The sequence below is a fragment of the Coregonus lavaretus genome (assembly GCF_964263955.1).
Source record: "Coregonus lavaretus genome assembly, chromosome: 30".
Taxonomy (NCBI): Eukaryota; Metazoa; Chordata; class Actinopteri; order Salmoniformes; family Salmonidae; genus Coregonus; species Coregonus lavaretus.
Window position 1 is genome coordinate 15,439,220 of NC_140017.1, and position 128,956 is coordinate 15,568,175.

General features: G+C 43.3%; 4 protein-coding genes and 1 pseudogene across 5 annotated transcripts; 3 read left to right on the forward strand and 2 right to left on the reverse strand.

Annotated features, from left to right (window-relative positions):
- Positions 1-18,940: 18,940 nt before the first annotated feature.
- Positions 18,941-34,527, reverse strand: LOC311106077 (SUMO-activating enzyme subunit 1-like; annotated as a pseudogene). The gene is made up of 9 exons (XR_014615844.1): positions 34,369-34,527; positions 34,040-34,135; positions 32,219-32,392; positions 26,489-26,634; positions 26,292-26,383; positions 26,064-26,169; positions 24,226-24,370; positions 20,736-20,805; positions 18,941-19,988 (listed from the first exon to the last, which is right to left on the reverse strand). The product of XR_014615844.1 is annotated as an SUMO-activating enzyme subunit 1-like (transcript).
- A 6,081-nt stretch (positions 34,528-40,608) lies between these two features.
- On the forward strand, positions 40,609-56,336 carry LOC311106075 (zinc finger CCCH domain-containing protein 4-like). Its single transcript, XM_084148371.1, has 14 exons — positions 40,609-40,717; positions 44,590-44,884; positions 45,036-45,143; positions 45,266-45,545; positions 45,642-45,847; positions 46,015-46,099; positions 46,303-46,448; positions 46,612-46,713; positions 46,880-46,991; positions 47,218-47,327; positions 47,451-47,881; positions 47,980-48,269; positions 48,442-48,690; positions 53,343-56,336. The coding sequence occupies exons 1-14, from the start codon at positions 40,677-40,679 to the stop codon at positions 55,007-55,009; spliced, it is 4,122 nt and encodes a 1,373-aa protein (XP_084004497.1). The 5' UTR covers positions 40,609-40,676; the 3' UTR covers positions 55,010-56,336.
- A 16,721-nt stretch (positions 56,337-73,057) lies between these two features.
- Positions 73,058-80,680, forward strand: LOC311105550 (cdc42 effector protein 2-like). Its single transcript, XM_084147726.1, has 2 exons — positions 73,058-73,161; positions 78,640-80,680. The coding sequence occupies exon 2, from the start codon at positions 79,000-79,002 to the stop codon at positions 79,870-79,872; it is 873 nt and encodes a 290-aa protein (XP_084003852.1). The 5' UTR covers positions 73,058-73,161; positions 78,640-78,999; the 3' UTR covers positions 79,873-80,680.
- Positions 80,681-84,595: 3,915 nt separating this feature from the next.
- On the forward strand, positions 84,596-98,602 carry LOC311105533 (general transcription and DNA repair factor IIH helicase subunit XPD). The gene is made up of 23 exons (XM_084147710.1): positions 84,596-84,797; positions 85,144-85,243; positions 85,336-85,413; positions 85,526-85,588; positions 85,695-85,808; positions 89,137-89,253; positions 89,353-89,469; positions 89,933-90,056; positions 90,146-90,242; positions 90,436-90,569; positions 90,736-90,904; positions 91,161-91,279; positions 91,379-91,448; positions 91,840-91,909; positions 92,421-92,522; positions 92,633-92,696; positions 92,826-92,947; positions 94,243-94,335; positions 94,421-94,493; positions 97,151-97,221; positions 97,390-97,533; positions 97,973-98,116; positions 98,338-98,602. Exons 1-23 carry the CDS (start codon positions 84,793-84,795, stop codon positions 98,428-98,430), a joined length of 2,283 nt encoding a protein of 760 aa, XP_084003836.1. The 5' UTR covers positions 84,596-84,792; the 3' UTR covers positions 98,431-98,602.
- Positions 98,603-103,652: 5,050 nt separating this feature from the next.
- Positions 103,653-109,665, reverse strand: LOC311105757 (kinesin light chain 3-like; the record flags this gene model as incomplete). The annotated part of the gene is made up of 11 exons (XM_084147965.1): positions 103,653-103,769; positions 103,968-104,031; positions 104,122-104,278; positions 104,689-104,788; positions 105,009-105,182; positions 106,001-106,102; positions 106,356-106,443; positions 106,569-106,797; positions 108,676-108,751; positions 109,078-109,308; positions 109,456-109,665. 11 exons carry the CDS (start codon positions 109,663-109,665, stop codon positions 103,653-103,655), a joined length of 1,548 nt encoding a protein of 515 aa, XP_084004091.1.
- Between the last annotated feature and the right edge of the window lie 19,291 nt (positions 109,666-128,956).

A 128,956-nucleotide genomic window follows, 5' to 3' on the forward strand; every position in this document is an offset into this window, starting at 1 on the left:
ACGCGTGATGCAGCCTGGAATAGAACACCAATCACATGACCAAGGGCGTGACTTCGTCATCCACCAGTACCGGCGTCGTCAGTGTGGCACAGCACATCATACAGCAGCAGCATTATATAGGCCTACAATTACATTGTTGACAGCTTGTTGTCACATTTGATTATGAGGTCTCAGTTCCCGAAAAGCATTCCCTGTGCATCACAGTGAAAATTTTCACATTGTGTTCTGTATCAGAGCAATAGAGCCCTAGAGCAGGATTCACTCATGTGTGAATACATTAATGATTATGACTGACCAAGTGAGTGGCAAAATTAATAAATAATTCAGCATGAAATTAAAATGCGAGGCCATTTGGCTGTTTCTTATCTAAATAGCACACCAAAGACGTTTAATTACTAGAGATGACCTAAGATATGTCTGTATTTAATTCCTAGATATGCATACAGATACTGTCTCAATTAATTTAACGAGCTGTATGGCAAGGTGGGGAGAGTTGGTCGAGAATAACATCTATTGTCTTCTGTTCTGGTCGTATCTCTCGTGAGTCGTGCAAACTGCCAAGAAAATTTGGGATGTTCGCCCGGACATGTACCTGTGAGGGGATTCCCCTTTTTGTGCGAGGGGCATTTCCAATCTGCTATGGGGGTCTTAAAACAATCTGTCATTTCCAGCCGATTAGGCACCGCAACAAAATCCGCAAAGTGACCACCCCGCAGCTGAGTGTTGGGGACAATGGTCGCACAGTCACATGTTTCACATCTGAGGTTAAAGGACAAGACAAGGGGATTTCCAATGCTCAGCTTGTGGTTCTTTTGACTGCGTGTATAGGCTACAATGGCTGGCCAATTATCATAATTAAACGCGTTACATGAATGCATATATAGGCTATAGAGACATAGGCTATGATATTGATCCTGCAATGTAGCCTAGGCTACAAACCCCTAGATCCTAAATCCGCAAAATGTTTGCAAACAACCCAAAACAACCACGCAAAAATGCATAGACCTTGGGGGTGTCATTTGAAAATTACAGAAAGATTACAATTTCATATCGCTACCCCAGTATCAACAAGCAGGTTGAATATACCCGGATTAGGCGATTTGTCATAACTGGATTTCAGTGTTTGACAAAACATATCCTAATCCCATATTATAATTTGGGCATGTTTTCGTTTACGTGGGAGGTCATTTAAGGATTTGATTTAAAACATCAAAGCATTAGCTGTATAGGCCTAGTCATAATTTTGCATTTGGTGTCTTTAATGTAAGGGGTTACAAAAACCATTTTCAATTGCATCATTGCAATTATCCAAATGAGAAATGGAAAAGTATACATTTTTGGGGTAAAAGGTTGTTTTTTTCCCACACAAAAAGGCAACAGATTTTTTGCAAGTATATTTTCCCCCTATGTGTGATCATAAAAAGATCTGATCTCGAATAACTAGCATGCAATTGATAAAGAAAAGGGGTGCAATGAGCCAATGGGTGACCACCCCTAACAATGTGACAGGTTATGAGTGTCATTCAACCAATGTGCAATAGGCCTACTCCACAATTGTTCAAGTACAGTACCAGTCAAAAGTTTGGACACACCTACTCATTCAATGGTTTTTCCTTATTTTTTTACTATTTTCTACATTGTAGAATAATAGTGAAGACATCAAAACTATGAAATAACATATATGGAATCACGTAGTAACCATGAAAGTGTTAAACAAATGAAAATATATTTTATAGTTGAGATTTTTCAAAGTAGCCACCCTTTGCCTTGATGACAGCTTTGCACACCCTTGGCATTCTCTCAACCAGCTTCATGAGGAATGCTTTTCCAACATATGCTGAGGAGTTCCCACATATGCTGAGCACTTGTTGGCTGCTTTTCCTTCACTCTGTGGTCCAACTTATCCCAAACCATCTCAATTGGGTGATTGTGGAGGCCAGGTCATCTGATGCAGCACTCCATCACTCTCCTTGGTCAAATAGCCCTTACGCAGCCTGGAGGTGTGTTTTGGGTCATTGTCCTGTTGAAAAACAAATGATAGTCCCACTAAGCACAAACCAGATGGGATGGCATATCGCTGCAGAATGCTGTGGTAGCCATGCTGGTTAAGTGTGACTTGAATTCTAAATAAATCACTGACAGTGTCACCAGCAAAGCACCCCCACACCATCACACCTCCTCCTCCATGCTTCACGGTGGGAACCACACATGCAGAGATCATCCGTTCACCTACTCTGTGTCTCACAAAGACACGGCGGTTGGAACCAAAAATCTCACATTTGGACTCAGACCAAAGGACAGATTTCCACCGGTCTAATGTCCATTGCTCGTGTTTCTTGGCCCAAGCAAGTCTCTTCTTATTATTGGTGTCCTTTAGTAGTGGTTTCTTTGCAGCAATTCGACCATGAAGACCTGATTCACACAGTCTCCTCTGAAAAGTTGATGTTAAGATGTGTCTGTTACTTGAACTCTGTGAAGCATTTATTTGGGCTGCAATCTGAGGTGCAGTTAACTCTAATTAATTTATCCTCTGCAGCAGAGGTAACTCTGGGTCTTCCTTTCCTGTGTCGGTCCTCATGAGAGCCAGTTTCATCATAGCGCTTGATGGTTTTTGCGACTGCACTTGAAGAAACTTTCAAAGTTCTTGAAATGTTCTGGATTGACTGACCTTCATGTCTTAAAGTAATGATGGACTGTCGTTTCTCTTTGCTTATTTGAGCTGTTCTTGCCATAATATGAACTTGGTATTTTACCAAATAGGGCTATCTTCTGTATACCCCCCTACCTTGTCACAACACAACTGATTGGCTCAAACGCATTAAGAAGGAAATACATTGTCACGTTCGTCGGGAAGAGAGGAGGACCAAGGCGCAGCGTTGAAAGCAAACATACTCTTTATTTGTGATTACCCGAACAAAAGAACAAACGATACATGCAGTCCTACGGTACAACCCAAAAGGCACAAGATCCCACTACCACTGTGGGAAAACAGCCTGTCTAAATATGGTTCCCAATCAGAGACAACCAGCAACAGCTGACACTCGTTGCCTCTGATTGGGAACCACTCTAGCCAACCTAGAAATACAACTACTAGAAACAAATGAAACTCACACCCTGGCTCAACATACAAGTGTCCCCAGAGCCAGGGCGTGACATACATTTCACAAATTAACTTTTATCAAGGCACACCTGTTAATTGAAATGCATTCCAGGTGACTACCTCATGAAGCTGGTTGAGAGAATGCCAAGAGTGTGCAAAGCTGTCATCAAGGCAAATATATTTGATTTGTTTAACACTTTTTTGGTTACTACATGATTCTATATGTGTTATTTAATAGTTTTGATGTCTTCATTATTATTCTACAATGTAGAAAATAGTAAAAATAAAGAAAAACCCTTGAATGAGTAGGTGTGTCCAAACTTTGGACTGGTAGTGTATATGTCTGTGTTACTGTAACCTACAGCCCATGGTTATAATGAGGTTATAACCAATGATGTCATATATGACGGGTTTTAACATGCAATGCAGAGGCACTTTGAACCCTTGTCATATGCAGTCAATTGTCCTCATACCCCATGTCAACTTCACAACACACCAAAGAGACAAACGTGATTTTTATGGTCTGACAAATGCATGCATTGATAATGATGCTGCTGCTGCTGATTTACTCATATGCTGTTGACCATCCAATGTATGCATAGGACAGGCTAAAATATATTACAGATTTTTGCACCCTTAGGCTCGAGGCACCAGCTACTATCCAACCAGGCTTTGTTTACCGTTAACATAACAGCTGCAACAGATGTGGTGAACTCAAAGGAAAGCAAAAGGGGCGGGAAGGGGGCAGGGTTAGGCAAAAATGTGTTTTGTTTCTACCTTTAAGGGCTTGTCCGCCGTATTGAAACAGAGTAGCAGCATTTCTCTTGTCGAGGTGCATGTCAGGACTTGTTGTAATGCATGGAGGAGAGGGCGTGGCGAAACAGGCAACCGCGGGAGTGAAAGCAAAGTAATACCACTATGAAACAATCTCCCCTGTAATCAACATTTGGACCATAGCTCCGTGATAACGTGTTGGATAAGCATCGGTTTCCATTGAATAAAATACGACTTTACGGTTTGAATGGACTGACTGTTTTGAGAATCGTAGCGGGAAACGTGTCACAAACTGCAAGTGGACTTTCTTCAACATCCAACGCAAGGACAAGCCGCGAGTCAAATAGCTTGTTGGACACATATTCTGATGTCAACAAGCCATCGACAGTGCCTCAACTACAGACAGATTTATAGTCATCACGAATCATCAGATAAATCAAGTAAGTCTTAAAAGTTAGCAAATGTTTTGGTGATGTTGCTGGACTTGGCTACAGCTGTACTGTACAGCTGAATTTTTAACGTTAGCTATCAAGGTAGAGTTGTTAGATATAGCTAGCTACACTAAAAAAAGGTGCTATCTATAACCTAAAAGGGTTATTCGGCTGTGGACTTAGCTAGCTGTCAAAATAACTTGATACGTCAAATTAGGCTATTATAGCTAGCATGCTACATTGTAATCGTACTCTAGTCGTTTCAGAAGATAGTTTTCGAGGCAATCAATGTAAGTTAGCTATTTCATAATATTTTGAAAATAAATTATTCACGTGGTAGGAGTCAGCGGCACGGATGGGTTTTCCTGTAATGTAGAAAGTGTGTTGGTGTCATATTCAAGTGGCATCTAATTGTTGGTTGCTGCTTTCGCGAAATCGGTTGTGGTGTCTTGTTTTACACACTTGGCTGTCATGAGTTTGATGTGGGAACTTTAGTGGTTGTGTGGGAGGAACAGATAAGATAACACATGACAGCAGCCCAGTGATGCATTTCCACGTTCAACTTCGAGATATGGAATTCACATATTTTTTATTCCATGTTGAGCGTTATTTTAATCTTCAATTACATGACAGTCACAGGCAGTATTTCAACAAGTTGGGACCGAGACACAGACCCATATCGCGTGGAACGGTTTCTCCTGCGCAATCACAATCCACCTTCAATGTTTATTTTCCATACTTCATAATTTCCGTGTGAAACGTTTTATGTATAGGAATGATACGATCTGTGTGTTACAACGTAAATACATGTTTTGCTTGAGCAAAAAATAATATCAAGCGTTGCAATAGTTTATGGGGATGACAAGCGTTTGACAAAACATTTATTGTGTTACTACTGACAGAGTTTGGCGCGTGTGTCAATCGGCTGCTACCTTGGCTGTGGATTTGTTTATAAACAGCGATCGCACACACGAGGGCGTAGTGGCTGCCATCTAGCGGCCACATAACATATGGGTTGGTAGGTCAAACTGTCTGTCGAGGAGGGAGGGAAAAAAACAATGTTTTGAAAGATAGCCCACCATTGAGTCACTGTTTGAAAACATACATACATATGCTAAGCCAACCTGGATTTCCCGTGGAACAAGGTATTTTAAGCTCTGATGCTATGTTATGGCAATTGAGAGGCTTTGAAACCACCGGTCGGCCATATTGGCACTCCCCAGTAGGAGCAGTCCTCCATCAGTAGCGGTGCATGGTTAAAATCACTGGGGAAGCCAAGCCAGAAAAAAAGTATTATTATTTATTACAACCTATGTGTTGTGATAATTGCGTTGTTTGCTCTATACCTTGTTAGTTCATATGGGTCTAAGGTCGAGACAATAAGAAGACACAGGAGCAGAATAAATTCAACTACACCTTTGTTTAATCATAAAACCGGAGAGCAACCTCTGTCCGGTGAAGTCCACAAAGCATATAGCATGTAACAGACAGTTACATGACCTACAGCATGGTCAAGCAAGTTAATGTTGCCGACATTTTCGGAGTACTAAACAACCATTGATTTAGAACCACGGAGAGTTACCGCAAGTCGCAAAGAAAAAGGAGCTGCCTCCACTATTCCAGCACCATTTCTACTTCAACATTTCGACATCATCAAATCACCTATGCTTAGTCTAATACACTGACAACTAAAAGATACCAAAAACAATTTAGTCCAATCAACATAAGCTAAATATGGCTGTCCATGGTTCTGATTTATGTGTGTGTGTGTGTGTGTGCGCGTGTGTTCGTGCAAGTAGAAAAAACATGTTGACTCATGCCAATGCCATCCTCTTCTCTTTCATGTTGATGAAACGGTCTGTTAATCAGTACACACTTTTATTTTTTGTTGTCCTTGGCTACCTGGCAAAATGCTTTCTCGCTAGCCTAACTTCCTTTCATGGGCATCGTTAGCTAGTTAACATTAGCTAGCCTTCTACATATAGCTACATATTGAACTTCCATTCTCACAGTCCAGGGGCACAATGTATGAATTTATGGTAGGATCAGAATTGCCGTTATAATCATTGGAAAGTACGGAGAATTAAGTAAAATCACAAGTCCAAATCCCTATCTCCATCCATGGTTAATTCAGGAAAGGGACAACTTCAGCTGGCTAGCTAGCCACCGGAGGACAACAACACAACGATATGCTACAATTCAAGTTGTTTCTGTCAACTACATATTTATTTTTGATGTGATGTGATAGGACAGAAGCCAAATACAAACTGGCTCCCATTACATTTATTTTTTGGTGTGCCAGGACCATTCACAGTTGAACTCAGTTTAGCGCAACACTGATTATTTTATAATGTTTTTTATCAAGGGAGGCCAAATGCTCGCTGGCTTCCCTTGCATTCAATGCTACGGGCAGCAACAATGGTCTTTATGACCAGACAGAATCAGATAGATGGCCTACACATACAGAGACAGAGGGGCGCTGTTTCACTCACTCGGATGCTTTCTCCGGTGAGAAACAATCATGAAAACAGAGACTAACAATTTTTATTTTATTTTTATTGGGACATTTTTTTGGGGAAGCCTGGCTTCCCTTGGCACCCACGAATACACACCACAGTCCTCCATAGGAATGAATGGAATTCTACAGTATTTCAATGAAATGCTTCAAGAACATTTAAGTATTTTTGTTGTAGTGGGGCCAGTAACATTAGTAATCAATTTATATATTCTTTTCATTTTTATGTTTAGCTCACATAATATAATTGAAAAGTATGCTTTAAGGTGTCTGTAATATAATACATGTGGCAAAAACGAATGTAGACATTAATAAATGCATTTCTATAGCTTCCAAAATATTTTTTACAAATGGTGGGGGAGTGCCAAGATGGAGGCACGGTGGCTTCAACACAGCGCCCCCTATCAGTTATCTAGTGTATATATAAATCATTGGTATTACCTCTAGTCAACGCAATCAGCTTAGCTGGTAATACAATCGTGCCACCCCCCCAAAAAAATAAAAAGATGTATACTGTCTTAATAAAACACAATTTTCCACCACCATGCTAGGGTGGCTAGCTACTTCTGGACGTTGTGTACAGCAGGGGTAAAAAAACAAAAACAGACTGGTGCAACCTGATTGGACGATGTACACAACACATTTGCCATAGCAGTGAATTGCCGGCTATGCTATTTACGTTGGGACGCGAAATACCTGTAGACGTATACTTTAGCGAACCTTGGGGCTAGAATGAACATTTAGAATGTTGATGGCTTATCTCATGGCTTAATTGTTTGCATGCCTTTACACACAAACACACACCGCTCATAGTAAAAAGTTCCCCAATATCCACCAGGTGACAACCGTTTGTAAAAGAGGCAATCAGTCATCATCTATTACAATTTTGTTATACATTTGTAAACATCAACAGACTGCACCTGGTATGGCCCGCCCCCAGACAGAGAGTGGAGTGGACCGCCATGGCCGGGGCAGACTAAACAGATGCAGCATGGAGGTCCAGCGGCCAGACACCTGGCCTGGTGGCAGCAACCACCCTCTCCAGGCTGCATACCACAAGTCCTACCAACTGCTCCCCAACATGGACACCCAGCCCAGGCAGGGCTCTCCTCCCCCCCAGCCCCAGAGAGAAGCCTCCCCACCCCCCAGTGCCCATCCACTGGACACCCCCAGAAGAGCAAGCACAGGTAGGTTATTACTACTAGTTGCTGGATACTGTGATGTTTCATGTAGTCTGTGTTGCTGTTCTTAGGTATAGGCCTAAATGGTAAGCCACTGAGGCAGAAACCATGGTCATGTTAGAATAGGATTATAAGTGGTAGCTATGAATAGCTTACTGCTATGAGGAAATTCTAGCATCAAAGGACATCATGCTCACATGCCAGTGCAGTGGCATTGGATGGGAAAGTTCCCCACTTAACTGTGTGATGGAATGTGTGAGTCGATCGAAAAGGAAAGTTGATGAAATAGAAATGCATTGAATATGAAGCAAAAGACTTCAATGTGATTGTTATTATACTTGTAAGACTCGTTGATGCTTGTACGTCTAAGTGAAGTTCCTCATCTGTTAATTTTCCACCAAGTAGAAATGGGTAGGCTAGTAGTCATAAAACTGTTGTCATCACCGTAGGATGTAAATATCAAGCAGTGCAGAAAATGTGCCCTTTAAACAGCCTCCCTTATATAGCCTAAACCTATTGATGCTTTACCTAGATTGCCTTAAGTATGAACTTGCTAACTAAGAAGGTTGCCCCTGGCAATGGCATGGACCCCAGATAGAAAGCTCTCAACCGAATGTTACACATTTGCTACTGTTTTATGCACTCAGTTTGATCTGGTGTGTTCATGCTTGTGGAAAGAGTAAACAAACCGCTAAACAATTGAGATGGGAACCAATGAGGAGAGAGGCCTGAAAGAAGGCAGTCAGAGTATTGCATCTCAAATAGGAGCATCACGGTCATTGACAGCAGTGAAAAGTTTAGCCTATGTACACAATCTACAGTATGTGGGGTATTGTCACTGTCATTTATTGCAATGGTAAGTGTGGATTAGGCTATTTCTCTGAATCTTGTCAGAGAAGAGTTCAGGGTTGTACTGATGTGGTGTGGTGTTGCTGTGCATGTGAGGTCTTTAGGGCTGCAGGCTTTGGTCTTGGGGCTATGTAGTTACTTAGGAGGCGAGGGAAGCATTTTGAGCACGTGGCTATGCAACTGAAATAAATAGTTTGGAATAGTATCTCTCTCTGGCGCTCGCTCCCTCTCTTTCTGGCTGTAAGTCAAACGCTGTGGCTGGGGCATGTTGAGACTTGTCCCCTGCTCATGACTTCCCATAGAGAGAAGTCTGCTCCACTTCCTTCAGTGGGAGTTCAGCTCAACAAGCCAGTCGACCATCCATCCTGTCAATATATAATGCCCTCCATGGTTAGAGGCATAGCCTACCCTCTCTCTCCCCGTTTCCTTCCGTAGGGACCGCCGCTGGTCCTACTTGACCATTTCTGTTTCTTCTGTAATCCCTCTTTTAACCCCTCCCCTCCCTTGTGTTTTCTACCTTTGCGCTCTCTGGCTCTCACTGCCTCTTCCCCAGTCCCCGGGCAGACTGGTCCCTCCCCGCCCCTCAGCCTGTCCACCCTATCCCAGCCTCTGAATCTGTCCGCCAATGGCTTGATTCTGTCTCTGGGAGCACCAGTTTATAGTTACCCTGGCAACAAGCCAGAGTTCCTCTCCGTTCTCTCGCTCTCCGTTCTCTCTCTCTCTCTCTCTCTCTCTCTCTCTCTCCCTCCCTCGCTCTCTCTCCCTCTCTGTCTAGTCACCTGCATCTTAAGGATCAGAAAATACTCAGGACAGCGACAAAATCCTGTGGTTGCCAGGAGCCTTGCTTCCTGTGGAGCACGCTGTCAGGGTTGTGCACAAACACAGTGGGGTTTGGGAGGAAATTGGACGGAAACCATCCATTGGATGCACAGAGCTTTTTTCTTCCACTTAATTTGAAGTGTCTTTGGATCTTGACACAGAGCAACAGTTTGTAAACGGTCACTAAAGCATTTAATTGTACTGTGTACACCCCATGTAGCCTGTGCATATGACAAATAAAGTTGACTTGATTTGATTGAAATGTATTTTCTCAACCACAGTCGGCAGTGGTAGTGATGCGCACAGTACTTTCAGTGTCAACAGTTTGCGTTGCAGTATCAGAAGGGAATAAGTTGCATTTTTATCACCTCCATGCAAATAGGCTTTCTTATCCTCTTCTGAATCTGAACAGAGTAGACAGGAGTTCCTCCTTCTAACAAACACTGTAATACACAAACACAAGTATTCTAGACTTATTAAACAGATTTTGAGATTACATTTTAACTTTGAAGGGGAAAATATGGGGTTGACGGCGGCAACCCCCAAGATTTAAAAAAGTATTCAAGATTAGCCTGAACAGTCTGACAGGGGTGGTGGAGGGAGGTGGGGGGGTATGCATTGTGAGGGTTGACTTTCAAAAGAGGGTTGCTTTGGGGGGCAGAGGGAGGGGGATGGGGGGGCACATGTTACCCAGTAAACAATGGGTCTGTGTTGCTAAGCAGCCTAGCCACCATTAAGCATGTAGCCTATATGGTTTACGTGGTCTATAGCAGACCAGACAACCATGCTTGTTTCTAGACACCTAAAACTATTTTGAAGCCAGAGAAGTGTTGTCTAGACAGACAACAATATACAGGAGACATGTTTTATGTGCCGGCAGGCTATCAACAATCTGCCTCCTACCAAAACATGACCTGATTCAGCCTGGTCTGTGCTGCCTTTGATATGGGCTAGTTGATGTTGTGTTTCAGAGATGGTCGTGGTGGGCTATGGAGGTCCAGCTGTCTGCCAGAGGCAGTAATGGCATGTGTTGTTTTTTTCTCCCCAGACCCAGACAGAGAGCACCAGGACACCACAGCCAGGGATCCCCTGCCTGACCTGCTGCCCCAGAGAGAGCGCTCTCACCAGGCTTCCCCCCAGCACAGAGCCCTTGGAGTAGCGGACCCGCAATTGGAAGACGAGGTGGTGGAATTAGTGGCCAACCAGCTTAAGAGAATCGGCGATGACTTGAACACTACGATCCTCCAGAGAATGGTAAGGACGAATGATCTATTTGTGAGATGGTGTATTGTTTGGTGTGTTCTGATAAATGTGTAGAGGTGTTTTCAATTTAAATGTAAGTCAGTGTGTGTGTATATGTGAGTGGATGAGTGTGTGTGTGTGCATGATTGAGCATGTGTGCATGTGCCAGTGGTGTAAATGGATCAATATGATATCCATGAGCTGGGAGTGTTGTGACTGAAGTTGAGTTTCTAGTTGTGTGAACTTGATGCCCTTCCCCCTCCCTCTGTCGTCTCCTTACCCCTCCCTTCCTCCCTCCCTCCCTCCCTCCCTCCCTCCGTGTGCTCTGCTGGGCTGTATCGCGTGAGGAGCCAGTCAGTGAGGCAGCCGCAGGAGTAAACACAGCCTAATCTCCCCCTCCCCCCGGCACCCGGCAACCTGCCTCCCCCCTCTGCAGACAAACACAGCTGACGTCACCCTACTCCAGCGTTCACTCACTCACACGGATGCCACTGCCGAGTTGATATTCACTACGTGCGCACAGACATAGACACAAATGCTCGCACACGCACACACACATAATAAACAGTGAAGTTTATTACAGTATAATAAAGCCCTTGGTCTGTGGAGCAGGTTGGCGATGTATTATGTGCCCTCGTTAAACTGGCTCTTGCCCTACTGTCTGGTATCAGTGGAAGGACAGGGGATTTTGGGAAACGTTGTTTACAGTGAGGATAGCTAAAAGAACAGGGACTTCCTTAGCACAAGTAACAACAAATGGGCTGCTACAAACACACACACACACTCACCACCACCACACACTCACTCACTCACCACCACTCTACACTCACTCACTCACCACCACTCTACACTTACTCACCACCACACACTCACTCACTCACCACCACTCTACACTCACTCACCACCACATACTCACTCACTCACCACCACTCTACACTCACTCACCACCACTCAACATTCACTCACCACCACCACTCTACACTCACTCACTCACCACCACCACCACCACTCTACTCTCACTCACCACCACCACACACTCACTCACCACCACCTCTACACACTCACTCACTCACTCACCACCACTATACACTCACCACCACCACCACACACTCACTCACTCACCACCACTATACACTCACTCACCACTACAACCACTCAACAATCTACACTCACTCACCACCACTCAACACTCACTCACCACCACTCTACACTCACTCACTCACCACCACCACTCTACACTCACTCACCACCACTCTACACTCACTCACTCACCTCCACCACCACCACTCTACTCTCACTCACCACCACCACACACTCACTCACCACCACCTCTACACACTCACTCACTCACCACCACTATACACTCACCACCACCACCACACACTCACTCACTCACCACCACTATACACTCACTCACCACTACAACCACTCAACAATCTACACTCACTCACCACCACTCAACACTCACTCACCACCACTCTACACTCACTCACTCACCACCACTCTACACTCACTCACCACCACCACCACTCTACACTCACTCACCACCACCACTCTACACTCACTCATTCACTCACCACCACTCTACACTCACCACCACCACCCTACACTCACTCACCACCACCACCACCACTCTACACTCACTCACCACCACCACTCTACACTCACTCACCACCACCACTCTACACTCACTCACCACCACCACCACCACCACCACTCTACACTCACTCACTCACTCACTCACTCACTCACTCACTCACTCACCACCACCACCCTACACTCACTCACCACCACCAACACTCTACACTCACTCACCACCACCACCACTCTACACTCACTCACCACCACTCTACACTCACTCACCACCACCACCACTCTACACTCACTCACCACCACTCTACACTCACTCAACACCACCACTCTACACTCACTCACCACCACCACTCCACACTCACTCACCACCACTCTACACTCACTCACCACCACCACTCTACACTCACTCACCACCACCACTCTACACTCACTCACCACCACCACCACCACCACTCTACACTCACTCACTCACTCACCACCACTCTACACTCACCACCACCACCCTACACTCACTCACCACCACCACCACCACTCTACACTCACTCACCACCACTCTACACTCACTCACCACCACCACTCTACACTCACGACCACCACCCTACACTCACTCACCACCACCACCACCACTCTACACTCACTCACCACCACTCTACACTCACTCACCACCACCACTCTACACTCACTCACCACCACCACTCTACACTCACTCACCACCACCACTCTACACTCACTCACCACCACCACCACCACCACCACTCTACACTCACTCACTCACTCACCACCACTCTACACCACCACCCTACACTCACTCACCACCACCACCACCACTCTACACTCACTCACCACCACTCTACACTCACTCACCACCACCACTCTACACTCACGACCACCACCCTACACTCACTCACCACCACCACTCTACACTCACTCACCACCACTCTACACTCACTCAACACCACCACTCTACACTCACTCACCACCACCACTCTCTAATGTTTCTCTTGTTCAGTTGTTTTTTCTGCATCTTGTCTTGTGACCTCCCGTACTGTGCCCCTCTTTCTCTGCGTGGTCAGTGGTTTTCTATCTTCCCTTACCCTGTATCCTCCCCTACTCTATTTCTCTCTCTCCCCACCTCTCAATCTCTCCTCTCTTTCTCCCTCCCTCCCTGAGCTATAACTCGCACTCTCTTTCTTTGTGTATTTTAAGCTTTCTGCTAGCATCCCTCTGTCTGTCAGTGTCTGGTTTTTACTACTTCTCTCTGTCTCGTTCCCATATTCACACACACTCTCTTTCACACTCTCGTTCTCTCTTTTTCACCTCTCTCTCTCTTACTAAGGAGCAGGTTATTTTTAGTGAGTGACTCAAAGCAGCTGTTGACGGGCGATGTGCTGCCTCTACTGACTCTGTTTTGCAGACAGTGTCTGTCTGGGACTTCCTAACTCCACCCAGTTGCACCGCATACACACATACACACAAACACACACACAGACTCACACGCGATAAAAGCTCACATGTTCCAGTAAGGGGCTATTAAAGGCCATTAAAAAGTATAGAATCTAGAAAGTATAAAACTGTGTAGTAGTGGTTGCACATAGCCTATATCATAGTGATATGATGTTGTGACTTTCTCTTAAAGCATGGAACAGGGAATGCTATCCTATGGCATTTCTAAATGAATCTCTTGGTGAAATTGCGGATGTTTGTAAAGACCCAAGCTATTCTAAATAGATCTTGATAGTTAAGTCAATTCAGTGTTGTCCAGAATTAGGTCACTTACGGCCATGTAGTGTTACACTGCAATCATCAACAATGTAACCTCTATCCCTTATTTACTGTTGCAGACTGTTCATTATATCCATGGCTTGCCAAGGTCACTTTGTCAACAAATGTTCATTTGAAGAAGCATCAAGGCTGAAAGGCCAACAGTAAAAGACACAATTGTTTTGGGGTTGAGGACAAATTCTTCCTATTTCTCTCGCTCTCTCTCTCAGGGTGGTATCCCCCAACGGCAGGGCTGGAGAGGCCTGTGTCTAGGAGTCCTCAATTTCCTCTCGGATACCCTCAGCACTCTGCACCGACTGAGATAAACTGACTCTGGATCGGGATTGGATGCGCCAGAGCTCCCTACTGGACTAATCACAGACTGCTTCAGAATGGACTCAGTCCGCTGGAACGGATGGACCCCTTTTGTTTTGTCTCTTTTGTACATCTTATGTATATATATATATTTTTTCAATCTCTCTTTGGGACTGCTCTTGATGTAGCATTCTGACCCAGGTGGGTCTCCCAGACTGTGTGGGCTTGTGTGTGTTCTTACCCTTCCTTGTAAACTGTGAAGCACAGTGATGCCGTGCTGGTTGTGGTGGCGACGCGAGGGCTTTACTTGGTGAAGAGACTATGGCTCATGTATGTGTGTACAACTTCTTCCAATTGAGGCTACGGTAGAATGAGTAACTCAACTGCCCTTGACAGTGTGGCTTGATGCGGGTACTGAGGGGCCCGTGTAGAATCCCCTGTAAGTCACACTATGGCCTGAATAATAATCAGTTTATATCACTGGATGAGCTAAGCTTACTTCTGTGATAAGTTATAGCGATATAGTATATGGGATCTGCTGTATAGACACACTTGCCTCATACAATCATTACTGTCTAGCACTAGGATGTTTCCTCACTCCAAGAGGTCGGCCTATAGTTTCAGACAGGACCAACTAGACTTGGTAAAAAATGCAAGTACACTCTTAGAAAAAAGGGTTCCAAAAGGGTTCTTCGGCTGTCCCCATAGGAGAACCCTTTTTGGTTCAAGGTAGAACCCTTTTGCGTTCCATGTATAACCCTCTGTGGAAAGGGTTCTACATAGAACCCAAAAGGGTTCTACCTGGAACCAAGAAGGGTTCTACCTGGAACCAAGAAGGGTTCTACCTGGAACCAAGAAGGGTTCTTCAAAGGGTTCTCCTATGGGGACAGCCGAAGAACCCTTTTAGGTTCTAGATAGCACCTTTTTTTCTAAGTGTAGTGGAGTATATCAATTCATATGTATGCTACTCTTCCCTTCAAATCTGAATACATTTCATTGTAATTTATGTGCTTTCTATCGCTCCCTCCAGAATGGCCTACTCTTATCACCAGGACAATCAGTGGTTGGTGTGTGGGACCTTGGATGGAGCAGTGGTTGACACCCTCACACACACATTCCTTACGCACACACACACACACACACACACACACACACAGGGACTGAACACTATGCGCCAGTTACCAGACCATCACCTCTGTTAGAGGCTCTGAGTTGAGATGTAGCACTGTCGTACAATCCCACTATTATTAACAGTGTTAAATTGTTTGTATATATTTGTTTTGGGAGATGATGGCATGGTTTGGAGGTGGAGACAGTAATAAGCCATCATGGCTATTTCTCTGTCTGAAGACCTGTTGTCATTGGATGAGATTCAATGAGCTTTAAAGGTACTTAAATCGTAAGTTCTCTGTTTGTGTTTGAAATCTGCCATGTGTGCAGTTTTTTTTGTCTTTGGACCAACAGTTGGAAGCAGTTAGTGTATTTAAATCCAGTGGATTTGAGATGGTATTTCTGGTTAAAACATTATTTGGATTTTAATCTTTTCATGATTAATAAAGATGATCAAATGATGATCAAATTGCCCCTCAATTGTACGATACATGTATTGTAGTTTGGGAGAAGAAACTGAAGACCTTCATTTAGCTTGACGGTAGCCACGTTTTGTAGCATTTTGTTTTCAAAAAATTTGTGATATAATTAAGTTATTTTTTACTTTTCATTCCTAATAAAAGATGATTACAAAATGTATTAGAAAGCCAATAACCCATAAAATGAGGATTGAAAAAGCTTAGAGATAAATATGACAATAGACTGGACTAACTGGACCAAAGTCAGTTCATCCCCAGTTACACGAAGGGTGAACCGTCAACTGTGTTAGAGTTATCGGTCTTTGCAAAGGCATTCCATTTAAAAGTGGCGCCGTATGACTGTTTCCATAGCCAGTTTATACACAAAGTTTGATTTCAATGCGTCCAGGAAAGCAGGCCTTTTAAGAAAGACATACCATTTATGTAAACCAACTTACTCCCTATCATTCCAAAGCATTACAATGAGGAACAAAGTTTGTCTAAATGTCTAGAAAGAGGTCGCAACAACAAGCAATGTAGTGATGGAAATCGGTTGAGAACGTTTGCATGTCAAGTGGGAGAAACTGAGACTTCACTGTAGCCAACAGTTTAACCTTGAACCCAAGAGGTTAATACAGTCCCAACTTGCCATGTAAACCTTAAATAGAAGTTCTGATGGATACAACTGTGATCATACTATTTTCTGTGTGTTGCCATACTGTATCACTTACATGGCCTTAACATTACTGCAGTCTCTGCTTTGTTTTCAGTTCAGGGCTTTTTTTTTTTTTTAAGCCCCTTTCTGCAATGTCATTACACTTGTTAGCAAAGAACCTGTGAGAATACCCAACCACTTTTTTTCTGTGTACGACTGGGCGTCCCCATAGCGTTCTGAGCATGTGTAGTTCATTTCCTGTGACTGGCTCATGACATCCTGTGGTGTGGTCCACTTCCTGTGGCGACTGTGTGACTTCTTGTGGTTCCATTCCCCAATGCAGTCCCTCACAGAGGGACGGCGCTACTGAAGGTACTGTAAAGTAGCGCCACATTTTTTTGTAATCTCAATCTCAGTTTCATGCAGTGTAAATTTGCTGTTTTTGACTTTTCTTTAATGAACTTTCTACATGAATTTTTTGTACAGATTTTTTCCTTTTTTTACAATAAAGATATGAAATCTATTCACTTGTTCTGGCATGTATTTTTGAGTAAGATTATCAGATTATGATTTTTATTAAAAGGCCCTGCGCAGTCAAAAATGTGATTTCCCTGTGTTTTATGTATATTTCCACACTATGAGGTTGGAATAATACTCTGAAATTGTGAAAATTATGATAATGCCCTTTTAGTTTAAGAGCTGTTTGAAAAGACGGCTGAAATTTCTGCCTGTTTTGGTGTGACAGATATTTTGCCTGCCAGGTGACATCACCAGGCGGTAAATTAGTTAATAGACCAATAAGAAAAATAGTTCCAAACCTACTTGCCAATAACAACTAGTTTTCACCTCCCGACTCAGACCACTCCCAGACAGTCCTAGCAAAACCTTTGCTTGAGAAATTGCTCTTTGCTAAGATGCTATTTCTGTTTCTTTTTGAAAAGAATCACAGTAAGGTACTTAATTGTTACCCAGAAGTGATTTGATAGATAAAAATGGCTGCGTTGGACCTTTAAAATAAAGACTATAATAGAATGATATGATTGTCTGTGATAAAATTGAGTGACCCTTTGCAGCGTAATGTTAATACAATTACTTTTGTTGGTTCACAAGTACTTTATTCTCATGGCCCTGGATTAAAGAACAATCTCAGGTTACATTATTTTACTAGTCTCCTGTTTCTGGTACCGTATTATACTGGTAAGATCTTATCACACCAATGACTCTTTGTAGTCAGTCACCTGATTCCTGGTGGTGGATGAATGGGGGACTGTGACGCAACTCTGGCTAGCGTGTGATGGTCAGTGTGGTGGTCTGGACTGGAGGTGCTTGACAAACAGACACGCTACATACAGTAAATGGAGAACATGTAGGGGATTACCAGATAACATGAACACATCTTCAGTAACTACACAGCTCTGATGTTTGCTGCTAATGACATTATGTGGGAATGTTTTGAGATTGTTGTACTGTAGGCTGTCCTCTATTCAGGAAGGCTTTGTTGTTCTCGTAATTCTAAACATGGCCTAGATTGCACATTGTCTCCAAAACAAGAAGAATGACACCTACTTATAATCAATAAGACCCCCCCTGTTGAACACGCCGTCAAGACGCTTTGGAATGAGTCAACATCTGGACCAGAGGTCCTCACCTGCACTTTGTGCCACATATGAACCAATGGAAAGCCTCCATGTCAGCGGCGGAATGAGTTCCCCATTGTGATTGGTGTCTGGAATGACCGCTTGGATCTTTGCTGCTCAGTCTGGGGTCTTTACAAAATGAATGACCACACCACAGTGCTGGAGGGGGTAGCTTTTTTTTTTTTTTTAAGAGTGGGAGATGGGGGATGGGTGGGGTGGTCAGGGAGAGGAGATAAGATATGTGCTTTAATTAAAAGGATGGGCTTAAAGCGATGTCCGTAATTAATCCTGCATTTTCCTAATCCCTGGAAAAGAGCAGTGACTCCTTATGGGGCTTAATCAGTCATGGTTTCATTTCAAGGCTCTGGCTGTTTTCCTTTTCACGAATCCCCGCTGCAGGCGAAAAACAAGGTGCTTTCCCCCTCCCCGTTCTTTCTTCAATACATCACAAACAGACACACAAACAAACATGATAAACTATGTGGAATTTCATGCTGCTTTGTGCCTGGCTTGAGAAGACACATCTCTGCATGTACAGTTTTATTGTCAAGGACAAAAACACTTTTTGGGGAAGAACCATCCTTTACATTGACAGTTTCACAATGCACGTTGTCATTTCTCACAGTATGAAAATGTATCCACTCACTACTGTACGTCGCTTTGGATAAGAGTGTCTGCTAAACTACCAATGTAAATCAGAAGTCAGTCAAGTGTCAATGTCAAAAGCTCACCACTAATTTATCTGATGTACACGGGGCACTCTGTCTAGGGGGTTGCCACTCCCTCCATGTACAGACCAGTTCTACAGGTCCATCCACCTGCCGCTGATGGAGGGAGAGATCCCGTTTGGGTGACTGAAGAGGAAACTATCATGCTCATGATAGGCCTGTTTGGCATGTCTTGGAAGCATCTGGAACAATCCCTTTGTTTTGTGCTGCAGGGCACTGATACCTGCTCTTTCATCCACATACGGCATGACATCATGCACTGAATTAACAGCAGGTCGCTGGCCGTATATCCACTAATTTGAACCTATATGATCCACCGCTACACAACCATTGAGTCACTACTTTGAATTTCCAGATAACCCCTCAAAGGCTAATCATTTTGTTCACAATATTTTTTATTACAAAATGTAAAAATCCCTCTGTGTGCTAGAAACATAAATGGACAGTCTAACAATAGCAAACAAAAAAAATCAAAATTCAAAAAAGGTATGCTGCAAAAACCGTCTAGTAGGTGTGTTGTGTGCGCAGGTATAAAAAAAATTGATGTATAATGACAAATGCTTTTCGCCTGTTGAAACACTTGTTGAACTTTCAGCTGAGGTGAATGGTTACACATTGATAAATAGTCTGACTTGAAAAAAGAATGACAGAACTCAAAACTGTTACTGAGTATGTGAGTGTAGTCCTTAATGTCCCATGCACACACCTCTATTGGTGGGAATATGGTCGATCACCTTGGGCCAAAGTAGTCCACCACCCCGCTGCCCTTCATACCGTCAAAGAAGAAGTTCTTGTGCGGTGCGTCTCTCTGGGAAATAGCCTGTAGAAACAAACAAACATACCAGCCAACAACACACACACACACACACACACACACTACCTGACCATCTCTCAAACTAAGCCCACAATAGCTAAGGACAGCTTTGCTGTGGGAGCTTCACCAGCTTTCCCTGCATTGCATGCATGGGGTGTACTCTAGTGTCCGCTCCACTGCGTGAGCATGGGGTGCACTGTCCGCTGCGTGATCGCTTGACTTCACCCAGTGAGATGTCTGCCGGTTGCAGGCCGTTTCATCCGGTTTCATCATTACATCATATCGTGGAGACAGACAGCCTGGCGCAGTACCATCATCCCGCTGAGAGGTTTGTCTGTACTGACTGACGTTACCTCTTCTTACCTGGCTCCATCAACTCTCAAACACAGGTAGGACTGTGACACTTCCCTTATTCTCCAATACCCAGGTCATACCCAAAACAGCCACACTGTCCACCTAAATCTTCCCAAAAGCCCCACAGTACTGAAACATATCAGTGGGTATTTCTGGATTGGACCCAGAATCAAGTGGAGTGGCCTGCTGTCAAGTGTTTAGCTTTCTGCCTCCCCAAAATATAACATGGTTTCTTTCTCCCCAGTGAAAGCTGCACAACAGTAAATGTGGTACAGACAGTCTAATGTGTGGTGGTTCACACTAGTTTAGAGCCAGGATGGACAGTAGAGTATGAATGATGTAAAGTCAAAGAAACTAATGAAAAGTCAATAATAACATTTAAAAAACTTGACAACCAACCTTGACAACCTCCTGTCCCAGCACGCCACCCACCACAGCACACACAGGGGCCATCTCAGAGAAGCAGTATCTGATGACACAACACCACAACATGAGTGTCACCAACAGAAATACACAAACTCTTTCGTGTTCATAAGGATGAATTAACAATTGTCTTAACTCTGAAAAACTGAAATAGCTCAGAATGGAGCAGCCAGTTACAGATGATCTTTGATATATCTAATAACTACCATCACTGGCAGATGCAACACCCCTAAAAACAGAGTGCATTCGGAAAGTTTTCAGACCCCTTGCCTTTTTCCAAATTTTGTTACATTACAGCCTTATTCTAACATGCAATCAATTGTTTTTTTTCCCCCTCAAACTACACACAATACCCCATAATGAAAAATCAAAAACTCTATTTAAAAAAACACACAAAAAAAACCTTATTTACATAAGTATTCAGACCCTTTGCTATGAGACTCGAAATTGAGCTCAGGTGCATCCTGTTTCCATTGATCATCCTTGAGATGTTTCTACAACTTGATTGAAGTCCACCTGTGGTAAATTGAATTGGACATGAATTAGAAAAGGCACACACCTGTCTATATAAGGTCCCACAGTTGACAGTGCATGTCAGAGCAAAACCAAGCCAGGAGGTCGAAGGAATTGTCCGCAGAGCTCCGAGAGAGGATTGTGCCGAGGCACAGATCTGGGGAAGGGTACCAAAACATTTCTGTGGCATTGAAGGTCCCCAAGAACAAAATGGCCTCCATCATTCTTAAATGGAAACAATTTGGAACCACCTAAACTCTTCCTAGAGCTGGCAGCCCGGCCAAACTGAGCAATTGAGGAAGAAGGGCCTTGGTCAGGGATGTGACCAAGAACCTGATGGTCACTCTGACAGAGCTCCAGAGTTCCTCTGTGGAGATGGGAGAACCTTCCAGAAGGACAACCATCTCTGCAGCACTCCACCAATCAGGCCTTTATGGTAGAGTGGCCAGACAGAAGCCACTCCTCAGTAAAAGGCACATGACAGCCCGCTTGGAGTTTGCCAAAAGGCACCTAAAGGACTCAGAACATGAGAAACAAGATTCTCTAGTCTGATGAAACCAAGATTGAACACTTTGGCCTGAATGCCAAGCGTCACGTCTGGAGGAAACCTGGAACCATCCCTACGGTGAAGCATGGTGGTGGCAGCATCATGCTATGGGGATGTTTTTCAGCGGCAGGGACTGGGAGACTAGTCAGGATCAAGGGAAAGATTAATGGAGCAAAGTACAGAGAGATCTTTGATGAAATCCTGTTCCATAGCGCTCAGGACCTCGGACTGGGGTGAAGGTTCACCTTCCAACAGGACAACGACCCTAAGCACACAGCAAAGACAACGCACAAGTGTCCTTGAGTAGCCCAGCCAGAGCCTGGACTTGAACCTGATCGAACATCTCTGGAAAGACCTAAAAATAACTGTGGAGCAACGCTCCCCATCCAACCTGACAGAGCTTGAGAGGACCTGCAGAGAAGAATGGGAGAAAGTCCCCAAATACAGGTGTGCCAAGCTTGTAGCATCATACGTAGTGTCATAACCAAGAAGACTCGATGCTGTAATCGCTGCCAAAGGTACCTCAACAAAGTACTGAGTAAAGGGTCTGAATACTTACAGTGAGGGAAAAAAGTATTTGATCCCCTGCTGATTTTGTACGTTTGCCCACTGACAAAGACATGATCAGTCCATAATTTTAATGGTAGGTTTATTTGAACAGTGAGAGACAGAATAACAACAACAAAATCCAGAAAAACGCATGTCAAACATTTTATAAATTGATTTGTATTTTAATGAGGGAAATAAGTATTTGACCCCCTCTCAATCAGAAAGATTTCTGGCTCCCAGGTGTCTTTTATACAGGTAACGAGCTGAGATTAGGAGCACACTCTTAAAGGGAGTGCTCCTAATCTCAGTTTGTTACCTGTATAAAAGACACCTGTCCACAGAAGCAATCAATCAGATTCCAAACTCTCCACCATGGCCAAGACCAAAGAGCTCTCCAAGGATGTCAAGGACAAGATTGTAGACCTACACAAGGCTGGAATGGGCTACAAGACCATCGCCAAGCAGCTTGGTGAGAAGGTGACAACAGTTGGTGCGATTATTCGCAAATGGAAGAAACACAAAATAACTGTCAATCTCCCTCGGCCTGGGGCTCCATGCAAGATCTCACCTCGTGGAGTTGCAATGATCATGAGAACAGTGAGGAATCAGCCCAGAACTACACGGGAGGATCTTGTCAATGATCTCAAGGCAGCTGGGACCAGTCACCAAGAAAACAATTGGTAACACACTACGCTGTGAAGGACTGAAATCCTGCAGCGCCCGCAAGGTCCCCCTGCTCAAGAAAGCACATATACAGGCCCGTCTGAAGTTTGCCAATGAACATCTGAATGATTCAGAGGAGAACTGGGTGAAAGTGTTGTGGTCAGATGAGACCAAAATGGAGCTCTTCGGCATCAACTCAACTCGCCGTGTTTGGAGGAGGAGGAATGCTGCCTATGACCCAAAGAACACCATCCCCACCGTCAAACATGGAGGTGGAAACATTATGCTTTGGGGGTGTTTTTCTGCTAAGGGGACAGGACAACTTAACCGCATCAAAGGGACGATGGACGGGGCCATGTACTGTCAAATCTTGGGTGAGAACCTCCTTCCCTCAGCCAGGGCATTGAAAATGGGTCGTGGATGGGTATTCCAGCATGACAATGACCCAAAACACACGGCCAAGGCAACAAAGGAGTGGCTCAAGAAGAAGCACATTAAGATCCTGGAGTGGCCTAGCCAGTGTCCAGACCTTAATCCCATAGAAAATCTGTGGAGGGAGCTGAAGGTTTGAGTTGCCAAACGTCAGGCTCGAAACCTTAATGACTTGGAGAAGATCTGCAAAGAGGAGTGGAACAAAATCCCTCCTGAGATGTGTGCAAACCTGGTGGCCAACTACAAGAAACATCTGACCTCTGTGATTGCCAACGAGAGTTTTGCCATCAAGTACTAAGTCATGTTTTGCAGAGGGGTCAAATACTTATTTTCCTCATTAAAATGCAAATCAATTCATAACATTTTTGACATGCGTTTTTCTGGATTTTTTGTTGTTATTCTGTCTCTCACTGTTCAAATAAACCTACCATTCAAATTATATAGACTGATCATGTCTTTGTCAGAGGGCAAACGTACAAAATCAGCAGGGGATCAAATACTTTTTTCCCTCACTGTATGTAAATGTGATATTTAAGTTATTTATTTTTAATAAAAACCTGTTTTTTCTTTGTCATTATGGGGTATTGTGTGTAGATTGATGAAGAAAAAAACAATTTATTCAATTTTAGAATAAGGCTGTAACATAACAAAATGTGGAATACTTTCCAAATGCACTGTATTACTAACAGTCCAACTTAACATGTGAAAGGCTGTCAAGTGATGCACCATGTGGTGGAATCTGGGTTGAATTGAGCCAGTCACCTGACAAAGTCGTGAGGCAGCAGCTCGCTACTCAGCCCCATGGCCTCCAGGGCGTCATCACGGATCTGTCTCAGGAGCGTGGCATCTGCCTTAAAGCTTTGTGGGTGGGGGTCACGACCTTTGTCAGTACGGAACTTCAGCAGTACTGTGGGAAAGAAGAGAGGAACACATGAAGAGAGAGTGAACAATAGAACGTGGTGGAGAAGTGCTGGAAACCAGAGAAGACACACAGAAGAAGCTCTGATTTGATGTGTTACGTTGCTACATATACTGAGATGCATTTCCATACAACACAGAATATGTTACTGTGGAAATGTTGGTGGGGTTGTGATTCTATCACTTGCTGGAATGACACTGGCTGGCAAAAACAAAACAAAAGTCAAACAAATTGAAACACACACTTCCAATTACATACTGATCATCTTGTGGAAACGGTGTGCAATCAGATCTTTATCTGTGTTGTACCACAGACGATTGACAGTGGCAATCAACGTACCACAAGTGTTGCGCCAACGAACCTCTTCATTTGAATGAAGAGCAGTTTTTGATCAGTTTGACAGGGCCGTGATCAGACATCTATGACTCATGTCCTTGTCCTGTCAGCACGCACCACCAGTACTACACCCATCCTGTGTGAGACTGTGGGAAGATGTGTCAATATGAGGAGGATGTGGTTTGGAGTCTGAATATTACTAAAAGGGATATAATAAAAGGAGCGAGATGGACGTACGTTGCAACTGAGACGTTTTAAGTTCTAAACCCCCCTTTAAGCCCGGCAGCTCTCCTCACCCCCTCAGTGTTAAAACAGGTGTCATCACTTCCTCTCTTTAGCTGTCCATCAAACACATCATGGAGCCCAGTCCGCCCACGGCTATTTCCACTACACTGACACCTCGCACGCATACACACATAAAAAACCCAACATCAATCACCATCATCACATGAATCATCACCCTCAACTAAATATTCTCTCACCCACTGAATATCATAGAATTATCTCAAAATCTGCCACAGACTGGCACAATATGTAAGTGTACAAAGACATCTGTGCACAAGTAAACATTGTCTTAAAAGAGTAGTCTGGAACATCCTTGATCAGATTCAAACAGGGATGAACCAAAAACAACACATTCAAATTATATTAACTAAATCAAAGTTGAGGGAAAACAGTAATGTGCCCCCACGCCTGTGCTGCCTTCCATTCCTCTGGAGGGGTTACGGTTGGATACAGTAGGCTAACCCCCGACCCCTGGGACACAGAGGAGCTGTAACACAGCCTGTAACAGAGGAAGCACCACTTCCTCAAGAGCAGCTCAGTCGAGAGATACCACTATGTCTAGACCTAATTATAGAAACCCAAATACTGTAAGACACCTCTGAAAACGACAAAAACAAACAAATTCTTTCCTTTCCGGCTGTTATATTAATATTAGCCAACAACAGGGGCTAGAGTAGGCAGCCTTGCGGATTAATGTCGTGGGTGGTGGCTAGCTGTTTGTTTCTCTGTTCTAAAGTCACACACGACTGGCCAAGGAGAGCCTGTGATGGAAACAGAGCCATGTTAAGAGGGTCTATGAAACCAGGTGAAGGCTATTAAAGGGACCAAATCAGACTAGAAGGAACAGGGTGCAATGCTACAACAACCAAAACAGGAAGGGAGGAATGGTGGTGGGCGATATCAATGGAGCTGCAGACGCTCACGTATAGAGGGCATCAATCTATAGCGCCACTGCTTCGTATGGCAAAAGAAAAAGACGTGATGGCAGCCAGCTACTGCTCTAACTCTCTTTTATCAAATAGGTATTTATATCCAATGGCTTTGTGAAAGGTGCAGGTACCATGTAGCAGGAAGTAGTCCACGGGGGTGCGCGTCAGGCTGCTCTTGGCCTTCTCATTTGTCCAATCCACTTCCAGAGCCACTTTCAAGGAGCAGAAGCTGGCCGTCTGTTCAGTAGGGATAGAGAGAGCGCCAAAGGGCAAGGAACATGACATCATTAGATGTGGAGGAGGATAACATTCAATACATTGATAAAACTCTAATTGAGCTATTTTTATACAGCGCTCACCTTTTTGATCATGGTGGTCAACCTTTGGATTCTTGGCCTCAGGTCCATCATTGGACTCCTCTGTTTTGGGCTTGACTACTTTGGGCTTCTCCCTGGATGGGGCATCAAAACAAGGGACAGATGAGCATAAGTATAACTGATGATTAATCAAGACAAGTAAATTAAACAGACACAAGACAATCACACACAACACTTACTCAACATAGTTGTGCTCCTGGCCAAGGTCGGAGAACATGTATCCATGGTAACCAAAGACGTCGCCACAGAAGACCTTGATGTTGTGCTGGGCACAGAGTTGGTCCACGCGCACCATCAGATCTCTGGAGCAGCCGGTCAGACACACCTGAGAGCAATAAGGGAGGGCAGGACAAAGTCAGAGAGAGCAGCTAAAACTACAACTCCCATGGTGCTAACTACACTACATGACCCAGAGTATGTGGACATTTGCTCATTGAACATCTCATTCCAAAATCATGGGCATTAATATGGAGTTGGTCCCCCATTTGCTTCTAGAACAGCCTCCAATCTTCTGGGAAGGCTTTCCACTAGATGTTGGAACATTGCTGCGGGCACTGATGTTTTGCGATTAGGCCTGGCTTGCAGTCAGAGTTCCAATTCATCCCAAAGGTGTTCGATGGGGTTGAGGTCAGGGCTCTGTGCAGGCCAGTCAAGTTCTTCCACACCGATCTCGAAAAACAATTTCTGTATGGACCTCGCTTTGTGCACGGGGGCATTGTCATACTGAAACAGGAAAGGGCCTTCCCCAAACTGTTGCCAAAACGTTGGAAGCACGGAATCGTCTAGAATGTCATTGTATGCTGTAATGTTAAGATTTCCATTCACTGGAACAAAGGGGCCTAGCCCGAACCATGAAAAACAGCCCCAGACCATTATTCCTCCTCCACCAAACTTTACAGTTGGCACTACGCATTGGGGCAGGTAGCATTTTCCTGGCATCCGCCAAACCCAGATTTGTCTGTCGGACTGCCAGATGGTGAAGCGTGATTAATCACTCCAGAGAACGCGTTTCCACTGCTCCAGAGTCCAATGGCAGCGAGCTTTACACCACTCCAGCCGACGCTTGGCATTGCGCATGGTGATCTTAGGCTTGTGTGCAGCTGCTCGGCCATGGAAACCCATTTCATGAAGCTCCCGACAAACAGTTATTGTGCTGACGTTACTTTCAGAAGCAGTTTGGAACTCGGTAGTGAGTTGCAACCGAGGACAGATGATTTTTACGCGCTTCAGCACTCAGCAGTCTCGTTCTGTGAGCTTGTGTGGCTTATCACTTCGCAGCTGAGCCGTTGTTGCTCCTAGACCTTTCCACTTCACAATAACAGCACTTACAGTTGACTGGGGCAGCTCTATCTGGGCAGAAATTTGACTAACTGACTTGTTGGAAAGGTGGCATCCTATGACGGAGCCACATTGAAAGTGGCTCCGTCACCAATGCTTATCTATGGAAATTGCATGGCTGTGTGCTCGATTTTATACACCTGTCAGCAACGGGTGTGGCTGAAGTAGCCGAATCCACTAATTTGAAGGGGTGTCCACATACTTTTGCATTACAGTGTACATGTTCATTGAGAGACTTTGCAGGGAATGTGATTACAAAGTACTTGATGATGAACAAGTAGGCCTAACTCTACATTTACGTGCACACACACACACACACACACACACCTCCACCATAGCCATCCTTAAACAACAACCTACTCCTTCAGTTACCCCCCTTGAACATCACACCCACCAGCTTCTACAACAGACGCCCTGTCCTTCTGACACAAAACATGTTCAAGTAAACAAAATCGAAGAATCGACTAGTTTGTTCTATCTGAACAGGGTGGGAAAAGAGAATTGGCCTTAATAAACAACTGACACTTGGGCTGGGTCCATCCTATCCTCCAGACCAAACTCAGCACACCACACTTGGCTAGAGATAAGGGGCTGTCTGGCAGCTGACGGGCATCTGTCTGTGGCATCCCTGACATGGGTGAGTGGTACACGCTGGTCCCTCCCGGAACACAAAGTACCACAATGTTGGGAGGTGCCAGCATCGAATTCACTACACGCGCCAGTGTTTTTCCAAGGGCAGCTTATTGACGTGTTACTGCATGGTTGAAGTTGTTTTTAATTGCTGTGCCCTTAGCTAATGAAGATGGATAGACTAATCATCAAAGCTGGGTGCATGCTTGATGATTGAAAAATGGACTGGAGATCTTCCTTAAACCACACACCTCAACAGGAAGAAGGTATTATGGGGGAAGGGGGACCCTTACAGACTACTATGGAAGTCCTATTGGCTTTAGTTATCAGCTACAAAAAGGCAAGCCCTCTGTGTTGTGGCACTGGCGATAGACACTGAGGGAGACCCTGGCTGGACATGTTGAGTTACTGCTGCTGGTGTAGTTCATTAGAGGGGATTGGCAGTGGGAACTGGGAGTGCTGGCACTGGCAGGCCAGAGGGGACAGGGCTTTTTAGCAGTCTGGCCAGCCGTACTATCTGTCGGTCTGTCTCTCCACAGATCCTCCCTCCCTTTGAAGGAGGCGTGCAGCTCGGGCGCCTCCTCCCGATGGCCTCCGGCAAGGACTTTGTGAAGAGGGACACTGAGCTGGATTGTTTGAGAGGCGAAGGAGAGAGGGAGTGAAAAGAAGGAAGCAAGGAAAGGGGGTGGGGGTTATATAGCTTATCTGTACAATGGAACCTAACAACGGAGAATGGGTCTGGTAGGAGGTGAAGGGAGAAGTAAAGTGATAGACATGCAGAGAATGAGTGGTTATGATAGACTCAATGAGAGTACATGAGTGAGAATAGGGAGAGTATACCAGTATGCTGAGTGAAGTAAATGAGAGAGTTTGTTTGTTTGTTGTGGGTGTGAATTGTTGCCTCAAATTATCTCTAAAAGACAAAAACACCTGCAAACTCTCTCGGGATCAAAACTATAATCCAGACATATCAATCCCTCAGTCCAAAACACGGTGACTAAAAAGAGCAGCCCCTTGTCATGTATTGCAGCAAATTTCAACAAGTTCCAGTTTCCCAGTGCTGCACCACACAGACAAGACATATCCGTAGCTAGCAGATAAAAGAGGCTACCAGTCTACAGCAAAGCCCACTCCGCCTCCCCCTCCTCCTGAACTTCCATTAGCACTCCCCCCGGGACGCTTCCGCCGTTTCTCCGCCACAGACAGACTGGGGAAGCAGATCGTTTGTGCTTTGAAAATCCCTGAGCATCTGATGAAGAGTCTCTTCAAAACCCCACCACTACACGATTCAGAGCAGAGCACTTTAGACAGCTTGCTTTGCAGTGTGTCTGGAACCAAACGCCACAGGAAAGCTATGTTTCTACTTGTTAGCTGTTCAGACAAAAGTTAGATAAATATATTTATCTCCAAACTCGAGGGTCTTTATTTTTTGTAATTTTTTCTCCCTACTGGCACCTGTCAATTCCCTCACTCCGTCAATGTATAAATAATATTTATATGCATCATATTATGAATCCCTTTACCTACTTCCCCAGTCAGATGAACTTGTGGATACAATTTGTATGTCTCTGTGTGCAGTTTGAAGGAAGTTGCTAAATAGCGTTAGCGCAATTACTGGAAGTCTATTGTAACTGCTAGCATGCTAGTAGATACCATAGACATCCAGTCATTGCGCTAACGCTAGTTAGCATTGGCTCATGAAACTACCTCTAACTTCCTTCATATTGAATGCAGAGACATACAAATGTTATCCATGAGTTCATCTGACTCTGGGGAAGTAGATAAAGGGCTTCATTGCCAAAATCCTGAAGTATCCCTTTTAACAGGGATATCCAATGAAAAACACTTGTTATCACTAAGTTTCGTGAACAAAGTGCAACTACATGCAATGGAACTCATCATCAGTCAAAAACGGCTTAAATCTGCAGAAAAAATACATAAAGATCTGTGCAAAACAGGTGCTATACTGGCATTGGTCTGCTGCAGAGGGTGGTACAGTCTTCCCAACGTATCACTGGGGGTACACTGCCTGCCCTCCAGGACACCTACAGCACCCGATGTCACAGGAAGGCCAAAATGATCAACCACCCGAGTCAAGGCCTGTTCACCCCGCTATTACATTTACATTTTAGTAATTTAGCAGACGCTCTTATCCAGAGCGCCTTACAGTTAGTGAGTGCATACATTTTTCATACTGGCCCCCCGTGGGAATCGAACCCACAACCCTGGCATTGCAAGCACTACCAACTGAGCTACACAGGACCGCTATCATCCAGAAGGCGAGGTCAGTACAGGTGCATCAAAGCTGAGACCCGAGAGACTGAAAAACAGCTTCTATCTCAAGGCCATCAGACTGTTAAATAGCCTTCACTAGCCGGCTACCACCCGGCTACTCAACCCTGCACCTTAGAAACTCAGCAAAAAAAGAAACGTCCCCTTTTCAGGACCCTGTCTTTCAAAGATAATTCGCAAAAACCCAAATAACTTCACAGATCTTCATTGTAAAGGGTTTAAACACTGCGGGACATCACACCTGCGGGACAGGTACAGGATGGCAACAACAACTGCCCGAGTTACACCAGGAACGCACAATCCCTCCATCAGTGCTCAGACTGTCCACAATAGGCTGAGAGAGGCTGGACTGAGGGCTTGTAGGCCTGTTGTAAGGCAGGTCCTCACCAGACATCACCGGCAACAACATCGCCTATGGGTACAAACCCACCGTCGCTGGACCAGACAGGACTGGCAAAAAGTGCTCTTCACTGACGAGTCACAGTTTTGTCTCACCAGGGGTGATGGTCGGATTTGCGTTTATCGTCGAAGGAATGAGCGTTACACCGAGGCCTGTACTCTGGAGCGGGATTGATTTGGAGGTGGAGGGTCCGTCATGGTCTGGGGCGGTGTGTCACAGCATCATAGGACTGAGCTTGTTGTCATTGCAGGCAATCTCAACGCTGTGCATTACAGGGAAGACATCCTCCTCCCTCATGTGGTACCCTTCCTGCAGGCTCATCCTGACATGACCCTCCAGCATGACAATGCCACCAGCCATACTGCTCGTTCTGTGCGTGATTTCCTGCAAGACAGGAATGTCAGTGTTCTGCCATGGCCAGCGAAGAGCCCGGATCTCAATCACATTGAGCAAGTCTGGGACCTGTTGGATCGGAGGATGAGGGCTAGGGCCATTCCCCCCCAGAAATGTTCGGGAACTTGCAGGTGCCTTGGTGGAAGAGTGGGGTAACATCTCACAGCAAGAACTGGCAAATCTGGTGCAGTCCATGAGGAGGAGATGCACTGCAGTACTTAATGCAGCTGGTGGCCACACCAGATACTGACTGTTACTTTTGATTTTGACCCCTCCTTTGTTCAGGGACACATTATTCCATTTATGTTAGTCACATGTCTGTGGAACTTGTTCAGTTTGTCTCAGTTGTTGAATCTTGTTATGTTCATACAAATATTTACACATGTTAAGTTTGCTGAAAATAAACGCAGTTGACAGTGAGAGAACGTTTCTTTTTTTGCTGAGTTTACATAGACATGGAATCACTGGCCACTTTAATAATGTTCACATACTGCTTTACTTATCTCATATGTATATACTGTATTCTATTCTACTGTATTTTGTCAATGCCACTCCGACATTGCTCGTCCTAATATTGATATATTTCTTCATTCCATTCTTTTACTTTTAGATGTGTGTATTGTTGTGAATTGTTATATACTACTGCACTGTTGGAGCTAGGAACACAAGCATTTCCCTACGCTCGTAATAACATCTGCTAAATATATGTATGTGACCAATAAAATTTGATTTGATTTGCCCAGAGCAACATGTAGTAAGAATGGTGTAAACGCACCACCTAGTGGCCATTTAGGGTAACAAAATAATGAACAAAAGTAATCTTGACACTAGGCCGATCCTGCACTACTGTACTCACTGCCTCAAATTGAAGGAAGAATTCATCTGGTTTGGTCTCCAACCTGTCTGTGTCTGCCTTCACCTCCACCATGGGGTTGAGGTACTGGGCCCGCTCCAGGGAGGCCTGTGCTCGGTTCTGGCCTTGAGTGCTCACTGGAATCAGGAACTGGGCTCGGCATAACTCCTCCGTCACCTGAGAAGCAAGGGAGCAGAAATAGTTAGTGGTTTGTAGAATTAATGTATATTGTCCTGCAATTTTCTCAGCGTTTCACTCCACCATTAGCCTACTTGGGAAGGTTCCCTCTCACCATGCCTCTGCCGAGTCCCCAACAACCGGATGTTCCGGTTTTCAGGGTGAAAAAGAAAAGGAAAGCCGCACACTCTAGGAGCTCAGATGCAATAATTTAATATCCTAATAACCAACGTTTCGACAGACAAGCTGTCTTCATCAGGGTATAATGACAAACACTGCGGGTCACTAGTTTATATAGTGTCAAAGGACACACGCAGGTGTCTGTAATCATGGCCGGGTGTGGCCTAATAGCATTGGCCAATTCACAGATAAAAACAACATACAAAAAACATGGATAGCATATGATCATAGATACTTGGCTACATAGGCCCACAACATTTACAATGAATAGCAAAATCACAAGAATGGCTCCAAATCAAAGTCTACGTTGAGACCGAAGGGAGCAAGGGTCTTTAAATTAAAGATCCAGGCAGCCTCTCGTTTTAACAATAAGTTGTCGAGGTCACCCCCTCTCCTAGGGAGGGTGACCTGTTCGATGCCGATATAACGTAGGGAAGAAATCGAGTGGTTCGCTTCCAAAAAGTGGGCAGCGACTGGGTATGTCGAGTTTTTGCACCTAATGGTTTTTTAATTCGCGCTTTGTTTTACCCACATAATTTTTACCACAAGGACAAGTTATAAGATAAATAACTGCCTTAGTGGAGCACGTAATAACACCTTTGATTGGGATCTGTTTCCCTGTTTGGGGGTTTGAAGGATCTACATTTGTAAGTGCCATTGCATTGAGCGCAGCCGTTACACTTGTAGTTTCCATCCGGTAGAGGTGCAAATAGATGTTGTGCAGGGATATTTAGGGGTGGTAAATCAGAGTTTACCAATTGATCTCTGAGATTTCTGCCCCGCGAGAATACAACCAAGGGAGGGTCTGAAAACACATTACCAATACTGTCATCGGATCTTAGAATGTGCCAATGTTTGTGAACGATTCCCTTAATTTGTTCAGAGCACTTTGAATAGCGTGTAGTTAGAACGCAAGAATGCTTCTTTTTGCGAGACTGTCCTTGAAAGAGATCAGGTCTCGATTTGTTTTGAATTTTCTCAATGGCAGTATTAATCTCACCATTTTTGTACCCCCTCTCCTTGAATTTTCTTTGCGTCTCAGCCATATTACGGTCGAAGTCTGATTGTTTTTTTACAAATTATTTTGATTCGACAGAATTGGCTGTAGGGCAAACTGTTTTTCAAGGGAAGCGGATGACAACTATCAGCCCTCAACAAACTGTTACGATCAGTAGGTTTCCTGTAAAGATCAGTGTATAGAACGGTTTTCAGGGTGAACAGAAAGAGCCTGTGACGCTACTTCCGCTATTGGACGTTAAAGTCCAAGCTCCATCTTAACTCCTCCTCCACATTTACTGGATTGGTTGGACAGTGCAAAAGAGAACCTCCCCCAACAGTTTTTCCCCCTTCTCCTCAAGACCAGTATGTAGTTTCAGGTGTTTATTTTACGCCTGCTACTTTAGGTTACCTCTGACCTAACTCTGTTACACCCCCCCCCTCTTTGTGTTTGTGTATTGTGGTCTATACCAGTTCGTGGTCCAGCAGGGTCAGCCCCTTCACTCCAGCCAGGATGAGATATTTGGCCACCTCAGCCCCACCAGGAGCACACGAGACCCCCGCAGCCTAGAACAGATGCAGATGGCGCACACCTTTATTAGCTATGTGGCGCCATCATACAATAAGGGGTAGAAAGCCTTCAAGACAAAATATGCATGCTTTGTGCAGATTGATAAATGATGTAAACATCAACATTTGCAGTGTTTTCCAATCCATTCTTGCTGTGGGACCCCAGCGGGTGCACATTTGTTTTAGCCGAGAACGAACATATCTGATTCAGCTGGTTAGCTAATAGCTACCTCTTTTGTGCATCCAGACCCCATAGTCGGATCTGCCGGTCATACTGAGCAGCTTCTTCCTCGCTAATGATCGATTCCTCCTTCTCAATCATGTCTATCATCTAAACTGGTTTATTTGTCTAGTTTAACAGTAATGGGATTAATATTTCCCTTTTTAAATTCGGGGAGAGTATCGCTTCTTCTTTGGTATTATGGCGGTCCGCAAACAAATGTTATAGGTGCATGCCGCCATCTACTGTATTGGCTGTGTATCAGCCTACTATTCTGTAGTAACAATTCATTACATTTTGTGAAAAAATTCCCCTACCAACTAACCCTACACCCATTAAAACCTCATCACTATTCCACTACTTTGGTCCTATCTGATCCTGCACCAGGCCAGCAGCCTGGGAGTACGGGACACTATCGTTCAAAACACCTTGTAACTCTTCTGCAGTAAAATCTCGTACGCTCAAGTACTTATTTGCAGCTGCCACCACAACATCTATCCTCTGTGATTTACATTCCATTCCTGCGGTTCAGTTGACAACCATGGCCATGAATGCCAAAAAAACAATCTTACCAAAGCACGTTATTCCTATCACTCTCTATTGACCTCGACCTACTCACAGGGATCCTCTTAGGATCCCTCACCCTGCCCTTACAAAAAAAGATTGCAGTTTTGAAACTGCAGTAAAAGTGCAGTCGACTGTGGTATTTTGGAAGCAGTAATTTCAGAATAACTGCAGTTATACTGCAGTGTACTGCCGTTATACTGCACTTTGACTGCAATCATTTTCCGTAAGGGTGGACCCATCTTCCTCTACATTTACATCATTTAGCAGACGCTCTTATCCAGAGCGACTTACAGTTAGTGCATACATTATTCTTTTTATTTATTTTCATACTGGCCCCCCGTGGAAATCAAACCCACAACCCTGGCGTTGCAAACACCATGCTCTACCAACTGAGCTACCTCCCTGCCGGCCATTCCCTCCCCTACCCTGGACGACGCTGGGCCAATTGTGCGCCGCCCCATTGGTCTCCCGGTTGCGGCCGGCTACAGCAGAGCCTGGATTCGAACCAGGATCTCTAGTGGCACAGCTAGCACTGCGATGCAGTGCCTTAGACCACTGCGCCACTCGGGAGGTTACTACTCCCTTCAATGCCTCAGCATATGACACCTTCTGCATTACTCTGATCCTGGCAACCTCAACCTGCTTTTCTGGTAAAAACTTTGCATCAAAACTCAGAAGTACAAACAGTGTCTTCTCTGTTCCACCACCCTCTCCACCGGGTCTGTGTTGCACCAAATGGTGGGCGTCACAGACACCAGGAATCTTCAACTTCAGTTGAACCTCCTCAATACTTAACGCCACTCCAGTTATCACTCCTTTCAACGGCACCCTGCTCTGGAGAGGTAAGCAAGTCACAGTTCTTCTCCCCAGTCGCGTGGTGCGGAGCGCGATTCAAATTTGAGTCACTTTCACCGACCCAACATTCCCCAAACTCTTCTCCACCTAACCTGACACCACATATGGATCAGCCAGAAGGCAAGGATCCATTCTCTCCAAAAATCTCACTCCCACTGGGCAAAAACAAATATACCCTGTATCAGTTATTAGGGGCCTTATCAGACCAGAGCTTTCTAGACATCTGTTGAGAAGTAGAGTTGAAGTCGGAAGTTTACATACACTTAGGTTGGAGTCATTAAAACTCATTTTTCAACCAAGTAATTTTTCCAACAATTGTTTACAGACAGATTATTTCACTTATAATTAACTATATCACAATTCCAGTGGGTCAGAAGTTTACATACACTAAGTTGACTGTGCCTTTAAACAGCTTGGAAAATTCCAGAAAATGATGTAATGGCTTTAGAAGCTTCTGATAGGCTAATTGACATAATTTGAGTCAATTGGAGGTGTACCTGTGGATGTATTTCAAGGCCTACCTTCAAACTCAGTGCCTCTTTGCTTGAAATCATGGGAAAATCAAAAGAAATCAGCCAAGACCTCAGAAAATATATTGTAGACCTCTACAAGTCTGGTTCATCCTTGGGAGCAATTTCCAAATGCCTGAAGGTACCACGTTAATCTGTACAAACAATAGTATGCAAGTATAAACACCATGGGACCACGCAGCCGTCATACTGCTCAGGAAGGAGACGCGTTCTGTCTCCTAGAGATGAACGTACTTTGGTGCGAAAAGTGCAAATCAATCCTAGAACAACAGCAAAGGACCTTGTGAAGATGCTGGAGGAAACGGGTACAAAAGTATCTACATCCACAGTAAAACGAGTCCTATATCGACATAACCTGAAAGGCCGCTCAGCAAGGAAGAAGCCACTGCTCCAAAACCGCCATAAAAAAGCCAGACTACGGTTTGCAACTGCACATGGCATGCAAGCCGAAGAACACCATCCCAAACGTGAAGCACAGGGGTGGCAAAATCATGCTGTGGGGGTGCTTTGCTTCAGGAATGACTGGTGTACTTCACAAAATAGATGGCATCATGAGGAAGGAAAATTATGTGGATATATTGAAGCAACATCAGTCAGGAAGTTAAAACTTAGTCACAAATGGGTCTTCCAAATGGACAATGACCCCAAGCATACTTCCAAAGTTGTGGCAAAATGGCTTAAGGACAACAAAGTCAAGGTATTGGAGTGGCCATCACAAAGCCCTGACCTCAATTCTATAGAAAATGTGTGGGCAGAACTGAAAAAGCATGTGCGAGCAAGGAGGCCTACAAACCTGACTCAGTTACACCAGCTCTGTCAGGAGGAATGGGCCAAAATTCACTCAACTTATTGTGGGAAGCTTGTGGAAGGCTACCCCAAACGTTTGACCCAAGTTAAACAATTTAAAGGCAATGCTACCAAATACTAATTGAGTGTATGTAAACTTCTGACCCACTGGGAATGTGATGAAAGAAATAAAAGCTGAAATAATTCATTCTCTACTATTATTCTGACATTTCACATTCTTAAAATAAAGTGGTGATCCTAACTAACCTAAGACAGGGAATTTTTACTAGGATTAAATGTCAGGAATTGTGAAACTGAGTTTAAATGTATTTGGCTAAGGTGTATGTAAACTTCCAACTTCAACTGTGTATACTTTAGTTGCCTAATACATCAGACTGTGATACCAGCTTTCTGCTTGCCTGGCTACCCAAACTCCTTGCTCCGGCCAAACGCTACGCCACACCACGCCCAAGGACGTTACTTTCTTCTGTAGCGAACATGGAGTAGTGTAAGAATTCAGTTTGAGGAGTCAGGCAAGCTTTCTGCATACACAGTCTGAATTAAAGCGCTGCAAAAACTTGGGACGTTTCCTTACAAGCCAGAATGTTGAATACAATTGTATTTGAACTTACTCTACCGGTTGTCTGTGCGGTTGGTCCTTATTCGGGTCAAAATTTGAGAAAAAATATCCGCAGGACAGTATTATTCACCCGACCTTTTAGAGTGACTATATTGCAGTTGAGATTTCTATCACCTGCCACATGCACAAAACCATGTAAACACCTGCAAGACTTCGGTTAGTATGCATGCATCGCGTGGATGTACTTACGTCTTGTGCACATTCCTTAGGTGATAAGCAAACAAATCGTGATAGCCATACACAGAGACCCGCGTTTTGAAGTCTGTTTAATAATACTTTCCTGTGGATATTTTGTCTCAAATTCCACCAGCAGAAGACCGAAATCAGCGGACAACAGGTAAAATTCAAATTAAGATTATTCAACATTCTGACATGTAAAGGGACTGTTTGGAATTGTTTTATCTAAATGTGAGGACAGTGGACCCGTAGAGGTTTATACTTTAGTGACTTCATCAAAAGAATAGGCCATCTCCTGATGATTTTTTTCATCTCACTGTAAGACATACGCATACCATCATAGCATGGGCCTACCAACAAAAATGTAACAGTGGAAGAAATGAATTTATGACATTTTCACATGCAGTACTCAGACATTCTGTGAGAGGAAATTACTTTTAAAACGTGATATAAAGCTATACATTTGTTAAGTTTCCTATGGCAACAAAAAACATGAACAATGGAGCCTATACCTGATCCTTGGTTTTATTTTATTGTGATATGGCAAAACAGTTGAACCAACCAATCAATCTAATTAATGAAATATAATTGGTTAGTTGTAATTTGACTGTGGCATTAATAGTGAATTATAATTGGTACAGGATATGCACTACATACACAGGCTCGGAGACACTTCACCATCCACAGCTACCACCAATATAGTCATGCCATGGAGAGGGAACTGAGGGCCAACTAACTAAGAGAAAAGTAAAGTGAACTTGTTGAAATTACTGGACAAGCAGCAGAATACCTCAATGTGCCCTAAAATCCAGTCTCCTTGCCTGCAGATATGCATATACATATGCCAAAGAGTGCTCTTTCACAACTGCTGAACGAAGAACGTTCGGTTATTTCCGTGACAAACGTATGAGAACGTAATGTTTATGTCGTCACGTTCGGAATATCCCGCCCCCTTCTCTTTGGAGGAGACAGTCAGCCATTTTAAGTGGATGAGTTTCATTTTACAGCGCAACTGTAGGACGGAGAACCTCAGGACACAATTTCAACCTATTTCTCTAACAACTGTTAGTGGGGAATTGACTACTATGAACTGAAACTCTTCCTAAAACCATTAACAAGTACTGTAGATCCAAGTTAAGTGACGCATAAGCCAGTAGAGCTGTAATTTTTTTTGCACCTAAATGTAGCTAGAGGAAATGGCTGTGGAAAGCATGACTGTCCATCCAAACTCCCCAACAACAACCAACCACGAACACAGTCTTCTCACTGACGAAAGGTCGAGTAATTCTACAATCATATTTCTATCAAACTATTTATTTGTCCTGTGCTTTTTAGGCATAAAAAGCCCGGGTTTCTTTTTCCTTTTTCTTTCAAAGGGATTAAAGTCGCCTTTTTCTGGGGAACAAGTACAGAGGTAACGAACGCCATCTTGAAACGTTGCTCAGCGCAAACTGGAAGGTCAAATATGAACCTGGGATCTGTTCACTTTGAATAAGTATTTCAAGAAGTTATTTTAAGAAAAAATACCATCAGTTCAAATAACTGATCCAGCAAAGTTGCATCCCCATCAAAGTAGAGACCGAATGAAGAAAAATATGATTTTATTGCTTGCTAATTGTCCACCATTAACTTAACTAGCAAAAATTCATTTCTGAATAGATGTCCAATTAGTTAATGTCCAAAACGTTTTTGAACACAAAAGCTTTGCAAAATTGAATTGCAAAGAGAGGGCTAGCTAACGTTCCAACTCGCTAGCTAGTTGGCTAGCTGGCTGCCATCCGTGAAAAAAAGCCCGTTTGCAAACTATCCGCCAAGCCAATAGGGCGAATTTAAACAGTTTCCTAATTAATCATTACATTCTAGGTTTTTCAGGTCAGATAAACGATTTGATTAATAGCCAGTTGTTGGACATCGTATGTATTTCCTTTATTAGTACTCCAGCTATGTAACGAGGTGGCTAACTAGTTACGCTAGCTAACTACGCAGTTTATTTCTTTGCTAGTTAGCTTGCCAGCCAATCTAGCTAGTAAGCCAAGGCCGCCATTGTGCCTGCCTTTTTAGCAACTAACTAGTTATGTTGAAAAAAAATTGTCATTGGAATTGATGCAGATTGTCAATTGTCACCCTATATATATGCGAATAAAATTAATTGGTTCGATTAGTTAACGTTAGCTAGCTATGAAGTTCACTATTGGTCCAAAGTCTAACGTTAACTAAGCAAACTAGCTAGGGATTGATAGAACATTTAATCACTAACAAATTGCTACAATTCCAAGGCGTGAAATTGATCATACTAACTAGTCAGCAACAATGTAACAAAAGTGATTGTACAATTATTTTAGTGTTCTCATCTCCACTTGAAATATGTTTGTGCCACCCATTATTTTTTGTTGTTGTAATTACTAGATTTGTACATGAATGGATTTTCAAAAATTCACTTCCATGCACGTTCAGGAAAATTGCCGAATTTCGTGCCCCTATAAAGTTTTCCCATTCTCTCTTCTCAGGACAGACTGCTATTTTACTTTAGATTGTTATCCCAAACACCCACCAAATCCCAGAACTGAGTTGAACGTTTGCAAAGCATTTCAGATGTCTAAAAAGTCAAGTAAAACACAAACGTTACCTGATTGCCCTGTCTGTCTTCAGCATCCCCCCAACCCAACCCAACCCAACCCCCAACCCCCCAAGTTATGCCATTCCACAAACCCTAATAATAAAGTGGGGAGACCACTATTATCTTCCAAAAACTTTTTTGGGGAAATGGTCATACCAGTGCTTTTGAGTGAAGAAAACCTCTCACAGTAAGTACTTCCCATCATTTTGATAAAGGCCCATTGTTTGTAGTTTAATTCATTATTAGGGAACTTTTTCACCCTTTTCATTAAGCAGTAATCCTGTTGTGATGATGCATGAATAGTATTGTAAAATGTATTTGTAAGCGAAAACGTCAGTTTACATTAGTGATTGGTATTTTCAGTATTAACTCAGTTTATGCTCTTGGAACCACATAGTGTGTGTCCAGTGCGCACACACAACTTTATAGCAACTGTAAAGGTTGTCTTGTTTGAAGTGTGATTATCCAAGCCTATCCTTAGATTGCGGATGATTTATTTTTATTAGGCTATATATTTGGATCCAACTGTAACTTTTTTCTGTTCATAGTTCCTTGGCATTGTTCCTTGGCGTAGAGTAGACTAGAGCATTATCAAATTGGCAGTAGTGAGTGCTGTCATATCCTGACCCTTCTGTTGTTATTAGAGTGATTCATAATTTTTTTGGGAAAATCGTGATGTAGGCTATAAAACCCAGAGGAGGCTGTTGACAGGTGCTTTGCATTTGCCATTTAACACATTTGTCAGGAAATCTGACCTGCCTGACAATATCATTTTCATATACAACTCTTTATTACAGTAATGTTAGAAACCAAAACCCCTGTAACCTCCGTTTGAAATAGGCTACTACATAAAGAATGTTGTAAGAGTAAGTTTTCATTCAGTACAAGACAAGATGGATTTGGCCAGACCCTAACATATCTTTGCACAGCTAAATGGTTAGGCATACATACTCTCAGCCAATGGGAGTGCAGTGGTGGAAAAATCATCCAATTGACATAAAAGTAAATATACCTTAATAGAAAATGACTCAAGTAAAAGTGAAATTCACTCAGTAAAATACTACTTTAAATATACTTAAGTATAAAATGTAATTGCTAAAATATACTTTATAAGTATCAAAAGTAAAAGTATAAATCATTTAAAATTCCTTAAATTAATCAAACCAGACGGCACCATTTTCTTGTTTTTATTTATTTACGGATAGCCAGGGGCACGCTCCAACCCTCAGACATAATTTGCTGTACAAACGAAGCATGTGTTTAGTGAGTCCGCCAGATCAGAGGCAGTAGGGATAACCAGGGATGTTATCTTGATAAGTGTGTGAATTAGACCATTTTCCTGTCCTGCTAAGCATTCAAAATATAACCAGTACTTTTGGGTGTCAGGGAACATGTATGGAGTAAAAAGTACATCATTTTCTTTAGGAATGTAGTGAAGTAAACGTATAAAGTTGTAAAAAATATAAATAGTAAAGTACAGATACCCAGAAAAACTACTTAAGTAGTACTTTCAAGTATTTTTACTTAAGTACTTTACATCACTGTGGGAGTGGCACACCTCTGTAGAAGTATAGGTTGGCTTGGCTGGCATCTGAACTGAGCAAAATCATGATAAAGCATTTTGCTTGTCCGCAGAATACTCAATATTTGTACCTGGCACCCCACTAGGGAAAGGGGCCAGGAGTCGGAGCTGTGTCAGTAGAGCCTTTGTTCTGTGTATGTGTCCATGTCAGTCCATAGAACCTCCAGCAATGCAAAGCTCTGCGCTCATCAAGAATGGCCTCCTTGTGCCTCTTGAAGGACGTGAGTGTTTGCGTGACTGCCATGACAGATATTGATTTAAGGGTTGGTTGTGCTGAGTTAAATTATGTTGACTCTATTGTTTTATGCCAGGTTGTAAAACCATGCCATTGAGAATGAAGGAAAAAAGGGTTTTTATCAACTTGCAGTTTTAGATTAATTTGGTTTATTTAAGAGTGACTAGATCTAGGGTGGCAGGTAAGGTAGAGAGATCTATATCTGGTCCCGCTCTGGCTGAGAGTAAACTTAGGATAACTAAACATAATGAGGAGCAGGAGACTTTAGTAAGACCCAGAAACCCCCGGGCCCAGTAGGATGTCATGTCCTACATAGGAAGTTAGTATGTTGAGGATGTGGTGTGAGTATAAAGAGAGATCAGTCAACATTTATTTGTGTCAATTGGCCTATAGGCTTATGTCCACAGATTGGGTCTGTATGCTCAGAGTATAGTCTATTCTATAGCCTACATCTTACTCCTTTTACTACCCAAACCATTTCTGTGTACTTTGGCCAAAAGTCATAATTCGAATCCAGTCTGTATTTGAATAATCAAATAAAGGCCTAACTTGTACCATTTTGAAGTTAGGCTATACCAGACACTGAAAGCGAGACTGTTACTCAAGCCTGCTCTGATCAGTGTCAGCAAATATCCGTTCACTCTGTAGGCAGGACTCGATGGCTAAAGTGACACTTCAAATGGACATGGTGGTCATATCCTACTTCTCACCACCACCACACATGCCTTATTGTCACGCCAATGTATTTCAGTAAATCATGTAATGGCGTCTCTGTGTGAAACTACACCTTGAAATCTGGCAGGGGAAAAAGTGACTGTTTCTGATTTCTTGTTGTCTGTGTTCTCTAGCTACATTTAGGCCTAGCTATTCCAGTTGTAATACAGTTTTGACCGTTGCAGTTTCCTGTGTAACGTTTGAGATCTGAATTGGTTGTTGGTGAAATATTTTTCATCTTCTTCTTACTGGTCTTCACTGATAAATAGCAGACTGTTTAAGATTATTTTTGTTATGTAAACACTTCTGTCTCCCTGCACAGGAATGACTAACTCGATTTAGTGATGGGCCTATTGCTTTCAAAATGTCCTTGAAATAGTGTTGAATGTTGATGTTGAATCCACCCTGTTAAATGAAGGCCAACGGATTGCCAATGTCCAGTCCAGCAGTTGGGACCTACTGAATCCCCCTCCCCCACCAGTTGCATCATCATAGTTGCATCACTCAACTTTTCCCAGTCCATAGAGACAAAACAGTGAAGCTCAAAGTGGACACATTACACACACATGGAAATGTCATACCTATATTGAAATGCTGTTCACAGAGAAACTTGCTGTTACTGATTGCTGTCCCATCTATTAACTGCCATATAATTTGTTTACCACAGACCACACCCACCTTATCCCTGACCCCCCCCCCCCCCCCACACACTATAACCCAGCTTGTTTTGACACAGAAATAACACACAGCCCTTACACCCTAGCAGTCCTATCTCCAGCATACAGTCAGTAGGCCTATGCCTATGTGATTAATCTAAGAAAAACATGATCTTGCCCTCTGACTTCAGCAGACACTAGGTCCTTCATGTCACCCACAATAACAGCCAACCGTCAACCCAGTCACCCAAACACAACACTCATAACTCATCAGAATGTTACAGCAGAGCAGCCTACATTGTGTCTTGTTTTTTTGTGTGAACGGTGGTGTGATTTAATGTTTGATGAGTTCAGAGAAACGCAACTCTCAGACATTGTGACAGGATAGGATAACAACAGCTGATTGGTCCTGAGGATAACCACGTTATCTCCACTGTTCATACAAACGTACAGAAACGCACAAGGAAACGCCATAATTAGCGACTGAAACCCACAAATTGAATTACTGAAGTTAGAACATGAGGGAAATGACTCCCTCGGCCTATACAAGTTATCAGTATAAAATGTGTAGAACAGGTACACCTGAAGCTCGCCATGTTACCTCTACCATGAAAAAGGAATTATCCAAATTCCCAACCTAGCAGTCGCGGTTGTTAATGCCATTTTATTCCACTTTACTTTTCCCCAGACAAAAAGCTTTGATCCCGTATTATTATTGGCGGGTGGTGGCATCTATGAACGTAATGTTCACCACCCAGGAACCCTCCATCTGTCCCATACTGGGAGTCCAAACATGAACTATGCAGATTAGATCAGAGTGTGGTTTGAACAGCATTTTGATGTCCTCTCTATCTGTTCTCTGTTTGTCACAGGCGTGAGGATGGTGAGCTGGAAGAGGGGGAGCTGGAGGATGATGGTGGAGAGGTGGAGGTGGCAGAGGAGCCCAGCGCCGGGGGAGGAGGAGAAGATGGAGGTGATGATGAAGGAGCAGCAGCAGTAGCAGAGGCGGCCCCCCCAGAGAAAACTCACCGCAGCAAAGAGCGCCACGCCAGCGGCGACGAGAAGGACGAAGAGAAGGCCCGCCGCCACAAGAGGAAGAGGAGAAAAGAGAGGGAGCGGGAGAAGGAGAAGAGGAGAGCCAAGAAAAGACGCAAATCCAAGCACAAAGTAAGAGTGTGTGTTCCACATTCAGCTCGGGCTTTACAGACCCTTCAGATCAGGGATGTTATTGCTTTCTTACTGTTTAGTCTAAAGATGTTTCTTAGTACATTGTCACTCAGCCTATCGCTCTTTCTGTGTTGTGTGTGTGGTGTTACAGCGTCATGCCTCCTCCAGTGATGACCACTCAGACTTTAGCGATGACTCTGACTACAGCCCCAGTGAGAAGAGGAAGTATCGGGACTACAGTCCTACGTACCCCCCTTCTGTAAGTTACCCCATTGCAGTACTCTAAATCACATGATTGAAGATACTTGCTGTGGAGTTGCTAGTCTGTTTGTTACCATGTAGTTACAGTGGTCTAACAATGATTGTTTGTTTCCTACCCAGTCCCTTGGAAGTTACCCACCAGCCCCGTCCTCCGGCCACGGTGGCCTCATGCCTAAGAAGGGCAGCTACGTAAAGATGGACAAGCAAGGCTACGGGGGCTACGGTGATTACGAAGAGGAGAACTACGAGGGAGAGGAGGATGAGGAGATGGGGGATGAAGACTACGATGACTTCACCAAGGAGCTCAACCAGTACCGCAAGGCCAAAGAGGGAGGCAGCGGCGATGGAGGTGGAAGGGGCAACAGTCGTGGGGGCAGAGGTAGCAAAAATGGGGTCAGAGGTGAATTGAACGACCCTTACTAGTTTGCTTGCAGGTTCCCGCGTGCCGTGGAGATGCTGACAGGTATTGACAGTGTTTCATTTTCTTTCTCCACAGGAGGTAAAGGTCGTATGAAGAACCAGCGAGGTCGAGGAGGCATGAGAGGAGGAGGGCGTGGCGGTAGAGGAAGAGGAGGGAGCAGGGGTCGGGGACGAGGGAGCAAGATGGGTGGAGACAACGAGGACGGAGACGGGATGATGTACGGAGGGGGAGGAGGAGGAGGAGGAGGAGGAGGGGGGGGAGGAGGAGGAGACGAGATGGAGGTGAGTCAAAGACGGTCATCCTCTGGCCCCAGATGCACAAACCATGTGAAATGATCTATCAATGATACTGGTGTGTTTGCTAAAGCAGGAAAGTGTTGAAAATCTCAGGAAAGTATATTGTGTTTTGTTTCTGAATTGTTCCTCATCAAGTTGATGTTGTGTTCTAGTATGGAGATGATGACTATGACCACATGGGTGAAGATGACTATGATGAATACTCTCAGTACAGGAAGTCCAAAGACCGTGGAAGGGGTGAGTTGGCTGTCAGAATGTGAAGGATTACCACTATTATTCATACTACACAATACTTAGTAATGCTACTGTAATACAGACATGCTAGGTTAGCTGTTCTGATGTCCTTCCTAAGTAAACATGCTTTGCACCCGATCCAAAACGGTTGCCTGTCTTGTTCCATTGTAGCCCACTGATGAAATGTCTCTCCCTGCTCCAACCAGGTGGTAAAGGTGGGCGGGGGCGGGGCCGGGGGAAACAGGGACGTGGTATGAACCGGGGAGGCCGAGGGAGGAACCGAGGGAGAGGCCGAGGAGGTGGAGACCAGGGTCACGATGAGGACAACAATGGAGACGTGGGGGACATGGGGGTGAGAATAAAACCAACTACAACACCTTACAGACCTGCTCGCTGCTCTGAATGAATACTCAACCTGTACAAGTTGGATTTCTGATAAGGCTTTAAATCTAATAATGCTTGGAAGACCTCACCGCAACGCAAAATAGAACCTGTTTGTTTGTGTTGTGGTGCAGGATGGCGGAGGAGGCCAGCACAACAAGCACCAGGGGGACAAGCACCAAGAAAAGAAAGGGAAAGCCATCTGCAAGTACTACATCGAGGGCCGCTGTACTTGGGTAAGGAAGAAAATCATGGAATTTGAGCGGAGATAATGTTCTTGCCAGGCATTCTCAATAGAATGTCAAATCATTCTTCTAACATATGTTACCGTCAACTGCTTTTTAAAATCTTGTACTAACATGTTGTGATTTTGATAGTTTTATCTCTTTGCCAACTTTCCAGGGGGAACACTGCAACTTCAGCCACGACATTGAGCTGCCCAAGAAGAAAGAACTCTGCAAGTTCTACATCACCGGCTTCTGCGCGCGGGCTGAAAACTGCCCCTACATGCATGATATCCTTTACCTGCAGTCCACTTTGTATCAGATAGGACATTTCATACATTCCCTTCAGTGTGTGTTTACAGCTAGCATAACTAGAACTGCCATACTAGGTGTCAAGTTTAGTATAGCCTAAATCAGTGCTACCCCTGGGCCGCTTTTTGAATATCGGGCCTAAATGGCCAAGAGACAGTCTTTGAGTGAGTTCAGGCCATCCATAGTTCCTTAACTCCCCAGCACGTGATTTCCCCTGCAAGCTGTTCCATACCACCGGGAGCTGTGTGAATGGAGACGAATGCATGTTCTCCCATGAGCCTCTCACCGACGACACCCAAGACCTGTTAAATAAGGTGAGCCGTCCTCAAGTGGATTTATACACCACTTTTCTCTGTTTCTTTAACCCTGTCACACTTTCACTCACTCTCCTCTGCGTTAACCCCTTTTGACCACCTTTTCATCTCATGTGTTCGTAGATGCTGGCGGAGGATGCCGAGGCTGGAGCTGAGGATGAGAAGGAGGTGGAGGAGCTAAAGAAGCAGGGGATCAACCCCCTTCCCAAGCCTCCTCCTGGGGTGGGCCTGCTCCCGACACCGCCCAGACCAGGGCCGCCCGACAACTCTGGCCCTGGGGACTTTGGACCTCCTGGACCACCACAGGGCCCCATGTCCCCCAACGGCCTCCCCAGTCCAGGGCCTACCCAAGGGTCCGGTCCCTGTCCTGGTCCCCCTACCCCCTACCCAGACAGTGGCCCCTACCAGGGCACTCCCAACCCCAATGGTCCCCCACCCCCATCCATGGGCCCCCCACCCCCCTGTCCCGGCAATGGAGGGAAGAAGATCCCCTCGCTGTTTGAGATCAAGGTGCAGCCCACGGGACAGCTAGCTCAGAAACTAGCTAATCACAGGTGAGCTTTTCACATCCATCCAAACCTATTTATGTGGCTTTTATAGTTTGAGTATGTACAAGGAACATGGTATAACTCAACAATCCTTCTCGCTACAGAGGTCAGAACCCGGGAACTGCCACAGGCCAAGCTGGCGCCACTGGCCCCCAAGGGCTCCCCGGTGGGCCTGGTGGGCCTCCGCCTCGGTTCCCTCCACCTGGCATGATGCCCCCAGACATGTCCATGGGTCCTCCCCCACCCATGGGCCCTGGAGGACCCCCCATGATGCCAGGCTTTGGCCCAGAAGGGGGGCCTATGATGCCCCCCGGACCTCCTCCAGGGGGTAACTTCTTTGATAACTTCTTCAACCAGCAGCAAGACATGAATATGGACGGGGTGGTGGAGGAAGGTGAGCTGAGCTGATATCGTATCACATCATGAACGAAGCATACAATCACTGTTCGCATCAGAGACTGTTGGCCCTTCCAATATAATTTCAGATTGAATCTAAACCTGTGCTGTAATGTGTCTCTGAGAGTGTTCTGTATTGTAGTTGTCAACCCTCCTCCTGTACCTTCCAGGTGATGACTTCCAGGGCTTTGGAGGGATGGACGAGAAAGAAGGAAGAGGATCGGGAGGAAACCAGAGCTCCATGGGAGGCCCGGACGTCCCCGCAAACGGCGGCTTGGCCAATCAGCAGGCGGGGATGGGCGTGCCTGACTTCCTGCCGCCGGCCCAGCGCATGCTGTTCATGAGAATCCAGCAGAAACAGCAGGAGGATGAGGAGAGGGCCAGGCTGGCCAAGGGGGGAGGAGAGAGGGACACGGAAGGTACGCTCTACACACACACAGACTGTAGACCAGGGGTGGGCAACATGCGTTCAATCATTTTTTGTATATTTTTTTATACCTAAAGGGGTCCTAAAATTCGAAATCAAATATCTAAATGATCCTTGGTCTGACCATTTTAAAACAATTCCATATGTTAGCTTTGTAGACACAACCTCCAGGCTTAGACTCTAGGGGGTTAAAATACACTCCAGGCCACTCTTAAAAAATATATTTTAAAAATGTTATTGGATAGGATAGAGAGAGGAAAGATGGAGAGAGTTGCTGAAATAGCAATGGGCTGGATCGACACCATGCTGCAGCAGTACACTGGAGGCAGTGGCCTAGACCGGCCACCCAGGCCACTCTTGAATGTCTAAAACTAGATAGAAAGTACACTACATGACCAAGTATGTGGACACCTGCTCGTCCAACATCTCATTTCAAAATCATGGGCATTAATATGGAGTTGGTCCCCTCTTTGCTGCTATAACAGCCTCCACTCTTCTGGGAAGGCTTTCCACTGGATGTTGGAACATTGCTGCGGGGACAAGAGCATTAATGAGGTTGGGCACTGCTGTTGGGTGATTTAGGCCTGGCTCGCAGTCTGTGTTCCAATTTATCCCAAAGGTGTTCGATGGGGTTGAGGTCAGGGCTTTGTGTAGGCCAGTCAAGTTCTTCCACACCGATCTCAACAAACCATTTCTGTATGGACCTCGCTTTGTGCACGGGGACATTGTCATGCTGAAACAGGAAAGGGCCTTCCCCAAACTGTTGCCAAAAAGTTGGAAGCACAGAATCATCTAGAATGTCATTGTATGCTGTAGCGTTAAGATTTCCATTCACTGGAACTAAGGGGCCTAGCCCGAACCATGAAAAACAGCCCCAGACCATTATTTATCCTCCACCAAACTTTACAGTTGGCACTATGCATTGGAGCAGGTAGCCTTCTCCTGGCATCCGCCAAACCCAGATTCATCCGTCGGACTGAAGTGTGATTCATCACACCAGAGAACGTGTTTGCACTGCTCCAGAGTCCAATGGCGGCGAGGTGATTTTAGGCTTGTGTTCGGCTGCTCGGCCATGGAAACCCATTTCATGAAGCTCCCGACAAACAGTTATTGTGCTGACGTTGCTTCCAGAGGCAGTTTGGAACTCGGTAGTGAATGTTGCAACTGAGGACAGACTATTTTTACGCGCTACGTTCTTCAGCACTCGGCGGTCCCGTTCTGTGAGCTTGTGTGGCCTACCACTTCACGGCTGAGCCGTTGTTGCTCCTAGACTTTTCCACTTTACAATAACAGCACTTACAGTTGGTCGGGGCAGCTCTAGCAGGGCAGAAATTTGACAAACTGACTTTTTGGAAAGGTGGCATCCTATGACGGTGCCATGTTGAAAGTCACTGAGCTCTTCAGTAAGGCCATGCTACTGCCAATGTTTGTCTATGGAGATTGCATGGCTGTGTGCTCGGGAGTGGCTGAAATAGCCGAATCCACTAACTGGAATGGGTGTCCAAATACGTTTGTATATATAGTGTATGTCGAAATTATAATAGACCTATACGTTTTCAAATAATTGCCCTTTTTCTGGGCCGCAAATTGCTTTTGACAAACAAATCGGTCCGAAAACAAATCTGTGCGGTCCTCCGATGAATTTTGAAATCCTGATGTGGCCCTCGAGCTGCAACTATTACCCACCCCTGCTGTAGACACTGTATTGATGTCTATCATGCTTAGACACTAATATAATGACAAGCACATACAATAACATAAACACTTCTGCTGGGCCTGGTAAACCTGGCACCAGTGGCGGTTCTAGACACATTTTACTAGGGGGGCCAAGGAGGGGCCAGTGTTTAATCAGGGGGGCACACATAAAAAAACTGGCAACACATGATATTCAAAGATTATAAACTTTATTTTACTTTAAAATCATATGACATTTATTATAACACGTATTTTGTACAAGAGTGCAGATGCAAGAGAGATAGTGCCATAAAAATAAAAAAATAAAAAAATAAAAATAAAATAAAAAGTACAGGGTACAAATACAGGGTTCATATTCAATGTGAACAAAACTCCAGGATACAACAAAGGGTACAACAATGTGCCATTTCCTATTTATGGAAGCCCCACTACTGTGGACAGTTGATTCCACATTTTGTTTTAAGAAAGAAAACTTTCTGAGTGATTTATAAACAAAACACACTACCCTGTATCCATTTAGGTAAAATAAACCAAATCAGAAAAGAAATTCAATTCAAAGAGGCTTTACTAGCATGACCATATTGACATACAGTATTGCTAAAGCACATAAACAGGGAAACGTGTTACACATTAACATCCAGTAGTCCAATAGGATGCAGACAATAAACATTAAGTTAACATTCGTTTAAAAGCAACAATCATGTCAACACAATGTAGCAATATGAACAACACTGATGGATATCAGCAACAACATGAAAACAAGAATATTACAGGTGTCTGTGTGTGTGTGTGTGTGTGTCTGTGTCTTTGTGTACTTCACTGTCAGTTGATGAGCAGGTGTACAAAAAAAGGCTTTACAACATATATGGGCAAGTCCATTTAGGACAGCACATTTCCACCATAGTTCACATTAGGAAAAAATGACAGCATGAATGCTCACTAAACAAACATATACTACATATACCTTTTTATACACATTTTTTTTCAGTAATTTTTTAAGAGTGAAAGGGAAGTAAGCAATCGCTCATCATAGGATCATACATATTTCAGTTACAATATTAGTTACAATATTAGTGTTAGTTAGATCATCATGTCAAAGCTGGACCTGCAAAGTCTGAACGACACAAGTGTGCAATGATTGGAGTGATTTTGTTTCTTTTTTTTCTTGCTTTGCTTGTTTTCAAAAGGAAAAATCATAGTTGGTAAAAAATAAAATGAACTTTCGTTGAAAGGTATCACACTGTATAATTTACAAATATCTAAAGAGGTTTAGTGGATGCCATAAAACATCTGTGGAGCTTGAAGATTTGTAGTACATAGATGTTTGGCAGAGATAATTCAAAAGAATAAAATCATAAACTCTATCTAACTTTTTTGTTTGCTGGGGCAAAAAATGACTTTATGTCCCTTCCTCGTTTCATGATAACTATTAGAAGAAGAAAAAACGTAGGGGCATGCATTACATTTTGTTACCTAACCATCCCTCCCTACTTAACACTGGCAGATAACCTGTTGATTACTTTACTAAAAATGTATTTGTTATCGCGATGCAACAGCCAAGACGGATGAAGTTACGTGGTTAACATCACAACATTGTGTAGACCTAGCAAGGATAGCCTACTAACATTTGGATATTTGCTTCTGCTTCGATGAGTTTGCTTAGATATGATTACATTTCTAAACAAATCGAGACCAGACATTTAAAAACTTGATTTGATTTATGTGTGAGGAACAAAAGGAACATGTAGGCTATGTGCAAGAACAACAAGTCACTTATGATATTAAATCGTTTTGCTTACCTTCGGGTGCGCCACTCTAATTTACCCGTGTAGAACGTTGCCGTGTAGAGCGTTGCATTAGTTCCGCTTTTGGCGCTCGCGTGTAAAATAGTTATAAATTCATAATTTTTTATTTGGTCAGCACGGGGGGGCCACAGGGGTGGCCAGGGACATTTCCAGGGAGGCACGGGCCTCCCCCGGCCTCCGTGTAAAACCGCCACTGCCTGGCACGCACCACTATGGGAAATTACTGCAGGCACCATCTCAATTCTCCATAGACAAAACAAACAATTCCCACTGACACAGTATAAACAGTGCATTGGCAGTGCAAACACTGCAGGACTATGCTATATTGATACAGACACCATATAAATACTGGCTAGGGGTCACACTCACCCGTATAGGCTAGGTAGAGCGCATAAAATAGGTTGAGTCGAGTGCATATGCTGTGTAAACCCTGGCTACATCCCTGGCTGGTCCCTGGTCAAAAGTAGTGCACTGTAAAGGGAATAGGGTGTCATTTAGGACTCATAAGCTGATGGTATGATTAATAAGTAGTACGGTTTTAGACCCGAAAAGTGCTTGCGTAAGTCTGTGGAAAATGTACAGTGTTCCTGTCTCCTTTTGTTTGGTTAGAAATTTATATGTGTCCCGAGGAGGCAGGAAATGTCTGTATGACACCGTTGACCCTCACTTGTAACCCTCAGCAGAGTCAACATCCTCTGGGCTCTGGTTGTGTAAGACACTCCCATGGATCAGATTAGTGACTCCAATGGGCCTCTACACCCTCGCTAGGTGGAGCTGTTGGCCGAATTTTGACCGTGGGTGGTTTTATTTGGCACCCCAAGTTTTCTGAGCAAAAATAAATACACCTTTTTGTTTTTTACATAAAAGACTGTAAAAACACCAGGAAATCAGCTCCAAGTGTTCCCATGCATAATAGAGAGATACATGTGATCGTATACAAATGTAAGCAAGGTTTGAAATTATAATGTTTTAGTCAAATATTATATCTGTTTGGGATTCTTGTGGTCAAATTGTAGACTACAAATGATTTGTAATTATGTTCCGGCCCCTGGTTTTCAGTGGTTGTGGTTCTACTTCATACCTTTCAGACCATACGGTTGAAATTATGGATTATATCACTGATTCCTGTTGCTTTATCTCCTAGGTGACTCAGCTAACTGGTACTCCAGTGAGGATGAGGATGGAGGCGGCAGTGTCACATCCATCCTGAAGACGCTCCGCCAGCAGAGCCAGGGACCCCCCAAACCTGAAGGCCCCCTCAGCGACCCCCGCCTCCAGAAAGGCTCCCCAGTGCAACCCCCCATCCGACCGGCGGACCCCCGTCAAGGGGACCCCCGGCTGGCTCGTGACCCCCGCCTCTCCCGGGCCACAGACTCTGCCCAGGCTTTGGACTCTCCCAACCCCTCCTTGGCCTCCACCGTCGCTCCTGCAGACCCCCGCCTGGCACGGCTCGCTACCGCCACCCTCACCCCCAAACCAGACGCCCCCCTGGTGTACAAGCCCCCGCCCCTCACGGCTCCCCCTGCAGAGGAGGAGGAGACGGAGAGGGTTCTGAGGGACAAGCCTGTGCCCATCCCCCTGGACCCCCTGATGGGCATGGCCCTGAGGGACCCGCGCTCACAGCTGAAGCAGTTCAGCCACATCAAGAAGGACATACTCCTGCACATGCCCCTCTATGCTAAGACAGTGACATGGAACCCAGAGGACCTCATCCCCATCCTCATCCCTAAACAGGACCTCCTCCCACTCCCCCCAGGCATCCCCCCTGTCTCAGCCATGGACCCCCGCCTCTCACGCAGCCAGCAGCGGATCCACACGGCCCTCCCCCCTACCCCACCCGTCCCGGCTCCCTCCTTAGAAGCCCCAGCCTCCTCCTCCCTCCCAGACTTTGAGCTGCTCTCTCGCATCCTCAAAACTGTTAACGCCTCATCCGGCCCCTCTCAGTCATCCCCTTCTCTCCCCCTTGTCCCTCCACCGGCTTTGTTGCCGGCGCCTCCTGCTTTGTTGCCCACCCCTGTCGACAAGCCTGTCGATCCTCGAATGGCCCGCAAAGCCACTGCTGACCCCCGGCTCCAGCCGCAGAAATCTGCCCTGAAGCAGCCTTCAGAGTCCCCTGTCCCCCCTCTGACAGTCTCCCCTGCAGCCCCTCCATCCACCTCCGGCTCCTCTTCCCCCACCATCGCCCCCTACGACCCTCGGCTACTGTCAGCAGGTGGGGTGGGCTGTGGAGGGGGAGCGGGTGCAGCTGGTGGCAGCAGTGTACTAAGTGGTATTAGTCTATATGACCCCCGGACTCCTAGTGCAGGTAAACTTGAGGGCCCTGGTACCGCCACAAACACAACCCCCAGCAGCGGCCCTGCAGAGCCCAAGCCCAGTGAGGCAGCGCCAGCCAAGCCAAAGGCCAAGGAGCCCCTGTTTGTCCGTAAGTCTGCCCTGGACCAGCCGGAGCCAGAGAAGAGCAGCGAGCAGTCCACTGACCGCTACAACAGCTATAACCGGCCCAGGCCCAAGCCTGCACCCTCGCCGTCCACCGGGCCCCCCGGAGGTCCTGCTGCCTCTGGCTCCTCCACGGCCGGACAGGGCCCCCCTGGTGCTGCTGAGCAGGCCCCGGCGGGCGTCCACAACCTGCCTGTGTCCTCGGTCTTCAGCATGGTGAAACAGGCCAGCAAGCCCAGCGGTTCCGGCAGTCCCTTTGGTGGGAACAGCCCTGCCCAGCCTGGCGACACCACCACCACCACGGAGCAGGACAATGCCTCTCTGAAGGAGGTTTTTAAAGGCTTTGACCCCACGGCATCACCCTTCTGCCAGTGATATCTGAGCCTATCCACCTGGCTGGTCGAACGTTGTTTTAGACATAAACACTGAACGCATCAGCAAGGAGCGCACTGAGGCGGAAGCCGGACTGGCCACAGACGATGAACGTTTGAACGTGTTGGCTAATCAGATTCTATAACAGACTTTGGGGCCGGGGAGGGAGGGTGTGGGAGGGATATGTCTGAGTCTGGGAAAGAGAGACCTCTATTTTAAAACAAACAGATGTATAAATAAAACATGTATTCCCTAAATGTATTCCCTAGGACAACGAAAACACAAGTCCACAGATTTAAATGGGCTGTACTTCGTCATTTATGCTGCTCCTTGTCCTGTTCATTTTCCTTTGCATTTGTTTGTAACTCCAGTCTCCAAGCTCTCTCCTCTCCCTTTATCAACCGTTCTGTCCAACCCTTTCATATCACTAGCTTTCACTGTGTCGCCGTCAGAAGAATACTTGTCAATCATTGTATATTTTGTAGTCCAATCACAGGCAAAGATAACACATAGAGAACATTCACTGCCACTCCCTCTGCCTGTAGCGTTATAACAGTACAGTATATTATATATGAATACAACTCTTTTGTTGCTTGATTTGAAGTCATTTCTTTGCGCTGTCCATCTGTTATCTGCCAGTCTTTCCCCTCTGCCGGCTGTCTCTTCTTTTTAAATATTTGAGCCCTCTGCTCTGTCAGCCTTGTGTTATCTCTAGCCTCTTCTGTCTGTCTGTTTGTGTGTCGGGGTGAAGCCTATGTCGGCCATGTTGGTCCCACCATCCCACACATCCCTACTTGAGGTTCCACTCACACCTCCTCTCTGCCACTGAGGCAGAACTGTGAATTGAAAACCACAACTGTCATGGGTGTCCGTCTGTCACGTGAGATATGATCATTTTAATTTATTTTTTATACTTATGAGATATCTGCCTCTCCTGTCTCCTCCCTATGTCACATGACAGTTAAATCGAATCATTTGATATTATATATATATATATATATGGAAAGAAAGAAAGAAATGTATTTTCCGCTTGCATTTAAGTGGGATGCAGCCTGTAACCGTGAAAGGAGAGGAGAAACTGACATTCTTTTTTTGTTGCAGGCTCAAACAAATAAAATAAACTCACTTAATTCCATAGAGGTATGAAAGTCTGGGCTGACCTGGCTACACAAGCATCTAGTATTTTTTTCTAATTTTATTGTTTTGCCCATTGCTAAAAGTGACTGCTTTGTAAATTGAACAGTGTCCTGTTTGACGAGAGGTACCATTTTGTAACCGTTCACTGTAGGGGAGGTTGTGAAGTATTTAATAAAGGCGATACGTGATCAACCAGTAACTGACCAGTGTTTCTCGTAGTTTGGTGGGCAGCCTAGGCGGTAGGGCGGGCAGGCGTCTCTCTGGTAGTATGTCATCAACCTGTCATCCTAGTGTTTCCTGTTAACCATGATCCCTGTGTGACTCATTTCCTTACATCCTTACATCTCTTCGCTCCAGGAAGTCCCGTCATCATCAATCACAGATCTCTTTCAATCAATCAATCAAATTAATTTATAAAGCCCTTTTTACATCAGCAGTGCTATACAGAAACCCAGCCTAAAACCCCAAACAGCAAGCAATGCAGATGTAGAAGTAAGGTGGCTAGGAAAAACTCCCTAGAAAGGCAGGAACCTAGGAAGAAACCTAGAGAGGAACCAGGCTCTGAGAGGTGGCCAGTCCTCTTCTGGCTGTGCCGGGTGGAGATTATAAGAGTACATGGCCATTTAAGGCCAGATTGTTCTTCAAGATGTTCAAACGTTCATAGATGACCAGCAGGGTCAAATAATAATCAGTGGTTGTAGAGGGTGCAACAGGTTAGTACCTCAGTAGTAAAATGTCAGTTGGCTTTTCATAGCCGAGCATTCAGAGGTCGAGACAGCAGGTGCGGTAGAGAGAGTCGAAAACAGCAGGTCCGGGACATGGTAGCACGTCCGGTGAACAGGTCAGGGTTCCCTAGCCAACTGTTCTGCCTGCGAAACTGGAGCAGCAGCACGGCCAGGTGTCATCAGGCCAGGTAGACCTGAGGCATGATCCTAGGGCTCAGGACCTCCGGGAGGGGAGAGAGAGATGGGAGACTTAGAGGGAGCATGCTTAAGATCACACAGGACACCAGATAAGACAGGAGAATTACACAAGATATAACAGACTGACCCTAGCCCCCCGGCACATAGACTATTGCACCATAAATACTGGAGACTGAGACAGGTGGGTCGGGGGACACTGTGGCCCCGTCCGACGATACCCCCGGACTTTACCCAAGTTACCCCAGTATTTTACCCAAAAGGCTGACTATTCTGTTTCCATCTACGCGGGCCGGCACCTGTGTCTCACTGGGCCATGGCTCTGGCGGACCTGCTCTGACTTGGAGCCAAGGCAAGTCCCTGGGTACTTTTTTGCTCGCATTTACATACACAGTAACAATAGCTAACTAAATCAGACAGCTTTTTTACATGGGCGATACATTGGAGATAATATAAGGCAAGTACTGGAAACAATAGAACACTATGAACAATCTGGGAAGCCAGGCCTGCTATTCATAGCAGACTTCGAAAAGGCATTTGATAAAGTACGACTGGGGTTTATATATAAATGCCTGGAGCATTTCAATTTTGGACAATCTCTTATAAATTGGGTTAAAATCATGTATAGTAACCCTAGGTGTAAAATAGTAAATAATGGCTATATAAAGTTTTAAACTGTCAAGAGGAGTGAAACAAGGTTGTCCACTATCAGCATATCTATTTATTATTGCCATCGAGATGTTAGCTATTAAAATCAGATCCAACAATAATATCAAGGGATTAGAAATCCAGGGCTTAAAAACAAAGGTGTCATTGTACGCTGATGATTCATGTTTTCTTTTAAATCCACAACTTGAATCTCTCCACAGCCTCATAGAGGATCTAGATTCATTTTCTAACCTCTCTGGATTACAACCAAATTATGATAAATGTACTATATTACGTATTGGATCACTAAAAAATACAATTTTTACATTACCATGAGGTTTACCAATAAAATGGTCTGATGGAGATGTGGATATACTCGGAATACATATCCCAAAGGAAATAAATGATCTCACTTCAATAAATTTTAATAGAAAGTTAGCAAAAATAGATAAGATCTTACTACCATGGAAAGGTAAATACCTGTCAATTTGTGGAAATATCACCCTGATTAACTCTTTAGTATTATCCCAGTTTACCTATTTGCTTATGGTCTTGCCTACGCCTAGCGAACAGTTTTTTAAATTATATGAGAAAAAAATATTCCATTTATTTGGAACGGCAAGCCAGACAAAATTAAACAGGGCTATTTATATAATGAATATGAATTAGGAGGACAGAAATTATTAAATATTAAAACATTAGACCTATCACTAAAAGCTTCAGTCATACAAAGATTATACTTAAATCCGAATCAGTTCTCTAGCAAACTAGTAAAATTGTCTCACCCAATGTTCAAGAAGGGCCTTTTTCCCTTTATTCAGATTACAACCCCTCACTTTCACGTATTTGAAAAGGAAATAATCTCCCAAATATCACTATTTCTAAAACAAGCCATAGAAAGTTGGTTGCAATTTCAATTTAATCCTCCAGAAATGACAGAACAAATATTGCAACAAATATTGTGGTTAAACTCAAATATACTAATTGATTAAAAAAACGTGGAAGGAGGAAAAAGTAAGGAACTTGTCTGTCGGCCTTGCATTAAAGAACATAATTAAAGAAAATTAAGATAAATAAAAAAGTTTACCAGTTTCATTTAAGGACCAAAAGATTGACAACCGTCCCATATAGATTGCAAAATAGATGGGAAGAGATTTTTGACGTACCGATTCCATGGCATAGTGTTTATGAACTGACACCCAAAACGACGTCGGATTCAAAACTTAGAATTTTTCAATTTAAATTATTATATAAAATTCTTGCTACCAATAGAATGTTATTTGTATGGGGGATACAATCTTCCCAGCTCTGCAGATTTGGCTGTGAAGAGACAGAATCATTAGATCATTTGTTTTGGTACTGTCCATTTGTAGCTTGTTTGGAATGGCTGAATATATTTGCATGGAGCTGACCCTGCAGATAGCACTACTGGGTGATCTGAAAAGTCATAGTCAATCGATTAATAATATAATAATACTTTTAGCAAAAATGTTTATTTTCAATTCACAAACTGTAGAAACAATGAGAATAGAAAGTTTCAGAACTTTTGTAAAACATCACAGTACAGTTGAAAAATATATGGCAAATAGAAATCCAATATGGATGGTGTTAAGAGATAGATAGAAGGTGTTGAATGGAGCTGAAGGATGGGACTAATAACAACAACTAATAACAACAAGATAACTAGTGTAAGACATGCTTTATCCATAATAAGTATATAGGTTATATATTGTGAACTTTTGTGAAAGAGCACAGTTAGAAAGATATGGCATATAGAAGCATACCAGATGGACATCATGAAAATGATCGGAGGAAGTTCAGGAGTAAAAACAAACAAAATATAATTAGTGACTGTGTCCATAAAATGTATATAGTATGTATAAGCATGAAGTAGAGGCCTAAGCATTGTTGTTCACTAGTTTACTCCAATTAGGGAGGGGATGGTGGGGTTGGAAAGTAATAAAGGGAAATATATATATTTTTAAAGGATATGTATGTATGTCCTCTGTAGCTCAGCTGGTAGAGCACGGCGCTTGTAACGCTAAGGTAGTGGGTTCGATCCCCGGGACCACCCATACACAAAAATGTATGCACGCATGACTGTAAGTCGCTTTGGATAAAAGCATCTGCTAAATGGCATATTATTATTATTATGTATGTGTGTATATATATATATATATATATATATATATATATATATATATATATATATATATATATGCGAGAAAAAAGAAGAAGAAAAAACATATGGGGGATTGGAAGTGATGCAGACAATTACATTGATGGAAGTTACAATCTATCTGCAATATTAAAGCTGATCTACCCCCTAAAAAAATTAATAACATAACAATAGCTAACTGAACTTTAACACCTCACAAAGCAACAGTCTTGAATGAATTAACATAAAGCAATGGTGACTCTTTGCTCCGGCCAAACGCTACGCCACGGCCACGGACGTTATCTTCTTGAGTCTGGATCTGAGTACCTCCCCGACCCTTCACTGAATGCGAACACATTCGAGGCTGTCTGTTTGGTCCAGAAACCGATGGGTTGGGCCAGAACACACATGGGTAAAGCGCGGTTTGAAAATTCAGCATTGGCTTTGATACTCTGGTTAGAGACGATCCAATCGCTGATGACTTTGTTTTGTACAACGTCCCTCCTCTCCCCTCGTCACCACAAAGGACTTCAATGATTGCAGTCTCAGACTAAATTATGTAGCGAACGACAGAGCAGCGGAAGAAGTTAGTGAGTCATCAGGCTAGACGACACCCTGGTGTTGAGGTAAGTCTAGATAGGAAAGCACCAGAATGGTCCCTCCCTTACACAGAGGATCTCAAACAGACGGGGGAAAGAACTGACATAACCTATTGTTGGTTTAATATGGTTTAGTGTCACTTTGAGTTTCAGGCATGGTTGGTTGGCTGCTGAAGGACTTCTAAGAGTGACATTCTTAAAACATGTATGTGAATGCTGAGGTAGTGAGTATTCAGACCACTGATTCCACACGGTATTGGGAAATTCTTGGGCTGCACTCAACTCTTTAATGACAGGAATGCCTTTCGTTTTTGGCGTTCAGTACAGAGGGAGTGTTACTTAGGCCTGATCCCAGAACTGCTCATGAACTTCCTCACAATCCCCCTGGCAACGAACAAATCTGCAACAGTACCCCAGGAATGAACACACCAGAAAAAGATCATTACGAAATCCTACTATAGTAGTGTTTGTTTTTGGTTTTATATTTAGTCCTCAGCACCTACTTTGAGTGTTGCCCCTCCCAAATCGTCATAAATTGTTGCTGTTGGCTTTTGAAACCTTGAAAATATGTTTATTTTCTTTGGGCGGAATCTGAATAGCAGCAAATAGGTCTACCGCTTATAGGCCACAAAGGCAAGTAAAGAACACTTTAACTAACAGATGTTTTTAACCACTAATCCTCTTAAATCTATATGAAGTGAAGGTACCTTCTCCTTGTGTATATATACCATCCCTCCCTGATCTGCTTAAAGGCCCAGTGCAGTAAAAAAAAACGTGAATTTCCTGTGTTTTATATATATTTCCACAATATGAGGTTGGAATAATACTGTGAAATTGTGAAAAGGATAATGCCCTTTTAGTGTAAGAGCTGTTTGACAAGACAGCCTGAAATTAGTTAGTAGACCAATAAGAAAGAGAGTTCCAAATCTCTGCCAATAACGGCTAATTTTCAGTTTTCCCCTCCCCACTCAGATCACTCCCAGACAGTCCTAACTCTTGCTTGAGAAATTGTTCTTTGCTAAGAAGCTATTTTTGTTTCTTTTTGACCATTTTCATTGAAAATAATCACAGTAAGGTATTTCATTGTTACCCAGAAATTATCTGATATTGAGATAAAAATGGCGGTATTGGACATTTAAGGGTTAAAATAGGTCAGGATTTGAAGGCACCTGGGACTTGTAGTACTGCCATCAGCTGGGGGCTCCTTCTCTGTGTATTCAGTATTCTACTAACATTCCTGCTTGATCACTGCATTGTCTCAACATTAGCTGAATCCTTCTAAACTCCTGTCTGAGCTGCTTTTCTGGAAGAGTCAGCCGTAGAAAACATTAACCATCATAAAAAAGAAATAGTTAGTTTCCCAGACACAGATTAAGCCTAGTCCTGGACTAAAGAGCATTCTCCATAGAGAATCCTAATTCAAAGCGCTCATAAATCCAGGACTAGGCTTAATCTGTCTGGGAAATCGGCCCTTAAATTTGCACAACATTGTCATGCCATCTTCTTTTCCCTTTGAAAGTACACTACCGGTCAAACGTTTTAGAACACCTACTCATACAAGGGTTTTTCTTTATTTTTTACTATTTTCTACATTATAGAATAATAGTGAAGACATCAAAACTATGAAATAACACATATGGAATCATGTAGTAACCAAAAAAGTGTTAAACAAATCAAAATATATTTATATTTGAGATTCTTCACATAGCCACACTTCGCACAGCTTTGCACACTCTTGGCATTCTCTCAACCAGCTTCCTGAGGTAGTCACCTGGAATGCATTTCAATTAACAGGTGTGCCTTCTTAAAAGTTAATTTGTGGAATTTCTTTCCTCCTTAATGCGTTTGAGTCAATCAGTTGTGTTGTGACAAGGTAGGGGGGGTATACAGAAGATAGCCCTATTTGGTAAAAGACCAAGTCCATATTATGGCAAGAACAGCTCAAATAAGCAAAGAGAAACGACAGTCCATCATTACTTTAAGACATGAAGGTCAGTCAATACGGAACATTTCAAGAACTTTGTGCAGTCGCAAAAACCATCAAGTGCTATGCTGAAACTGGCTCGCATGAGTACCGCCACAGGAATGGAAGGCCCAGTTACCTCTGCTGCAGAGGATAAGATCATTAGAGTTACTAGCCTCAGAAATTGCAGCCCAAATAAATGCTTCACAGAGTTCAAGTAACAGACACATCTCAACATCAACTGTTCAGAGGAGACTGTGTAAATCAGGCCTTCATGGTCGAATTGCTGCAAAGAAACCACTACTAAAGGACACCAATAAGAAGAAGAGACTTGCTTGGGCCAACAAAAATTAGCAATGGACATTAGACCGGTGGAAATTTGTCCTTTGGTCTGGAGTCCAAATTGGAGATTTTTGTTTTCAACCGCCGTGTCTTGTGATACGCAGTGTGGGTGAACGGATGATCTCCGCATGTGTATTTCCCACCGTAAAGCATGGAGGAGGAGGTGTGATGGTGTGGGGATGCTTTGCTGGTGACACTGTCTGTGATTTATTTAGAATTAAAAGGCACACTTAACCAGCATGGCTACCACAGCATTCTGCAGCGAACGCCATCCCATCTGGTTTGGGCTTAGTGGGACTATCATTTGTTTTTCAACAGGACAATGACCCAACACACCTCCAGGCTGTGTAAGGGCTATTTTATCAAGAAGGAGAGTGATAGAGTGCTGCATCAGATGACCTGGCCTCCACAATCCCCCGACCTCAACCAAATTGAGATGGTTTGGGATGAGTCGGACCACAAAGTGAAGGAAAAGCAGCCAACAAGTGCTCAGTATATGTGGGAATTCCTTCAAGACTGTTGGAAAAGCATTCCAGGTGAAGCTGGTTGAGAGAATGCCAAGAGTGTGCAAAGCTGTCATCAAGGCAAAGGGTGGCTATTTGAAGAATCTCAAATATAAAATATATTTTGATTTGTTTAACACTTTTTCTGGTTACTACATGATTCCATATGTATTATTTCAAAGTTTTGATCTCTTCACTATTATTCTACAATGTAGAAAATAGTAAAAATAAAGAAAAACCCTTGAATGAGTAGGTGATCTAAAACTTTTGACCGGTAGTGTATGTATGCATCAGATATGCAAACATTTTCAGGGCCAACCATTAGGGAAAATATGATTTTTTTATTTGCTCCCACAAACAATGTTCCTTCGAATTTTCTCGGCATCAGTGACATTATTGTATATTTGGATGAACAGACTGACATCGACATCTTGGTATGTGTCTGGTGGAGATATGACACAGAGAGCTTTCTGGTGTACACATTGTTGTTGTGTTTGGTGGAGTAGGCCCATGTTGCATGCCAGTGAATGTCTCCCTGTGGACAATGAATGCACACATCTCAAAATGCTCATAATATCCAAAAGAATAAAACAGCCACAGTCTGGAGTGAGTCAAATTATAAAAAAATGTACTGCTCTTGATGTATACATGGGAAGCTTACGCACATGGGGTCAATTGTGTTCTTTTGAGGTCGGGTGGGAGTTGAGGAGGGTTTTTCTATTCCTCCTCTGTGTGAACAGCATGTACCCCGCCAAAGTGTTGTGCCAAACTTCTGGGACCGTCAAGTTTGCAATTCCCATGGGACTTCAATCCCAGCTTGTACGCCCCCCCCCCCCCCCCCATTTCCTCTCCCCTTTGGAAGAATTCCACGCAACGCTTGCATTCATGAGAATACTCCGGTCTGCATACGGTAGAGACAACTTTACTCCTCCACACCACAGAGACCGTTTAAGAAACTTCAAAACAAAGCTCTGGCTTCCTTTGGAAATAACACAGTGAAACGTCCACAGTCCGCTTTAGCAGGACCCTTCCTCTTGACTCACTACTGTATATGTTGATGCTTTGAAGTACTAAGATAGGTTATTATGCAGTGATCTATTATGGGTGTTCAGGAACTAATAGGCCTCAACTTGTTCAATATTTCAGTTTTAGAAAAATATAAATATACTTGTTTATACTGCCATGAAGCATATTTGCAGATATGGTTTGTTTTAGCACCTACATTTATTTTAAGGCTCTTATTAACTGATAGTCTGAGAAAGTAATATCTCCACACGACTTTGTAATAGCAACTATATCAACAGGGAATTAGGATTTAGGCTCAACTGAGGATTTACTCTGACTCAACTGACATTATGATCTACAATACAACCAAGACAAGCAGCACTGATTTAGAGTGATTAAAACAACACAAGTGCTGTCAATTTATAAGTCCTTCGTCCTCCCCATGCCACCAACATTCAACATGGACATCTCCCCATCCTGTTGTGGTTAAAAGCACACAAATCCAGAATCCATCTGTGGAACTGGAGAAAGATTTATTGCATCTGTCTAAAAGTGGCCTGTAGTGCCTTTGAGTCGGCATCCAAACTCCAACACGCCCCTCTGGTCCAAAAACACGTTTTTCAGGGTAGATGTTGGCATGAGAAATTGTGAAAAGGCCCTCTGGGTTCTCACTGTGTGAACTTGCCGCCCCACTCACTGTGAAGTATTGTGCCTTCCATCCCCTTGAGACTTGGTCACATTCAATGAGCCGTGAGCTCTGTTTATTTATCTTACTGCTCAGCTGTAGTGTTTCCCAGGTTCACTTTTAGTAGTGTGTGTGTGTGTGTGTGTGCATGTGACTTCTATCGAATCAGGTTAAGTACCTCATCTTTCCTCCATAATGACCCTTCCTCTCTTTCTTTGTTGTTGTCTATTTTGGTTTGTTTGTTCTAGTGTGCCCTTATCCATGACCCACGAATCCACCCTGGTCCTGTCGTGGGGGGACAGAGGGAATGATGGGAAAGGGAGGAGACAGGAATGGCTGGCCTTCCTTAAAGGGAAGTGTGTGTGTGTGTGTGTGTGTGTGAGAGAGAGAGAGAGAGAGAGAGAGAGAGAGAGAGTGAGAAAGAAATAGAGAGAAAAAAAGAGAGAGAGGGAAAAGAGACAGAGAGTGACTGGCTGTCTATCTGCCTGTGTGTACAGTGGTGTGGAGGACGGCTACTTTTTCAGCATCCTTCCTTCACCCTCTGCTATTTTCATCTGCCTAGCCCCCTCCTGTTTTATCCTTAATTGTTATGTGTTTCACAAGCCTATACACCCAATGAACAAAGTGTGTGGAAAAAGTGACCACGAATGAATTTTCAAGTTCATTCAATAAAGCATTCTATAATAAATGTTTGTCTCCTTGTTTTAATTTACAGAAATCTTTTAGTTGTCTGTCAACAAGACTGTCTGTCTTTTTACGACACGTTTTAAATTAGACTGGAAAAAACGGAAATACACCAATACCGACACATAAGCATTGATGGCCATTCTCCATTACTATTGATGCAAAAGTTTATAACCATAACTGACTTGCACATCCTACTCTAAATTTGGTAGACAGTTGCAGTTGATTTGTGACTGAGTGAATGAGTCAAGGTTACTGCTGCCTCACACTCTGACACTGAGTAGAACTTGACTGCCTGATTATTTCGTCTCCTTCCCGCTTTGAGTCATCATTTCCAAATGGAGCTTCTCAGCCCAATTCCCCCCCTGAGTTTAGCTGAAGCACTCAGAGTCGTCTATAATGGAAACCACATGACGTGAACACACACACATCCCAGAATTCCTAGGATTCCTGCTTGTGAGGTCACTCTGTTGCTCAGCTGTCCATCGTCCGTGACTTTCACTGCCCAAATTCGCTCAATCGAATACTGTATGATTGTCAGTGTTCTCTGATCAACAATGGAGCCCTTGATGGATTTAGGTAGCCATCTGAGACTATCTACGGGGTCGTAAGGGGAACCCAGATTGGGAGGGGTCATTGTAGCTGTGACCAGGCCCACATAGCCCTATTCAGCTCTGTGCTGTGAGAGCTGGCCAGCTGTTGAACCCACACAGCAAGGAAGGACTGCTGCATATGACCCCCTGATAAACCCAGCAGCACAGGCAGGGAAGGTCCACAGCAGACCGGACAGATTAGAGGCAGGGGTGGGGGTGGAGGTGGAGTGACAGGGCCCCCTCAGCCTTTGAGGGGATCCTCTTGACTTTACCCCACCCTGTCTGTGTCTCCAATTACTCAACCGTTTTCATAACTCTCTCCCGTTTTGTAGTGAGCTTGTACTCTCTTTGATCTATCCACATTTACTATCAGTCTATTGCTCTGGCCTGTGTCAGTTCTTATTTTGTGTACAGATTCTCTCAACACTTCAAAGGCTGGAATTGTATGGTGTGTGTGTGTGTGTGTGTGTGTGTGTGTGTGTGTGTGTGTGTGTGTGTGTGTGTGTGTCTGTGTCTGTGTTGGAACCTGTAAACAATTCCACTGGCAAGTTCTTGGGTTTAACTTTAATGAGCATTTAAACTACAAGACCATAAAAGTTAAATGAAGATTTATTTTGTAGATTATTTTTGGGTTGATCTGCCTGCATGCAATTTTAGTGTGAAGTCGATTCAGCGCAAAAAATGTCTGTCTTGCAGACCCGCCCGAAGAGCAATACTGAACGTGAAACAAATGTTTCTAATCTACCTTGCACACATAATGCAAGGACCGCAAATCAGTTATTGCTCTGTTGTCAGTATGACTCCTGAAGACCTAATGTTTCAGACTGGTCTCAGAGCAAAACATATTATATTTGATTAAAATGAAAGGAGGGAAGTTTGTCAGGTTGGATGGGCGTATAATGCAAATGTCTACCAACCCAAAGGTTGCGTGTTGGAATCTAAGCACTGACAACTTTAGCATTTTAGCTAATTAGCAAATTTGCAACTACTTACTACTTTTTTTTAGCTTATTTGCAACTACTTAGCATGTTAGCTAACCCTTACCCTAACACTAACCTTAACCCTTTAACCTAACTCCTAACCCTAACCTTAATCCTAACTTTAATCCCTAACCTAATGTAGCATATCACACTAAAGCAGTCGAAGGTAGCATATCATACTAAAGCAGAAGAACTTAATATATCATACTACACAGAAATAAATATAAACGCAACATGTAAAGTATTGGTCCCATGTTTCATGAGCTGAAATAAAAGATCCCAGGAATGTTCCATTTGCACAAAAAACATATTTCTCTAAAATGTTGTGCACAAATTTGTTTACATCACTGTTAGTGAGCATTTCTCCTTTGCCAAGATAATCCATCCACCTGACAGCTGTGGCATATCAAGAAGCTGATTAAACAGTATAATCATTACACAGGTGCACCTTGTGCTGGGGACAATAAAAGGCCACTCTATAATGTGCAGTTTTGTAACACAGCACAATGCCACAGATGTCACAATCTTTGCGGGAGCGTGCAATTGGCATGCTGAATGCAGGAATGTCCACCAGAGCTGTTGCCAGAGAATTGAATGCTAATTTCTCTACTATAAGCCACCTCCAACGTCGTTTTAGAGAATTTGGCAGTACGTTCAACTGGCCTCACAACTGCAGATCACGTGTATGGCATCGTGTGGGCAAGTGGCTTGCTGATGTCAACGTTGTGAACAGAGTGCCCCATGGTGGCGGTGGGGTTATGGTATGGGCAGGCATAAGCTACGGACAACGAACAAAAATGCATTTTATCGATGGCAATTTGAATGAACAGAGATACCGTGACGAGATCCTGAGGCCCATTTTCGTGCCATTCCTCCGCCGCCATCACCTCATGTTTCAGCATGATAATGCATGGCCCAGTGGCAGTCAGTTAAACCCAATAGTTCATCCAGCTCAATGTAACATCGATAGGTTTAGGCTACTACATGATACTCGAATTTTCCCTATACCCATCATGAGGTTGCAATAACCTAGCCTATGAATGAAAGATTACAACGTAGGTGTACACAGGTCGAGAGAATGTTGAGGTGACAGACAGTGACACATGGACAGACAGCGACACATTCAATACCGCCTTGCACACTCTTGCCTGCATCTAGCTGATCTACAGTAGGGTGTAATCATTAGTCCAACAATTGCAAACAAGAGTTTCTATTGGACAAATTCAGGTATGTTTATCCCCATTTCGTTCAGTTTGCTTCTGTTTAAGAAACGTTTTTCAACAGAATCGGCGGAATGAATACACCCCTGGTCATGCGTAAACACAGTTCACATTCATAGCAGCCACGTTGTATTCCTTCTCGCATCTACAGTGAGGGAAAAAAGTATTTGATCCCCTGCTGATTTTGTACGTTTGCCCACTGACAAAGACATGATCAGTCTAAAATTTTAATGGTGGGTTTATTTGAACAGTGAGAGACAGAATAACAACAAAAAAATCCAGAAAAACGCATGTCAAAAATGTTATAAATTGATTTGCATTTGAATGAGGGAAATAAGTATTTGACCCCTCTGCAAAACATGACTTAGTACTTGGTAGGCAAAACCCTTGTTGGCAATCACAGAGGTCAGATGTTTCTTGTAGTTGGCCACCAGGTTTGCACACATCTCAGGAGGGATTTTGTTCCACTCCTCTTTGCAGATCTTCTCCAAGTCATTAAGGTTTCGAGGCTGACGTTTGGCAACTCGAAACTTCAGCTCCCTCCACAGATTTTCTATGGGATTAAGGTCTGGAGACTGGCTAGGCCACTCCAGGACCTTAATGTGCTTCTTCTTGAGCCACTGCTTTGTTGCCTTGGCCGTGTGTTTTGGGTCATTGTCATGCTGGAATACCCATCCACGACCCATTTTCAATGCCCTGGCTGAGGGAAGGAGGTTCTCACCCAAAACTGTTCAACTATTGTCTTCCTCTCTCTTTAAGTCAACTACTCTGCAGTGAAGTTGTCCTGTCCCCTTAGCAGAAAAACACCCCCAAAGCATAATGTTTCCACCTCCATGTTTGACGGTGGGGATGGTGTTCTTGGGGTAATAGGCAGCATTCCTCCTCCTCCAAACATGGCGAGTTGAGTTGATGCCGAAGAGCTCCATTTTGGTCTCATCTGACTACAACACTTTCACCCAGTTCTCCTCTGAATCATTCAGATGTTCATTGGCAAACTTCAGACGGCCCTGTAAATGTGCTTTCTTGAGCAGGGGGACCTTGCGTGCGCTGCAGGATTTCCTTCACGGCGTAGTGTGTTACCAATTGTTTTCTTGGTGACTATGGTCCCAGCTGCCTTGAGATCATTGACTAGATCATCCCGTGTAGTTCTGGGCTGATTCTTCACCGTTCTCATGATCATTGCAACTCCACGAGGTGAGATCTTGCATGGAGCCCCAGGCCGAGGGAGATTGGCAGTTCTTTTTTGTTTCTTCCATTTGCGAATAATCGCACCAACTGTTGTCACCTTCTCACCAAGCTGCTTGGCGATGGTCTTGTAGCCCATTCCAGCCTTGTGTAGGTCTACAATCTTGTCCTTGACATCCTTGGAGAGCTCTTTGGTCTTGGCCATCGTGGAGAATTTGGAATCTGATTGATTGATTGCTTCTGTGGACAGGTGTCTTTTATACAGGTAACAAACTGAGATTAGGAGCACTCCCTTTAAGAGTGTGCTCCTAATCTCAGCTCGTTACCTGTATAAAAGACACCTGGGAGCCAGCAATCTTTCTGATTGAGAGGGGGTCAAATACTTATTTCCCTCATTAAAATGCAAATCAATTTATAACATTTTTGACATGCGTTTTTCTGGATTTTGTTGTTGTTATTCTGTCTCTCACTGTTCAAATAAACCTACCATTAAAATTATACTTATCACAGACTGATCATTTCTTTGTCAATGGGCAAACGTACAAAATCAGCAGGGGATCAAATACTTTTTTTCCCTCACTGTTTTTGCTCTCCTCCTCTCACCTTTTCCCTTCGTTTGTGGACTTCAATGCACAACAAATCAGCTGTATGTGACCAGGCGAAAAAACCTTTCCAAGCCAAACCATATCATAACTGCTACACACAGCCTACATCGTTGTCACCATATTAGCTAAAGTAACATCATAGTCAACATAGCTAATAGAACTAACGTGTTAGTAAACCTGTTACAATCATGCAGTAACTTTACAGTGTATAGTCAGTTAGCAGTTTAGCAGTTACACCGGCGCGCCCCAGTGGCAATAAATTAGTAAAACCAAAAGCTTACCTTGACTTGGAAGAGTTCTAGTGTTGTGTTGGATAGTCATAGCTAGCTAGCTAACATAGCATCCCTAAACTAGCTAGCTGCATTTGCTAGCTAAGTAAGTGAAAAAAGAATATGAAATCTCTCTCTCTCTTGCTTCTCCTTCATTTTTGAAGAAACTAATTTGTTCAAAACTGTTCAACTATTGTCTTCCTCTCTCTTTAAGTCAACTACTCACCATATTTTATACACTCATGTGCTACCTAGCTGTAGTTTATGCTTTCAGTACTAGATTAATTCTCTGATCCTTTGATTGGGTGGACAACAGGTTAGTTCATGCTGCAAGATCTCTGATAGGTTGGAGGACGTCCTCCAGAAATTTTCATAATTACTGTGTAAGTCTATGGAAGGGGGAGAGAACCATGAGCCTCCTAGGTTTTGTATTGAAGTCAATGTACCCAGAGGAGGACTGAAGCTAGCTGTCCTCCTGCTACACCATGGTGCTACCCTACAGAGTGCTGTTGAGGCTACTGTTGAGGCTACATTGCAAAACAGTGTGCTTAAAAAAAATCATTTGGTGACGTGAATATATCTAATATAGTTTCATCTAAAAAGGATTTTCATTTTTATGAAATTCACCGAGGAGGATGGTCCTCCCCTTCCTCCTCTAAGGAGCCTCCACTGGCATGGCCCCATGTTGCAAGGGTCTGTACACGATTCCTGGAAGCTGAAAATGTCCCAGTTCTTCCATGGCTTGAATACTCATCAGACATGTCACCATTGAGCCTGTTTGGGATGCTCTGGATCAACGTGTATGACAGCGTGTTCCAGTTCCCACCAATATCCAGCAACTTCACACAGCCTTTGAAGAGGAGTGGGACAACATTCCACAGGCCACAATCAACAGCCTGATCAACTCTATGCGAAGGAGATGTGTACAGATGCATGAGGCAAATGGTGGTCACACCAGGTACTGACTGGTTTTCTGATCCATGCCACTACCTTTTTTTTTTAAAGGTATCTGTGACCAACAGATGCATATCTGTATTCTCAGTCATGTGAAATCCATAGATTAGGGCCTAATGAATTTATTTCAATTGACTGATTTCCTTATATGAACTGTAACTCAGTCAAATCTTTGAAATTGTTGCATGTTGCGTTTATATTTTTGTTCAGTATAAAAGGGTCAAAGCAAACTGGTGCGATCAAGATGTAAGATACTGTATGTCCTACAATTCCCGTTATATTGTATGACCACTATTACATTGGTAGGTTTATGTATTGTCACCTAATGTAAAGTATCATTATACTAAGTGGCATGGATTTTAGTGCTCTGAGACCAGGTTGAACATTTGCTTGTTATTCATGTATAATTACGCACAGCGTGCATACCCGACCTTATTTAGGACTTTATTGGGGTAGATTTACGGTGCCAACATTTGGGCTACCTAAATAGCGCCCTGTCTTTAATTATCTTCATAATAGCCTACCTGTAAACTTTTCAAAGTGCTGAATTGAGACATAAAACTTGATGTGTAGGGGAAAGTTCTTATGGAGTAAATATAGCCTAACCTTATTATTGCCTGGATGTCATGTACTAAGCCTTAAACATGTAGCCAGAGTAGGCCTACACTACCGGTCAAAAGTTTTAGAACACCTACTCAGTCAAGGGTTTTTCATTGTAGAAAAATAGTGAAGATATCAAAACTATGAAATAACACATATGTGAAAGCTGTCATCAAGGCAAAGGGTGGCTATTTGAAGAATCTCAAATATAAAATATAATTTGATTTGTTTAACACTTTTTTAGTTACTACATGGTTCCATATGTGTTATTTCATAGTTTTGATGTCTTCACTATTATTCTACAATGTAAAACATAGTAAAAATAAAGAAAAACCCTTGAATGAGTAGGTGTTCTAAAACTTTTGACCTGTAGTGTAGGTCAAAACATAGGCTAATTTATGTGAACAAGGCAAAAACGCAGGTCTTTGGATTGTGTCCAACTGTTTGTACATACAGGCCATCAGGTAAAGTCTACTAATTAAACAGTGATGTCACATCACTTTCAGAGTAAACCACCGAGCAATTGGATGAACTCCAATCAGATGAATTATCTGGCGGGACAGTAGGTCTGCCTAGGTAGTTCTTGGTCATCATGACAGTTCCCCAGAGACGGGAAAAGCAATGACAGATCCATTTTAAATGCTGACATTCACAATATCACATACTCAAAACTATTAGCCCTATGCTTAATTGGTTGGCCCATATGCAGAATGTGCGCATCAACTATGTTTGTGCTTCACTGAACTTTAAAAACTGCTGTTTTATGCTTAGTCAAAGATTTAATAGACTGTGTGATGAATTTACTTTCCCATTGTTTTTGAATAATCTGTTGCTGCATGCTATTTAGCCTACTATACATGACCAATAGTTAATTGCACCCAAGAGCACGCCTCACATGATCCGCTTTCACTTTCTTCATTTACAACCATCACGCCCCCTCCCTTCTCCACCCAGACTGTTTGCGAGGCTTCTCGACTCCAGAAACAGTTCACAGTAAGAGGTTTACCTGTTCTAACGCTAACAACAGAAGCTGACGCCTTAACCGTGGACTATAGACACAGCTCCGTGATTCTTCCTTGTGGAAATATAGCTATTCCTCTACAAGGTAGGCAATTATTATTTACTTCTGTTTAGGCTATTATTACGAAATTAAAACACTTATTTTCTAAGTAATTTTGTCACTTGTCCGTTCTGTGTCCGAATATCGCTCACCTAAATTATAAGAAGAATATATCGGTTCTATTTCACCAGCCTGCATGCCTGCAAATGAAAAAACAATTTATACCCATGTTTGTTTACTAATACCAAAATCAAAATGTGTTGAAATGACAGTCTTCACATGAGATGAGCAGCTTAAATGTGCGTAATTTGGTAACATGGATCAAATTCGATATATCGGAACCACTGTCTGCATCTGATTATGATGGATCTAATATCTCTAAAATTACAAGCTTAATATATAGGGCGTATGATATAACAGGGTGTTCCACTACCAGAGCTATCAGTGTGAGCCACGCGACCCTCACAAATAGATATAAAATTAGTCAGTGAGAAGAAGGCCGCTTTAAATTCAGTTGTTTGCTATAAACGTGTTCGTACTTTTGTTTGGGTATATTCCTTATAATCATATAATACTGTAGGCTACATCATCCCATTATTTACAGCCTTATATAGTAGCCCTCTGCTATACTCTAATCAATGGCCTCTTGAATAAACTTGAACCGTGTGTGTCAAGCGTGTGTCCCATAGGCCTACAAACGTAACCCGTCTGTAGGCCTATGTATTGCTCTCTTGGAAAATAATCGCGTTTAAAATAGCCGAGCTGTGTGTGTGGATTAGCAGATATACAGTGGTAGCCTACCAAATAGTTAACTGGGGGATGTCCGGGAATTGGATGATCTCAGAGCCTAAATATTACATAAGGCTTGTGTCGGTACAACCCACCCACTGGGCACAGACGTCAATTCAACGTTGGTTCAACATAATTTCATTGAAATGACGTGGAACAACGTTGATTCAACCAGTATGTTCCCAGTGGGCAGGAACAAATGGGTCTGAGTGAGACTCTGTTACTCAAGGTCACAATAACCTGGGATCTTAATCATGACAAGAAATCAGAGCCTGGCTCTCTGCAATCTAATTTCAAACCCAGAAATCTGTTTTCCACATGCCAGATGACAAATTAATTACACTGGCCATACATTTAGACGCTTACGCATTACCTCATCAACATTGAACTGATTAAATTCACTGCTGGCATGAGTAAATTATACGGTCTAGGTAGGCTTCAGAATATGCACAGCAATATGCACAACACAAATGAATGATGCTAAAGTTGACAGGCAATACGTTTGCACAATAGCCTGAGTATTCACTTTTCCAAAAATACTCTAGTATAATTATTTAATAGATTGGGCGTTGGGTTATTTTGTTGGTCTGGTTTTATTGCAAAAACACATGGGTCACCAGAAGAGTGAAAAACTACGCAAAAGGTCAACCACATTACACATAATGCAAGACGCATTCTGAGTATTGGACTACCTGCCATTAGGATGGCGAATTAGGAGTTTCAGGACAAGGAATGATTCACAACTTCTTAATAGCCACTTTCCTTGGTCGACTAGAGATGTAACAAGGAGTGCAGAACTGGCGGTATAATGGTAAACCTTTTGATACACAACGCAAATTGAGACCATATGTGGCAGAAAGAAACTACAAACAGATGTTTGACTTTAATAATTATGTTACATTTGTGTCCAGGAAAATAATATCAAAATATATAATACAAAAAGACCCAGTGCAGTCAGAAACGTGATTTTCCTGTGTTTTATATATATTTCCACACTATGAGTTTGGAAATATACTTTAAAATTGTGAAAAGGATGATAATGCCATTTTAGTGTAATTGTGATGGGTGATTTGAAGGAGTCAAGCGCAGGAGGGCAAATCACAGAATAAAATGTTTATTCCGAAACAGTAGTACGCAGCAATGTGTCAAACACTTCAGTGCGGCAAAACAGGCGCACTGAAAAAACAACGAAGCACACAGGTGAAAATAACCAGGCGACACAAAACAACAAAGAGCTCCACCGAGCTAATCGAACCTCCACAATAAACAATCACACACAAAGACAAGGGGGCAGAGGGAACACTTATACAGGTACTGATGAGGGGATATGAACCAGGTGTGTGTAATGAACAAGACAAAACAAATGGAATGATGAGATGAGGAGCGGCAGTGGCTAGTAGGCCGGTGACGACGAACGCCGAAGCCTGCCCGAACAAGGAGAGGAGGCAGCCTCGGAGGAAGTCAATACAGTGATAGTTGTTTGAAAAGAACACCTGAAATTTCAGCCTGTTTTGGTGGGATGGAGTTTTGGCCTGCCTGGTGACATCACCAGGCGGTAAATTAGTTAATCGACCAATAAGAAAGAGAGTTCCAAACCGCTTTGGCAATTGCAGCTAGTTTTCAGTTTTCCTTTCCCCACTCAGACCACTCCCCAAATTCTTACTTGAGAAATTGCTCTTTGCTAAGAAGCAATTTTTGAATCTTTTTTTACAATTTTAATTGAAACAATCACAGTAAGATACTTAATTGTTACCCAGAAATTTAATAGAGATTTTTTTTAATGGCTGCATTGGACCTTTAAATATCCCCATTAATATTTTAATTAACAAGCAATATTTAGGCATATCTGTCACTTTACAGTTGTGATGAGTAAATCAACATTTTTGTCAGTTTTCATCCAGCTGTCTTATCAGTAGTCTGTGTGTGTTTGTGACTGTGTGTGAGTGTGTTTGACTGTGTGTCTGTGTGTGTGTGTGTTTAATAAAACTTCCTCTGTGATGGAATTAGGGTAAATCCGTCACCATAAATAGGTGAGGAGCAAGGCCCAGGGCCTTCTGAATGAAGAGTGGAGCAGGACAGGATTATAGCATTGTCATGCAGCAACAGGACTGTCAGCATGCATGGGCCAGCCCAGCACTTTATCCCTATTGTGTTTGTCAACCAGCATATTTATAGATTCACTTCCCTGCATACAATCTGCCAGACATATAATATAGAGATAGAAGGGTGAAATATTGTTTACTTCCAACTCAAGAAGGAGGATTCAATCTCTCTGTCTCAGAGAATAGTAGGCTGTTTGTATCTTATCTGAGGGTGTGTCACAGAAATGGTATAGTCCCATTGCCAGGTCAATCTTTCACTATCAGCCCCCATCTGACTTCACTACTCAGTGACACAATGCCTTGTCACAATGTGGCCAACGACTTTGCGGTCAATTAACACTGTGAAAATCATCACCAACAAGTCTCAACACCTCTCCTCTTATAAAGATCTCAAGCAGCTTCATATGTGAAGTTAAAATTAACATGACGGTTAGAGATGCCAGAAGTCGACTGGCTGCGGTAGAAAATGTGTAACATCTCAACACATATCAAGTGAGACAACAGTACTATCATACAGGATATGATTCATACACAAATCCCCTCAATTCTTATGAGACATTCAAATTGTTTTAACTTTTAAATACATGTCTCATGATGAAGAAGGTTTTCATAACAGAACAGTTTACTGGAATATAAGATGATGGCTAGATAGGCGTAAAGACCTAGGGTTGGTGGGGATTCCATTAAAAAAAAAAAAAATTAACTGAGATGATTCATGATAAGGTCATCAGCTGAATGCAGTCAGCAGGATCAGTGAGTCAGCTTAGAGCACAGCCATAAACTACACTACATGACCAAAAGTATTTGGACACCCACTCGTCGAACATCTAATTCCAAAATCATGGGCATTAATATGGAGTTGGTCCCCCCTTTGCAGCTATAACATCCTCCACTCTTCTGGGAAGGCTTTCCACTAGATAATAATATAAAATAATATGCCACTTAGCAGACGTTTTTATCCAAAGCGACTTACAGTCATGCGTGCATACATTTTTTGTGTATGGGTGGTCCTGGGGATCGAACCCACTACCCTGGCGTTACAAGCGCCATGCTCTACCAGCTGAGCTACAGAGGACCACAGATGTTGGAACATTGCTGCAGGGACTTGCTTCCATTCAGGGACTTGCTTCCATTCAGCCACAAGAGCATTAGTGAGGTCGGGCACTGATGTTGGGCGATTAGTTCCAATTCATCCCAAAGGTGTTCGATGGGGTTGAGGGCAGGGCTCTGTGCAGGCCAGTCAAGTTCTTCCACACCGATCTCGACAAACCATTTCTGTATGGACCTCACTTTGTGCACGGGGGCATTGTCATGCTGAAACAGGAAATCTGTTGCCACAAAGTTGGAAGCACAGAATCATCTAGAATGTCACTGTATACTGTAGCGTTAAGATTTCCCTTCACTGGAACTAAGGGGCCTAGCCCGAACCTTGAAAAACAGCCCCAGACCATTATTCCTCCTCCACCAAACTTTACAGTTGGCACTATGCATTAGGGCAGGTAGCGTTTTCCTGGCATCCGCCAAACCCAGATTCGTCTGCCAGATGGTGAAGCGTGATTCATCACTCCAAAGAACGTGTTTGCACTGCTCCAGAGTCCAATGGTGGCGAGCTTAACACCACTCCAGCCGACGCTTGGCATTACACATGGTGATCTTAGGCTTGTGTGCAGCTGCTTGGCCATGGAAACCCATTTCATGAAGCTCCCGACGAACAGTTCAGCACTCGGTGGTCCCGTTCTGTGAGCTTGTGTGGCCTACCACTTCGCCATTGTTGCTCCTAGACGTTTCCACTTCACAATAACAGCACTTACAGTTGACGTGGGCAGCTCGAGCAGGGCAGAAATTTGACTTGTTGGAAAGGTAGCATCCTATGATGGTGCCACTTTGAAAGTCAAAGTGCTCGATCTTATACACCTGTAAGCAACGGGTGTGACTGAAATAGCCAAATCCACTAATTTGAAGGGGTGTCCACATACTTTTGTATATACAGTGTATGATCAGCGGGAATAAAGATGCCATGCAAAAGACTACAGATCATGATGTGCAATTCGTGATTTTTATGTCTGTCATCCAAATGGGCTTTGAAGAAAAAGGGTACAGTTAACATGCATTTAAATGCTTGTTAGTGTAATGTGCATACAGCTGTGGAGAAGAAAAGTGTTAGTTTTGTATGTTAAGTGTTAGTTCTGTATGTAAAGTGTTAGTTTTGAAGGTTCATCTCTCTTGCTCCCTCAGTATGTATTCAGCTGTATAATAGGCAATGTTTGTCTCAGCAACGGAACCACAAAGACACCCTGATAACAGGTTACCACACAGGGAAACACACACAAAATCTTTTGAACAAACAACTTCCTTGGCAAATTGTGTTTCCACAAAAGTCTAGCAAGTCTTTGGAATGTCCAACGAATTCCCGAGGATGTATGATTTACTGTGTGATTCACTGCAACACCCCACACAAACCTCCAATCAGCACACATCATCTGCCATGTAAAACTAAAGGCATATTTGGGCAGTTTCAGCCAGTCCCCCTCAGCAAACACACAGATTCTTGAAGTGTTTCCCCTTATATTTCTGTCCTCTGGCTCCAAGGTTGTAAATCTCTTTCTCTGTCTTTCTCTCTGTTGCTCCACAGACCTCCAAGACTAGCGTTTTGATGTCACATTCCCAAAGCAACTGAGCCCCGTCAGAGAATCAGCAGACATAAAGGCAGCCAAAGGATTCTTCATCTTCAGAGAGGCCAAAGGATAAGGAAGAAGGGAGGCTTTGAAGCTGGAACACCCACCACCCTTATTGAATAATGGTGACTTTTTGAGAGTGCGTTGATCTCAGGTCATGGCCTACATGCCACTGTGATCACCAAGAAGCGGACAAAGTAAGGACAAGGAATATATATATATATTTTAATCACTTTTGTCTGGCATATCATTAAAAGGAGGTGCAAATCTCATCACTGAGAGACGATCCCCTCACACACTGAATTCTGGGAAACAGAATGCCAACCAAGAAGCCCATGTACTTAAAGACTAGCACACCCAAGCGGGGGAAGAAACTCAAGCTGCGAGACGTCCTGTCCAGTGACATGATTAGCCCCCCACTAGGGGACATGCGCCACAGTGCCCATGTCGGGCCAGAAGGGGAGGGCGACATGTTCGGAGACGTGGGCTTTTTGCAGGGCAAGATGGACATGTTGCCCACCCTGAACTGCTTACCACGCTCCCACAGTATGGAGAGGCAGCTGGAAGAAGCCTACCCCATGAATGACAAAGGATCCAACCACTCTTGTAACAACTACCGCAACCCCTACCACCACTCCACCAGCCTGCTGAAGAGCACCATCTCCATGCCTGTGTTCATCGCCCACGAGCAGGCCCCGCCCAAGCCACCTCGGCTCCACCTGGAGGACTCAACCCTCCTGTCCCAGCAGCAACAGCACCAACCTCAGCCGAACAACCATAACCACAACCATCACAACCAGCAGCAGCATCACTCCATTTCTGTGTGTGACCAGGTTGTCGGCTGCTACATGGACCCCTGCCACGACCTTAGCTACTCTGCCTCCTTCAGGCACCTGGTGCCCTCCTCCGGCTCCTTCTCAGAGGTCTCCTCAGAGGACTCCATGTCAGAGAGTTGTGGCCCCCTGGACCCTCTGAGGGGGCTGAGCCTGGATTCAGACGCTGGCCTGAGCAATGAGGACCTGGGGAGCGAGCGGAGTGAGTCGCCCACCGTGTGCCCTAGGTTCTCTCCCGGTGTCTCCCGCTCAGAGTCCCTGATAGGCTTGGATCTGGACCTGGGGCCGTCCATCCTGGAGGACGTGCTGAGGATCATGGACCGCTACAAGAGCATTGATGACCGCTGTGAGTTGTGAGCAGATGGAGGAAAGGGGTTTAGACACCGCTGTGCAGAGAGGTGTCAGGGGCTGGTCCATTCTCCATATAGCCTAATGATGACCGGGCTGGTCCAACGAACAGACAGAGACAGAGGATAGTGCCAGGACTGACAGGCACAAAGGCTGGGACTTAAGACGCTGGGACTGTGGGACTATATAATATCCAGACTGGAAACACAGCAGCTTCAGAACCAACCATTTGTCTTTTGATATTCAGATTCACAATAGGGGAGAGACAATCATTTCTCCCACCCAAATGCTGTCTACATTTTTGCAGACTCATTTGACATGTTTTTCAGCATTTCACTATTGTTAGGGTACATAATTCATACTTCACTAACTCCCTATGTAAGCTCTGTAGTTTTCTGATAGGATGAAATGTAGTTGCCTGAAAATACAATTAATGTACTTAAAAAGCCTGCAAGGTTTGTGCTTTTGTGTTGTTTTCTGAAATATCATATTGTTGATATTCTTCCAGGCACACATTTTACTGTTCTATGTCAGGACAATACAATCAAGACCGGAGTATGCTATGTATTAGGTTTCCATCTAGTGGCAGATGTAAGAAGGACACCCAAAATGCAACAGTTCTAGCAGTGCGAAAACTGAGGTCCAAATGTTTTTGGGGGGCTAAAGTACATTAGAATCAAAGTATCAGAAATGTGCAGCTTCTTCAAAATCCTTTAAATGTAGTGGGATGACCAAGGAAGGTTTCTCTTTTGTAACAGCTGTGCAATTTGTGACTTGCATCAAATCCTTCAGCATTTTATTATATTTCATTGTTATATTACAGAGTATTTCCAATTGTTATGTACTGTATATTAATGTAATGTATTAAATAAATATGGAAATTAGATGCTGAACCATTCCTTTCTTTTTTATATATACACTACCAGTCAAAAGTTTGGACACACCTACTCATTCAAGGGTTTTTCTTTATTTGTAAAATGTTTTACATTGTATAATAATAGAGAAGATTTCAAAACTATGTTGTAACCAAAAAAGTGTTAAACAAATCAAAATATATGTTATATTTGTGATTCTTCAAATAGCCACCTTTTGCCTTGATGACAGCTTTGCACACTCTTGGGAAGTGTTATGGTGTGGGGGTGCTTTGTTGGTGACACTGTCTGTGATTTATTTAGAATTCAAGGCACACTTAACCAGCATGGCTACCACAGCATTCTGCAGTGATACGCAATCCCATCTGGTTTGGGCTTAGTGGGACTATCATTTGTTTTTCAAGATGGTTTGGGATGAGTTGGACCACAGAGTGAAGGAAAAGCAGCCAACAAGTGTTAAACATATGTGGGAACTCCTTCAAGACTGTTGGAAAAAGCATTCCAGGTGACTACCTCATGAAGCTGGTTGAGAGAATGCGAAGAGTGTGCAAAGCTGTCATCAAGGCAAAGGGTGGCTATTTGAAGAATCTCAAATATAACATATTTTGATTTGTTTAACACTTTTTCTGGTTACTACATGATTCCATATGTGTTATTTCATAGTTTTGATGTCTGCACTATTATTCTATAATGTAGAAAATAGTCAAAATAAATAAAAACCCTTGAATTTTGGACAGGTGTGTCCAAACTTTTGACTGGTACTGTATGTGTCTTTTTACATTCTTTAGAGGCTGTGCTTCTCAATCCTGGTTCCGGGGACCCAAAGGCGGTGCACATTCCCACCCCCACACTCATACACCCAACCCCAAATGAGAGGCTTGATGGGTCCCCAGGGCCAGGACCAAGAAACAGAGCTCAAAGATATATCATTCCTTTCTTAAACTGAAAAGAAAGCACCATATTGATTTTGTAAATGGAAATTCCCTAAACACTTAATGAAGCGCTACTCTGCTCCCATCATTTGCTAAGTAATAACAGAACAGGGAAGATTATAATTATGTAATGAAAAAATTGGATTTTGTCTTTGAATTGTGTGGGCCTTTATTGTGTTCTGTGGATAAAAATCATTTCACAAAAAATAGTGGAATCTGAGGAAACTGCAACTTCTCTTTTCTAATATCAGGTCATCCCACCACACCACCTATTAGGGGAGAGTGGGGTAAGTTGAGCCAAATGGGTACATTGAGCCACACTTGTTTCTAGGAAACATTTACATTTTAGTCATTTAGTAGACGCTCTTATACAGAGCGACTTACAGGAGCAATTAGGGTTAAGTGCCTTGCTTAAGGGCACATTGACAGATTTTCACCTAGTCGGCTCTGGGATTAGAACCAGCGACCTTTCGGTTACTGGCACAATGCTCTTACCCTTTAAGCTACCTGCCGCCCCATACACGGCAACCATACACAAAATACATAATTTGACCAAATATTTAGGAAACGGTAATCATTTAATGTTGTCTGTGAAGGAAGAACCCACATGGAAAAAATGGTACACAAGTTAGGTAAAAAAAAACGTATTTTCACCAAGTCAAATTAATTTATTGTGTTAGAGGTTTCATGACGCTTGTATCTAAACCAAAGTAGATAATATTACGATTGTTTAAACCTAGCATGAAAGTGCATCCTTGTAGCTGTGTGGGCTAATATAGTCTAAATCAGGGTTGCCCAACCCTGTTCCTGGAGAGCTACCCTCCTGTAGGTTTTCGCTCCAACCCCAGGTGTTACTAACCTGATTCATCTTATCAACCTGCTAATTATTAGAATCAGGTGTGCTAGATTAGGGTTGGAGCAAAAACCTACAGGACGGTAGTTCTCCAGGAACCGGGTTGGGCAGTCCTGGTCTAAATGTTTGCCTTGGGGTAAATTGAGCCAATGGCCATTGGGTAAGTTTAGCCAATGGCAAGTTGAGCAAATTGAAATGTTTTCTTTCCAGGCATTATTGCTGGGATATGTTAAAAGTGTAAAAAATAAATAAAAAAGTACAACGTTTGTTTGTTAGTTGTGTTAAAAGATACTTAAAATGATGAAAAGACAAAAAAGCGATTGTGTTGAATTGTATTTGGAAAATAAATATAGACATAGTTTTAATAAGGTAGTGGTATTTCATTCAGTACAGAAGATTTGTTGCCATGAGCAGCACCGCAGATATTGAGATGAGCGAGATGCAAGACTTAAGCACACACAGGATCTGCAAATGTGCACAGGTTCACTTCACGCTGTTCACAGCATGGTAGTCAGGGCACCAAAACAGCGGAGTAGTTGAGCTTGGCGCTTCAACGCTCTTAGTTGTTGCGGAAATTTACTCATTATGCTGTTTCCTTTCTGCATCTATGTCATATCGCTGAGTCTAACTTTAACTTACCCTGTTTCGAGGCTAAACTTACCCCATTCCCCGGGTAAGTTGTGCCAAGAGACCACTCTTTTTGCACAAGCTACAGTATGTTTTCAAACTGTAATGTTTACATTAATTCTGATTATTTACAGGGATACACAAAGTCCTGAAATATACAGTACCAGTCAAAAGTTTGGACACACCTACTCATTCAAGGGTTTTTCTTTATTTGTACTATTTTCTACATTGTAGAATAATAGTGAAGACATCAATACTATGAAATAACACATATGGAATCATGTAGTAACCAAAAAGGTGTTAAACAAATCAAAATATGTTTTATATTTGAGATTCTTCAAATAGCCACCCTTTGCCTTGATGACAGCTTTACACACTCTAGGCATTCTCTCAACCAGCTTCATGAGGTAGTCACCTGGAATGTATTTCAATTAACAGGTGTGCCTTCTTAAAAGTTAATTTGTGGAATTTCTTTCCTTCTTAATGCATTTGAGCCAATCAGTTGTGTTGTGACAAGGTAGGGGGGGGGTATACAGAAGATAGCCCCTTCTGTATACCCCCCTACCTTGTCACAACACAACTGATTGGCTGAAATGCACAAATTAACTTTTAACAAGGCACACCTGTTAATTGAAATGCATTCTAGGTGACTACCTCATGAAGCTGGTTGAGAGAATGCCAAGAGTGTGCAAAGGATGGCTAATTTGAAGAATCTCATATATAAAATATATTTTGATTTGTTTAACACTTTTTTGGTTACTACATGATTCCATATGTGTTATTTCATAGTGTTGATGTCTTCACTATTATTCTACAATGTAGAAAATAGTAAAAATAAAGAAAAACCCTGGAATGAGTAGGTGTGTCCAAACTTTTGACTGGTACTGTATGTAGATATATTTGTTAGAAAGAATACCATATTTCCCTTGATGGAGTGATGCTGAATGTAAAAATGGCTCAACTTACCCCACTCTCCCCTATCATATAACCTGTCAAATGAACAACATAGGCTACCAGTACAGTACCTTTACTACTATTATGACAATACCTTCTGCTCATGTTGAATATAAATAGAATGTTCTGTTCAGGTAAATCTTTGTTCTTTCTTTAGTCTGCAGTATTTCAGTTTTTTTGCTTCGTTTTATGAAGTTGAATAAAAGACTGCACAATAGTTCTCTGAACCTCCCTGGCTGGCTGTATCGCATTAGTGGATACTCACACAGCTCTTATGCAGGTCTGCCGGTTTTGACTAGCAGAAGTGTCGTAGCAGGTGAGGAGAATTAACTTGGCAGGTTAGGACAATTATGTTAAGGTTAGGAAAAGGGTTAGGGTTAGCTAAAATGCTAAAATTGTCCCCGACGCAACTCGAAAATATCTAGCTGCAACGCATACCAAACCCAATCAGAGAAGACCAAATGACATAGCTCACAATTCTGCAGCCAATAGGAGAAGCAAAAGGTGGGCCTTTGTATAGACGTGTAGATGGAGAATGTCTGAAGAAATCTAACGTGTGGAACATAGCTAGTTAATTGAAGGGTTTTGTTTTGCCAATAAGTTAGCTAGGCATCTATTTATTGTGAATAAAGAAAAAAAGTGACTGACCCAAAGAAGCAGCTAGCTCACGGCTGCAAGAAATCCTACCGAAATGAAGTAAGTGCTCGTGGCAGAGAGATACTCAGACAGGGCAAAGTTAGCTAGCTAGCTAACGTACCTAGTAAACGTTAGCTTGCAGCAAGTCAGCTCTTTGCTAGCAGTTGGCTATCGTAAACTAGCTAGCTGGTTAAACTGTAAACATTACACCGTGCAATGTCTGTTGGAACGAACTTAGCCACAGATGAATAGGGGAGTTAGCTAGCTAGCTAGTTATAGGTTTCTTTGATTTAGCTAATGTACATGCTGTCACAGTTCTGTTTTGCTCGCTAACGTTAACTGGCTAAAATGCCCTTATTATGACTATTGCACTTCCATGCATGTTTTTGGAATACCTTTATTCTAGGCTCAACATCGAAGGGTTGTTAGTCTATTTTCCATATGACTACATTTACCCAGAGCAATATTCCTACATGCTGGAACTCAAGAGGACCCTGGATGCCAAGGTAAATAGAGAGACCCAGCAACATGCCACTTGTTGTAGACGATCATAATGATATGGCCCTATACATGATGGTAACACATTGTTTATCCAAAGGGACATGGAGTTCTGGAGATGCCATCGGGAACCGGGAAAACCATATCTCTTCTGTCATTGATTGTTGCATATCAGCGGGTGAGTGAAGATATGCCCGTTTCTCCATCAGGACTCTGTTGGAGGAATCTTTATCACCATCTGGACCTCTTTGACAGTTCACTTATAGAGTGATATCACCTCTCTTTGACAGGAGTATCCCCTTGAAGTCACAAAGCTGATCTACTGTTCCCGAACTGTTCCTGAGATAGAGAAGGTGATCTCTCTCTTCTCCTACACCTTTCTGTGTGCTCCCCTGTCCTTGAAGAACATTTTGTTTTTCATCACCTTCTCTGATGCCAAGTTGCTCCCTTCTTCATCAGGTGGTGGAGGAGTTGAGGAAGCTTATGGAGTTCTATTCTAAGGAGACGGGAGAGAAGAACAACTTCCTGGCTCTGGCGCTCTCCTCTCGGAAAAACCTGTGTGTTCACCCCGAGGTAGGATTAAGCACACACAGGATCTGCAAATAAATCGAGGTCTATGGGCATAACAATCATAAGCCTGGAAACATATATATATATATATATATATATATATATATATATATATATACCGACCAGTGTCTGTTTAGCATTGCTTTTTCCACATTGGAGGGTATATCCGTGGACGGTTCTGTTTGGGAAGGCGTCGTTTGCATCGCCGAGTGGTGCCCAGGAGATCATTTAAATCCAATTGTTAGATTATACTACCAACCCCCCCCCCCCCCCCCACCAAATCAAAATCAAACATGGATTCCATTATGGTTGTGAATGTGTAAACGTTTAAACAAGGTTGGAATCCTTAACGTTAAGAAAATTCCCTAACCGAAAAACAAAGTTTTTCCCCCCCCACATAATTAAAATCACAGTGCAGTTATCACAAAACATTATTTTCTGTGTTATAGCCTAACTAGATTATATGGCTATAAAGGCCTGGGGAAAATTGTGTAATTTACAGTTGAAGTCGGAAGTTTACATACACTTAGGTTGGAGTCATTAAAACTAGTTTTTCAACCACTCCACACATTTCTTGTTAACAAACTATAGTTTTGGCAAGTCGGTTAGGACATCTACTTTGTGCATGACACAAGTAATTTTTCCAACAATTGTTAAGACAGATTATTTCACTTATAATTCACTGTATCACAATTCCAATGGGTCAGAAGTTTACATACACTAAGTTGACTGTGCCTTTAAAAAGCTTGGAAAATTCCAGAAAATGATGTCATGGCTTTAGAAGCTTCTGATAGGCTAATTGACATCATTTGAGTCAATTGTAGGTGTACCTGTGGATGTATTTCAAGGCCTACCTTCAAACTCAGTGCCTCTTTGCTTGACATCATGGGAAAATCTAAAGAAATCAGCCAATACCTCAGAAAAAAAATTGTAGACCTCCACAAGTCTGGTTCATCCTTGGGAGCAATTTCCAAACGCCTGAAGGTACCATGTTCATCTGTACAAACAATAGTACGCAACACCTTGGGACCACGCAGCCGTCATACCGCTCAGGAAGGAGACGCGTTCTGTCTCCTAGAGATGAATGTACTTTGGTGCGAAAAGTGCAAATCAATCCCAGACCAACAGCAAAGGACCTTGTGAAGATGCTGGAGGAAACAGGTACTAAAGTATCTACATCCACAGTAAAACGAGTCCTATATCAACATAACCTGAAAGGCCGCTCAGCAAGGAAGAAGCCACTGCTCCAAAACTGCCATAAAAAAGCCAGACTACGGTTTGCAACTGCACATGGGGACAAAGATCGTACTTTTTGGAGAAATGTCCTCTGGTCTGATGAAACAAAAATAGAACTGTTTGGCCATAATGACCTTCGTTATGTTTGGAGGAAAAAGGGGAAGGCTTGCAAGCCGAAGAACACCATCCCAACCGTGAAGCACGGGGAGCCCCCCGTGTAGCTCAGTTGGTAGAGCATGGCGTTTGCAACTCCAGGGTTGTGGGTTCGATTCCCACGAGGGGCCAGTATGAAAATGTATGCACTCACTAACTGTAAGTCGCTCTGGATAAGAGCATCTGCTAAATAACTAAAATGTAAATGTAAAATGGGTGGCAGCATCATGCTGTGGGGGTGCTTTTCTGCAGGAGGGACTGGGGCACTTCACAGAATAGATGGCATCATGAGGAAGGAAAATGATGTGGATATATTGAAGCAACATCTCAAGACATCAGTCAGGAAGTTAAAGCTTGGTCGCAAATGGGTCTTCCAAATGGACAATGACCCCAAGCATACTTTCAAAGTTGTGGCAAAATGGCTTAAGGACAACAAAGTCAAGGTATTGGAGTGGCCATCACAAAGCCCTGAACTCAATCCTATAGAAAATGTGTGGGCAGAACTGAAAAAGCGTGTGCGAGCAAGGAGGCCTACAAACCTGACTCAGTTACACCAGCTCTGTCAGGAGGAATGGGCCAAAATTCACCCAACTTATTGTGGGAAGCTTGTGGAAGGCTACCCAAAACGTTTGACCCAAGTTAAACAATTTAAAGGCAATGCTACCAAATACTAATTGAGTGTATGTAAACTTCTGACCCACTGGGAATGTGATGAAAGAAATAAAAGCTGAAATAAATCATTCTCTCTACTATTATTCTGACATTTCACATTCTTAAAATAAAGTGGGGATCCTAACTGACCTAAGACAGGGAATTTTTACTATGATTAAATGTCAGGAATTGTGAAAAACTGAGTTTAAATGTATTTGGCTAAGGTGTATGTAAACGTTCGACTTCAACTGTAAATAAAACCAGAGAGGAATAGACAAACTTTAGGCTACTTTGGTGAATTTGCGAGGCAAGCAAGACCAAGACGTATGCTCACGGCCCCTCATGTCTCTCCCAAGCACTGGCCTGCCTGCTCTTTCTCTTCGCTAATGACCTGAGTGTGTGTGTGTGTGTTCAGTCTTCGGTCTGTTGCGTGTAGAATAGCCTAGCTTAGGCTGTTCATGGTCCGATGTCGCCGGGATACAGGGGTATCTTCAGGCCAGTCTTGCGAGCACGGGGTAGGCTATGCTTCGATTATGAGTGGGTGGATGTGTTTTTGTCTCATCATATGAAATTACAGTAGGCTACCTGTATCGATTACCCATTTCAGATAAAATGGTATGTGGCCTCTTAAAAGCTTCTCGGCTACGGCATGTTTGTTTGTCTGTTAGGGTAGGCTACACTACGGCTTTTTAAACGCCGACGCGAAACGTTCTCTGGAGACATGAATGGCATTTGACTTATCTATAAAGTAATGCCGCTTCTGAAGCGAGACTAACTTTCCATCAGTAGGCGACTGGAACAGTCAATCCTAGCCTGCCTGCGCACAGACCACTCTTTCCTAAAAAAGTACTTTAAAGTTCGTTAAATATTGCGACTTACCAAGACATTTAGTAGAAAGAAAACACATCTATCAATCCTACCATTAAAAAAAACAGGAAAGTTTATTGTTGTCAGGGAAACCAATAGAACATTATATGCAGGAGCAGAATTCTACTGTCTGAAAAGCTACAGACTCATCTGATGCAGCACTTTTTTTTTTAAATTGTCTGAAAAGTTATCAATTATTGACATGTTACTGTACTGCGTTCTATGTCTGTAAAGGGTCGCAGTAGACAACTTCATTGCCCGACCCTAGCAGTCAGTACACTGCCAACAGTATATCTTCACGATGACACCCACTAACCGTGGCCCTGTAACACTCTTCAAACACATTTGTGTGTGTTCAAAATAGTTAAATGATGTGTGTGTCTGTTCATGTCATGGTCCAAATTGCATGATTCTTTGTGTTCAGGTGAGCTCCTTACGCTTTGGGAAGGAGGTGGATGGGAAATGTCACAGCCTGACAGCGTCATACATCCGTGCCCAACGGCACAGCAACCCAAGCCTGCCTTCCTGCCGTTTCTATGAGGTGAGGGGCTTGGGATTGTGACAAAGAGAGTGATCTGGACACTTCCATGCCTCTGTCTGTCTGTCATCCTTTCTGTCTGACTGACTCTGTCTGCTCTAGGAGTTTGATGCTATGGGAAAGCAGGTGCCCCTCCCCGCTGGAGTCTACAACCTGGACGATATGAAGGACTTTGGGCGGAGGAAAGGCTGGTGCCCCTACTACCTAGCACGATATTCGGTAAGAATAGCCCATAGTCATAGCAATCTGATGTTTTTCTTTTACCAGTGTTTTTGTAGCATGTTGTATTTGACAGCATTACTAAAGACGGTACAGTATGAAGATAGGCAGAAACTGATTCTCCAATAGAAAGCACAGATCACACTTGTAGGCAATATACTTTCGATATAAAGTTGTTTTTGACATAAATGAAAACGTGTCAGTTTGTCACTAGGTTGGAGTAATAACATATTCAACTACTTATGACATTGGCTCAGATCTAGGTTGTGCCTTTTTAGATTTTGAGAAAATTGACAAGTAAGAATTTTTCACTTCTCTCATTGACTTCTCAGACCCTGGCCTGGTCTGTTTCGCAAGCGTTCCCGGAAGTCTTGCGATGTTGTGCCTCTGGGTTTAGAAACTCTGTGGCAGTACTGTATGAAGGAGATGTTTTTCCTCTTGCTTCATTCCTTAACACATACAGATCCTCCATGCCAACATCATAGTTTACAGTTACCACTACCTTCTGGACCCAAAGATTGCAGACCTTGTCTCAAAGGAGCTCTCCAAGAAATCGGTGGTTGTTTTTGACGAAGCACATAACATCGGTAAGGACGTCCACGTGTTTCTTTCCCATTTGTTTAAGAAACCCACTGTTTCAAGCCTCCACAAGCTGATATTCCATCCTCTTCCTCAGACAACGTGTGCATCGACTCCATGAGCGTCAACATCACCAGGAGGACTCTGGACCGTAGTCAGGCCAACGTGGAGACCCTACAAAACACCATTCTCAAGTAAGGTCATACTGCTCAGGGTCATACACTCAGGGTTCTAGTGGAGAGCAGCACTAGAAGCACTAACATTTTATGTGTACAAAGGAGAACGTACAAAGAGTTAATAATGTGACAGGCTGAACCAGTTTGTTGTTCTTGCCCCGAAGGTGTAGAGGGTTGTGATGTCATCTCAACCTCTTGTCCTCTGCTGTAGGATAAAGGAGACAGACGCAGCCAAACTGAAAGAGGAATACAGACGATTGGTGGAGGGCCTGAAAGAGGCCAACGTTGCCAGGGAGACCGATGTCTACATGTCCAATCCCGTGTTGCCAGATGAGATCCTCCAAGGTTAGCCCACTGGCGTCCAGTCGAAAACAACCAGTTATTGAATATTTGTTCATATTTGTATCGATTTATGCTCAAATAGGGTTTCATGTATCTATCTTTCCCTTTCTATACCCTGTCCTCCCTCCCCGCACTGTCTTTCTTTACGTATTTCCCCCTCCGCCTCCAGAGGCTGTCCCTGGCAGTATCCGCACGGCAGAGCACTTTGTGGGCTTCATGAAGCGTTTCCTGGAGTACCTGAAGGCCAGGCTGAGGATTCACCATGTAGTGCAGGAGAGCGCTCCCCAGTTCCTTAAAGACATCTTCGAGAAGGTCTGCATTGACCGCAAGCCCCTCAGGTGACTTCTACAGTACTTTTGTGTTAGTTTTGTAAAGCCTGGTGCCCTTGGTTGGTGGAGATTTCCACTTTAGGACCAATGGAATGGCCTTAACATGTGCAAACTCCGTCCACCAGGGCACCGGGCAATGCAAAAATAATGCTCCTAGACCTAAGACTCCATCGTGGATTATGTCTCTTTGGAACATTGAAAGAAGTTTCTAGTAACTCCTCCACACTCCTTAATTCTTATATTGTATATCTATTTGTTTCTCTAGATTCTGTGCAGAGAGGTTGCGTTCGTTGCTGAGGACTTTGGAGATTGCGGACATCGCAGACTTCTCAGCCATCACCCTCATCTCCAACTTTGCCACTCTGGTCAGCACTTACAGCAAAGGTACTGAACCTACTAGGCTGACTGTGTGTATGTTACCTCTACATGGCTACAGCTATGTGGTTATTTACTTTCCTTGTCCTTTCCATCTTCCACCCTCAGGCTTCACCATCATCATTGAACCCTTTGAAGACAGAACCCCCACCATTGCTAACCCCGTGCTGCACTTCAGGTGGGGTTCATTTGTGTTGAGCGTATTTTGTTTTGCCAGCAGAATGGTGTGATATTGATGGATGAGCTGTTGTACCAATGCAAGAGCCAAGGGTGAAATAATCCATCAGGATGGAAGTGAATGTATACACTCTGCTTAGTTACTCATTGTGCCATTGGATAGTTTAAATGCACCATAAGAATAGATTTGTCATTCATCTTATCTGGGATAAAGTTGAGAGAAACAGGAACAATTTATATGATATGTGGCATAAATCCAGGTCCAGGCATTCATGTAGTTTCAGATATTAAACAGCCTTTATTTTATAGGCTAGTGCGTTAAAAAACCCCACACGCATGTCGGTTTACGCTTTTTATCTGGGATCTACTTCTAACCCTGGCTCTCCTTTCAGCTGTATGGACCCTTCCATTGCCATCAAGCCTGTGTTCGAGCGCTTCCAGTCTGTCATCATTACGTCAGGGGTAATCTTTCTCCCTCCTCCTGTTCCTAGATTAACTGTGACCTAGCCACTAATCAGTGATTACACGCCACCTGCTGATGGTCTCATCTGTCCAAGATAGGGCCACTCACATTCCAATGCAGTCGGGCTAGAGTGCTATTTGTACATTTTGTGCTGTATCTTGTTATCTTGTCCATGTAGATGTGTTAATGAGGGACAAATGGCTTTTCTTTGTTTCTCAGTACTTTATCAACAGGGGATTCCCCCTTAAATCTGCAGCTTTAATGATTTTTTTACCACCATTCAGAATGACAGTTTATCAATGAATTTGCATGCGATGCAAACAAATGTAAAGAAGTTTGATAGTTTATATTATTTTGAGTATATTATTTTGCCTGTAGGTGTCTTCAGTGGTGAGTTCAGTACTATGACCATCACTTCACTCCATTGATCCTCACACTAGATCCCTTGGCTGTGTGTTGGCTTGGCTGTCCTACCCTGTGGTCTACTTCTGATCATGTTTCTATCCACAGACCCTTTCACCGTTGGACATTTACCCCCGAATCCTGGACTTCCGGCCTGTTACCGTTGCATCCTTCACCATGACGCTGGCACGCACCTGCCTCTGCCCTCTTGTGAGTAATCTCAGAAACAGTCTACATGATATGACCTGAGTGGTTAATTCAAGCTATGCTGAGCTTCAGAAAGAATGCAAGGGGGTGACACGGAGCTCTTCCTCTTTCAGGTGGTGGGGAGGGGGAACGACCAGGTGGCCATGACCTCCAAGTTTGAGACGCGTGAAGATTTTGGTTAGTGGTTGTTACATTGTATCGAAATATTGTAAGCTTTCCTTGCCTCTTTGTAAGCTTAGACTCTCCTTTCCTTAGTTGGGATAAACAAAACATTGAAATAAACCTGGTCTGGGTTCTATTTTTCAGCTGTCATCCGTAACTATGGCAACCTGCTGCTGGAGATGTCTGCGATCGTGCCCGACGGCATCGTGGCCTTCTTCACCAGCTACATCTACATGGAGAACATTGTGGCCTCGTGGTATGAGCAGGTGTGTACACACGGTCCACAAATGGAATTGAGAATAAATGTAAAAGTGAATAAGGTGTGGTTCTGTCTGTACTATTATAGCAATAGACATATCTACACTGAACAAAAATATAAACATAACATGTAAAGTGTTGATCCCATGTTTCATTAGCTGAAATAAGAGGCCAGAAATGTTCCATACGCACAAAAAGCTTATTTCTCTCAAATTTTGTGCACAAATTTGTTTACATCCCTGTTAGTGAGCATTTCTCCTGACAAGTGTGGCATGTCAAGAAGCTGATTAAACAGCATGATCATTACACAGGTTCACCTTGTGCTGGGGACAATAAAAGGCCACTCTAAAATGTGCAGTTTTGTCACACAAAACAATGCCACAGATGTCTCAAGTTTTGAGGGAGCGTGCAATTGGCATGCTGACTGCAGGAATGTCCACCAGAGCTGTTGCCAGAGAATTGAATGTTAATTACTCTACCATAAGCCTCCTCAAACATCATTTTAGAGAATTTGGCAGTACGTCCAACTGGCCCCTAACTGCATACCATGTGTATGGCGTCATGTGGGCGAGCTGTTTGCTGATGTCAGCGTTGTGAACAGAGTGCCCCATGCTGGCAGTGGGGTTATGGTATTGGCAGGCATAAGCTACGGACAACGAAGAGAAATTGCATTTTATCGATGGCAGTTTGAATGCACAGAGATACCGTGACGAGATCCTGAGGCCCATTGTTGTGCCATTCATCCTCCGCCATCACCTCATGTTTGAGCATGATAATGGACCGCCCCATGTCGCAAGGATCTGTACACAATTCCTGGAAGCTGAAAATGTCCCAGTTCTTCCTGCATACTCACCAGACAGCATGTTCCAGTTCCCGCCAATATCCAGCAACTTCGCACAGCCATTGAAGAGGAGTGGGACAACATTCCACAGGCCACAATCAACAGCCTGATCAACTCTATGCGAAGGAGATTTGCCTCATGCAGCGTGACACATGGTGGTCACACTAGCTACTGACTGGTTTTCTGATCCACGCCCCTACCTTTTGGGGGGGGGGGGGGGGGAATCTGTGACCAACAGATGCAAATCTTTATTCCCAGTCATGTGAAATCCATAGATTGGGCCCTAAATTTAATTAATTTAATTGTTGCATTTATATTTTTGTTCAGTATATGTTAGCATTTTATTGGCAGCAGATAGAATTGTGCATTGTGCCCAAATGTTTATCGGTGATGGATTCCTGAGTAATCTGTAAGTTGAGTAAGCATTGTCCTCTTGTCCTGTCCCTGTGTGTCTGTCTGTAGGGCATCTTAGAGAACGTCCAGAGGAACAAGCTGATCTTCATCGAGACCCCAGACGCAGCAGAGACCAGCATGGCTTTGGAGAAATACCAGGAGGTCAGGAGACCCTTTCTTTGATTGTCTTAGGTTGTCTTCTGTCGTTGTGTCTGTGACCTCTGACCTCTTATCCGTTGTGCCCCAGGCCTGTGAGAATGGCAGAGGAGCCATCCTGCTGTCTGTGGCCAGGGGAAAGGTGTCAGAGGGAATTGACTTTGGTGAGTGTTTTTGTATTTGTTTGGTATTTTATTAGGATCCCCATTAGCTGTTGCAAAAGCAGCAGCTACTCTTCCTGGGGTCCAGACAAAACATGAATCATGACATAATACAGAACATTAATAGACAAGGACAGCTCAAGGACAGAACTACATACATAAAAAAATATATAAAAAAGGCACAGGTAGCCTACATATCAATACATACACACAAAATATCTAGGTCAAGTAGGGGAGAGGCGTTGTGTTTCTGAAACCACGTTTGCTGTTTATTTGAGCAATATGAGATGGAAAGGAGTTCCATGCAATAATTGCTCTATATAATACTGAATGCTTTCTTAAATTTGTTCTGGATTTGGGGACTGTGAAAAGACCCCTGGTGGCATGTCTGGTGGGGGAAGTGTGTGTGTCAGAGCTGTGTGTAAGTTGACTATGCAAACGATTTGGGATTTTCAACACATTGTTTCTTATAAAAAGAAGTGATGCAGTCAGTCTCTCCTCAACTCTTAGACAAGAGAGACTGGCATGCATAGTATTTATATCAGCCCGCTGAATACAATGAAGAGCAAGACGTGCCGCTCTGTTTTGGGCCAGCTGCAGCTTAACTAGGTCTTTCCTTGCAGCACTGGACCACACGACCGGACAATAATCAAGATTAGACAAAAATAGAGCCTGCAGAACTTACTTTTTGGAGTGTGGTGTCAAAAAAGCAGAGCATCTTTATTACAGACAGACCTCTCCCCATCTTTACAACCATTGAATCTATATGTTTTGACCATGATAGTTTACAATCTAAGGTAACGCCAAGTAATTTAGTCTCCTCAACTTGTTCAACAGCCACACCATTCATTACCAGATTCAGCGGAGGTCTAGAACTTAGGGAATGATTTGTACCAAATACAATGCTCTTAGTTTTAGAGATGTTCAGGACCAGTTTGTTAGTGGCCACCCATTCCAAAACAGACTGCAACTCTTTGTTAAGGGTTTCAGTGACTTCCTTAGCTGTGGTTGCTGATGCTTATATGGTTGAATCATCAGCATACATGGACACACATGCTTTGTTTCATGCCAGTGGCACGTCATTGGTAAAAATAGAAAAGAGTAGAGGGCCTACACCACACTTTACATGTTTGACATTAGAGAAGGTTCCATGAAAGAAAACCCTTATAGTTCTATTCGATAGATGGCGCTGAATCCACAATATGGCAGAGGTTGAAAAGCCATAACACGTACGTTTTTTCAACAACAGGTTATGGTCAGTAATATCAAACACTGCACTGAAATCTAATAGTACAGCTCCCACAATCTTCTTCTTATCAATTTCTTTCAACCAATCATCAGTCATTTGTGTCAGTGCAGTACATGTTGAGTGCCCTTCCCTATAAGCATGCTGAAAGTCTGTTGTTAATTTGTTTACAGAGAAATAGCATTGTATTTGGTCAACAGTTTTCTAAGAGCTGGCAGCAAGCTTATAGGTCTGCTGTTAGAACCAGTAAAGGCCGCTTTACCATTCTTGGGTAGCGGAATTAATTTGGCTTCCCTCCAGGCCTGAGGACAAAGACTTTCCTCTAGGCTCAGATTAAAGATATGACAGATAGGAGTGGCTATAGAATCAGCTACCATCCTCAGTAGCTTTCCATCTAAGTTGTCAATGCCAGGAGGTTTGTCATTATTGATCGGTAACAATCATTTTCCACCTCTCCCACACTAACTTTACAAAATTCAAACTTGCAATGGTTTTGTTTCATTATTTGTTTTCTTTATGCATGAATACGATGGCTCACTGTTCATTGTTGGCATTTCCTGCCTAAGTTTGCCCACTTTGCCAATTAAGTAATCATTAAAATAATTGGCAACATCAAATGGTTTTGTGATGAATAAGCAATCTGATTCGATGAAAGATTCAGTTGAATTAGTCTTTCTGCCCATTTCATTTTAAAGTACTCCAAAGTTTTTTCCCATCATTCTTTATATCATTGATCTTGGCTTCATAATACAGTTTCTTCTTCTTTTTGTTGAGTTTAGTCACATAATTTCTCAATTTGCAGTAAGTCAGCCAGTCAGATGTGCAGCCAGACATATTAGCCACTCCCTTTGCCCCATCTCTTTCAACCATACAGTTTTCCAATTCCTCATCAATCCATGGAGCCTTAACAGTTCTAACAGTCAGTTTCCTAACAGGTGCATGTTTATCAATAATTGGAAGAAGCAATTTCATAAATGCATTAAGTGCAGTGTCTGGATGCTCCTTATTAATCACATCAGACCAACAAATATTTTTTACATCATCCACATATGAGTCACAGCAAAATCTTTTGTATGATCTCTTATACACTATTTTAGGCCCAGCTGTTGGAACTTTGGCTTTCCTGGATATAGCCACTATATTGTGATCACTGCATCCAATGGGTACGATACAGCTTTAGAACAAAGTTCTACAGTATTAGTAAAAATGTGATCGATACATGTGGATGATCTTGTTCCTGTAGTGTTTGAACACCCTGGTAGGTTGATTAATAACCTGTAGCATAGAAGTAGAGCCTCCATCAGGCTCATTTGCAAAACAAAATGGCCACCAAAGTTACAACACAGTTCACGTACAGTGAGTTGTTCAGTGTAGTTATTTGAAGAGATGAGTGATATGAAAATGTCTCCCTCAGTTCATCATTTTGGCCGTGCGGTGATCATGTTCGGAGTGCCTTACGTTTACACACAGAGCCGGATCCTGAAGGTCAGTCTCACTCCTCTGCTGTTTATCATCCTTCCCTTGTTCTTCTCTTCTGTTCCGCGTATGTCCTCCTCACCCTTCTCTGTTATTCTTTCACTTTACTTCCTTTAATCCTAATGGGCTGTTTGTCCAAAATAGTTATCCTTCTCCTCTTTTGTCCATCTCTACCAGGCTCGTCTGGAGTACCTGCGGGACCAGTTCCAGATTAGAGAGAATGACTTCCTGACGTTTGACGCCATGCGGCACGCAGCACAGTGTGTGGGCCGCGTCATCAGGGGCAAGACGGACTACGGCTTGATGATCTTCGCCGACAAGGTGAGGACCTTTTGGAACTTGGTGTGTCCAAAAGTTTGAGGCAAACATTTCTTACCACTCTGATCATTGATAGACTCTAACCTGATAATTTTGTTGATCCTCTTTTAAGTGTCTGTAATGTCTACTTAAATGTTTGTAATGTATTTTTAGTTCTGTGTTAGACCCCAGGAAGATTAGCTGACGTTATGGCGTCAGCTAATGGGGATCCTAATAACAACTTTTAAATTTATCTTGTAATAAAAAAATTATAATCATAAAAAAGTGGATTTCTGGAAGTTGAAAGCCATAATGCACTGAGGTCACAGCAGGTTGTTCCATAATGCTGTTAGCTATCTAGTGCCTTCACATCAGTGGTAACAAATAAATGGGTAAAATAAAAAAAGGCTATTGAAGAGAATTGGAACAAAGCCTAAGATCCTGTTTCTCTCTCGTGTTGCAGCGCTATGCCCGGGCTGACAAGCGAGGGAAGCTGCCCCGGTGGATTCAGGAGCACCTCACTGACGGCAGCCTCAACCTGACCATCGACGAGACGGTACAGCTGTCCAAACACTTCCTACGCCAGATGGCCCAGCCCTTCAAACAGGTACAGCACATCACAGTACAGAGACATGTTTAGTAGGGTTCCAAGGTTGTGGAAACAAATGTAGATGCCGGTCTGACATGTAGAATAAGAAATCACATCAGATCTATTCATGATATCTCTACCTGCAACGTTCTTCAATGTTTGCCAACTGAACGTGTCCCAGGTCTCCCCTTAACCCCTCCTTTCTCTGAATGTCTCTCTCTGTCATCCCCCCCCCTCAGGAAGACCAGTTGGGCCTGTCTCTGCTGACACTGGAGCAGCTGCAGTCAGAGGACATGCTGCAAAAGATCTCCCAGATCGCTCACCAGGCCTAAGAGGAAGTGTCATCACCCAGTCAAACCCACGTCTGTCATACAGACAAGGTCACTGTTTCAATACTGTCCTACTGTACATAGAACAGTTTTTTTTAAACAACGTGTATATTTGCATAAGCCGGGAGGCCGAAAAATAAATGTTTACAGTTTCTACCATGCAGTTGACATGTTTTTTTTAAAAATGTACTTAGGGTACATCATGAAACATACGCAGACAAGGCTAGCATGAACACAGTGGATTGAAGAGACTCATTTTCAAAGACATTGACAATCTGCAAAGAAAGCTCTCCGTATGTAACAGCAGTGGAGATTTTAGCATGTAAATCTTGGTGGGGCAAACAAAACAAAAAAATGGGGGATGCATGCCAGCAAAGCCACAACACTAAACAATACATTAATTGCACTATAACTGTGCCCATAAACTGTTAGGGCCTACATAAAGCTGTTCCAACACCTTACCACTGCTACACCTGGCTATCAGCGGAGCCTTGTCTGGCAGCGAAACAGTTAATTCAGCCTAATTTACTGCCTTTAAAGAAAAACAGCTGATATGGTTGACTTGCTTAAACAAATGTGGTTTCTACTGACAATTGAGATGTACAAACTATGGCATTAGGGGATGACAAGCGGATAAGAGGCAATCCGTAATTTTGATTAAGACATTCATGAGCAAGCTAGGACTGACGTAGTCAATAACTATTTGTTCAGCACTTTTGAAAAGTGCAGCGACAGAATTCAGAACATGGGCCGATCTTAGTGTTCTCCCTGTACACCAAGTCAGAACCGTAGGACAAATAAAGGGGGCATATAAGCAGACAATGAAAGCACGCACAATATTAAATTATTACACTTCTCTAAAACAGGTTATAGGCTACATGTGCACCACCAAGTCAGAACTGTAGGCAAAATTAAGATGGGAAAAATAGACCAAATTATTAGGTTGAGGCACAACATACACTTAGTATTACTTTCTTAGCTACAGTATACATATCTCCCTGGCATATTACATCATTTATGCAGTAGCATACAATACATGTTTGGACTCACCTTGTTGTGCTGTGCTCACTTGAACAGGAAGGTGGTGCAGCGGTCGTTCGTGGGAGAATTTTGTCATCAAAGTCTGGCATTCTCTAGATTTATGGTGCTTTCAAGACAACTGGGAACTCTGGGGGAAAAAACAAGGTCGGATCATGATGACATCAGTGATCTTCAGGTCGTAGCTCTAGAAAGAGGCCCGAGTTCCTGATTTTACAATTCCGAGTTGGATGACTGTTCAAAATGTATTTTCCCAGTCGGAGCTCGTTTTTTCCCCGAGTTCCCAGTTGTCTTGAACTCACTGAAGTCAGATTTCCTAGTTAAGTTGTTTGGAGCGCGGCAGAAATCATGCTGGATTGACAGCATGGCCAATGTTGAATGTTTATCATTTTAAGCTTGGAAAAGAGACCAGAATTGGGACCACACACCCACTCCACTGAGTAGCAGGCTAGTGATTGCTTTGCAATGCTTGCAGTTAGCCACTGATTCCTTCCAAACCACTCATTGTTGAATTTGCGATTTCCAACTGGTTGTGTCATGTTTATGTCCAATGGCCGATGAGAACCGATAAGTTTTATCTATAATTTCTCTTCATTATTTCTCTTCATATGACAAGGATTAAAAAGGATTTGCAGGTAGATTGTCGACTTGATTCATGATGATGACTGCTAGCTAATATTTTGAAGGTATGATGTTGACATGATCAGTCCAATCAAAGCTACTGTAGATATGTGATTTTATCTGTGGCCAATGACCTTGAGCCTTCTTGGATGGGAACTTCTAATGTAACTCAATAGCAGCACCCAAGGGGCTTGCATTTCCGAGCTCTACCCTTAGATTTGGTGGTGATAAAGTGTCCCCATGAGTGACAGAACACAGCCAATCACGGCGCAACTAGAGAACATTACCAACCCCTACGCTCAGTATTTTCCGCTGGCTGCCCCAACACCACAGAAAGCACTGAGCTAGGCTGAAACACCTGCATTTTGGAGCTGCCTTACTCAAGAAAGCAAAAAAGAGACCATGTTTGTATGCGGCTTTATTAACTCTAATTTATGTTTTGTTTTTTTACATTGTTTGCAAACTGATATGACACATTAATGCCAAAATAACATGCAAAACAGCTAGCTATTTTTTAGCTAAGAATGTGGGACTCTGCCCCACCTGCCCTAAATGACGGGTCGCCACTGTGTAACAGCAACAGAGTTCTACATAAATAAGACGTAGGGCTCTATTTAATCTGTATTGCATATTCTATATTACAGCGTGATTTAAATTTAAAGGCAATTAGCGGCGATTGCATTCATGGTAAACGCTGCATATGTCGGCTCAATCGGAAATTACCTTAATTTCTATTGCGCAATCTGAAACGCTTGATACAGATTGAATAGAGCCCTTATTGTGCTTTGTCAGTTTATAGCCCCGTTTATACATGGTTCTAACATGCATATTGTGTCCTAATCGGATTGTGCACACTTTTTTTTAGACCAGTGTAGACGATTAAAATAAAGGGTATGGGCAAGATTAGAACCTGTGACCTTCTGGTCCCTATCCCATTGTGCCTAGTCCACTGCAGCAGCATGAAGGAGGGTACCACACGTTTCCCACATTTATAAAGCTGTTCAGTCAATTAGTCATTTAGAATGTCAAATGAGAAATGTCATTAGTTAAGGTTGGCAAAGAACACTCATTGGGATTGGAACTGGCGACCTTGTCGCAATCCACCTCAATGGGTTAACAATCTAGGTTTTCTACATTAGTGACGCCTCTACAGCCCTTTGAATGATCACGTGGCAATACCGCCACAGTGTATTAACAATCGCTTTTTGTCCCTCAAATTGCACATATTTACTCTTGACTTTAACACCCTGAGTAAGATGCATAAGCTACATCAACAAAATCTAAGAATGTTTAAAGATATACAGTGGGGAGAACAAGTATTTGATACACTGCCGATTTTGCAGGTTTTCCTACTTACAAAGCATGTAGAGGTCTGTAATTTTAATCATATGTACACTTCAACTGTGAGAGACGGAATCTAAAACAAAAATCCAGAAAATCACATTGTATGATTTTAAGTAATTAATTTGTATTTTATTGCATGACATACGTATTTGATACATCAGAAAAGCAGAACTTAATATTTGGTACAGAAACCTTTGTTTGCAATTACAGAGATCATACGTTTCCTGTAGGTCTTGACCAGATTTGCACACACTGCAGCAGGGATTTTGGCCCACTCCTCCATACAGACCTTCTCCATATCCTTCAGGTTTCGGGACTTTCAGCTCCCTCCAAATATTTTCTATTGGGTTCATGTCTGGAGACTGGCTAGGCCACTCCAGGACCTTGAGATGCTTCTTACGGAGCCACTCCTTAGTTGCCCTGGCTGTGTGTTTCGGGTCATTGTCATGCTGGAAGACCCAGCCACGACCCATCGTCAATGCTCTTACTGAGGGAAGGAGGTTGTTGGCCAAGATCTCGCGATACATGGCCCCATCCATCCTCCCCTCAATACGGTGCAGTCGTCCTGTCCCCTTTGCAGAAAAGCATCCCCAAAGAATGTTTCCACCTCCATGCTTCACGGTTGGGATGGTGTTCTTGGGGTTGTACTCATCCTTCTTCTTCCTCCAAACACGGCGAGTGGAGTTTAGACCAAAAAGCTATATTTTTGTCTCATCAGACCACATGACCTTCTCCCATTCCTCCTCTGGATCATCCAGATGGTCATTGGCAAACTTCCGACTGGCCTGGACATGCGCTGGCTTAAGCAGGGGGACCTTGCGTGCGCTGCAGGATTTTAATCCATGACGGCGTAGTGTGTTACTAATGGTTTTCTTTGAGACTGTGGTCCCAGCTCTCGTCAGGTCATTGGCCAGGTCCTGCCGTGTAGTTCTGGGCTGATCCCTCACCTTCCTCATGATCATTGATGCCCCACGAGGTGAGATCTTGCATGGAGCCCCAGACCGAGGGTGATTGACCGTCATCTTGAACTTCTTCCATTTTCTAATAATTGCGCCAACAGTTGTTGCCTTCTCACCAAGCTGCTTGCCTATTGTCCTGTAGCCCATCCCAGCCTTGTGCAGGTCTACAATTTTATCCCTGATGTCCTTACACAGCTCTCTGGTCTTGGCCATTGTGGAGAGGTTGGAGTCTGTTTGATTGAGTGTGTGGACAGGTGTCTTTTATACAGGTAACGAGTTCAAACAGGTGCAGTTAATACAGGTAATGAGTGGAGAACAGGAGGGCTTCTTAAAGAAAAACTAACAGGTCTGTGAGAGCCGGAATTCTTACTGGTTGGTAGGTGATCAAATACTTACGTCATGCAATAAAATGCAAATTAATTACTTAAAAATCATACAATGTGATTTTCTGGATTTTTGTTTTAGATTCCGTCTCTCACAGTTGAAGTGTACCTATGATAAAAAATGACAGACCTCTACATGCTTTGTAAGTAGGAAAACCTGCAAAATTGGCAGTGTATCAAATACTTGTTCTCCCCACTGTATGTTTCAGAAATAATTTAATGTAAATGTACCCCAAACTGAGACAAATTAAAAATAAGACATTACATACAGGCACATAGTGCTTTTACTTTTGGGCCATCAAAATAGCTTATGCTTTTTATCTGCTCATAATGAAATCTGCTAAATATAGTTAAAACATTTCACAGAATGCCAAGCCTTAGACAATAATTACATAGCATTCTACAGCTGGACTGGGAAGTGCAGACTTTGCTCTAGTATTGTGGACTAAAGAGAGCACTTTACCACAACCTAACATGGAAGCCAATACACGGTTTGTTCATCACATTCACTAGCTATATTAGTAAATCATTGTTTTAATTGTGCAGATCAGTGTTTTGGAATTAAAATCATCTAGTGCCAAAAACGAGTACTGCTGGTAAACATGAACACAAGAAGATAAAATCGGAATGTAACACGTTTTAAAAACCACATTGTATAAATAAGATATTTTTTACACGCACAGCTACAATAATTTGGATAACATCCAATAGCTGCAGACACTTACTTGATGGCCAAACTGCAGTTGAGTGTCCCAAATGCAAATATAAAGATGTTCATAATTGTGAACAATCATTGAAGAATTCAAGCATTTCCCTCATTGTACAGTAAGTCACAACAACAGAGCATTACTAAATCATTATAAAAAAGGAACATTGATTGTCATTTCATTTCCAGATTAAACTGGTAGTGTTCAGAGGTGTAGCTGAGGGACCCTCGGCGTGCCAGACTCTGGGTGCTGGAGCTCAGGGTTCGGTTCTCCGTTAGGCCGCTGGGGCTCTGGAAGAACATACAAAACACTTGACTAGTCTGACTATGTGTATAACAATGACATATACAGTACATTGATTTTGATGACACAGCCAGAGAAATGCCTTAGGATATGAAGCACATCAAATGAAAGGTGATGAATAAACACTAACAATCATATTGTACAGAAATGTGAGAAAAAGCCAGAAATCAGAAACTGCTGCTCACCCTTGCCACTTGACGCTCCCTCACACCCACGTTCAGCACATTCAGAGAATTAGCCCTTTTCATCCTGAGAGAGAACCAGAAAGAGAGAGTGAGAGTAACAAATTGGACATCATTTTGAGAGCTAACACTTGCAGAATGAGGACTTGGTCTTTACCCAGGAGTCGGAGGGGTGGTATCCTGAGTTCCGACTCCTTTCAGCTTCCTGACCAGCTTCTCACTGCTCCTGCGTATCGACTCGCGGAGCTTGGTGAACGAGCTGCTGCGCTTCAGACTGCCCAGCCCCTCCTGGGTCCAGATATCCCGCACCTCACCTGAGACACCAACATCACAGAGGATATGTAACCGGTGTGAAATGGCTAGTTAGTTAGCGGTGCGCGCTAGTAGCATTTCAATCGGTGACGTCACACGCTCTGAGACATTGAAGTAGTTGTTTCCCTTGCTCTGCAAGGGCCGCGGCTTTTGTGGAGCGACGGGTAACGGTGCTTCGAGGGTGACTGTTGTCGATGTGTGCAGAGGGTCCCTGGTTCAAGCCCAGGTAGGGGCGAGGAGAGGGTTGGAAGCAACACTGTTACAGATACACATCAGTGGCATCATCCAGTACGATTAGCTATTTACAGTACATATCGGAGATACATTTTTATTCCAATACCCTTTTAGGATCAAAATGCTATTGAACCTAGAGAGCAGATTTCAAAAGATCATATTATGAGTTTGCGCTCACCATCCGAAGATCCAAACTCTTTTTCGTTGGCCCGGGTCAGGATCTCTTTATACAGAGCCTCAGCTTGTCTGTACTTCCCTTGTTTCAGGTAACATGAAGCCTGTAGCCAGAAATACAGCAATACTAGAGTCACAAATAGCGCTATCACACCTCAGATCGATAGGCACACGCATGCAGCTTGGGTCAATGTCCCCTACTTCTACCCAATCATAGCATATTATACACACACATAATATGGTATCATCTAGCCCAGTGACCATGCCAACCATGTCCACTCCCCCTTTATACCCCTCCCTCCATTCTCTCTCTCCATCCCTCACCAGGTTATTCTTGGTCTTGGCCACGTTGGCGTCGTCGGGGCCCAGCCTGCTCTGGTAGATGTGCAGGGCACGCTCGTAGTACTGCTCCACTTCATGGTACTTTCCCTGGTTCTGACACAGCAGCGCCAGGTTGTTCAGCTGCTTTGCCACGTCAGGGTGGTCCGTGCCTAACACCTGCCCACAACAACAAGAGGGGAGGGGGGTGAATGGAGATGAACAGGCAGGTTTGGGTAATAAGCAGTGTTAGGGGTAGCGCATTACAAAGTAACGCATTACAGTAATTAAATTACTTTTTGCGGTAATGTGTAATATAACAGAGTTACTCTTCCAATTTCAATAATACAGTTACTGATAAAAAAAAATGGGTTGTTATTTGTGTTATCATTCATTTCCTATTACAGTTACTGATCCAAATAAGTATTTGTGATGCCACAAAATAATTTATAAAATCCCCCCCGCCCCAGATTCTAATTGTTTTCGTCTGACGCCCTCTCACCAAGTTCCTGTTTACACACACACACTCTACTAGTAACTGCTTTAGTGGGGGAGATGGAAATGGCAGAAGCGTCTAAAACATTGAGTTTCTCAGCGCGGAAGTACTCCCATTACTTTGATTTGGTAGGACAAAATTATAAGAATATAACAGTCAAATGTAAACTGTGCCCAGGAGAGAAACACCTCTCCACTGCTAGAAACATAACATTGTTTACATTGAGTGAGGACGTGCAACGTTTTGGGATGTAACGCAAAAGTACTAAAACGAGTAGTGGAACAAATTACTTTTCCCAGGGAGTACTAAGTAATTATTTATTGTTGAAAGAAGTAACGAGTGATAGGTAATATGACTTTTTGCTTGCATGATTGAGAAATGACAGTACAATATACATTTGTACTGTAGCAGTGCTATACTACAGAATGCTTGCAGAGTTGCCATTTGTCCATCAGAGGGCAGGGTTTCTAGTCACGGTGCTGCTAGGTTACTGCCTCACTACCTTCTCTCTGATCTCCAGGGCTCTCTTACACAGTGGCTCAGCCTCCTTGTACTTCCCTCTCTTTCCATACAGTACAGCAAGGTTGTTTAGTGTGGCTGCCACCTATAAACAAATACAGTACTGTTAGTTACATACAGTGGTGGGTAAACTCTGATTGCCGGTCGCGATGAAAAAAGAAACACTCCCTATATTTTCAATAGATTCTTCCGCAAAAGATGGGTAAACTGTTGGCCAAATTTTGTTTAACGTGCGTTTACCCTCCACTACACCACTGGTTACATACTGTAGCTGCTTCTCCACTGTGCTGGGGAAAGCCATTTTGGTGACCCTTGACCTTCACTATAGAGGAACATACCGCAGGGTGGTCTATGCCCAGGGTCTTCTCCCGAATGGCCAACGCATCATTCAGGAGGTTAGCTGCCTCTTTGTACTTGTTCTGGTCTCTGCAGAGAAGAGCGAAACAGCCTTTACCATTAGCATATGGCTAACAGAACTAGCCACACTATGGAAATCCCCCACAGTAAGACATAGCATGGAGGTTATGCTAGGCTAACGTGGCTCCACTCACCTGTAGACCAGGGCCAGTATGTTGAGCATGGTGGCCACGTCAGGGTGGCTGTGGCCTGAGGACTTCTCCAGGTCCTCCAAGGCCTGTTTGCAGAGGGGCACAGCCACCTCATAGCGGCCCTGGGAGGCGTACTGGATCACCAGGTTGTGGAGGGTCCTCAGGCGGGCCGGGATCTCATAGCCTCCCTGCTGGGCCGCTGCCACCGCACTACTACCGTGGGGCTGAGATACTGGGGGACAGGAGGACACAAGAGGGGGGTAGAGAGAGTCACTCATACACACACACACACATATATACATTAACACAAACATCCAAAGACACATATACTCACTCACAAATATATTGTACAGTTGAAGTCGGAAGTTTACATAAACTTAGGTTGGAGTCATTAAAACTCATTTTTCAACCACTCCACAAATTTCTTGTTAACAAACTATAGTTTTGGCAAGTCGGTTAGGACATCTACTTTGTGCATGACACAAGTAATTTTTCCAACAATTGTTTACAGACAGATTATTTCACTTATAATTGACTGTATCACAATTCCAGTGGGTCAGTAGTTTACATACGCTAAGTTGACTGTGCCTTTAAACAGCTTGGAAATTTCCAGAAAATGATGTCAAGGCTTTAGAAGCTTCTGATAGGCTAATTGACATCATTTGAGTCAATTGGAGGTGTACCTGTGGATGTATTTCAAGGCCTACCTTCTAACTCCATGCCTCTTTGCTTGACATCATGGGAAAATCAAAAGAAATCAGCCAAAACCTCAGAAAAAAATGGTAGACCTCTACAAGTCTGGTTCATCCTTGGGAGCAATTTCCAAGCGCCTGAAGGTACCACGTTCATCTGTACAAACAATAGTACGCAAGTATAAACACCATGGGACCACGCAGCCGTCATACCGCTCAGGAAGGAGACGCGTTCTGTCTCCTAGAGATGAACGTACTTTGGTGCGAAAAGTGCAAATCAATCCCAGAACAACAGCAAAGGACCTTGTGAAGATGCTGGAGGAAACAGGTACAAAAGTATCTATATCCACAGTAAAACAAGTCCTATATCGACATAACCTGAAAGACCGCTCAGCAAGGAAGAAGCCACTGCTCCAAAACAGCCATAAAAAAGCCAGACTACGGTTTGCAACTGCACATGGGGACAAAGATCGTACTTTTTGGAGAAATGTCCTCTGGTCTGATGAAACAAAAATAGAACTGTTTGGCCATAATGACCATCGTTATGTTTGGAGGAAAAAGGGTGTGGCTTTCAAGCCGAAGAACACCATCCCAACCGTGAAGCACGGGGGTGGCAGCATCATGCTATGGGGGTGCTTTGCTGCAGAAGGGACTGGTGCACTTCACAAAATAGATGGCATCATGAGGAAGGAAAATTATGTGGATATATTGAAGCAACATCTCAACACATCAGTCAGGAAGTTAAAGCTTGGTCGCAAATGGGTCTTCCAAATGGACAATGACCCCAAGCATACTTCCAAAGTTGTGGCAAAATGGCTTAGGTATTGGAGTGGCCATCACAAAGCCATGACCTCAATCCTATAGAAAATGTGTGGGCAGAACTGAAAAAGCGTGTGCGAGCAAGGAGGCCTACAAACCTGACTCAGTTACACCAGCTCTGTCAGGATGAATGGGCCAAAATTCACCCAACTTATTGTGGGAAGCTTGTGGAAGGCTACCCCAAACGTTTGACCCAAGTTAAACTATTTAAGGGTAATGCTACCAAATACTAATTGAGTGTATGTAAACTTCTGACCCACTGGGAATGTGATGAAAGAAATAAAAGCTGAAATAAATAATTATCTCTACTATTATTCTGACATTTCACATTCTTAAAATAGTGGTGATCCTAACTGTCCTAAAACTGGGAATTTTTACTAGGATTAAATGTCAGGAATTGTGAAAAACTGAGTTTAAATGTATTTGGCTAAGATGTATGTAAACTTCTGACTTCAACTGTACATAGACACATACACAAACAAACGCACAGCGAGTGACAGACTACGCAACACAGAGAGACACATCGGGACACCGACACACATACATGCACAGCAGATAGATAGACAAGAATATCCGGCTCATTTGACAAGTGCACGTACTCTGTGACTGTTCCTCCTCATCCGTGGGAAAAAGGTCATCTAGGGACTCCTTGGTGGAGCCCGTCTCTTTGTCATCCTGTCGACATAGAAAACATTACTAGATTGATAGTACAGAGCTGAGGGGAGTACCTATATGAACTATACAGAGAAACACATTGCAACCTGTTCTGATAAGCCACCAACAGCTTAGCTTTAGTCATAACATAAGAGATGAGGCAAACACATGCACCATGTACTGGGTCATATTCATTACGGTACACTGTAGCGAAACATTTTGCAATGGAAAGCGAATATGAGCATTTCTCATTAGACAAGTTTTGGTAGTTCCTCACTGTATCAGTCTGTTCTTTCCCGTTTGGTGCCTAATGAAGACGACCCTGATTGTGGTTGTCTGTGACATACCGGTGGGGGCTCCTCCTGGTCGTACTTGCGGATGCTGCTCATGAACTGCAGGTGTCTGTTCTGCTCCTCCAGGGTGACCACCTCCTGCTCCCTGTCCTGCAACCTCTGCTGGGCCCTGGCCAGCTCGTCCCTCAGCCACTGGTTTTCCTGGCACAGCCTCCGTACCTGGGTCCGCAGCTTCTGCTTCTCTGCCTCCAGGGAGCCCAGGTGGGCCGACAGAGCCATCATCACCTGGGGAGGACGAGAGAGAGGGAGGAGGGAGAGGGAAAGAAAGAGAGAGTGAAGTAGGTGTACATATATACATGTACAGATCCAATACAGCCAAAATACAACTTCACCCATTCTCCATGCATTCCCTCATCTCCAGTATGACCCCACCTGGGCCTCTCCCAGGCCCAGCTCTATCCTCTCCAGAGACTGGCGGATGATGCCACTCTTCTCCTGCTCCACACTGCCACTCTCGGCCACCGGCCGGCCTTCCAGTGCCTTCTGCAGGTTGTCTAGGAGGGTGTGGTTCTCACCGCGCAGGGCCTCCAGGCCCGCTATCACTTGCCGCGTGCTGCACAGAATCTCCTCCCCCGACAGCATGGTGCCTCTCTCAGCTCTACCCTGTATGGAGGAGGAGGAGGAAGGGGAGGGTTCACCATTTTAAAATACTTGTACATGGTCATATGGACTGTACAAGGTGTAGAAAGCGTTCCACAGGGATGCTGGCCCATGTTGACTCCAATGCTTCCCACAGTTGTGCCAAGTTGTCTGGATGTCCTTTGGGTAGTGGACCATTCTTGATACACACAGGAAACTGTTCAGTGTGAAAAACCCAGCTGCGTTCCAGTTCTTAACACAAACCGTTGCGCCTGGCACCTACTACTTCACCCTCTGAATGGCACATATACACAATCCATGTCTCAATTGTCTCAAGGCTTAAAAATCCTTCTTTAACCTGTCTCCTCCCCTTCATCTACACTGAATGAAGTGGATTTAACAAGTGACATCAATAAGGGATCATAGCATTCACCTGGTCAGTCTGTCATGGAAAGAGCAGGTGTTCCTAATGGTTTTACACTCAGTGTGTATGCATATATGGGACACACAAAGTGAATAAAGGTCCTACAGTGGTGTTCAATGGCTGCATGGAATTATGTACTGGTGGTAATATGGCTAATGGCAACACTCCACAGTAAACAGTGTTGTGTTGGACTATGACAATGTGTTGGCTAATCAACTAGCTTTAGATATACAAGTCTAGGGTTGCACGATATTGGAAATAACTGACATTGCGATATTTTGTTTTTCTGCGATATATATTGCGATTTGAAAATGGGATGGGGAAAATGCAGTTTGCAAACAGCGACTTTTCAGGTGGAAGTCCTCATTAATAAAGTGTACGGTCAGACTTATGTAGGGCTCCGTTGTCCGGCTGGACCACAAGTCCGTTGTTGCTGTATAATATTCCACTTGTGACAGCTCTGTTTCAACTTGTGCCTTGCATTTCTCGTACAACTCTGGGATGGCAACTTGAGAAACATAGTTGTGTGATGGCATTACATACCGCTTGTCAAGCGACCGGATCATGTTTTTAAAACCCTCTTTGGTAACCGTGTTAATCTTCTTTGGCGACGTCAAATGTTATTGAATCTGTGATTTCTCTCTGCCGTTTGGAACCTTTCTCGTATGGTGTAATACAAGGCATCCGAAATAGATTTTTGCTTTGGAGGGCATTGAGATGCTTTGCACTCATCATACGAAGATTTGTGGTGCCGCCTTAATTGATCGAACAAATTGGTCGTGTTGCCTCGTGTTGTGGCAACAATTGCAAGGCACTCTCGACAAAGTACCTTTTTGGTCAACATCATCCTGTCTGTAGCCGAAATATTACCATATAATTGACGATGCATTTATTTTTGCAACCAAATTCTCAATTTCGGTCTCTTTTTGCCTGTTCCTCGCTCATCATTTCGTCACGCGCAAGCAGAGCCTGCATGTCAACCACGTGCAGCAACGAACTCCGTGTTTAAAATAATAATAATAAACTGTGTATCCAATAACCCATAAATCGGAGTAAATGACGTTATATCAGACAGATATAATGCTAGTTTAACATTTAAAAAATATATATATTGTTGACTGACATGTTTACCTTACTAAATCGCACGTTCTGCGATGTGACTATTGCGGATGCATACATCGCAATGTCGACGCTGAAATGATATATCGTGCAGCCCTATATACAACTATAATTTTACCACTGCCAGTATGCTAAAGTGACTTGTGACTAGTAGTGATTTACAGTAAAATACAGCTGGTACTGAACTGAGATGTCTCACAAACAGCAGCCCCTAGACACACAAAGACAAACACACAGAGGAGAAAGGAGAGGGGATAAATCACTTCTAACAAGCCTACCATAATGACAATCCATTTTTATCTGTCCTATAGCTGTTTCACAAAACAAATCATCTTATCAGAACATATGATGCTCCAAGTTCCGTGCAAAGTGCAAAACTACAAGTGTAGTCTATGTTTACCACTGCAGGGGTGTGTCACCGATGACAACAGTATGCTGAACTGACACCCTGCCAGAGCCTTTGAAACTGTAAAGTGATCTACCTGGGGATTTTTATGCAAACTTTCATAACCACAATGACTATGCATTCTGGCAGCCAAAGGAAACAGTGAATAGCCAATACAGACAAAAATGGTTATGTAAGTAAAACACATCTGGGGACAACGGTGTCATTTTGCTCCTGTGAGACTGAAGGCATAAAGCCTGGAGCTGACAGCCGCCCAGTTCAATGACTCAAGTCATAACACATGATGTATCCTACTTCCTGGTCAGTGGGGCATCATGCCACATTGAGGGGTTGGAGTGGATTGTGTAGTACAATGAGAATGGGTCCAGAGAGAAAAGGTCTGATCATATGGTTGGTGTGCAGTTCTGACATTAAATGAAAACCCAAAACAATATAAATCTTGACCTGCTACAGATACAAATAAAAAATAGTAGTGGGTGTTATATTTCTGGTTGGGTGTTCTATTTCACAGTCCCTGCTCTCTGTGGCAATAACATGTTGATGCATCTTGCAGCAGGGCTACAGAGGATGGCCTCAAAAAAGAAATACAATAAGTTTGGCTTATCAAAGACCAGATGGGAAGCCTGAACTTTAATCATGAGCATAAAAGGCCTCTGATCACCCTTACACCATACCAATACTAATGGGAGTACAGGACAGGAGGGCTGCACTGTGAAGCCAAGCGCCTAAGAGGAGAAACAGGTGTCTATGGGGAACAAAAGAGGGAGCTGTGCTGGGCCTGAGCAGGAGGCTACATCAGCATAACAGCAAAAGGCAGGCCAGCTGCAGCAGACCATACATTAACACAAGGATATCGGTTTACTAGTGGCTCCTGGGAGGAGGGCACCGTATGGCAGTTGTAATGGTAAACAACAGTGGTCATTGGAATTGATTGGGACTCATGCTGCAGTCAGTTTATAAAGGACCTATAACGGATCTAAAGATGAAAAGAGTGGTGCTCTTATTTAATATTTGGGTAAATCTATTTGAATTCAATCACTTTTTGACAGAATCTCTTTTGATTTAAACATACAGTATATTTCCATTCATGTTTGCCCATGGAAGAAGTGGTCAGAAAGTGACTTTTTGGACCTGAATGCTAAAACATTCAGGAGATAAAAGAACTCAAAGTTGGCCCATTTTGCATACACCACCATACCTTGAGACATCAATGTCTTCATCACTGGAAAAGATAAACGGTTGAGTTTGAGATAATTTAAAAGCTTACAAATAGTGTCGTCAAACTATACTGAACAAAAATATATACGCAACATGTAAAGTGTTGGTCCCATGTTTCATGAGCTGAGATAACAGATCCCAGAAATGTTCTATACGCTCAAAAAGCTTATTTATCCCTGTTAGTGAGCATTTCTCCTTTGCCAAGATAATCCATCCACCTGACAGGTGTGGCATATCAAGAAGCTGATTAAACAGCATGATCATTACACAGGTTCACTGAGGAGTATTTCTGTCTATAATAAAACCCTTTTGTGGGGTAAAACTAATTCTGATTGGCTGGGCCTGGCTCCCCAGTGGGTGGTCCTATGCCCTCCCAGGCTGACCCATGGCTAAATAATTTATTTCAATTGACTGATTTCCTTACATGAACTGTAACTCAGTAAAATCCTTGAAATTGTTGCATTTTGCGTTTATATTTTTGTTCAGTGTATTTGATTATTATTTTTTTAAATGTAATTTTTATAGAAATTGTGAAATTTTAAACATTTAACGTTAATTATCCAAAAACGCGTAAACTCACATTTTTGTTTATTTTTGCATAGGTTGTAGCTTAGACCCTATTTCACATCATCTGAGGTTTTTGTGTTGTGCCCGCCATTGATTGAAAAACAACATGCTCTTGAATACAGGGTGGGTGTCATTTCAATCATAGAAATTGAATTCAGAGAATGGACCTATCCCTTCAGACCACTGCAATTTAGCTGGTACACCATTGAAATGTTAATTGAATTGACATTTTAACTTCTAATTACTATCACAAAGATGACCGCCGGTCCACCCACCGTCGAATTTCAACTTAAATGTCTAATCTATATTTCTATAATTTCAATAGGATTCTTATAGAGGATTGAGAGTATAATTTAACACAACAGATATTCCCATTCAAGTCAACATTCTCTGATATGTGGAACTCCAACCATCTTTGTGGTACCATTTGAAAGTTGAAATGTAAATTTTATTCCCATTTTAGTACATTTATCAGCCAAATCATGGCACCCACCCTGTATTCAAGAGCATGTTGTGTCTCAACCAATGCTGGGCACAACAGAAAAACCTTAAATTATGTCAAATAGGGTCTAAACTGCAAAACAAATCTGCCTTTACGTGTTTTTAGATAATTTACGTTAATTGTAAAAATAAAAAAATAAAAATTAGACCGTTGGTCTTTTCCAGTGATGAAAACATGGCTGTCTCATGGTATGGTATTCAAAATGGGTCAATTTTGAGCACCTTTATCTCTAATGTTTTGGCATTCAGGTCCAAAAAGTCACTTTCTGAGCACTTCTGCAGTGGGCAAATATGAGGGTTTGTTCAAATCAAAAGGGGTGCTGTCAAACAGTGCTTGAATTCAAATGGATTTACCCATTTCTTTCTGAGAAAGTGATCAAAGGCACTATATCTTGAATTGCTGACTTAACAATGACACACCCTGTCATTTACATAAGAGGTTTAATCATGTCAGTCATAGATATACTTCAATGCAATGCTCTGGATTACCTCATCTTCCTCATTTAAACCAGCACTATTGTCACCAAGACTTGTCCAGACTTTACATTTACATTTTAGTCATTTAGCAGACGCTCTTATCCAGAGCGACTTACAGTTAGTGAATACATATTTTTTTAAATACTGGCCCCCCGTGGGAATCGAACCCACAACCCTGGCGTTGCAAACGCCATGCTCTATCAACTGAGCTACATCCCTGCCGGCCATTCCCTCCCCTACCCTGGACGACGCTGGGCCAATTGTGCGCCGCCCCATGAGTCTCCCGGTCGCGGCCGGCTGCGACAGAGCCTGGATTTGAACCAGGATCTCTAGTGGCACAGTTAGCACTGCGATGCAGTGCCTTAGACCACTGCGCCACTTTAGGGATAGCTGAAATACTATACCATTACAAGTGGTGGTAAGAGGAGACTCAAGAGGATCAATTGAAAGCAATAAATGTGATGACTGAATAGTAGGCCTACCCGCCTACCACCCTCCCACAGTAGGCTACAAATCAAGCTTACTTTACATACTTTTTTGTTAATGTCATGTTTTATGGATAAATAGGCCTACAACTCTATATTCACAGAATTAAGAAAATCGGAATATATCATTTTTATAATGCATTATTTTGTCCTTTACAGATATAGACAGGCCTGTTTGGCCATTTTATGCACTCATGAAGAAACTGACAGGTCAGTGGACCTACATTAAAAATGGTGGAACAGTTACTATAGGCCTACAGAGGAGCATCCTCTATGGGAGAAATGCAATACCTGTCAGAAACAGATAAACAACATGAGCGCGTGTACAGGAGGACTTGTGCCATAGGCATTTGGATGTTTTCCATCGTAAGACGTTGTCTGCCTTCACAGTGCACACGGTTTTATGTGGATTAAGAACTTGAACTTGTATAACATTAGGCAATAACAACGGATGGTTAGGCCTGTGTATTGTTGTAATGTTGTTGCTTTGTCAACGCGTTTAAAATGGTATAGGAAAACTTATACTGCTTAGGCTACAGACAAATAAAGAAAGACAAAAATGTATTCATCAAAATAAATAAATAAATGTTGTCAAATAAATGTATTGATGACATACTACAGGCATACAGAAGAAAATAAAGACCATTGGGATATAATGCAGCCATTGAAACTATTAAATTATGATCCACCTGTCAAATAACACATTGATGTTAACACTAACAAGAATACTATCAACAAAGTTATATTTAACCTACCTGCTGCTAATTCCAGGCTTTTGGCGAGTTGTCGACCTCTTTTTGTCGCGTATCTCCGATTTTCATTCGGGCTCCCATTAAAGTTAATTGGACCGCTCGCGTCAAAACATCCACTATTTGTTTATTATGGGACCAAGATAACGGGTATCTTTGGACGACGGCATTAACAGCAGTCCTACAGTAATTCAATAATCATTCACCTGTTCTTGCGGCTCAGACTGTCTCGTTTTACCTGATCTGATCATTCCCACCATGCACCGCGGTAGATGGATGTCATCTCCCTCTGGGGACAAGGCCATCTATCTGTGGGTGCTCTGAACTGCGAGTGACGGGACAAACCAGCACAAACAGGACTGCAAGGCTGACAGTCACCGAGATAAACTGTTCTTTTCACATTTTAGGTTAAATAAATGCATAAAAAAGTGTATATATACAAATATTATATTATGTATATAATATGATACAAATTATATTGCTCTATGACAGGCTCTCAATTTATTAGGCTGTAATGGAATGAGATTTTAGTTTTCAAAGTGCTACATACCCCTTACCAGAACTGGTATTCTGATGATATGGACAAATTTGTGGCTATTTCTCCATGAAATATTTGTTGTTGTGGTAATATTTTGGAATAGGCTACATGCTTGTGTGCTACAGTATTACTGTTATTGTAAGTAACAAATTGGTATGTGCATAATTAATTTCTTGAGTCAGTGGTTATTTTCAATAAATCAGTTACATTGTAGCCAACACAACACACAAACATGCCCAGTGGCACCACACATCACTGCATGGTGTTGTATTTATCATGGAGACTACAAAACAGCCAGCAATAACAGAAAGGTGGGGGCCAGTGTGTGTGGGGCTGGGGATGTGTTCGGGTGTATAAGGGGCCGTGGAACCCTGTGGGGACTTAATATAACTTGGCAAGTTTTCAACAAAGCAGATTAAAAGGGTGGGATGGGATGGGGGATGGCCCAGGGAGAATAATAAACATTAGTAGCAGCAGTATTAGTTGAGACAGTGGCAATGGCAGGGTTGTACGAGGCATCAACATTAGTTACAGTAAAAGAGCAATGGCTTAATGGCTTAGATAGGAGTGACAAAGAGAATGTAAGTAAACTAAAAGGTATTGATGTCTGTGGATCTTGGACGACATATCTGATGTGCAGGCCTCCCAGAATTAATGAATTACAACATTCATGTTGAAATTTGCATTGCAAAGGATGCTTGAAAAGCAGAAAGAAACCGAGAGGAAAATACAGAGAGTGATGGGAAAGATGGCAATAGCAGGAGCAATCTGAGAAACAAATTGCAAGGCTATAGTGAACAACATGGACTATAGAACACAGTGGCATCTTCTACAGAGATTAAGAGCGAGGGAGACAGAGAGCAGATCACATGGTGGGTGTCTGCAGGCAGTTATACGATCTGGGTGATTGATGGTTCAGCTGCTGGGCTTGTGTGGCTACTGAGGCAGACCCATACCTTGTAAGGGAAGCCAGGCCTGAGCGCTAGGCCTCACTACTCCCCATGTCCTAGGTGAACACTGCTCAGGGGTCAGATCAGGTCACCTGCTTGACAGCATCAGTGACCCTGCAGTGCATTATGCATACACCCAATTCTAAATTCAGTGGCGTGGACCAGAATGTTTATTTGTTTGCCAGTTGGCCTTAGTTTTGACACCTTTGTGATTTCACTGTTATTTAGGCCTGCAAATGCTGTTATGTTCCCTTTGAGCCAGAGCCAGTATTAACAAAAAAAAAAAAGTCATTAATATAATAGAACATTTCAGGGTAATAACAATACCGAACTGTCCTACAAATATTGTTCTACATTTATATCTCTGGCAATGTAATAAAGCGCACCCTCCCTTTCTAGTTTGACGTCAATAATATATAATTACTGGCCTCATACATCATTCATTATTTAACCGATTCCTATGATGCTTATCAAATTATTTCCCAAATGTCAGTGGTTTGAACTGTCGTTGTCCTGGTATACGCCATGACATCCTGTCCTTTATGGAATAACTTGAGCCAGCGTCCTTGTGGTCCTGCAGAGTGGATGGTCCATTTAATATTGGCAGAGGACAATGTATTTGTGTGTGTGTGTGTGTTTCCCCATAGCTCATTGTATGCAGTGGGGCGGCTCCAGAAGATAGGGGTTTGTGGAAAGCCTGTGTTAATTACAGGTTATGTGATCAATGTGTCTGTGTCCAGGGGTTTTGGCAATTGGTATAAGCAAACATTACATCAACTGACGCCCACTGGACAGCTGTCTCTGTGCATACTGGCCATGCCTGAAAGGGGGGAATCATAGGACAGTTGGATGACTGCGTATCAGTCAGTGTATGGAGGTTAGTGTGTGTTTGGTGGTGGGCGGTGGTAATGGATCTTATGCAATGTTTTCATGGCAACATGTAAAGTAAGTAAGCAATGTAACAAATACTTGGTGACCCTTAGAAATGGAACATGAATGTGAACAAGTGTACATGAACAGACTAACATAGTGGACATACTGTAACATGTACATCAGGGGTTCCCAATCGTTTTTGGCCCACGACCTCATTTTGATATCTGAAAATTCTCTCAACCCCACCCATGTGGAAAAAAAAGTATGTAATTAACAGCCAATGTTTACTTTTTTATTTGGGGCTATGGCAGTCAATTGAAAAACATTCTAGCAGTATTTCTGATTGTCTTCTCAACTCACCATCACATACTTCTAATGTGGGGCAGTCAATTGCATATTTGTCTGCCATAACGTCTCTTATCTCACCACCGCTAATGAGATGGGTGTGCTTGATGCATGTCGCGTCGGGGGGCGTGGTCGACAGTGGGCACCTCATCTCTGCTTTCACATCCAACCTGGACCAATATTTGGTTTTAATGCAGACGAGAGCACTGAATCCAGCTTCACACATATATGAGCTGGCGAAAGGTAGCCTACCATGATTTTTATGTTGCTTTCAAGACAACAAATACGAGGTCAAATCATGACGTCAGTGATCATTAGATCGGAAATTCAGAGCTCTAGAAAGAGGCCAGACTTCCCGAGTTGGAATTCCGAGTTGGATGACCATTCAAAACAATTTTTCCCAGTCGGAGCTCGTTTCTTTCCGAGTTCCCAGTTCCGAGTACTCAGTTGTTTTGAACGCGGCATTTAATGCTCGTTGGGAGACGGCAGGGTATTCCCTTTGAGGCCCTTTGGCCTGCCCGCCGTCCCGTGATAGATGGAGCCATCTGTGCAAAAGTTTTTTCATCAATATAGCCACGCAGCACACTGAACATCCCATATGCTGTTTCATACTCGGGAATCGTGAGACAGAACAATATGTCCTCGTGAATACCATCCGCCGACATGTATAGCGAACAAAAGTCAATGCATGGACAACTCGGCCCTCACAGCTAACGTCCATTTGGAGAGCATAAACTGGGGAGTTTGAGTTTCCTCTTGATTGCTAGCAATAGCATATATTTTCCGTTTAACAGTGTTATCTGACAAAGGTATTGATGTGAGTGTATATATTTTTCAGGTTTTTGGAAATATATATTGTTTTGTATAGGCCACATATGTTTTTTCTCTCAGGATTTTGGAAATTCTCCCGAGACCCCATTTTCATATCAGGCGACCCCACATGGGGTCGCAACCCCTACTTTGGGAGCCGCTGATGTACATAGACAACCCACTCAGCCATTCCCCCATCTAGGCTACGTAATTCTGGTCAGTAGAAATCCACTGTGCTAAAGTCCCATGTCACGGGGAGGAGAGGAGGTATGGGTAAATAGACAGACAGACAGACAGACAGACAGCTGAGTCAATGCAATTTAATCAGCCAATCTGCCGCTGGTGGGCGGAGAACTTTACACTGTGGCACTAAACATAGCCCCTCCAGCACAAGTGACTGAACTGGCTCTGGTTTCAATTAATGCGATTTCATCACCAAACACACAACACACCCAAACGGAGAGACACTATTTTAATGGACCCGTTTCCAAATACATATTTTGTTTACTGTTTACATGTGCTTGACTCTGTGGAGGAATAATATGTTATCTTATTAATACATTAAAATGTGTACTTTCTCAATCATCCTGGGACCAATCACATATACAGTGCATTCGGAAAGTATTCAGACCCCTTTACTTTTTCCACATTTTGTTATGTTACAGCCTTATTCTAAAATTGATTAAATTATTTTTTTCCCTCATCAATCTACACACAATACTCCATAATGACAAAGCGAAAACAGGTTTTTAGACAAAACTGAAATATCACATTTACATAAGTATTCAGACCCTTTACTCAGTACTTTGTTGAAGCACCTTTGGCAGCAATTACAGCCTTGAGTCTTCTTGGTTATGACGCTACAAGCTTGGCACACCTGTATTTGGGGAGTTTCTCCCATTCTTCTCTGCAGATCCTCTCAAGCTCTGTCAGGTTGGATGGTTGCGCAGCTATTTTCAGGTCTCTCCAGAGATGTTCGATCGGGTTCAAGTCCGGGCTCTGGCTGGGCCCCTCATGGACATTCAGGACTTGTCCCGAAGCCACTCCTGTGTTGTCTTGGCTGTGTGCTTAGGGTCGTTGTCCTGTTGAAAGGTGAACCAAGAAGTATCTAGGGCAGTGGTATTCAAAGTCAGGGTCCCTAGTGGAGGGGAACTGCAGTGGGGTCTGCAATTTAATGTCATTTTAGTTCTAATATTTTTTGGGGGGAACAAAAAATGAAGAGTACAGATCATTGTATGTGACAATATACAAACGTTTTTGAGAAAGATAATTTGAAAAATAAAATAGTATTGAGTAAATGTATTTATTGGTTTCATTTCATTTTGGTAAGTGATGGAAATGGAATGAATTGAAGGTTATTTGTTTATGTAAAAATCTACATTTATAGACTAAGGTTGTGTCATTAGATTTGGGGTGGTGTCGTGAGAAATTCTTGCCAAAGAAATGGGGTCCCCAGAAATTATTGTGAAAAAAATGGGGTTTGAATACCATTGGTCTAGGGATAGGGGCTACAGTTTGGTTTGGGATTGGGTGGGATGATCCTTCTCTCCTCCAGTTACAGACGTCCATGTTGCAGCTATACAGTATGTTCCATACGCAGCCTGATAGCAGGCTCCTAGCTTGCTGCTAATTTTGACCATCGCAGGTGTCAAGCCCTGACTCAGGGGACGCTTAAATGTTGAGTCAGGGTGTGTATATTCTTTGTTGTGCGTTTTCTATGTTTATTATCTAGTATGTGTATTTCTATGTTGGCCGGTGTGGTTCCCAATCAGAGGCAGCTGTCGCTCGTTGTCTCTGATTGGGGACCATACTTAGGCAGCCTATTGGCACTGTCTAGTTGTGGGATCTTGTTCCGGTTAAGGTTTGTTGTGTGCTACCTTGGACTTCACGTTTCGTTTATTGTTTTGTCGTGTGTTTATTAAGTTTAATAAACATGTACGTATATCACGCTGCGCCTTGGTCTGTCCCGTCCTTCAACGAACGTGACAGCAGGTAAGCTGTGGTGTCGACAGCACAACAACGATATGATATCCCTCAACTCAACCAGAATATTACATAATGTGTATGAGTCACACATACAGTATGTACAAGTCACATGTACAGTACACATTTCGTACATATTTTTTTTTTTATATAGTGCCCTGAGATGCTTTCCATTGCCATTCACTAACATTAAAACGTGTTTTTGAATAGCAACAGCAATCCACACACAATCTGCCAAGGTTATTTTGATTCTGTAATGTGTGAAAGTATAGAAATCGTGATGGCTATAGGAAGCTGCTGTACTATGGTGAGGCTCTGACACCTCTATGTGAAATTGAATGTTAAACACATTGTAGTGCTTTGCAAATATCTATACGATCTAGTTGTACATGGTACTACAATGCTACCCGACATCTGAAACTCAGACAGTGAGACCTTACGTACACACCAACAACAGCTGCAAGTCTCTTGGGGTATGTTTCTATAAACTTGGCACATCTAGCCACTGGGATTTTTTCCCATTCTTCAAGGAAAAACTGCTCCAGCTCCTTCAAGTTGGATGTGTTCATTCCTCCAATTCTTTCCCAGTCCCTGCCGATCAAAAACATCCCCACAGCATGATGCTGCCAACACCATGCTTCACTGTGGGGATGGTGTTCTCGGGGTGATGAGAGGTGTTGGGTTTGCGCCAGACATAGCGTTTTCCTTGATGGCCAAAAGGCTCAATTTTAGTCTCATCTGACCAGAGTACCTTCTTCCATATGTTTGGGGAGTCTCCCACATGCCTTTTGGCAAACACCAAATGTGTTTACTTATTGTTTTCCTCTTCCGTAAAACCCAGCTCTGTGGAGTGTACTGCTTAAAGTGGTCCTATGGACAGATACTCCAATCTCCGCTGTGGAGCTTTGCAGCTCCTTCAGGGTTATCTTTGGTCTCTTTGTTGCCTCTCTGATTAATGCCCTCCTTGCCTGGTCTGTGGGTTTTGGTGGGCGGCCCTCTCTTGGCAGGTTTGTTGTGGTGCCATATTATTTCCATTTTTTAATAATGGATTTAATGGTGCTCCGTGGGATGTTCAAAGTTTCTGATATTTTTTATAACCCAACCCTGATCTGTACTTCTCCACAACTTTGTCCCTGACCTGTTTGGAGAGCTCCTTGGTCTTCATGGTGCCGCTTGCTTGGTGATGCCTCTTGCTTAGTGGTGTTGCAGACTCTGGGGCCTTTCAGAACAGGTGTATATATACTGAGATTATGTGATACTTAGATTGTGCACAGGTGGACTTTATTTAACTAATTATGTGACTTCTGAAGGTAATTGGTTGCACCAGATCTTATTTAGGGGCTTCATAGCAAAGGGGGTGAATACATATGCACGCACCACTTTTCCGTTATTTATTTTGTATAATTTTTTGAAACAGTAAATCTTTTCATTTCACTTCACCAATTTGGACTATTTTGTGTATGTCCATTACATGAAATCCAAATAAAAATCCATTTAAATTACAGGCACTGTATGTTGATGGTGTCCCCTTTCAAAGGCTGGATCTATTTGTAGGGTCTGCAAACTGCTAACACGCTTTTTTCTACATAGGTATACATGTCTGACACTGGCCGCTCAGAGGTCACACCATGTGTGGATTCCAAAGAAGGTGTCACTGTAGCCCAGCATTAACTTCCTGTCTCATATTCTATGTTTCGTGTAGTACAGCCATCATTGCTTCTAGGGGAGTTCTCTGCTCTTTCAGGCTCTTCTAGGCCTATTCTATCCTCTAACCTAATAGGCTTACCTTAAAGTAGCCTATTTAAGAAGCCAATGTATTATCCCTCTGTGCATGTGTAACAAAGTTGGATTTGTATCCTTACTCCCCAGCTTGAAATGTCTCCACCCGCACTATCAAATTGCTAGATTTTCGGTAGCGTAGTTGGCAAAGACAATTTCAAGAGGGCGGTCACGTGTTTTTGCGAAGCAGAGGATTCGGGATCACTCCCATTTGCGGACGTGTAAGGAAGGAAGCTAAACTGTTAAGCAAGCACAGTGACGCCTGTTAATCATGCTTTTCTTTCAATAAGTAACAAGCCAATAGTAGATTGACAAACACTAACGTATAATGGCGCCGGAGGGAATGGCGGCCGTTTGACGGGCTCCTGACCAATTGTGCTATTTTATGTATTTATTTATGGACTTCTACTTCAATGAGTCGGTGGCGAAAGTCATTGATTATCGCAGACCTGACCCAAATCCCCGATACTCGAAGGAGGAGACGGCGCTATAGAGGCCGGTGTGCGGGATACCTGACGAGAGTAAGTCAGAGAGTGGATAAATCGCCTCTAACCTCCGTTCTATTGGAGAACGTGCAATCACTGGAGAATAAACTGGATGAGCGCCATTCGAGACTATCCTATCAACGTGATCTGAAGAACTGTAATATCCTATGTTTCTCAGAGTCGTGGCTGAACAAGGATATTGTAAATATAAATCTAGCTGGTTTTCTATACATCGGCAGGACAGAATGGCTGCGTTGGGGAAGCTCAGAAGAGGGGGTCTGTGTCTCTTTGTTAACAACAACTGATGCGCGATCTCTATCACAGGTGTCTGCTGGTTTTTGCTCCTCTCTTGTACTTGATTGATGAATTAAGGTCACTAATTAGTAAAGAACTCCCCACACCTGGATGTCTAGGGTTTAATTGAAAGGAAAAACCAAAAACCTGCAGACACTAGACCCTCCATGGAATGAGTTTGACACCCCTGCCAAATATCAAGGAAGTCTCGTGGTTCGAATGATAAGCTGTAGACCACACTATTTACCAAGAGAGTTTTCATCTATATTTTTTGTAGCTGTCTATTTACCACCACAAACTGATGCTGGCACTAAAACGGCACTCGACGAGCTGTATAGGGCCATAAGAAGAAAATAAAATGCTCACCCAGAGGCGGCACTCTTAGTGGCTGGTGACTTTAATACAAAGCTCCCGCACGCACATTTGGAAAATCTGACCATAACTCTATCCTCCTGATTCCTGCTTACAGGCAAAAACTCAAATCAGTATCAGCTACAGGACTGTTTCGCTAGCACAGACTGGAATATGTTCTGGGATTCATCTGATGGCATTGAGGAGTTTAACACATCAGTCACCGGCTTCATTAATAAGGGCATCGACAACATCATCCCCACAGTGACCGTACGTACATATCCCAGCCAGAAGCCATGGATTACAGGCAAAATTCGCACTGAGCTAAAGGCTAGAGCTGCCGCTTTCAATGAGACATTAATCCGGACGCTTATAAGAAATCCCGCTATGCCGTCCAACGAACCATCAAACAGGCAAAGAGTCAATACAGGACCAAGATTGAATCCTACTACAACGGCTCTGACACTCGTCAGATGTGACAGGGCTTGCAAACTATCATGGATTACAAAGGGAAACCCAGCCACGAGCTGTCCAGTGACATGAGCCTACCAGACGGGTTAACATTCACAAGGCCGCAGGGCCAGACGGATTACCAGGACGCGTACTCAGAGTATGCGCTGACCAGCTGGAAAGCGACTTCACTGACATTTTCAAACTCTCCCTGACCCAGTCTGTAATACATACATGTTTCAAGCAGACCACCATAGTCCCTGTGATCAAGAACGCCTGTCTAAATGACTAAAGCCCCATAGCACTCACATCTGTAGCCATGAAATGCTTTGAAAGGCTGGTCATGGCTCACATCAACACCATCGTCCCAAACACCCTGGACCCACTCCAATTCGCATACCGCCCCAACAGATCCACATATGACACAATCTCTATTGCCCTTTCCCACATGGACACAAGGAACACCTATGTAAGAATGCTGTTCATTGACTGTAGCTCAGTGTTCAACACCATTGTGCCCTCCAAGATCATGACTAAGCTAAGGACCCTGGGATTAAACACCTCCCTCTGCAACTGGATCCTGGACATCCTGACGGGCCGCCCCCCAGGTGGTAAGGGTAGGCAACAGCACATCCGCCACGCTGACCCTCAACACGGGAGCCCCTCAGGGGTGTGTGCTCAGTACCCTCCTGTACTCCCTGTTCACCCACGACTGCGTGGCCGCGCACGGCTCCAACAACATCATTAAGGTTGCAGACGACACAACGGTGGTAGGCCTGATCACCGACGACGATGAGACAGCCTACAGGGATGAGACAAACTCTCACTCAACATCAGCAAGACAAAGGAGCTGAACATGGACTACAGAAAACGGAGGGCTGAGCACGCCTACATCCACATCAACAGGGCTGTTGTGGAACAGGTTGAGAGCTTCAAGTTCCTCGGTGTCCACATCACTAAGGAACTATCATGGTCCACACACGTCAACACAGTCGTGAAAACTGTGCCTCTTCCCCCACAGGAGGCTGAAAAGATTTGGCATGGGCCTTCAGATCCTCAAAAAGTTATACAGCTGCACCATTGAGAGCATCTTGACTGGCTGCATCACCGCTTGGTATGGCAACTGTTTGGCATCCGACCGCAAGGCACTACAGAGGGTAGTGCGTACGGCCTAGTACATCACTGGGGCAGAGCTCCCTGCCCCAGACCTCTATACCAGTTAGTGTCAGAGGAAGACCCTAAGAATTGTCAGACTCCAGCCACCCAAATCATAGACTGTTCTCTCTGCTACTGCCGATGCATCAAGTCTGGAACCAACAGGACCCTGAACAGCTTCTACCTCCAAGCTATAAGACTGCTAAATAGTTAGTTAAGTAGTTAACCAATAGCTACCAGGAATATCTGCATTGACCCTTTTTGCACTAATCTCTTTTGACTCATCACATACGCTGCTGTTACTGTCTATTATATATCCCGTTGCCTAGTCACTTTATCCCTACCTATATGTACATACATATCTACCTCAATTACCTCGTACCCCTGCACATCGTCTCGGTACTGGTTCTCAGTGTATATAACCTAGTTATCGTTACTCATTGTGTATTTATTCCTTGTTATTATTTATTTATTCCTTGTGTTATTTTTTAATGTTTGATTTGTAAGCAATATTTTCACAATTGCATGCACTGACAGATCATTAGGATTTAGGATTTTATTTGGATCCCCATTAGCTGTTGCAAAAGCAGCAGCTACTCTTCCTGGGGTCCAGACAAAACATAAAACATGATAATGCAGAACAATAATAGACAAGAACAGCTCGTAGTAGCAGTAGTAGAAGTAGCAGTAGCAGTAGTAGTAGTAGTAGTAGTAGCAGGAGTAGCAGTAGTAGTAGTAGCAGTAGTAGTAGTAGTAGTAGTAGTAGCAGTAGTAGTAGTAGTAGTAGTAGTAGTAGTAGTAGTAGTAGTAGTAGTAGTAGTAGTAGTAGTAGTAGTAGTAGCAGCAGTAGTAGTAGCAGTAGTAGCAGTAGTAGTAGTAGTAGTAGTAGCAGTAGTAGTAGTAGTAGTAGCAGGAGTAGTAGTAGCAGTAGTAGCAGTAGTAGTAGTAGTAGTAGTAGTAGTAGTAGTAGTAGTAGTAGTAGTAGTAGTAATAGCAGGAGTAGTAGTAGCAGTAGTAGCAGTAGTAGTAGCAGGAGTAGTAGTAGCAGGAGTAGTAGTAGCAGGAGTAGTAGTAGCAGTAGTAGTAGTAGTAATAGTAGTAGTAGTAGTAGTAGTGCTACTTGGAAGGGCGTTCCATGTAACCATGGCTCTATGCAATAATGTGTGTTACCTTAAATTATTTTTGGACCTGGGGACTGTGAAGTTAACAACTGTCACTCTACTAACATATTCTACTCTTCACACATAGCAGCACTTGAACACTTCGTCACATACAAAAATACATAAATACTTTGTTGTACACACACACATACGCCAGTACACCAGAGGAGGCTAGTGGGAGGAGTTATAGGAGGATGGGCTCATTCTAATGGCTGGAATGGAATCAACGGAATGGTATCAAACACATGGAAACAACGTGCTTGACTCCGTTCCATTGATTCCATTACAATGAGCCCATCCTTCTATAGCTCCTCCCACCAGCCTCCTCTGCAGTACACACGCACACACTCCGATCACACAGGCGCTCTATAAAACACAAGGCGCTCTGAGGAGCAGTTGTCTTGTGTGTGGAGACCCTTCCCCCTTTTCACTCCCTCCCTGCTCCCTTCATTTCCCCTTCTCGCTCCCTCCCTGCTCCCTGGAGCTTCCACAGCAGGGGCTTAGGGAGGGTCTTATTAGTTCACAGGGACCCCCTGTCTCGTCCCCGCTGTTCCTCAAGCTGCTGCTAGTTTTACATAACGGTTCCTCCTGTCTGCCAGCCCAGGCAGCTGGAGCCCAGAGAGAGGATAAAGTGGCAGGCTAAATTGAGAGTGTGGCACTGGCCCAGAGTGCGTCCCTCTCTCTCCTTCTAGTCCTCTTTTCCTTCTCTATCGCCTCCTCAGTGAATCCTCACCAAGCAGACCCTGTCTGGTCTGGCTTCTGGTCTGGCTTCACACCAGCAGGGCCCAGGCACTCTGGTGGAGAGTCCATCATGTGTCACGGAGGCCTCAGTTGGCAGAGCGGGTGTGTAGACGTAATTCAGAAGAACACTGGAATAGTTAAATCAAACCTAAGCATGGACAGTATTCTGCATGTAGGTGTATTTTTGTGCTATATGGTCAAAACTCAAAAGGCAAAACTACAAATCTCAAGAGTTTGAGAAATGAAATGACTGATTGGTTGACAAGATTGAATGTGTTTTATTGATTGGTTGATGGCCATTTGAAAAGGCAACCTGCCCAACATGCAGTCATGGTAATGCTGTTGACCATGGTGCGTTAATAATGAGCTTGGATGGGGGTTTTATGGGGTTGACAGGGTCACACGGGAGGGGCATGGGGACATGGACAGAGACTCATTTGGTCAGTCATGTTAGGGGAGGAGGATAGGCATGGCACAGCTGTGAAAATGGACCCTGGGCATTGACTTAGATCAGGGGTGTCCAACTCATTTTGCCCCGGAGGCCCCATTAGGTCTTCAACGAGGTCTGGAGGGCTGCAATGAAAATTGGTTATATTTCCTCACCGTCAAAATGAGCAAATAATTGTCCTCTATCAATCATTTTGGGAATTTTCGATGCTCCCTGACTGTCTAGCTTTCACTTATGTGATTATTATCGAGCTTGACACAGTAAACAAACTATGAATATAGGTACATTATTATTTCTACACAGTTTTGATTAGGTTTTAGTCATTCTAAAGTTATTTTCTTACTCAAACCACCCGTTTGACACCCCTGACTTAGAGTCAGGACACTGGGAGTACCTCCCCCTATACTCACTAAACATACATCCATGTACACACACACACAGAGAGACTTAAACCTTTCTACAACAAATGGTTTAGAGCAGGGGTTCCCTAACCTTTTCCCCATGTATTATTGTTTATTGAGATAGCATATATTAAATACACCACCAGCTTGATTTTGTTTAATTTGAGAGACCTAGGAAAATGTTGTTGTTTTGAAGCTCATTTCCTGCAATTTTACGTAGTTTAACATAATAATAATAATAGATAAGGAAAATAAAGTCTAGACCAGATTCCCGGACATACACGATATACTGTATCCAAAAGTATGTGGACACCCCTTCAAATTAGTGGATTCGGCCATTTCAGCCAAACCAGTTACTGACAGGTGTATAAAATTGAGCCCACATCCATGCTATATCCATAGACAAACATTGACAGTAGAATGTCCTTACTGAAGAGCTCAGTGACCTTTTTTATTTTTTTACCCCTTTTTCTCTCCAATTTCGTTATATATCCAATTGGTAGTTACAGTCTTATCCCATCGCTGCAACTCCCCTACGGACTTGGGAGAGAAGAAGGTCGAGAGCCATGCATCCTCCGAAACACG

What these genes read in the sequence shown, in the direction of transcription:
- LOC311106075 (XM_084148371.1), top strand. Translation starts at nt 40,677, where the DNA reads ATGGTCATACCAGTGCTTTTGAGTGAAGAAAACCTCTCACA. An exon ending in GACGCAAATCCAAGCACAAA is followed by an intron (nt 44,885 to 45,035) that starts GTAAGAGTGTGT and finishes GTGGTGTTACAG; the next exon opens with CGTCATGCCTCCTCCAGTGA. An exon ending in GGACGGGGTGGTGGAGGAAG is followed by an intron (nt 48,270 to 48,441) that starts GTGAGCTGAGCT and finishes TGTACCTTCCAG; the next exon opens with GTGATGACTTCCAGGGCTTT.
- LOC311105550 (XM_084147726.1), top strand. Translation starts at nt 79,000, where the DNA reads ATGCCAACCAAGAAGCCCATGTACTTAAAGACTAGCACACCCAAGCGG.
- LOC311105533 (XM_084147710.1), top strand. An exon ending in TGATTGTTGCATATCAGCGG is followed by an intron (nt 85,414 to 85,525) that starts GTGAGTGAAGAT and finishes TCTCTTTGACAG; the next exon opens with GAGTATCCCCTTGAAGTCAC. An exon ending in GCACCTGCCTCTGCCCTCTT is followed by an intron (nt 92,523 to 92,632) that starts GTGAGTAATCTC and finishes TTCCTCTTTCAG; the next exon opens with GTGGTGGGGAGGGGGAACGA.